Raw genomic sequence first — 142,293 nt, 5'->3', positions numbered from 1 at the left:
AAGCATGGAAAACCCGCTCAAGACTTAGTTCCAATATCCATAGATTCTGAGGATTGAATGAAAGTGACTTACATTGGGGCAACTTTACAAATTCCTTTAAGGGAGAGGTTAGTAAAAATTTACAAAATGCTTCGCTTGGACAACTTCCAACATGCCAGGGATTAACCCAAAGCTGATGACTCACAGGTTGAATGCAAATGCAAACAGAGAATCGGGGACACATATAAAAAAGAAGCTTTTTTCAAACAAGGCAATATGCTATCAAAACAGAAAATTGATAAGCTCTTCAAAGTTGAGTTCATAATAATTTTAGTTTGTGGAGTGGTTGGCTATCCGGTAATGGTTAAGAAGGTGAATAGATGAAGGTGGATGTGCGTAGACTCCACTAACTTAAATGAAGCATGCCCAAATGATTAGTTTCCACTCCCAACCTTGATGATGTGAGTTATACTCCCTCCATCCCAAAGTAGATGAGCTAGTTGACTTTGGGCATGTAACTTAAGGTACATTGACTGTAAATTTTATTTTTAGTTTTTCTTTTGTAAACAAAAATTTCATATTTTAATTTTTATTTGCAAAATAAAATTTTAAAAATAAGTAATGTAGCTATGCGGACCTCAAACTGTGTTCCCGAAGTCAATGAGCTCATCTAATTTGGGTTGAAGGAAGTACACATCATAAGATGTTAAGCTTTATGGATGCTTAAGCGGATATAATCAAATTAGGACGCACGATGAAGACACGTCAAATGTATATATTATTACCGACTTTAGAGTCTATTGTTATCTTGTTATGACTTTCGGGCTAAAGAATAATAAAGTAGATAATATAAAGCATCATTATGAAACTTTCAATGTGATGAGGCACCACAAAATGATGTTAAATTCAAATAAGTGTGCCTTGAGAGTAGATTCAAAAAAATTCTTGTAGATCATGGTCTCTAAAAGAGGAACCAAAACCAATTCATAAAAAAATCAAAGCAAGCATTGAGATATATGGAGCCTCCAAGATCAACAAAGGATATTCAAAAATTAACAAGGAGGCTTAACAACTATCGATTGGTTCATCTTTAAAGGAAATATGTTTACCCTTCTTTAAGCCCTTGAAATAAGTGAAAGATTTTGTCTGAAAAAAAGAAATTCAGAAGGCGTTCAAAAAATTGAAAAAGTACATGGTCGAGCCATCATTATTAGCAAAGCTCGACCTTAAAGAAGTACTCTCTATGTATACTTAGTGGCTTATGATAAAGCTTTAAGTGTTGTCCCTTAGAAGATCCATCAACAAATTATCAAATAGTAAAATAACTTAAAAGAGAAAATACTGGCGGAAGTTCATCATATGTAGATAGCTAGAAAACGTGACCAAGTTGGAATCTTAAGTCTTAAGTACATTATTGGTGAGTTTATTTTCCAAAATTACAAATTTTATTCTTGATATAGAAGCATGGATGGTTACAAACTAAAAAGTAATAAAAGTTTATCAACATCTATTGACATGGTTAACTAGGAAGGGAAATTTACTTTCAGCTATTGGCCTGGGTTGGGAACTCAAATTCTTCGTCAATGATAACTTCATGCAACTGAATTATGAGAAATTAAAACAAGCTTGTACCAGTTGAGCATATCAACACAAACAAACTGAATTACTAATTATTAAGAGAATTACAAAGAAGCAGTTGCATATTATAGACAAGTAGTTGCTAATACTAGTCACCGATAATTTGTTAGTGACAAGTGAGTGGAAATTATGTTAATACATAAACATACATTAAAAATGAATCCTCAGGGTCATATGCGCATGCTCCTAGAAAAGATTTTTCGAAAAAAGGGTTAATAGAGCTCATATGATGGAAGTTATGTACACCTAATGAAAGTATTGATTATAATTCGGGTAGATAATAAAGTAACACATGACATGTCACTTATTGCCCTTAAGATCAAATATATACAACACATAAGTGTGAACACAAAATTATTAATATGAGGAAATTATATATGTTGTTTACAAAACATAAGTGTGAACACAAAACTAGTGATATGAGTAAACGTAGCACATTTTTAAGTATTGAGACGGTGTAAATAGCTTACGTATATTGTTCAACAAGCATTCTACTCATGATGGGATCATGATATGTATGATGACAAAACACATGTAGAATACCTGAAAATAGTGCCAGACCTTCTCCCTATTGTTTAGTATCACTTCGGTTCCTCGACCATAGGCACTCCATTCTTCGAAACATTTCCATATATCTCTAATTAAGCCTCAAATATTCCTTAACAGGCTTCTCCGAAGTGTTCCATTCTAATGTTAGAACTTTTTTGATGCAGTTCTCTATTCAATAGATGAAAATAATGATTACGAATAATTTTAATCAATAAAAGAACTTTCAAATTTGGAGATAGTTACAAGAACACCCTAATTAGAAGAAGAACATTTTTTAATTGAATATAGAATTTCATTTAAAACTTGAATTACAATCTAATTTTAAGCTAATTAACTTTTTATTATTAATAGTTAGAGTATCTAACATGTTTAACAATAAATATGGAATAAAAATAACATGATTCTGTTTAAAATTAATGATGCAATATATATATATATATATATATATATATATATATATATATATATGTGTGTGTGTGTGTGTTTCTATTTAATAATTTGGATGAGTTTGGATGTTAGATTTCATATATGAAGTTTGGTGCTTAATTAACTATGTAATTAAAATCTTAATAAATCAGTTTTTAAGAAAAATGAAGTCTTTTGATAGTGTTTTGTGTTTTTTTTAAAGTGTTAATTATGGAGGACACAATACGAGAGAACTTCTTTATCTTTGTTCTTTTTTCCTCCCAACTTGTCCTCAGAGTCTCCTCTCATATTCCTTATTCTTCATCCTCTAAGTGAAATTACTAAATTGAACGGAAGTGGAAAGACAACGTCTAACTGGTGATACAGTGTTATCATTGCATATTGCATGAATTAAATAGTGGTGCTTAAAAGTGAAAGCTATATACAAGTATTGAGAAACTATAGACGGTCACTACTGCAACGGATATTAGATTTCTTTGAAGGAAGTATCTCCACAAAAGTATGGAGCACTAAAAAAAAAGGAAAAAACCGACCGTCAAAAACAGTCGGTTAAGAAGAAAAACGGTCGGTTTTACAACTAAAACCGACCGGAAATGGTGGTCGGTTATGAAGAATTGGTCGGGTTTAAGGACGAAAACTGATCGGCAATTCGATCGGTTTTGCAGATTGAAGATAGTCGCTGCTCTGGGCCTACACTGCCATCTGGAGCCACGTGGACGTCATTGCCATCTCGAGACTTGTTGGTAAAATAGATAAAATATAAATGGTATTTTTTTTATTTTGTTAAATTCAAAATAATATTATATTATTTATCCACATAACTCACAAAATTATATTTATCTATCAATCTTAATTATTATTTGTGTATCATATATATTATATAAATGAATAACAACATTTTCAGTAAGTACTAAGTAGTGCTAAATTAAATTAATACCGGGAGTCGTGCAAGTTGTGCGCTAATTTAATGGAGCATTTTCTTCATTGTTTCCTGCAAAAAAAACATAAACAAACTTTATTACATAAAATTAATATAATATTGTACTTTTAGTATATGAAACATGAAATAAAAATAATCGAAGTGCATTTGGGAAATGATTTTTTGTCAATAAATGTTATTTCCGAAATGGATTGTATAATAATCTTAAGATTAGAATTAAAAATCTTCATACAAAGCAAAAATTTGGAACAAATCAGGTTGAAAATACACTATTGAATCATAACCCAAACCCTAATAGACCCTAAATCCAAATCACAACTAAAGATTAAAAAAAACTACCCTAAATCCAAATCACAACTAAAGATTAAAAAAACTATATACAAAGACATTCCAATTAAAACTTAGCTCAATTTCAATTTGAATTCAAAGTGTTCATGTGTACCAAAAAATCAACTAAAAAATTTGAGTCTAATTTATTTTACTCAAATCAAAATGAAATATTTAAACTGAGTGTGTGTAAATATTATAAAATGGTTTAGATGCTTACTTGTCGAAATCGGAATCACGCAAGTTCCGAATCCTAAGCTTTCCGTAATCATGGTAGAAGATATCATACAAATTAGGCAAAAATAACAAATAGAACAACAATATGGAAAAAAGTTTCAAAACTCTAAGAAAATCGACAATCGACCAAAATTTACAAACTCTCGTTGATTAAGACACGGAAATATTGATAAATTTGTTGCAATTGCACATGAATTCTATGTTTCAAAAATTGTATCGTGTTTTTGTATTTTGACACAGAGAGGGGTGAAGCGGCGCGGTAGCAAAGAAAGATAGGGTTGGGGAGATATTGGGGCGGAGGTGGTTAGCAAAGAAACAATATAATGATATATGAAGAATGAGAGATGATTGTTTATAAAAGAATTTATAATATATATGTGTGCGCTATGTTCTATGGAGTCCACATTTAAGTTGGAGTTTTGGAGTATTGGTCTTAATTTTTTTTAATTTTTTTATTTTTGCCACAACTAGTCTTAATTTTTTAATTTACTCATAAATGATATATTTGATTATCAAAAAGTATATATAATTTATCATTTATAAGTAATTTTATACATCACTATCAATTAATCATTAAGATCCTTCAACTTTAATAATCATTAAGATAATTGTTTTGCTTATTAGTTATGTTGCAGAATATAGTGTATATGTGATTATTAAAATTACTTATTGTACTAGTTGATTACTTTGTATAACATATCCTCAGGTTGTCGTATATGTTTAAGATATTGTAGAAAAAAAAATTAAAATGGGCACTTTTATACTATATATATATATATATATATATATATATATATATATATATATAGGGGTGAGTTCTGGTACAAACTTACAAACTTACAAACTTTCTGTGTTCAACACATACATAAACTAATTTTTAAATGTAAGAACTAAGGTAAACGTGTTATATAACTAATATTTATGTTTCTAGACCCTACCCAAACCTGAGAGGTATAGTTTAAACATCTTTTAGATATATTCAACACAATGATAATTAGTGTTCTACACCCGATGTTGAACCCCGGTAATTAATATGTTGAATGTACAATTTATTTATGCGTTATTTTTAAAAATTGTGATGTTTTTTCAAGAATTTTCAACATGGATACTTTTTATAACTAAAGATTAACACCATGGAAAAATATAAAAAATTGTAAGTTTGTAACTTAAAAAAGTTTTTATTTGATCCTATCCCTATATATATATATATATATATATATATATATATATATATATATATATATATATATATATATAACTTAAAAAAGTTTTTATTTGATCACATCCCTATATATATAGGGTTTTATATATATATATATATATATATATATATATATATATATATATAGGTTTTTCTATGGTGTGCCCATGGGCACACACTAAGCACCAAAATTTATGAATTTGGATGGTTTCTATTGGCTTACCTTCTTTAATAATGGTGGACCCTCTTACAACAACCACACCAATCAAAACCCTCCAATTTTATAAATGTTAGTGCTTAGCATGTGGCCATGGGCACACAGTAGACATACCTTATATATATTGTCTGATTTGAAGAATGAAACTCCAAAGTTCAATTTAACAGTGGACTGCATATAACCCTTCCTTATATATATATATATATATATATATATATAGGGGTGGGTTCTGGTAGAAACTTACAAATTTTATGTGTTCAACACATATATAATTTGAGTTCAACATTTTTTTAACATATTTTGTTGAACATCGATTAAAAATGTGTTGGAGAAGTGCATAAACTGATTTTTCAATGTAAGAACTAAGTTAAACGTATTATATAACTAATATTTATATTTCTAGACTCTACCCAAACCGTAGAGTTATAGTTTAAGCATCTTTATAGATATATTCAACACAGTTATAATTAGTGTTCCACACCCGATGTTGAACCCCAGTTAAAATGTGTTGAATGCACGATTTATTTATGCGTTATCTTTAAAAATTGTGATGTTTTTTCAAGAATTTTCAACATGTATACATTCTATAACTAAGGATTAACACGATGGGAGAATAAAAAAAATTCAAAAAAAATTTTTTATAAGTTTGTAAGTTAAAAAAAAAATTATTTGATCCTATACACTCTGGTACAAATCTTCTTGGCGTACAAACTAAAATTAAAAAGTCTCTAAATCAAATCGAAATATAGCACATATGGTATGGAAATTGATCGTTGCGAGATGAACAAAAATACAGTGAAGTCGGATTTCAAAAAAAGTTCACCGATTAACGGGAAAATCAAATTAAAAACGGAGGAGATTATGTGGATCATGTGTGACAGGGTGTATATTAACTGGTGTGTGGTTGCCCCTGCGGGGCCATTGGATTAGATTCATCCAAGGGCCTATATCAAGTTTGTAATTTGTACACTAACTTAATTAGTTTGTACTTGAGCACTTCCATATATATATATATGTGTGTGTGCGCGCGCGCTCATGATCAAATACAAAACATCCTCTAAATACAAACTCTTCTTTTACACTACCCAACAACTCCACCTTATCTCCTTCATCAACCCCACTTCATCTCTCTCCCCTCTCCCTCCGCCTTTATTACCACATCTCTGCCCACACACTCCTGCCACCACTTGCTACCCATGTCATTGTTTCCGTTTTCATCATCATCATCACCACCTCAACCACCTACTATTTAGTGATATTAGATATACTATTTAGTGATATTAGATATACATTTTAGTGATATTCGCTTTAGAAATTAGTGAAATTCGATGTAGAAATTAGTGATATTCATAAAAAACTCCAGAACTTGATGCCAACTTATAGATTTGTTCTTGTTTATTGATTCTGATGGTGATGGCGGTGGTGGAGATAGAGCTGGTGGACGTACATAGAGGGGGCGGGGCGTGGAGGATGCAGGGGTGGGGGTTGAGATGGTGGAGGTAGAGGTCGAGGTGGAGTTATGGCGGAGGTAGGGGTTGAGATAGTGCGCGGACGAAGGTGGTGATGGTAGAAATGTCGAGGTGGAGGTGATGACGGCTGAGGTCGAGATGAAGGTGGTGGAAGAGGTGGAGGAGGGGCGGACGTTGGAGGTAGAGACGGTGGAGGAGGAATGGAGGGATGGTGGACATAAACGGGACGGCAGGAGGCGACAAATGTTGAGGGAACGGCGGACATGATGTTGCTCGAAGTGGAGGCGTAGCCGGAGAAGATGGAGGTGGAGGTGGGGTTAAAAGATTTAGTGATATAGTGTGTAGAATTTAGGGATATTGCAGCTGAGTTTTTAGTTTGTAGAATAAGAGGGTTTTTATTGGAGTACTACTATATATATATATATATATATATGTATATATGTATATGTATATATATATATATATATAGGCCAACATTCTAGAGAGGGACTCCTTATATGGAGTTACATAGTGCGCCACTATAAATCATCAATTTTATTATAAATTCTGTTATAGAATACATATAAAACGTGATTCTAATATAGAATACTATAAAATAAATCTATTTTAAGTAATTTAACACTTAAAATTTGATTGAAAAAAGTATATTTTTGAAACTGATTCTACAACAGAATAATTCTGAATGATTATTATTGTGTTATAGAATCATGTTGAGATATTGCATAATTTTAGATGATCTTTGGAATAAAAAAATTGTATAACTTCATTTTCGGTTTAATAATCAAAATTTGTAATTATATTTCATAAAATATATAATAGAATATATATTATGTATATATTTATAATGGTGTGCTACGTAACTCCATATAAGAGGGTATGCTATGAAGTGTTACTATATATATATATATATATATATATATATATATATATATATATATATATATATATATATATATATATATATATATATAGGGATAGGATCAAATAAAAACTTTTTTAAGTTACAAACTTACAAACTTTTTTTTTTGAATTTTTTTTATTCTCCCAACCTGTTAATCCTTATCTATAGACAGTATCTATGTTGAAAATTATTAAAAAAATATCACGATTTTTATTTGTAACTGGGGTTCAACATTGGGTGTAGAACATACATTATCATTGTGTTGAATATATTTATAGAGATGCTTAAACTATACTTCTGGAGTTTGGGTAGGGTCTAGATAAATATCGGTTATATAATACGTTTAACTTAGTTCTTACATTGAAAAATTAGTTTATGTACTTCTCCAACACAATTTTGATCGATGTTCAACAAAATATCTTAAAAAAATGTTGAACTCGAGTTATATATGTGTTGAACAAAAAAAGTTTGTAAGTTTGTACCAGAACCCTCCCCATATATATATATATATATATATATATATATATATATATACACACATATATATATATATATATACACACACACACACACATATATATATATATATATATATATATATATATATATATAAAAGAAGGTCAAATTTTGAGTCCCTTAAGGAAAAATATAAAATCTACTTCTAAATTTAGTGGTCCAAATGCACTAATTTTGTTAATCGACAATCTTACACTTGGTTTTAAAAATCCACACTTGATTTTATGAAGAAAGAGGTCAAAAATCGATTAGAGGACTTCAAGGCTCTATACAAGGAAGTCCGAAAACCAAATGTACACGATTCAGAGTTTAAGTCTACTCATAAAATGTTTTACAAAGCTTGATGTGAAATTTCAAGAGCTTTTAGTCTTATATCAGTCTTATTGAAACTCGGGAATGAAATTATTTTTTCCTCATTTGCTAAAGGTTCATCAATGTCTATAGACTCCAATCGATTTCAAGCTCTCTGCCAGGGCATCGATAAACTTAAAACCTCTCAGACCAATCTAGAATCTCATTATTGTTCAAGCTAATGTGGTCGTCACTCATAAAAATGTCATGAAAGTGATTGACTCCCAGAATTCTTTTCAAGTGAAGTATTATTTGCAACTAGGAGCAAACATGGCTATCTTGAATAATTAGACGAGTCTCAAGATAACGAGAGAGCTCGGACGCCTCTCAAACTTATTGATACTCAACCTGATAAAAAATCTAAGAGGTAGAAGATACATGAGCAATCACAAATATCAATGTTGTGATCTTTATGAGGAGGAAGTTGATGTATTAGTCAGCTAGGTGAATGGCAAAGAGTCAAAACAATGGCAAAGAGTCAAAATAGTAGCAAAGAGGCATTTTCAAGATAGGGAGTTTCTGGAGTTTTTAGAAGGTTCGACAGTATAGGTGGGATGATAAATTTTGCTTACAGAAAGACCGGTCAAAAGAGCATCAATTTATTGAGAATAATATTCATGCAATATGTTTTGCATATGAAATATTGTTACACATAATCAAGTATAAAGGTAACATGTGGGTCTTAGTACTCTATATAAGATACTCTGTTATAATTAGTGCAAATCTATAATCACTTATACCATCATTGATTTATCACAACTCAAATTTCAAAACTTCGAACAGTTATTTATTAAAACAAGAGTTGAAAAACCAAGACCAGGCAGTAGTATGCCTTATGAAATAAAGTAATTTTTTTGTAACATGACGTCATTTAGCTGCCTTCCCGTGCAGGGAAGAGATCAGAGAAACCGATGAAAGGAATAATTGTTCTCGGCAGAGGGCTCTGCATTGGGCTCCGCAGAGACAAGATGATGACTACATTGCCTTGTGAAAAATCTGAAATCATGGTGCTCGAAACCAAGCTGATTAATCCACAAATCAGCAGCCTTATTAAGATGATACAATCTCCCAAAGTCTAAATCCCCATGATTCAGCCAGATGTTCCCTTCCACTTTGTACGTCACACACCCAAATGGTGGTAGAGAAATTGATGGGCTGCGTTTATTGCAACCCATTTGAACATCTTCCTCGGGAAAATCTGAATAGCACAAGGTTCATGTCAATATTGATATGCTGTGAAGACGTTAATTAAGCGTCTGCAGTGACATATCTGAGGACACATGATATGGATAAAAATATGGTCAGATATATATGTACAGTATTTACCCTGGTAGAATGAGGATATGGAATGAAATGTCAGAAAGGCAGCCTCAAAGTCCTTGAAAGGTATCCCGATATTTGGGATATGACAGACAGGGTACCTTAAAAAACACAACAACAAAAACTGGAAAATCAACAACAAATCATGTATAATTATTGCAATACAATTCATAAAATGATAGAACTGACAATATTCAGAACTGCTGCAATCTTAATTTATCACGGCTATATATCTAAATTCTTAACCAAAGCAAAATACTTATTAATTGGACAGAAGGGTGGTATCAGCAAACTAAATATATATCAGAGAGCCTTCGGTCAAGTCAAACCAGTTCAACGTAAAAAAAAATGAACATGAAAATAATTTTGCAGTAGGGAATACAAACCAGGCGACACACATCCAGCTTGAAGGGGTCAAATCAATACTTGTTAAAGTCTGAAGGCCTGGATTTGACTTCGAAAGATTCTTTACCTGCATCAAATTCATTTGTACACAATGGTTTCATTATAATTAGAAACATGATCATGACTTAACCGGCTTAGAATGTGAAACCATGTACGAATCCTTACAGTGTCAAAGAGGGGAATCCTCTTGTAGGGAGACACTTTCTCAGCAAACTCAAAGTAAGGTTTTAGATAGTAGTCATCACATTGGAGTGATATATCCATTTGGTTGGAATACAGACTTGAGAAAGATATTTCATTTCCTCGATTTCTGGTAGAATACAAAACAGTAAGTTAACTTAATCGGCATGATATCGTAGATGTCTAACATATAACAATTAGTACAGAATGACAAAGTTAAAACCACAGATATCTATTGTATTGTACCTTACACTTTCATAAGGCTTGTTTGTGAATATCTGAATTGCAGACAGGGACGGAACGAAAAACTGATCAACCTCCTCCCTGTTAACTATTACTTTTGTCTTTGCACCGTATGCACTCCATTTCTCAAAAGACAGCCAGAGATCACGGAGAGTGAAATATTTGGTGATTGGCTTTTGAGTAGGGTCGTTCCACATTATATTGAACTTCTCGATGCAGCTCTAATGGAAAACAAAAAAAAAAAAGAGCAAAGTTAGTAATAAAAAGTGTGCAAAGCATTCTTATACATATCAATTATACATATGTAACACCCCAGTGGAGACTTTAGTTCAATATACAAGTATATATAAGCATAAGACTATCAATTGCACCAAATGATTATCTTTTGGGATCTGTGATGGGCTTGTGGATTACCCAAATTACTATAATGGGTCCTTATATTGATAATATTCTTATTTCCTAAATAATAATTTAATTAATTAATATATTAAGGCACATTAACATATATTATTATAGATAAACATGTGTATTTTTTCTATTTCTATCCGATAAAAATTCGAGATGAGGATTATTAAGAACAACATGCAGGATTGTGAAACGAGATAGACTCTGATGTCGGCCTAGATTGGGCCGGATAATTAAGAACAACATGGAGGATTGTGAAACGGGATAGACTCTGATGTCGGCCTAAATTGGGCCGGTAGATAGGCGCTTGGGCCTGTTCATAACTTTCTATTCTTAATAGCATCGGTTTCTATATGATAACTATTTTACTCATGTTCATTGGGGTAGGATCACATGTATATATATACATGATAACCGTTTTTAAGAAAAATTGGAATATCTTTTTTACTAGAATATCATATATACCGGAAATGCAAACGGATCTCCTAAAAACATACATAGTGTGAAACTAAATCATACATGTAAAATAAGATACGATAATCTTTCCAAATAATCAGACGACAGATACATTTACGTTTACAATATATATTTGAAAAATGTGATATTCCATCTCGAATCTTTAATTATTAACCTTTTACGTTAAAATTGACCTATAAAACTTTCAGTGTTTTAAAATCTTGGAAAAGTATTGTTACAAGTACCAAATTAGATACAAAATCTGTTACAAAAGTCACATGACCGGTGAGTCGGTGACATGACAATTTGGAATGATTCGACTGGGGTGTAATGCATACACGGGGTACATTATTATTATTAATTAATTAAGTTATAACCAATAAGCATACGACATGTGTCATTTTATACCCATGTTAGTAGCCAATTTGATTAAATAACGTTAGATTGCGTTCACTTATATGGAATGGAATGAGGAGAGAATGAAATGAAAAATTATATTAAAAAAATTATGGAGGAAAAATGAGTATGAGAAAATAATGCTAAGTATGAGCGAGTCTAATATTTCTTTGAAAACAAATTGTACGAAAATACGATGTTGAAGTGGAATGAGCATTCATTCCAAAACAAATGGGTTAAATTTCTAATTCAAGTAGTTTGGAATGTAATGATTGAAGGATGAAGATCATAAATATTTTCTCTATTTACCCCCAATTTACCTTACAAATTACATTTTTCCTCAATTTCATTTTATTCAAGTGAACACAGCATTAGATTATACAGGTAAAAAGAAATGAATACATGTATCAACTAAAGATAGATCACATAGCTGCAAAGAATTACATGAAACAGTTACAAATGAAATTTTTTAGCTCATATAGAAAACAAATTGAACTTATTTTGAAAAAGTTTACTATTAGCTTATGAAGAACATTAAATTTGTCAAAAGATTCATACAACCAAAAAAAAGTTTTGAAAAAGGTTTATGAAATTATACCTCGGGAATTTGGATTGATGGAACTTTTGGGGTGAGGGAATAAAGCAACCGCTCAAAGTTAGAGTGAGTACTTGTTGGGAATGATGACCGAGATGAAAAGCTTTCCATTTCTTTACTAGTTATCGCTCTTGAAAATTATAGACCAACTTTGACACAGCTCACATCTGCTTCTTCTATGTGTTGCACCTCTACATATAAAGATATATTATGCTCTCATAAGTTTAGAGATAATATTTGAAGATTAAATGCAGTAGTGAATTTTTACATTATGCAGAATCTAGAGATAATTATATTTATAATCTCATATAGTAGATATTAATGTTTTTTCAAATAATCCAAAATCCTATTGAAACGGCCAAGAAAGTTAGATGTCAGTGATGATTAATTAGAAAACAGTTGAGCAATTCATCTCCTTTAATCTACTTCTATATAATAAAGTTTAAAGGGTAAAATGATTCAAGAACATGAATGTGAAATATCCATTATACCCTTATGTTGCATGTATTACAAAATTATCAATATATGATTCATTATAATTTTTTGAGGTATCAAATATCGGTAATCAATGTATTTATACAATAAATATCTATTTTAATTTACACATGTCACTTATTTATGACCACTAATTTATAAAAAAAATCATTTGTACCAGATATATTTATGAATTATTAGTGGTCATAAAGATACATTTATGAATTAGTGGTCATTTATTTATTCCATGTACATAAATATTAAATGCTTATGTAGTTAGTTAATTTACACAAAATATATTTATGTACATAGAACTTGGAACATTCAATTAAACTCTCATTTAAACTCAGCAATAATGAATATTAAGACAAGATCTAATGATTCCCATTTTATTAAAAAAACAATTACATGTGCGGATACCTTATATAATTTTCGATGTAACTTAATGTTAATTCTAATATAATTACGAATTAGTTCTTAATACGGAGTGATTATTTTATTTATTAATTATATATTTTTTTATATGTATGGAGCGACAAAAAAACATAGACGTAGGTCTTGTGGGCTAAGAATTATCATCGGTAAAAACATAGATATAGGTCTTGTGGGCCAACAACAGACATAGGTCTTCTCGGCCAAGAATTATCATCGGCCATGGTGTCAATGAAACTCTAGCGCTCAAGTGGCAAGTCAATTAAATGCTAACTAATATTCTAAAATTTAAATTTCGATTTTACTCGGTAAGTCTATTAAGTATTGAGTATTCAAGTTAATCAAGAAGTACTTAGATAAAATAATTGGATGTATTTATCTATTTTATTTTAGAGATTAAATTATTAATATATGTTTGTTTAATATATGTGGATTATATGTAAAAGTATAGTATATGTTATGATACTATATAAAATTTTGTAAGTGTTAGATGATTAGGTTATTTGTTAGATCTTTTCTGTTTTAACTTTTTTTTATTTTTCTATATTTTATTTGTTAATGTATAATCTAAATGGGCCCGATTTTGACTTGAGTCGTGTGTTAAGTTTTATTCGAGTAAGCCTCAGAATCGAATTATCATTCAACTAACATAAAATTGGCCGAAAGAGGGGTCCAAGCGCGAGTACTCGACTGATTTTTTAGTCAAGTTAGTCGAACTTTATAAAGCATACTCTAACAGTCGACTATTAATATAAACATATAATCACATATAAATTGTCAAGAATAGATCACTTTATTAAATAATTATCAATATACTTTCATGATAGGATAACAATAGAGTAGTTGATAATCGATCAACTAACCAAGATTAATGTATCACTAGTCAATGATTGATGGATGGTTGGTAAAACACACTGGTGCATAAAATATATAACATGCACAAACCAAGTAGAGGAAGAGCGAGCGAGAAATAACAAGTATTATATATGAATGACTCATATAATTTTTTTTTAATTTGTGAATGTTGCTCAATGCAAGATATTATCTCATTGATGATCGTAGCACATGAATATTGAACTGTAATTCGAGTCGGGTGGCTCGCGAGCTCGTCCGGCTCGAACTCGTTTAACTAGGCTCGACTCGGTTCGTTTAGTTAAACAAGCCGAGCTCGGGCAAAGGTTCCGGCTCGTTTAATTAAACGAGCCGGCTCGACTCGACTCGTGAAATTAAACGAGCCGAGTTCGGGCAGAGATTTAGGCTCGATTAAGTGTAAAATTAAACGAGCCGGCTCGCCCGACTCGCTAAAATCGGCTCATTTAGCTAAACGAGCCGGCTCGACTCGACTCGTGAAATATTTAAACGAGTTGAGTTCGGGAAGAGATTTAGGCTCGATTAGTTAAACGAGCCGGCTCGGCCCTGCTCGATTACGCCCGGCTCGAAACTCGGCTCGCTCGGCCTGTATTACACCCCTTCATGAATATATAATTTTAATTTCAATTATTTACCATTTCATGAATTGGCTATATGATTCATACGAATCTTGCCTATAATTTTTATCGTTTATACATATGTTATATTGTCTTTCAATTGAATGATTCACTGAACTAGTTAAAGTTTGTATAAACCTCTTTCGTATGAAAATTCAATTGTGTCAATTATAACCATATGAAAATTTGTCTGTTATCATTAATTTATTACTTTGTTTCAAAAAATATTTAAAAATTTAATGAAAAAGCATATATTTTTTATAAAAAAAAAGTTATAATAAATAAAAAAACGTTAAATATTTTTTTAGTTTTGGGATATTAAATCAACTTTTAACTAAGTGTTTTCTAATTGTTGAACATGTTAGAGTCAAATACTCCCTCCGTCCCTTTTTAGTTGTCACATTTCTTTTTTTGTTGGTCAAATTTACTAACTTTCAACCGAAGATCATAAGTTATTCTTTTATTATTTTAAAAAACTGAAAATTACATTTTAAAATAGATTAAAAGTTATTTTCAGTGTCATATTTTTTTTTATATTTTTACTTAATAAAATATTAATAAAGGGAGTATAGAAAGAGGGTCTGTCAGCCGAAATTCCACATATCCAAATGTCTGTATACATCTGTCTCACTTTCCTTGCCGCACGCAAACCCAGGTCCTAGAAAAGAGAAACAGGGCGCGAATCTCATCTTACTTCCACCACTAAACCAGACCAAACCCCCCATCACTCTGCACACAAAACCCATCTCTAATCTCCCAAAACCATGGCAAATCTCTCCGAAACCTATGCTTCCATCCCCTCAACAGAAAGAGGCAGGGGTATTCTAATCTCAGCAAACCCAAAAAGCAATGCAATCTTGTACTGTAATGGCAGATCAGTGTTCATCAGAAACCTTGACAAGCCACTAGATGTGTCTGTCTATACTGACCATGCTTATAACACAACTGTTGCGAGGTTTTCTCCCAATGGGGAGTGGGTTGCTTCTGCTGATGTTTCTGGGACTGTGAGGATCTGGGGGAGCTACAATGATCATGTTTTGAAGAATGAGTTCAGGGTTTTGACTGGGAGGATTGATGATTTGCAGTGGTCTCCTGATGGCTTGAGGATTGTTGCTTCTGGTGATGGGAAGGGCAAGGCTTTTGTCAGGGCTTTTATGTGAGTTTATATTATGATGGTTTGGTTGATTTTTTTTTTTGATTGGGTATTTTGATCATTGTGGCTTGTTGGGATTTGGACTGTGATTGGCTTTTGATATTGAATTGACTTGTGGATGATTGTAATTGGGAGTTTTTGAGTTTTGAATTTGGCTTGCAATCTTGAAAATGTTTAAATTTTGATATTTGGGAGTTAGATTGTATCAAGTGTCGGTGTTTGGACTAGCAAGATGCTACTGTAATCATGGAAGATTGTACTGTTTAGTTTGAAGTTTAGATCTTTAAGATTTATATCTTATCGAGTATCCTTGCTGACATCTGTAGATTAAGATGCTATTAGTCAATTTTAGTTTTTGTGGATTTTAAAATTGAAAAGACTGGGCTAATAGCTAGTTTATAAGTATAGTTGATAAAATATTAAGATTATGATGTTGATGTGGAACTGAAGGTGGCTGGTGCATAAAAAAAAAAATTGGTCGAGTTTTAAAGTGAGTGTGATTATTCTATTTCTTTTGTTGCAATTTGCTGGAGCAACTTGTTAAAGTGAAGAGGATGATGGCTGGACTAGTTCTGTTTAAATTGAGTTGATATTATGGTGTTACTGTTCAAATACCTAAAATTATTCGAGTGGATATTTGAACTATCTGGGTCTACTGTATGTCATCTTCTTTTGCTGCTAATTTTGTATGATCTGATTAAGAGATAGATCATTTCTCTCCTGGTAGACTTCTTAATTATAAGTTCTTTTTGATGTGTAGTTATATATGATAGAATTCGAAGATTGTGCATTGTAGTGCTTCTCATATATTGCAAGTGTTATTTCTGACATGAGACTGCTGTACTGCAATTCATTAGTTTAATGCGTTCGACATGGGTATGAGAAAACTTTTTATTCTTCTCAACTTTTTATTATAGTAAATCTTAGATATTGTGAACTGTCTTGTGCAGGTGGGACTCGGGGACCAGTGTTGGAGAATTTGATGGACATTCCAGGAGAGTTCTCAGTTGTGCATTTAAGCCAACAAGACCATTCCGAATTGTCACATGTGGAGAGGACTTTTTAGTTAATTTTTATGAAGGACCGCCATTTAGATTCAAGCTTTCCCATAGGTATTTTATTGGTTTTTGCTCAGTGATTTTTCAGCCTCACTTTTGTAAACCGCACATCATATGCGCTACATGAGTATATTTCGTGTATCTAAGGATTTTCTTGTAGTACTCTTTAAGTGAGAGTTCGTCTTTGCCATACATGTGGTATTCGAGAATTATATTGTTCCCTCCTAGGTACAGGATCCCCTTTCGCATTCTAGTTCAGTCTTCTGTCTGTCTTATACCCCTTTGTGGTGCTCCCTCATTTTATTCTCCTGCATGTTTTCCACGCAATTAATTAGGTGGTAATTTTGATATACCACTAGTATTTTCAATTATACAGTAATGGACAGAGGGTCGGACACTAAAGAGTTAGAAGATTTATCTCGCACTCCTGTGGCATCTTCATGCTTAGTACTCTCACGTGTTAGTTGTTACTTGATATACTATAGTGTTGCATTGATTAACCAAACATCGCTCTATTATGAGTGATAATTGTTTGTTGACTTGATTTGAGTATAACAGAGATAAGCATGACATCTCAGCAAATCGCTAACAGTTCTCCCCCTGTATTAATTTTTAGGGATCATTCAAATTTTGTCAATTGTGTGAGGTTCTCTCCAGATGGCAGCAAATTCATCACTGTAAGCTCAGACAAAAAGGGTATCTTATATGACGCAAAAACTGCACAGAAAATTGGAGAGCTGTCTATGGAAGATGGCCATAAAGGTAGCATATATGCTGTTAGCTGGAGTCCAGACAGTAAACAAGTAAGCCTCGTGTTTCAGTTAATTACATTGAATGGGAACTATATTAAAATGATTCTAAATATAACTTTCATGCAAATATAGGAAACCAAATTCATTATCTTTTTTATTTCTTCTAAACTGTCATATAAATTCTTCAGTACATGTTCTTGGGTAAATCTTGTTGTCCCTGGAGATCTCTTTTTTAACATTCATTGAAAGATGGAGACCATATATGTTTGTTTAAAAGTTCTTGAGTGATCAAATGCAAATGTTTAAGTTTCACTACAAATCATTAAATTGACTTAAATTGTATATTTTTTTTCTCTTCATCCTTTACCGCTTATACCATTCACTGTTTTTATAATGGCTAGGTGCTAACAGTTTCTGCTGACAAGTCCGCAAAAATATGGGCAATATCTGAGGATGGCCATGGGAAGGTCACAAAAACATTGACTTGCACCGGAACTGGTGGTTTTGAAGATATGCTCGTTGGGTGCCTTTGGCATAACAATTATCTCGTTACTGTCTCTCTTGGTGGCACAATGTTTGTGTTTTCAGCAACTGATCTTGATGAATCCCCAGTAATACTTTCTGGACACATGAAGAATGTAAATTCTGTAGTAGTGCTTAAAAACAGCCCAAACGTCATATTGTCATGCAGCTATGATGGACTAATAGTAAAATGGACAAAAGGCATTGGATATACTGGTAAACTGAACAAGGTGATCGATAAAATTAAATGTTTTGTGGCTGCTGACGAGGAAATTGTTACATCTGGGTTTGACAATAAGGTAACTTATCTTCAGAGAAGGTGCAAGCTTATATGGTACTTCTTTGAATTATTTCTCAGTCCTTGTAGTATCATGATTAGTTATAAAGTGGTCACTTTGATGATAATAAGTTAACTATATATATTGTTCTGTTATATACAGAATGGTGATCTGAACTTAGTTTTGTTGGGAATGTTTGGGTGATACTGATTGCAGAAATAACGAAATTACAGAGACCAAGAATTTAGGTTGTATTCACTTGGATAGAATGGAATGAAGGGATAATGGATTGAATTTCGTACTCTAAGAAGGTGTTGATTAGAGAAAATGTCTATAATTTTCATTCCTTCAATCATTCCATTGCTACTATTGTAACTAGAATTCTAATCCACATGTTTTGGAAGGAATGCTCATTCCATTTCTACATCATGTTCCTTTACAATCTTTGTCACAAGAAATTTTAACCCATCCATATTTCGTCATTATTATCTCATACTTTTTTCTTTCTCCATAAAATTTCTATCTAATTTTTCATTCCATTCTCCCCTCATTCCATTCCATCCAAGTGAACACAGCCTTAGAGATAAGTTCGCAGTACTGGATGAGAATGTAGTGTCAGTTCAATTAATAAACATGACCAGATAAAAAAATTGTCGGTAATATCTGTGAAAATTAAGAACGTATCATTAGTGGCATAAGAAAAAAGCTCAAGGACAGTCTCTAGCTATATAATATAACTTCCTACTCACTGTGGAAGTTACCAGATTGTGTGGTGCATCAAGTAGTTGAGTCAATTTATACAAATCTAATGTGTTAAAGTTTTTTAAAAAAAAAAAGAACTAATAAGAAATGACTATGTGCAAGAAATTTACTAATGTGAATATTCAGGTGAACATTGTCACAGCTCGGTGAATGTTACAGTTTCGTGTTATGCCTATCAAATTTTCTCCTGTGTGGTTCATAGTTAGTTAATTGTGTATGTATGCAGATAGGGAGAGGGGGAGTAAAGGATAGGCAGTACCATATATTTGCATTATATATTGAATTTCTTCGTCGGAAACCACCTTTGGCAAATCATAGCCATCTTGATGCGCTTAAGGGTTTTTCTTTTTTTGGTAGTTTACATAGTAATAATAAGTTTCAAGGGGATGGGAGTAAGGATTCAAATCATGAGAAGGGGGATGGTGAATGAGCCTTTCTCAGAAGCCTCCCATATAAAAAAGTATACTTTTTCCTCTCCCTAATTCTGTAAAGGGTTCAGGGTCCCTGGCAAGTGATTGTTGCAGCAAATAATCTGCGGTTTCTTATAGCGGAAAGACATCAACACTAGGTTTTTTATATGTATGCAGTGGGCCTATGAGTCCATCCGCGTTTTTGACACCCACTCTAGGGTTTTTGCTTTCTGCGATAAAATATCGCTTGTAGTTTGTTGCCAACAAATGATTGTCAAGGCCATTATCCTTGTGTAAAACTCGAGAATTATAGATTAATCTTTAAAACTGTTTCAACTGCTTTTGTGTTGTTGAAATGTGGTCATGCTTCTGCTACACGCTATAAATTCAATAAAGTATCCCATATATATTTTCTGTGTTTCACTTTCCTACTGGTTTCCTTTCACCTGTCATTCAGGTTTGGAGGATTTCTCTACAAGGAGATCAATGTGGGGAGGCAGAATCTGTAGACATTGGCAATCAACCAAAGGACTTGAGTATTGCTATTCTCTCTCCGGAACTTGTCTTGGTCGCAATTGATTCTGGAGTCGCCCTCCTTCTGGGTACAAAAGTGTTGTCAACTGTTAACCTTGGGTTTCCAGTTACTGCATGTACGCTTGCACCTGATGGAAGTGAAGCAATCGTGGGTGGGGAGGATGGTAAATTGCACATATATTCTGTCAAGGGTGATAGTTTCAATGAAGAGGCAGTTCTCGAAAAACATCGGGGTGCTATTACTGTAATTCGTTATTCCCCAGATGTTTCCATGTTTGCTTCAGGAGATGTAAATCGTGAAGCTGTTGTATGGGATCGTGCTTCCAGGGAGGTATTTTTCATGACTAGCCTTTCTAGTGAATGAAGATCCTGTTGGGAAATAAAGTATTAATTCTTTGTCAAGTTCTTACACATGCAAAAGAAAAATGTTTCATTTACATTAAAAATTTGGAATACAGGCTTAAAGTTCATGAGAAAAATTACCAAATAAGTTTTGGAGGATTAGCTTCTGGATGACCAGAGAACTTAAACCTATTATGCCATTAATATCTCCAGCTAATCAGCTGAAGTAGATAATCGGGGTACTCCTACCCCTCCCATCCCTCCAAGATTTATAGTTTTGGTACACCACACCGCACCAATATTACATTATTTTGGATTTAATGTGCACTAGGAAGATCTAGATTTGTAATGATAGATTCTGGAGTTCAGAAAAGCAGTCGGTTCTTATACCGCAGCTCTCTGATTTAACCACTTGACCATTGAAGTGAATATAACAGTATTACTAGTTTTCTCATATATTACAGTGATGTGATTAACACAATTGAGGTGGCATTCATATACATTAAGTTGTCATTTTATTTTGATCATACATATTTATTTACAACCATTTTCCACTTATAGTAATAGCATCTATACTTTCTGCAGTTAAAGCTGAAAAACATGTTATATCACACTGCGCGCATAAACTGCCTGGCTTGGTCTCACGATAGCAGTATGGTTGCAACTGGATCACTTGATACATGTGTCATCATATATGAAATTGGAAAACCAGCATCAAGTCGAATAACTATCAAGGGAGCTCACCTGGGTGGGGTTTATGGACTGGCTTTCACCGAAGAAAACAGTGTAATAAGTTCCGGTGAAGATGCTTGCATCCGTTTATGGAAATTAACCCCACAAGGATAAAGATAAATGGACATCATAAAATGTGTCATGTTTATACAAAACTTGTCTATCTTGGATGTCATTTTCTATGAAGTGAGGAAGAAAAAGGGCATTGTTGTTGATATTTCGCTTGTATCAGAGGCTAATTCGAGAGGTATGTTGCAAATTGGAACAACTTAATGATTGATGTCACAAAAGCAATATTATTACGACTGATTTGAGTGTGTATTATATTGAGCAAGTTGAAGTTATATTCAGTATTGAGTTTTCGAGATGAGATCTTCACATTATTGTAACGTGAAGGGTCATTGTAGCCTTGTAGGGGAGGGAATGATGCAGTAGTTCGAAGATAAAATCGACTACTCTGTTCTGCCAATTTCCCTATGTGCATTTGTAATACAAAAACTTTGGCATTTTGGCGTAGTTTGTGTTTGAGGTTTTGATGTTAATGAGCTTTTTTTTCTCTTTTTCAAAGAAGGTACTGCTACTGAGACGTTAATTACATTTGGGATGTGTGTTTTTGCTTTTGTATATATCCTTTTCTCCTCTCTTCATTTCTGGACATTAGATTACTTCTTGTGTTGCTCCAGTTGTTATTATAAATTTAGATGTTTTTTTCAATCTCTAGAATACTGAAAATAGTATATACGTTGAGTAGTTAGGCGACCTGTTAATAATTTGGGTATAATTTGTTTTCATACCAACTTCAATTTAATAATTTGGTACAACTTATTTTCATGTTCCAAACATCTTAATTTCAACCTAATTTTCAGTTTTCATTTGTTTTCATCCTCCTAACATCATATAATTCGTGACGATTAAGAATAAATGCTCCATGTGTTATTATATTTATTTATTTATATATTTTTAAAAAATTTGAACAGCATAATTATAACTATTATTTTAAAAGAAAATGTAATTACAATATTAGTTTTATGTTTTTAAAAAAAAATTAAGAATAATGATGTTAATTGTATAATCAATATTTAAATACGTCTACTGAAAAATTAAACTGTGTTATAAAAAAATGGGAGGACTAATTTTACTGCAAACAGAGACAACGATGTCTGGGCTTTTTAAGTATAAATATTTTTGGACAATTACTTATCTTTCGTTTCGTTAACCGACCATTTCAATCAGTTATTTCAAGCTCCGTTTTTTCACATAACTGGCAGGTGGCTCAATCAGTTACATGGCCTAACTAATTTCCCTTAAAGTCTGTAAACGGTGTAATGTTACGTATAAATATGTAAAAGAGGAGTTTAATTATCATTTCTTTTTGACAGAAAAGAGGAGTTTAATTTATGCCGACTATTTAGTTCTCAACATCACACTTAATATTTTAATTTTAGGATAATGTTACCTATCCAAAATTTGTTTTCAAAATGTTTTATCAGATGATGTGATAGAATTATTTTTAATTGGTTGACTGATATACGTATAGGAGGTCCAATTATTAGTACGGGAGAAATCAATTATACATTGTCACTTGGATTTGGAGAAAAAATTAGTAACATTCTTTGGGTAGCTAGCATTTTTCTTTAATTTATTCACATGAGATTTGATTACTCGATTTGAACATCAAATTTAACATTTTATTTAGGTCAAATATATGTAATCTAAATAGATAAGAATTTTTTGATTTTTTAATTTTCATTTTTCATAAATTCTAACTGACAACTCCTTATTTTTCCAATTATTTCGACTCTGAACTTCTGACCTAACCGCCCTAATTTCCCTCCGACTGCACAAAGCAAATACACATGCAAGTTCCTACTATATCTACGTTTGTAAAACAAACTCAAATGCCAAGTCCAACTTTGACTCTTTACACTATTTTTTTCACTATAAATATGACTTCTCTGCATGCACAAGTTCACACCAAACAACAGTACCATTCTTCTCTGCATGAGAATGGTGACAACTAAAATGGTACTGTCACTGCTTTTCTTGATGCTTAATTTGCAATTTCTAGCTCATGGGCAGATAGATTTCTCCCCGGAGTCGATGGACCTCGACACCGGTGGCCTTAGCAGACAGAGCTTCCCTACACACTTTATTTATGGGACAGCCACTTCAGCTTATCAAGTTGAAGGAGCTGCTCATTTAGATGGACGTGCAGATAGCATTTGGGATACCTTTGTTAGACAACCTGGTATTTAGTCTGTTCTCTCGGAGTTGTAATGCAATTTTTATTGGTTATTTTTTCAAAAATACCCAAGTTACAGAATCTATTTTCAAAAATACAGTGTAACGTCGTTTGCAATTTTGTTCGCCAGTGACCTGGAAATCAACTATGTTGCAACCTCAGTTGCAACTTCGTCCGTATCATTGAAAATAAGTTTAAAAACATGGGTTACTTTTGCAAATTTCCCATATTATTTTAGTTTTTGGATTATGATAACAATATGAGGTGTGTATTGATGATTTGAAACAGGAATGGAGCCGGATAATGCTACTGGAGAAGTTGGTGTAGATCAGTACCACAGATACATAGTAAGTGACTTAGTGGAGGGGAATTATGGTGATAGTATGATTTAATTTTAATTTCTAGATGATGTAATCAAATATATTTGCATCTGGTATGCTGTTTTCTTATGTTGCAGAGTTCTAATAAATGTTTATTTTCAGGAAGATGTTGATCTGATGGCCAAGCTGAACTTTGATGCCTATAGATTTTCGATCTCATGGTCAAGGATTTTTCCAAGTAAAAAGCTTGCAGCTAATACACTTTCTGTGTGTGTGTGTGTGTGTGTGTTTTGTTTGCCCTGATTGGTTTTTAAATTGTATGCAGATGGAACTGGTATGGTTAACTGGAAGGGAGTTGCGTATTACAACAGATTGATAGATTACATGCTTCAGAAAGGTAATTGCATATATTGATTGGAACAATGTTTGCTGCTGCTTATTTTGGTTCAAGACTCTGAAATGTATATGTTTAGTACTCTTGATTAAGGTTAAACTTGTATAAGATTTGGATATCATACGAAGAGTAATCATCGAATGCAACTCCTTTTTGGTTGTGTTTTAATGCAGGTATTACACCTTTTGTTAATCTTAATCACTATGATATCCCTCAAGCACTTCAAGATAGATATAATGGATTTTTAAGCCGCGAAATTGTGTAAGTTTGCAATAATTAAAATTTACCTTTATGAAAACAGGAGCATAGTCTCACCAATTTTACAATCGTGAAGTTTATAAATGTTGATTGTTTTGTACAGGAAAGATTTTGCTGATTATGCAGAATTCTGTTTCCAGATGTATGGAGACAGGGTTAAAAATTGGTTTACATTTAATGAACCTAGAGTGGTTACTGTTAAAGGATATGATGAAGGTACTTATCCACCAGGAAGATGCTCTAAACCATATGGCGTTGATGTAACAAACAAGTGCCTGGTAGGGAATTCTGGGACGGAGCCTTACATTGTGGCTCATAATACAATTTTGGCTCATGCTTCTGCAGTTCAAAGATATCGTAAGAATTACCAAGTAAGATCTGCTGTGTACAATTAGTTTGTATGTCCTAATTGCCGGTATAGAAATCCTATAATGACTTGGTAGCAACTGTTTGCAGAAGTCACAGGAAGGGAGGATTGGAATTGTGTTGGATTTCATTTGGTATGAACCTCTTACACGAGGATTAAGTGATGAATATGCAGCTCAAAGAGCACGAGACTTTCATCTTGGATGGTATGATCCCTAGTAGTTCAGTTGAATGTACCTTTTTCCAAAGAGAAATGAAGATAGTTGTGATGTTTCTGCAGGTTTCTTCATCCTATGGTATATGGAGAGTACCCGAAAACCATGCAGAATGTAGCTAAAGATAGACTACCAAAGTTCAATGAGGAAGAGGCCAAGATGGTCAAAGGTTCTCTAGATTTGCTGGGGATAAACCAGTACACAGCTAACTACATCCAACACAGGGTAGTCAATGATTCGATGCCACCTGAATATCTGAATGACATGCAAGTTCGGTTTGTTTGTAAGTTCTTCTGTTCCTTCACCTTTTTCTTGGATGTAAAATGTACTATTTCAAGTTATACCTGCATGATTGTTGATTTATTTTGCAGATGAGAAGAATGGGGCTTCTATTGGTCAGAAGGTTGGTCAAATTTTCATTATGGAATATATGATAAATTTCCATTTCTTCTGCTAATCACTTGAAGTTTAAGCTGCTGAATTTGCAAAATATGCAGGCACATTCAGATTGGCTCTATGAAGTACCATGGGGTCTGTACAAATCAATAATGTATATTAAAGAACGATACGGAAATCCTACTATTGTTTTGACTGAGAATGGTAAAACATATGAGTTCCTTGTCGTTATTATTTTCTCCAGATATCAACAGTGTTCCAGATCTCTAAGTTTTTACTTTATATATGAACTGCTTGTATTGAAGGCATGGATCAACCTGGTAATGTGACCATTCCAGACGGTCTTAAAGATACAGGGAGAATGAACTACTACAGATCATACATACAACAGCTGAAGAAGACAATTGATGATGGTGCAAATGTAATTGGGTATTTTGCCTGGTCATTGCTCGATAACTTTGAATGGAGATTAGGTTACTCTTCAAGGTTTGGCATAACCTTTGTTGACTTCGAAACCCTTGTGAGGATTCCTAAAATGTCAGCATATTGGTTCCAGAAAATGCTCCAGAGAGAGCAGTAAATTGCAGTAAACTCTTAATCTGGTTGATAAGGAATTAAGGACTATATAGCTTAAAGTATGTGTACAGCAATAAAAGCCTCAGACATTATTGTCTTGGGTTGAAATGTATCCTCTTACTGTGTTTTATAATAATAATTTATATGTTTATATAATCAACAGTCCACACACAAACACTTCAACTTATCAGGATTTGCCAATTTGGGTACTACAAATTTAAGGTTATAAATTAGCAAACAAGTAGTGAGTGAAGTTGTTAAAATAGCAATCATTTTATTGCATCTGCAGAACCCAATAAAGGCCTTAAATTTTAAGATACTTAAATAAGAACGGAGAAGTGATAATTTGCTTCCAAGTACAAAGAATTACACTCTAGAAAAGAATTTCAATATACTGTTTTTCGTATTTTCTGAATTGATTCCATCACAGTTTTTAATATTCTTTACAAGTTTACCTTTCTTCCCTTCAGTAGTCTTCATAGGCTTAGACACCACACTTTTCTGTGAATCTGGAGTTGCACAGAAGATTTCTAAGCTTTCAGCCTTGGTTATTGTGGAGCTTTGTTTATTGAAACCCTCTGTTTGAACGTTGTCCAAAACAACTTCATCTGAATTTCCCATTTCCAAGCATTCAATCTCAGTTACCACAGAATCTTGTTGAATAAAACTCTTTGCTTGATCATCATCTAGCACCAGATGTTCGTTTACTTTCCTTTTCTTAAATGGATTGTTATCAGGCACCATTGGCAGATATTTCTCAGTAACTAATGTAATTTCTTCTGTGGATCCGCTTCTGAAAGGCATTACCAGTTTCTCGAGTGCTAAGGATTCATTTAAGTACTTTTTTCCTTCAGGCTCAAGCAGATGCTTCATTTCTTCCGCATCTGGTTCCTTCTCCATCACTGAAATGAGATTGAAGAACAGATCATTGCGCATATTATCTAAAAAACTGACATGCATGTTAATTTTGACTTGTGCACTTTGTAAGAGAAATGACATTGAGATAATATATTAGAAGGAAAAAATGTGAAACGGTGGTGAAATTTGTATATTAACGAGATCAATTTCCAATGCACACCCCTGTTCAAACAGTAGTACGCCATGCAAATGTGCCTAATCCAGTCTATGTTTTTTTTATTTGGATTAGTAGAACAAGGGGGGGAGCTATTTCTCCCAAGTCCCAAGTAAAGCGCCCTCAGTTACAAGTATGTACAGTAAGAAACTTGCCTGTAATTCTTTTTCCTATGCTTTTATGTGAAGAAACTACAGTAAAGCAGCTTTCTTGAGAGGCCACAGTTTTGATCTCGTCTTGCAGGAGTTTGTCATTTTGGAATGCAGTAGCATATGTAGTATCCGAACTTGGAAAGGCCTTCATTGTACAAGGATTTAGTTTACCTTCAGCAATTGAAATTGCCATTGAAGGAGATATATCTCTAATGTCAGTTATGGTAGAACATTTTTCAGAAAAGAATTTTCACTTGGCACATAAGAAATATTGTAGATGGAGCATGACAAATTAATAATGATCTGGCAAATAGAACAACCTTGACTGCTAGATGAAACATTTAAAAGGACAGTAAGAGCCTTAAGAAAGTTGCAAAATGAAGAGAAAGAAAGGATACGGCCCCAAGAAATCAAGTTCATTGCCAAGAGTCTCTAGTGTTGTTTCTGGAAGAGGTTTCATGTGCTTAACAGTCTTCGAGACAGAATCATATCTGCAGCAGATACATATCGTTTATGAATGAATAAAAAAAAACTTAAGATGATGAGAAAATGGATTGTGGTTTAAGAACTTGTCATACATTCGAGCATGCTGAAAAACTGCAATGGCCTCTTTGAAGGATTTTACATAATCTTCAGGCACTTGATTACCCTTCTCAAATTTTAAAATTGAAAGAACCTGCCAAGATATTTAAGACACACTTCGTTATGAAGTTGTGGGGTTGCAGTTCATATATATATATATATATATATATATATATATATATATATATATATATATATATCCAAGACAGTGAAAGTTATGAGCAATTTATTTCTCAAAATAACAGATACTGGGTAAGTACTAAGTAGGAGTGTAGGACAAACAAGATGATGTATATAACTGAAGATCCCACGAACCTGAAGTCCCTTGTTGCATTACTAGCTAAGCAATTGTGTTTTGCTAATTGCTAATAATAATTTAAATGCCCCAACTTCTCTACCTTATAACTCTCTTTCTGCCTTTCATACCTAATTTGTTAAACCTTCCCATGGAATCATCATTTGCATCTGTACTATCTGTACCCTGATCTATATTATCTGCAGAATTATTCTTTTTTATATAGCAGCATTTTCGTCTAGATCTATAACATCAACAGAAGTAGAGTTTATGCATTAAACTTTAAAATACGAATTCAGGAAGTTTACATGGATAAGCAATGCATTATTGAAATTCCAGATAAATAACATGCTTTCAAAATAGGGGAAACCACATCAACAACAGTGCACCACTCAAGGAAGTTTAATATGCTTACACGGTCTAAGTTCCTATACTTGGAGACCAATGAATAAGCCTTTGCGATCCCAATTCCTGGAATAGATGGAAGGAAGTCACATCCAGCTAAAACACACATGCCTGCACCATAAGCTTATTGCTTACATCAACTAATTTTCAGCATAAAATTTGAAGCTTAGTTATACTGAGATAGATTGAAAAGTGGGTTAGCAAAAAAAATGTGGGAAAAGTGGACTGAATGAAACAGGGCCTTCTGCTCTTACATATAGAAGATAAGATTGAGAATAACCAATTTGGTCCCAAGTTAAGGAATAACAGTTTCATTTTCATAGAAATCTTAGTTCAAAAAATATGTAACAAAAGCTACAGGGAACAATTTTTTTTATCATGCACAGGCACACGCTAGTCTTACCTAAGAACAAGTTCTTGTCAAAATTTCGGAATGAAGGTAAACAAGAAACCGAATCAAAGAGCTTGTCCAGCACAATCTCCTCACCATTTCCATCACGGTCCATCTTAAACATAACCTTCCACAACCCAAAACAAGCCAATGAGGAGACTTTTAGTAATTGCAGAAGAATAACTCTATAAGAAGATGATGAGAAACACAAGTAAATAAATAAATCTTACAGCTGGGCAGCCATAAGCCAGCAGATCACTGTCCTCTGAAATCACTGCATCTATTCCTCCTTGTTCAGCTTCAATAGTGGACAGGTATGCTAACTGCGCATCAGCCTCATAAGGAGCTACAACAAACTCTACGTTTTCTGACCTCAGAATCTGAATGTAGCCAAATATAAAATTAAAATTATATATGAATCAAAGAAACAAGAGATCAGCCAATAAACATATAAATTAGAAGTTGAACATATTATTAGTAACTATTAAGGTCACTTCAGCTGTAAGATGTACCTGAATCAATTGATGTGCCATAGCTGGAGTTATACTTACTGCCCTCTACATGTCAAAGGAAGAGGTCAGGTGTGAAAACAAGTTATCCGAACAAATATATATACAAGCTTCGGGACATTTTATTTGATGTTTTAATTCAATCTGTACAATTTATACCCAACCATGTACCACTAACATTACTCCTTTCAATTTTCATCCTAATTTAAAATTCCAATTTCCACCACTATTTTTCGTTTAGATAGAAGCATTATCCAAGGATTCAAAGAAGAAGAACTCAAATTCATCCAATCAATATTGAACACATAAATTAAAAATCCAGTCATAACTAAAAACATAGACTCTACTTACTCGAAACAGCTCATATGCAGCACTTATATTCCCATTCTTCTTATTCTCCATAGCCAAGTCACGATTCATCTTTCTTTTCCTGAAGACATAAAATCAATTGTAATGGTCTGCATTAATAGGCCAAATACTACAACTTGACATTCAATTTCAACATTAACCAAAATCAACATACATGTAGCGCTCATTCTCCGTCCCAGCCTTACACGGAAGGTTCCCCCCATCAAAAACAACCACCGGGGTGATTTTATGATAACGAAGCAGATTAATACGATGCATAAAGTACTTCAAGTACTGCAACTTCTTGTCACCATCCATATTTAGACAAAGCTCCATACTGCACGAATAAGCTGATAATTCCACCAAAATGTTATCAATCCCAGCATCCAATTACAAAAAAGTTTTAGACTTTGAATCACTGCAACACAAGTTCTATAAAACTAACCATACATTCTGTAAGAATATCAAGAAAAGGTACCTCCTTTATGTATCTATTCATATAATTTCACCAATATATATTCATACTAACATATACAAACAATCCCCAATACCCAGAAGAAAAAAAATCAAAACTTTTCAATCACTGTCATCTGATTTCTTCCAAGCTAATTTTACATACTAAGAAAAAAAATTGAAAATCAAGAAAAAAGGTACCTCCTTTATGTAACCATGAATAAGCATCAATCCCGACCTGCACACATGATGCAAACATTAATTTAAAATTATACAAACTTATACAATCAAAATGTGATTCAATTCAAATTGAAAAAAAATGAAGAAATTATACTCTTTTGCCAGCATATTTCTTGACATGGATAGGCTCAACATATGGCTTCAAGAACCTTAAAAGATCTTTGATGCCCATTTTTCTTTACTGGTTTTTGTTGTTTACTGAGTGAGAGCTTTCTGGGTTATTAGATTGGAGGCTATAGAATTTGGGGAACACCAGGAAAAAATGGCGGGAAAAGGTAAATATGTTGAAATGTTTGGGGGAAATATATGTATAGCCAATCAGAAAACAGATACTTGGTGAGTCAATTTTTAAGAGAATTTGACCCGGGAATCTATTATATATCTAATAGAGCAAGGCTGAGTAATTTAATTCAAAATGCCAAATTTGTCCTTGGCCCATACACATATTTATATACTATATAAAAGGTCATTATTGACTTTAAACTAACGTATTTATTAGCCTTTAATGTCTAATCATTAATATACATTAATTACCTTATAATTAAAACTTCAATATATATATGTATATTATATTTATAATCATGATTTAATAACAAATAAATAAATATCCAATGTTGTAAAAAGCATAAATCAGAAAATCTGTAATTTTAGTCATCAATTTAACCGAATTTTACCAAATCGTATTAAAAATCCGTCTATTTATCGATTATTCGGTTAATTGGCTGATTTTTAGAATATTTAATTATTATGATTTAATAAAATTATATTTTATATATATATATATATTATAAGAATTATAAATATAATATATAACTGTACGGCAAAGACTCTGATTCGACAAGAATCTCATTTTTTATATCAAACATTCAATAATTTTCGGTGAGTAATTTAATTATATAATAAAATTTTAAATAGTGTATATTTTTTTATTTATATTTTAATAAATATCATAATAGTGAGGATATATGTACATTTACACATCAAGATAATATGACTTAAAATACAAATAGATATAAATTTTAAATAGTTTTATTAATTTAATATTATATATATATATATTATATAATATATCTACTCATTTTTAAAATTTTAAACTTTCCTCGCAAATTTTGTAAATTTTAATATTCTACCTGATTTTGACTAACTAATCCAGTTTTGACCAATTAACCATCGACTTAAGCAAAGTTTGCCAAATCGGATTAAGAAATCCGTCTGATTATCGGTTATTCGGTTAATCGACCGATTTTTAGAATATTTAATTATTATGATTTAATAAAATTAGATATATATATATATATATATATATATATAATACAACAATTATAAATATAATATATAACTATACGATAAAGACTCCGATTCGGTAAGAATCTTATTTTTTATGTTAAATTCTCAATAAGTTTAGGTGAGTAACAATTTAATTATATAATAAAAATTTAAATAATGTATATTTTTTATATTTATATTTTAATAAATATTTGAGGATATGTGTACATTTAGATATCAAGATAATATGACTTAAAATATAAATAAATGTAAATTTCAAATTATTTTTTTAATACAAATGGATCATCATGGATGTTAGTTCGTCGAAGGTTTTGACAAGATTTCACACAGTTTCTAAATGATTTTGGCGGGTACCCGTATTCTTCTAGTGGGATGTTCTGGATTCGTATCACTATAGTCCGCAAAAGTATTACATGGGGTGAGAGAAGGCAATATTAGGGCTGTTAACGAAACGAATTCGAAACGAATATCTTAATTTTCATATTTGTATTCGGTTTAGATACATATATTCGGATTTGTATTTGTTTATTATCCGAATAATGATTTGTTTTCGTATTCGGATTCGGTTAGATTCACGAACTATTCGTATTCGTTTAAGGTATTCATTTAAAACAAAATGGAACTAAATAACTGAAGTGCTAGCCCGTGACAAAAGTTATAAACTCTCATGCTTCACCAATTCAAGCAAACTATAAAGTACTAATTATACAGACTACAATCATACAATTCAAAAAAAAATAAAATTAAAATTATAACCAAAATATAAAGTTTAATACGCCTTAATTAATTCCAAGATCATACAACAGAACTTCCACTGGCTCAACCTTTTAGTATATGGACTGGGCTGGTTTAATATAATATCTGGTCCCACAATAATCCACAATCCTATTAAATAAGAAATATAGTATTTTTCCAATATAATATAAAATAATATATATATATATATATATAATATTTAATTTCCGAATAATTAAGCGAATAGCAAATACGAATATTTATCTATTCGAATTTGTATTTGTTAATAAACGAACACGAATAATACTAAATTAATTCGAATACCGAATATTTCATTAAATATTCGTTTCGTTAACAGCTTTAGGCAAGAACGAGGCTCCATTGGGTTGGATTGGTGACGGTTAATGTATTGACTCTTGTTGTTTTGGTAGCGCAGATGAGGCAGAACCGGATGGATTACATGGAATCAAGTTAATTCAAAACAGTGTGAAAATAATGGCAGTTCTTGTCCAGTTTGAAATCTTTGTTTCAGATTATTGTCACCCATCATCGATAAACGAGAATTGTTTAGGTGAATCGCATGTGAAGAAGGCCATGGGCTAAGGTATTATATTAATATTATATCACACATTATTTTATGTATCGTGCACTAAGACGGGGGTCTTCACGGAAACAATCTCTCTACTTTAAGGGTAGGGGCATGACTGCGTACATCTTACCCTCCTCGGATTCTAGCGGGATATACTGAGTATGTTCGGTTTGGTTTGGAACAAAAAGATATAACATACATTAAAAATATAATTCAAAGCAACCCGTGCTTTGCACGGGTTAAGAAGCTAGTTGTAAGGAAAATGTGAATGGAAAAGTAAAGTATGTTACTATACTGAATTGTTTTATATTTCTTAAGAAAAAAATTATTTATAAATTTACTTTACCTTTTAAATCTGAATTCAAATATTTATATTTGAAAATTAAATATATTTATGATGCTTATTAAAAAATATATATGCTACTAAAGTTACGAACGTGTAATAGTAAATAATTAAGTGAATTTTCTTTTTTTTGAGCAAATAATTAAGTAAATTTTATTTAATATATTGATATTATTCAATTTACGAGTTATTCCCAGAGGCCTCATTCCTCTATATTTATAATCTTTTCTTTTTTAGACAGAAACAAAATGACCGATATTTTTCTTCATTTGGGTTCTTGTTCTATTCAATTTATTTTTATTGACAATGTTTTATATTTATTAAATCTTTCTCTTTCATTTAAAAATTTCTTTGCTCAAAGTAGATTACTTCTACCCGCATATGAAACATGTTTTTCATGAATTTGATAGACAGTCCATAACAGAATAATTTTTTTGCCCCTTTAGTATTCTCTAACATCTATCAACCTCCTCGTATTTTAAAAAAGTTACAAAATTTATCAAAGTTAAAATCATAATAATTCACAAGAACTGTATTTGATGTAAACAATTTCATAATGCAAAACTCATCAGTAGCATATGCATATACAAAATACATGCGAATATGGATGAATATTAAGAGCATGATCATTGTCTTTTTTATCATATAATTAGTTTCGATAGCCGACTCCCTCTTCTCGTTAATTAGGGTTTGTCCATTTTCAATTAATTTGAGGGGCTTCCACTCATTTTCTCTGATGAAAAGCCCCAACCCCATTATTATATTTTTTATTCTCGTTTTTCTTCTCAATAAACCCCAATCCTCGGGTGTTTGTGTGTCTCTTCTCTTAGAGTGTGTGTTTTGTCTCTCCTCCTGGAGTGTTTTTTATGTTTTTGTTTAGTTATGATTGGGTTTATTTAGCGTTGAATCTGTTGAGAACGAGTTTATAATTGATATTTTTGGTGATCTGCAAGGACTGTATCGAATCTGGGACGGTGGTGATTATTGCAAGAACTCACCTTTCACAACTACAGATTGTTCGTCCTTCAGGGGTTACACTTTCGGCATGTCTATAACTGATATCCGGCATGTAGATAACTGGGGTGTCTTCGGCACATCTATAGCTGGTGTCTGGAATGTAAATAGTTGTCGTACCGCTTCTCCAATCTCAATTTATGCGATTGGTGTTTCTGAGTATTGGGCTAACAATGATTTTTATGTGATATGGTCAACTGCGATGTTACTATTTCCAGAGATGGTGCAATTTGGATCGCTTGGGATGTCTTTGATTTTGTTTTTAGCTTCAAAAATTTTTAAATTCTATGTGTTAAATGATCATGAAACAAATCATATAATTATTTTTAGTATGTTATTTGTTTTACCACCTGGTTGTATCGACAGTTAGGGGTTTGTCCCGCCTGTATTATATTCAAGTTAATGAAATCTTCTTGCATTTGTCAAAAAAGTTTGCGTATCATATTTATTTTTTATTTCAATTATGAAACGAATATGTGAGAAAATCGGTCGTCCGAAGTGATCAGTTATTAATCAGAATGGTTAATTTAATTTATAAAAAAGTCACAATTTTTATTTGACAAATAATTAGGAAAATGAAGAAATAGACCGATATAAAACAAAAAGGGTAAACTACATCTGCAAAGTTAAAAGTGTTGGGTGAAAAAAGATCTCTCCACGGTTGCTAAGTAGTGTTAAAAACTTCCCACCCAAGCCCTCTCTTGTAGTCGCAACGCCATCTATGGTGTCAACACCTCCTTCATCAGCAACTTGCCTTGGAGATCTGCAGAAATACTTTAAAAAAAACAGGTGTGATCTTTTCAAAACATAAACCTACATGATTATGATTATGTGATTGGTTTTTGTTTTACTGTATATATTATTGTGAGATGATTCATATTTCATGATTAGGTATAATTGTGTGCTTAAATTTATTATTGTATGGGTTGTTTTCGTATCCAATTTTCATCTTTTTCTATCTATTTTTGTCCGAATTTGAAAAGATTGGATAGATATTATCGATCTTTTATTATATATAGGATCAGTTACGTTTGGTGTTTTGTATCTTCATGTTCGATTTTTAGTTTTCGCTAGTGTTCATGATAATTGTTTGCGGTTCTTGGATGGTGACGGTGGAGCTGATGCACTGGTGACTTAATTAGTGCGTGTTGCAATATTAGATTAGCCTGACTGACTAATTTTATTCCGTGATTCTAGTTTTAGCTTTGTAATTTTGAATATTATTTGGTTTTAATAGTAATAATTGCAGATCTTAAAATTAGTTATTTTTGAATGGCTAGTTGACTCCTTTTTTAATTTGTTTATCTTTGGAATTTGACTTTCCACTACATGCATTAACTTGAATTTTTGTGTTTTAATTTGAGTAAATTATGCTTTAATTTGAATAATTAATTGACCGTTTATATACAAATGAATTATCTTAAATTGATAAATTGATAAATTTAAATTTGAAATTGGTTTTGAATTTATATGTCTTAAATGTGTTTTAATGCTCCTTAAATGTGTTGTCTGTATATTATGGAGATTAGTCAACTTTTCTTAAGTTATAATCAATTACCACCCAAATTTGAAAATTGATTACTTTTATTATTTTTCAAAGATTCAAAATTTAAAACCATTTATGGGTGTCATTAATGATGATTTTATTGTGCCTTTAATGGCTTTATCGTGCCTTTTATGGCTTTTTGTTCCAATTATGAATGCCACTTTTAATGGCTTATTGACCATTTTGATGATCATTTTATTTAATTATATTTAATTATATTTTATCCTTTACTCCTCACTTAAATTTTAATTTTTATTGTGCCAAAAAAAATTACTTTTTATGTGTCTAACCAAAGGATGTGTCTAACCAAAGGATTTTCCTTTGGTTAGAAATTAATTAATATTTCTATATTATTTTATTTTCTATCTATTTTTAATATATATATATATTTTGTTTTGCTTTTTATTAGATTTTCTATTTTACCTTAATTAAATTTATATGTGTGTGATTTTCTTGTATGTTGATTTATGTTTAGTTTGATTTGTTTTTTCAGCATATTCTGGAAGCTACGAGATTTATGGGTTTTCTTTACTTATTCATTTAAACTTTATTGTCTAAGCGTCCGGAGTTATGCTTGCATGACTTTCGGTTAGATGATAAACTTTCTTGAAAGAAAGAAATTCCTAATGCGGTTTATTATATTTCGATACAATTCAACTACGTGTATGTAGGCTTTACAAAAAAAAATAAAATTATAAAAAAGTCGATCGTACACGGTAGTTAATCTTATACCGGTTGATTAAAACGATTTATTCAGACATACGTAACTGATCTCTGTATCGGTGGAATTTCATTTTCGAAAAAATATTTAAAATAACGATTTTGGACTATCATTTTATAAACATGACGCCATATTAAAATTTAAATTCGACGGTTTGTGATCAATTATATAATTTTCTTAACCTAATCAGATTTGAGAATTAAAACTAAATCTATTCGACTAATATTATTTCCATGATCATTTTTAAAACTGAACGATCAGAGTCGACTATATTTTAGATCGGTTTAAAACAAAAATCTCTCTTTAATGTGTACAAAACCGGTTGAACATAATCGTCCATCCACCTAAGAAGGTCATTTTTCTGAAAATGGAAATGTGATGGCAAGAGGAGTCGGGAGTCTGGTTATGACCTTTTGCGGTGAATTTTCTGAAAATAATTATGATCAAAATGGTCTGTTATTGTCGTCACTCAATTTTCTGAGTTTTGTTAGACGAGATTTTGCTTCCATTTCCTGCAACCATTTTCCTGCTACTCCCATTCATAGCATCCAACCTGGTAAAATCATAAATAGAACCTGGTAAAATAAATATATAGATATCCAATTTTTTACAACATCCGTCGGACTAACCGACCGCCTTCACTACTTAACAACATGGATGACTGAAATAATACCAGGAGAGTGATTATATAGAATACGAAATCTTTATTAATTCATCTGCTTCGTAAACAAAGACAGAACAGACAGAACATGTATACAGAGTCTTCAAGTGAAGCCGAGTACTTAGGCATGAAAATAAGTCTTAGTATCCCAAATAGACTTTCGTGCAGCTCCTTTGTATATGACAACGTTCCTGTCTTCCTGAACAATCAATTCATACTTGTCAAGACCTCTCACAGTATTACTGGACCAGACTACACCTTGAGCACCGTAAATCACCAAGTTCCCGTCCCCCTGCATCGTCGCATAGCAATCGCGTCCCTTGCCAGCAGTCCCTGTACTCCATATCGCATTTGAGTTGTCGTAAAGCACCAGGTTGCAGTCGGCTTGCATTGCAAGTGTGAAGCCCCGATTGCTGAGCTGATCGCCAGCGCGGAGTGACTCATTCGTGTAGAGTGCAACCTTTGCAGAAACATTAAGTACTGAGCAGCTGGTCAGAACTAAGACAACAAGCATCATACTGATACAACATCGTCCGAAAGTTGCCATTATGATTTACAATGTTTTAAATTTTTGCCGAATGTTTTCTGTATTCTGTATGATTGTTGTTGTTTCGATTATAGCAGCTTCTGTATATATAGGGGAGCCGAATGAGTTCGAAATCAAATTTCCTACTGCAAATTTACGTCATATTATATTATCATGATAGCTATCAGCTTAACATGATTACACAATGTCGGTTTATTTTGCTTCTGATTATTGATTTCACTATGTCACATGTTTGCGCGGAGCGGAGCAATGTTGTTGTGGTGATGAAAGGCAGAGTCAAAAGTTGAGGCTGCGTCTCTGATTTTGCCGTCATAGTTTATCTGGTTCTCGATGCTTGTGATAGCAAGCTTCATACTTGCTTTTTGTCATCACCGGCCTGATTTTTTCAGTTTAATTCATTTTGTCATATATAACAGATCGGGCTTTGATTTTAACCGGGTCGACTTTCTAAAAACTAGTAAAGTGGCAAAGCGCACTTCAGACCGGATAGACCTGATTTATGATTTATCTCACGAGACCTAGTTTTTTAAATCATAATAAATAAAATAAAATAATTGTATACTATATATGTTTCATGTTACATAGGTATGAATATTGTCATATTCAATGATTTGTAAAACCCTATCGGATAAAAATATTTATGCATCACGAATCACGATAAAAATTACCAACATAGTGTTTGGCTTAAAAAGAATGGACATTAATGTTTTTACATTCAAAGAAATTAAACAATCACAACACATATTGGCATAGAAAGCAAATATGAGAATTTAAAATTTATATTACTCCATCCCAAATTAGATGAACTTGTTGAATTCGGACACGCATTTTAAAGTCCATTGACTGCATAGCTACATAATACATTACCTTTTTTTTTTTGAAACCTACATTACCTATTTTTAAAAGTTTATTTTTGCAAATAAAAATTTAAATATAAAATTTTCATTTACAAAAAAAAATTAAAAAAATAAATTTCGGAACTAGACGGTCAATACACCTTAAGTTACGTGCCCAAATTCAACTAGCTCATCTAATTTGAGATGAAGTAGTATCACATAGACAAATGTCACAAATCTCAGAATAAAAATTGACCATCTTGATAGTTGATAACAGTTACTGTATATGAAATAGTTTGAATTCATAAAATATACTCAATATAAAATTGATGTGTCCTGCTTGAAGTTGTTAGTTATTTTGAATACTATGATACATAAAGTATAATTTACATATGTATATTTTTTTTTTTTTTTTGAAAATGAGAATAAATCTCAACGAGAATCGGCAAATCACCGTGATAATTCTTTCATTCAAGAAAGCTTATTATCTAACCGTCGGACATGCAAGATGACCGGGGAAATTTAGACAATAAAACTTTAATGTCCGAAAAGAAAACCGGCCTTCTTCCAAGAATCCTGAAAATAAAACAATAGAAACAAAAGAATATAAGTCGATATATTTAACATATTACATCAAAATATTCCCACAATCATGATAACTCATGATTGAGACAATTAAGCTCTTAATTAAGGCATAATAATAAAATATTAATATCCTTAATTAAGACACAATTAACGCCCTCAAATAAGGCCCAATTAACGCCCTCAATAAAGAGGCATAATTTACGCCCTCAATAATTGAGGCACAATTTATGCCCTCAATAAAGAGGCATAATTAACGAGGCACAATTACCGCCCTCAATTAAGGCACAATTAGCGCGCTTTCCTTTCTGAAACCGGATCCCGTCCTAAAACCGCCGTCACCGCCACCATCGGCCACCACCGCTATGCTATCGATCAAGTTGCCTCGTCGTATGCGAAGCGAACAACGAAACGTATCACATGTAACATGAAAATCGCCCAAAACACCAAAAACCAAACAAAACACAGGGATTAAACAAACAAACAAATACACACAAACAAACAAGATTAAAATCAACACCTTTCGCAATTCCACTCAAAATCATAAGAAAAAGAGAAAATATTGTAAATAATTGTAATAGAAAGGCATACCAGTTGAGCCATGAGGAACCCCATAGGATTTGAAAGTCGGAGCAGCATCATGTGACAAACCCATCTTCTTAGTTGCCCCTCTCTCGATCTTTTTCTCTTCACGCAGAACAAGATATAAGATGTTATATCAAGCTTTATTAGGCTGGGCAATAGTTGCTCATGTGTGTACTAGTATTTGGATGACAGGAAATGAAGAAGTGAATATGAGGAAGCTTGTTTAATCCATCTGTACTAGTGGATTTTTTGATGTTTTACATATGTATATTGAAATAATACTGTAGAGACGATTTATACATTAAACATTCGGGGTTTATTGTGTCATAAACAAACATCAAGATTTTTAATGTATATTGGTGTAAACATGAAGGTCTAAAGTGTTAAAAAGCTAATCTTCAATGGTTGGCCAAAAATGAATGAAATGAATGGTTACTCAGGATACAGAAGCCCAAGTGCAGCTGCTCATCTGCAATGGGCTCACCAGCTGCATGCACACGCATACTCTCTGCTCCTTGTTCACTCCCTTCCCTGGGAACTGTGAGCTCAGGTTCAACTCAAATCTTCTCAAGATCACCAATATTTCCACTTTTATCATCAAGAAATGCTGACCCATGTTGTCGAAGCACAAATTTACACAATTTCAGAATCCCAACTCCCGTAATAAGAGCTGCCCTTGATGGAACAGATCAACAAACCAGTACCCCTGTTCTTATTGAGGAAGAAGATGAAGAAAGTAAACAACCAAGTGAGGTATGCTTTAATATATTTATGTTCGAGTTTATTAACATGATATTTAAACATATTTAAATATACTTGTGAGTGTCCTAAGACCTTTCTTGATTTGAAAAATTATCATTCTAAACACATATTTAGCCAAGTCTGTGTTTGCTTGGTTAGCAATATTAGTCATGCTTGTTATAATTTCATCTAGGATAAATGGATAACTCAGAACTAATTAATTGGAACACATATTCAAGAGGTGCTTAATCGAATAGGCTTAATTTAGGTACTTTTATTACAGGGTTATTTTGGTCAGTGGTTCTCCACTCACCCAAATGTTTAAATTGGGACTGGTTTAGTCCTAAAAACTGGGTCATTCAACCCTTTCTGATAGAAATGGGCGAAAAACAGCTTAGTCGGAAAGGTTTAAGCTGAAATTTTAAGTGACCAGAGAATTCATAAATCAACATAAAAATTTTGGAGTTATTTATCCTTGTGCATAGTATTGGTATGAAAAGCTTTGTTGTTGCTTAGGAAGTTAGAAGGAGCGTAGAAGTACTCAAGACTGCAGCAAAGACTAGAAAAGTTGCAGCAGAGGAGATTTTGTCGGCTTTCAAAATTTTGGAGAAGGCTAAACTTAATCCTTCAGGATTTCTTGATACTCTCGGTGGAACTGAATCTCCCGGAAGAACATGGATGCTTATATTCACAGCTGAGGTATTGTCTTTAGTAGCTCACTTCACTATTTCCCGGGTATGAACTCATAAGCATTTATCATTGTAATGTGACAGCACTTGGTAAGTACCATGATATTCAAAAGACCAAATAGATAGAATTGAGCTGACTAAAAAGTTAACACAAACTAGGAGCCTCCTAAAATGTCCTCCTGCTAATTGTTATGGCATTAACATTATATATCTTAGTGGCTGAACTTTATCTGTTTGCTTTGCAGAAACAATTAAATAGCGGCAAATATTTTCCCATTACTGCTATTCAGAGGTTCGATGCTGTTGTAAGCTTTCTTAATCTTTGAATATATGTAAACTCTCTATCACAACTTATAACAAGGAAAGTTTGTACATATCTTATGGTTTCCGAATATCTGGGATAAATTGGATGCTGATCAAAACATGATTTTAAATTACAATTTCTCTGCCTCTTTTGTTAGAGGGAAAAGGGGTCAGAATACTTTTTCTTTCAAATATTGTAAAGTGACGAGCATATAATCGATTTGGCAGGGGAAGAGGATCGAGAATGGTGTTTATTTAGGACCTCTTGGCTGGTTAACATTTGAAGGCAGGCTATCGTGGAAAAAGAGAATACTTGCATTTATGTTTGAGCGTCTTCGTATAAAAGTTGGACCATTCAATCCATTCGACATCAACATCAAAGGAGAAGACGAGAGTGAACCAAGCACCAAGAATCCATTCTTCATTTGGTTTTACATAGACGAGGAAATTGCTGTGGCTCGAGGCAGAAGTGGTGGAACTGCTTTCTGGTGTCGTTGTCGTCGTGTTGAGGGTTATTGACTTCCTTTGATCTTGTCTATGTTGTATAGTTATAAGCATAAACTTTCTAGTTTCAGCTTATAAAATGTGTCTTATACTTAGTAATCCATCAAGAACAATGTCGACTGTAACACATTTGTATCAAGTTAGAGCTGGTCTCTTACTAATTGGCTTGTGTCTCCTATTATACTGCAATGCTAGTCACTAGAAATAAAAAAGAAGAGTTTATTAGCAATGCACAAACTGAAAAGAAGGGGAAAGTCAGGTCTAGTGAACATGGAACAATTGGACGGACTATTGGCCCACGTACAGGCTGAACTATATTTCAAACTTAATCTGCACATTGGACATGCTCAAATGCTTAAGATCTTCTGAAAGCTTAAACCACTTATCACTTGTTATTTCAGAATCGAAGATGCTAATCAAAAACTTGCTCTGCATATTGGACATGCTCAAACGCTTGCTCTTCCTTCTCAAACGCTCGTTAATCATCTTTCATATAGGACCGGACTACCTCAAATTTTACTCTTCCTTCTCAAACAATAACAATGAAAACTTATATCACAAGCAACAAAGTTAAGCGACGACATGATTGTGATGTAAGCTTCGAAGTTGACATCTGAGTATATTGGGTCCTTCCGGGTATTATTATAAGGGGAAAAAAAAATTAGAACATTCGTTGACATTATTCCATATAATACTATGGGACCTGAGACTTTCATAAAAAGCCTACGAATTCAAGGCGGAAGAGGGGGAGAGGCACATAGTCGGAGAATCAAAAGTTGTTAGGTGCAGAGAAGTTATTAAATTAAGATAAACACCATTAATTGTGCTCAAGATAATATGAGCGTTTGTTAGCGGAAGTCTCCATCTATAAAAAAAAACAGGCTGGTTATGTGCTTTAGCACGTAAAGCGTAAGTCATTATGAAATAAATAAAAGAGTTTGCAGAAGTGATTAGATAAAACAGTTGCACACGTTGGTATAGAAAAGTTGAAAACAAGCAATTTGGAGCAGAAGCAAGAAAAGTAGCTAGCAGTCCGTCTACATTTCTGCGAAATAAGACGCACAGAGAAACATGGGACGCGTTGATTTGGATATGGGCTGGTCACGCTACCGCCGAAAACGAGCGGAAAGGAAAGAAGAAGAGAGAAGACGGATGAAGAAGCTGAACAATTACTACAGCAAGATAGGGATCGAAAATGCTCCAACGAGCATAGTTGGGCAACAAATAACAGACGTGGACTTTTGGGATGCTGCGACGAATGGGGTCTTCAACTTTAAAATCTGTTTAAACAATATTTTCCAAGATGGCAACACTTCCCAATCCACCATTTTTGGGCAACTAACTGTTTCTGATGAAGTTACATTCCTCCATATCGCATCCAGAGATGGACAGGAGGTGGTGGCTAGTTTCGTTGCTGATGGTTTCTCTGAATCGCTCAGCTGCATAGACAACAAAGGTGACTCTGCGTTACATTTGGCTGCCAGCCCTGGGCACAATGGTATGGTTGAGATCTTGTTACGCATTCCAAATGCTGATAACAAGAATCACTCCCATATAGATAAACAGCTTCTAGATGGACAACTTGTTTACGGAGAATCTTCTTTGCAGGCTGCCTTGAGAAGAAAGAGTGTAGGTATGCCTTCTAAAATTATTTGTAAATCCACCCACACATACTTATATATGTTCTTGCTGTTGCCATGTCCATTATACATTTAGTATATATAATATATTTCTGGTATGCTCATCTTTAATCTTAAACTCCAGTCGCTCCAAATTACATTAGCCACAGCCTGGATTAATTGCTGTAGTCTGTAGAAGACTTGAAGTAGATATCATGTCCGTAATTTCTCATCTCACAACATCATCAAAACAAGATTATAACCAATGCCGTTGGAGATGCTCTTAGTGGTGTGTGTGACTTTTGCATATTTATTTAAAAATAACAAAGATCACTTTTAAGTTGAAATTTTAAGTATATTATAGTTTTTTTAATTTACCTATTTTATCTCATCCAGAAATATTACAAGCAATTACTCCGAAAAAACCAGTTCTTGTTCATGACAGAGACGAGGATGGACATGGTCCGCTTGATTTTGCATCATTAACAGGATTTCTTGAGGGGGTCGACTTCAGACAAGATGGGTTGAAACCTGATACTGATGCAGTCAATACGGGAATTGATTTTCAAAAGAATACGCACAATATTGATATAAGACAATTAGAGTTGTGGGCAGGAAGGAATATGAGATTACAAAGTCTAAAGGATCAAATATCAGCGGAAGACCATGCTCAAATGGGTAATGATCAACTCATGAGCCTTGAAGTATCCACATATGCACAGAAAGGCAATATCGATGAGTTCCTTGATTTCTTATCTTCTGGCACCCACGTGTCAGTAATTTACATCCAGAAGACCCCTCTGCAAAATACATTCCTTCATATTGCAGCTAGCTTTGGGAATAAGGATCTCGTCCAGTTCTTTGTCCATCATTTTCCAGGTTTGCACAGCAAGAAAAATATTAGAGGTGACACAGCCTTACACGTTGCTGCTGCTGCTGGTCACCTGGCTGTAGTTAAGATTCTTTTGAAATTATATATTGATCAAGTAAAAAAGAACTCTTTTCTGGATGTTGATATAGAAAGCAATAATGAGAGACTTGTGGCAAAACTCAATGAAAGGGTACAGGTAAATGATTGTGGCAATACACCTTTGCATGAAGCCTTGATGAATAATCATGGAACGGTGGCAATGTACCTGATCACAACAAAAATAGAAGATGCATTTTTTGTAAACAAGCTGGGAGAATCACCATTATACTTGGCTGTTGAAGCTAATAACATTGATTATGTCAAAAATATCCTAATCGCCAGTTCTTTCCATGCTCATCGACATAATCTATATGAAGAGGTGACTAAAGGAAAATCTCTAGTCCATGCGGCAATAACATCAAGGAACATAGGTACGTCCACACACTTTGAACTTCTAACAGTAGCTATACTTGTATATTACTGGTTATACAACGACAATAGCCTAGATACATAGTTTTACATTAATCCAAGCTTATTCTTTGTGCTTTTATGCATTTTTAATTTCAGCTCTGTTAAAAGAACTCACAAAAATGAAGACTGAGGTATTATCCATCACAGATGAGAACGAGCAGACTCCACTTCATTGTGCAGCTTCAACTAACTTTGCTGAGGGAGTTGATTTTATACTTGAGAAATATAAAATGGACATTTTTGAAAAGGATTCTGATGGATTTCTTCCTATACACTATGCCTCCAAGTATGGTCACATTGGCATACTTATCAAGTTGCTTCAATATAAGCTAGATGCAAGAGAGTTTGTAAATCAAGATGGTCAAAATATCCTTCATGTTGCAGCTATGTACGGGAAACACGATGTTGTCAGATACATTTTGAAAACTCCAGGGTTGGAGCTTCTATATAATGAAATTGATAAAGACGGTAATACACCTCTGCATCTGGCTGCAAAAAAATGGCATCCAAATGTTGTAAGTTGCCTGACATGGGATAAAAGAGTTCATCTAAAGCTCTTGAACAATGAAGGTTTAACAGCTATGGATACTTTTGAAGAGAACATGAAGGGAACAGTATCTTATAGACAGGTACGTATGCAGTAGTTTGATCAGCTGAATTTATTGTTCCACATATCTAATAAAAATACATTGTTGTTGTATATGATTAAGACGACTAAATCTATATATTTACAGAGATGTATTTTATTATATTTAAAGGGATATTTATGCTGCTGAATACTTTTACAATTTATCATGTCCTGTGTAGCGATTAACTTATATAACACTAAAGTCTGCTGGAGTTGGAAGAGCAGAGCTACAAAAGAAGCTAAAACTAAAAAGACAGGAGTCTGCAGTAACTGAGCCATATAACATGGAGGACTGGAAGGACAGAGTAAATACTCTCATGCTAGTGTCAATCCTTATAGCCACAGTGACTTTTGCAGCTGGCTTCACAATGCCAGGTGGTTACAAGGATTCAGAACCAGACCATGGTATGGCCACTTTACTAAATAAGCTAGCTTTTCAGGCATTTGTGATTTGTGACGCCATTGGAATGTATAGCGCTATATTGGTGACTGTTACCCTGATTTGGGCACAATTAGGTGACCCTACATTGACGATCAATCCTCTTGGACTGGCTCTTCCATTGTTAGGCATATCACTCACCATGATGTCTTTAGCTTTTATGACTGCAGTGTATGTTGTGATTAGCAGACTTGTGTGGCTTTCTTATGTTGTCTTAATCCTGGGGCTGTTTTTCCTAACATGTCTTCTGGTATTCTTTACCCCATTCACTCTCCCTCATACCTCTGAAAATCTCATTGCACGTTACCTATCTCATTATTCAATCTCTTTGCTCATGTTGGTTTCTGGGAGTTACTTTGATCCTGAAGTAGAAGACAATCAGCTTTGAATATCCCATATTTGATGTAATCACATTTATGAATGGCATATTATTATATGTTGCACTGTTATTTAGAATAACCAAGTTTCTAATTGTTTGTGTGTGATTGTGCTCTAAGTAATTCTTGCAAGTTTTTTCTTTAGCAGGATTATACAGCCTTTGCATATCACCAAATGCATAACTGAGTATAGGGGTGTAATTCGAGCCGAGTTTCGAGCCGGGCGTAACTCGAGCCGAAGTTAATCGAGCCGAACCGAGCCGGCTCGTTTAACCAATCGAGCCTAAATCCCTTCCCGAACTCGACTCGTTTAATTTCACGAGTCGAGCCGGCTCGTTTAGCTAAACGAGATGGTTTTAGCGAGTCGGGCGAGTGGCTCGTTTAATTTTACACTTAATCGAACCTAAACCTCTACCCGAACTCAGCTCGTTTAATTTCACGAGTCGAGTTAAGCCGGCTCGTTTAATTAAATGAGCTGGAACCTTTGCCCGAGCTCGGCTCGTTTAACTAAACGAGCCGAGTCGAGCCTACTTAAACGAGTTCGAGCCGGGCGAGCTTGCGAGCCGCCCGACTCGAATTAGAGCTCTACCTGAGTACTTTGATACTTCATTATTATTTATTCAATCATTATTCAATAGCTTAATAATGATATTAAAAAGTAAAGATAGCCTAGTAATAATACAAAGAGGGATTTACTCTTGAATACCGAATAATAAATAATTTTAAGAGGTGTAAGTCGAATTTTAATAGATTAACAATAACATGTAGATTGGTTTAAAAAAAAAAAACAATAACATGTAGATTTTAATGGATTGTATTATTTTTGATAAAATATCGTAAAATGGATCTAGAGTCTATATGATTTAAACAGAATGTTTCAAAGACTTCAGAGTATCTTATACTTCATCAATATTTAACTACCATCATATTTTTAATGAATTTTAAATAATATTAACGGCATATTGTTATATCATTAATCATATATATATATATATATATATATATATATATATATATATTTTGACAATTTAGACTTATTATGAGTGTATGCTCATACTTGTTGGGATGAGTTATAGTCGAATTTGGATGTCCCGAAAAATAATAAATAAACTCATTATTTGGTCTATCCAAGCATGTTCCATTAATTATAATTCAAAATCTTGATTAAATATAAAAAAACTAATCAAACGAACAGACAGTTTGATCCACGCGCAATTAATCGTTAATCACAGAGAATGGGAAAAATTGTCAATTAAAAGGATTTACAAGAAAGCAGTGTTGTAAAAAGCGCATTAAGCGACCGCCTAAGCGGAATCGTGCATAAAACGCTTCGATTTTGTGCTAAGCAGGATATTAAGCGTTTTTCAAAATTAAGCGGATTAAGCGGTCATTAAGCGGTCATTAGAGCAAGTCCAAGAGTGTCCTTAGTTCAAACCCCAAATATAATATAAAATATATGTCCTAGTAATTTAGGACATACTTTACTAACTTGAACTCCAACAATGTGCCTCATTCTCACATTATGTTTAATATTTTATTATTAAAGATTCTCTTTCATCATTAAAGCATAATATAAAAGTAGAGAGAGAAAGAGAGTGTTGATGGGAATTTATAATAAAATATTGAATAGGGCAGGGTGAGATGTGCCCCAGAAATAGGGTTTGAGGAGGTTGTCCTAGTGATATAAGGCATTACTTGGACATTGTTGGATCAAGTTTTTTCATCAATTGCCCTAAATTATAACTTAAGACATGATATAGGGCATCTCTTGCACTTGCTGTTAAGCGGTCAAAATGATGTTGACTTGCTAATTTTTTAATTTTAAAATACAATTTGTTTATAATATAATTATAATTATATTAAAATATTAAAAATATATATTTTGTTAAAAATATTTAAATTTAAATTCTTACCACAACATAATATTATTTTTAAATATATTAATATTATAACTAAATATTTTATTATATTTTATTAATCCACTTATTGACCCGCTTAAAATTCCACTTAAGCGTTCGCTTTACCGCTTAAGCGCTAGAAAGTCCTTCCACCGCTTAGGAACGATTTGCGCTTTTGACAACACTGCAAGAAAGTTGAGTTAGGTCTCAACTCTCACGACTCTCGTCGAGTCTCACCTAATATGTAAAATAATGTGGGTGTTTGTTTCCGGCTTAAAAGTCGGGTTTCTGATTTATAAGTTGGAAGCATTTATTCATACCGTTTGTTTAAAAAGTCAAGAAACACTTATAAAAAGTTAGGAATGCTAACTTTTGTTTCAGAGTTTCTGCTTTTTTCTCAAAGACTTTAATTGCTTCTAACTTCTACTTCATTTTTTTATTTTAAACTCACCCAAACGACCCCAATATAAAAGAGAGGAACAAAAGCCCATAATTCAATTTTTAAACTCCACCGATTTTCCCTATACAAACCCCTATATTCAGGTTAATTTCATCTCTCGAGTATTTTTACTTTTTAGCTTAAGCCGCACCAATTCATCTTCCCTCAAAATCATCTCAAAAATAAAAGAAAAAGATAATATTTTCTAATTTTGTTTTATGCTTTTGAAATATAAACTGAATTTTATTTATGAACCCAAATATACACTAAAATTTTCTAAACCTAACTGAACTCGGAATCGGATTTACCATCGAGAGATGGAAGTTGGCTTGGGCCTCAGCTTACAGCCCGATATTTGAACAACGAAAACAAATCTTAACAAAAAGCCCAAAATCTTCACAGGACTCTATATATATTTCCTATATTAGGGTTAGCGATATCTCTCGCGTATTTTCAAACTTTCATCTTTAGAGCTTGAGTAGCCGCCGCTGCAACACCTTTTCTCTAGATCATCTCAGGTAATACACTCTCCTTCTCTAATCAAATCACACATCTGTATGTATATGCCTACGTATTGTGGCGCTGTGTTGATTTTAGATCTTATATTTTCACGTGCTTCGTTATTTTGTACACTGAGATTATTAATTTGTTATATAATCGTAGTTTTGTTGTTTGATTATCTTAATGTATATGTGATTAAGAGTAATGCTTTTTATTTTCGCCGTCGAAAATAGATATTTTTTAGCTCTTATTTAGTATTTGGGGATTGTGATAAAGTGGTGTTGCTGATGTACTTTTTGCAAAATTTGAGATATGTAGTCCACAATTTATAGGTTTTTAGTTTTGTTTTTGTGAATGGAAATTGGGAGCGTAGCATTGGGCTTCTTCGATGTATGAAATCGTGATGTTTAGTGGTTTGATTATAATTCTATTGCGATAAATTAGTTGTTTTGGGGATTCTTAAAGAAGATATGTGTAGTGTTGTGATGCCATTTGCATCGATAACAGTCATATTTTGTTGTGTGCAGAATGGAGACTCAGCTTAAGCATGCTGTTGTTGTGAAAGTTATGGGTCGCACTGGATCCAGGGGTCAGGTGACCCAAGTGAGGGTTAAGTTTCTCGAAGACCAGACTCGTTATATCATGAGAAACGTCAAGGGGCCAGTTAGGGAAGGTGATATCCTGACCTTGCTAGAGTCTGAGAGGGAGGCAAGAAGACTTCGCTGAAGTGTTCTCATCTGTTTTACTTATTAATGTTAAACTGCATTGAACTGCTGGAGTTCGCAACTATTTTCAAACATTTTGGTAGTGTATGAGTTGGGTGAACACTTCTGAAGTGCCTTAGTGTTTCTGAATATTGAGTTAAATGTTGTTTTCAATTTGAATATCTTGGTTTTCTAATTCTTGAAAATGTCTTCAGTGTTAATGCTTGCCATCCAATTTAAATCTCCTGGTTTTTATGAATTCTAACTTTTTCTTTGGCACTTATATGAATTCTAACTAGTTCTTTTTAACATATGAATTCTAACTAGTTATTTTGCTCGGCAAACTGAGAATGTACCATTAGTTCTTCAGTGTAGTTCTTATAAAAGCTAGATGCATAGAAAGAAACATACACCTTTCTTATTCTCACATATGATAGGACTCCCCTTAATTTGAAGCATTGGAAACTAGGAATTGTAAGTATACATTCATGGTTATACAGAAAATGGAACTCCCCTTTATTTGAAGGGTTGGAAGCCTGTTAAACTATTGTCCTTCTAGTTATCCATGTTAATTGGCTCAGTTACTTCAAACATATGCAGTAGTTTGTTCAAGAGCTTTAGATGAACTCTTTTATCCCATGTCAGACAACTTATAACCTTTGGATGACAGTTTTTTTGCTGCCAATTGCAAAGTTGTATTACCTTCTTAGTTCTTACAGTGGTCTGCTTACTAGCCGCGACTACGAGATTTGTGGCCTAACTTGAATTTGGCCCTCTTTGTCCGAGAGTTGATCATGCATCAGGTTTTGAGGTCTTAATATGTTTTTAGTTATTGTGGAGTATTAGGTAGCATGTCTACTCTCTGTTTTCGCCTTTGATATGATTGAAATTGAATTTGTTCTACTGATTAATTGTTGGCATTGTCTTTTAATGTTTCTATATCATATTTGTTTGGCATACCACATATGTATATATAAGCCGCGCCTGTGATGTTTCTATCCGGTTCAGTTTTAACAGCTCTGTTCTTAAAACCACTTTTTCAGCACACTCCTCAAATTTTCAGCCTGGTTGGTAAAAATTGCCAGCTGAAATCATATACAGTTGTATCTAATGTTTGGCTCAAAATCAAATCAAAAGTTCTTATATGCGGATTGAACAATTTATCTATGTTGGTATGATTGTATCTATGTTTTATTCAACTGAATTTAGTATGAAATTAAATTTACTTTGGACTACTTTGAGTAGCCAAGACGAAGTTCATAGATTAGAACAGGAAGCTTTTAAGCCCCACAGAACTAAACAAGAGGAGTCCAAGTGCCTCCATGCCTGCTTTTCAATGCTATTGCAGCTTCTCAAATGTTATTTTTCAAGTTTTTCGCAGTTTTTAATTTCTTATAAAATTTTCCAAGATTTTTCCAAAGACCAGGCATTTTAAACATGCTAGCTGTACTACTTATATGCCGTGTATCTCTGCTTTGGAGCAGGACATTTTAAACTTGTTTTTGTACCGGAAGAATGTGGAAGCATAATAAATAAACATGATATCATTTTTATTAACACACCTGTTAAATGATTCATCAGTTTCGCACATAATCGATTGTAATGTCAAGTAAGCAAGCAAATCGGCTGCTCTTAATTAATCGATGAAGAGATAGCTGGCAAATCAAAGACATCTATGTCTTCTGTTATGTGATTATCCACAATAGCGAAAGGGACGATGACTCAATATAGCTTATATGTTACAGATAATTTAATTAAAAAACAAATCAATCTTCTTAAGAGTTCCAATACACAAGAGATTAAAAGTCAACAATGATACTAACACGATAACAATATTTAATATATGAATGAAATCATGTGTTTGCAGAGTTGTTCAACACGACACCTTTGAAGATTCATGGCCATCTTAAGCATTGTATAAATAGGTGTACATGGCAATTGGGAAAGCTCAGAAAAATTTGCAGAGAAAGGTGAAGATCAATGAAGGAGAAGCAGTTGGATTATGTATTAGTACCATTGGGTGTTCTGTTTCTGGGAGTTTATCATACATGGCTGCTCTTTACGATCCGCTTCTATCCTGCAAGAACGGTTATTGGAACCAATGCTCAGACTACGCGCCAATGGATTCTCAACATGATGGGTGTAAGTACATAAAAGTTTAATAAATGTTGTGCATTTGCGACTTTTCAACTGCATGCATTAGTCTTTTTTAAGCAAGTTCAGTTGTAAGAAATTTGAATGCTCATGTTTGCCTCCACTGAGACTTGAACCCTCAAATTCTCTATGCTAAGTCCTGCAGATGCATGCATTATTCATTTTAGTCTTTTGAACAAATATTGTTGTATTGCTGTTGTGTAGGAAAATCAAGCGTTAACGTTTTGTTGTACCTAATCTGATATTCTAGGATTGATGTGATCGGAAATGATTGTTTGTAGTTATGATTAGTTGTTGGGAGATGAGGGTATTAAAGAGAAGTTCAGTGGCATGCCATTTTATATGTTTGTGGTTTTGTCTGAACTGATTGTTACTTGTTTGTTAAAGATTGAAGCCGGACATGAGGTTAGTAAAGTAAGGACCGTCTCAAACTCAGAGTAAATTTGATACTACTATATTGGTAGGTGGCTAAGTGATAATAACAAGTATATAAATGTAAGTGTACAAATTTTATATATGTAATCACTGTCCTCTAAACTATTCAAGGCATTAGACTTAAAAAATATAAGATAAAGAATGAATGCATATTGGAACTTAGGAAGTCCAGCACTTGAATTCACTATTTTTGTTTTTGGTTATGAGATGGGATATACCAGAAGAGAATCAGAGTAATTTTTTTGACTCAGGGGATACGATACGCCTTTACCACGAGGGTATCTCTTGATCCTGATCCCGGGTTCACTTTGGACTAGGATTTCTTTTATTCTATTGAGTTTCTACTATTATATTAGTTCTTAAATTTTGTGTGTGAGAGCAGTCTGTTAATGTATAAGTTTTCCCAAAGAGAGTAAGCTAAAGGGTTGACTCGAAGGCAACTCTAGGATTGGAAGCTTTCCTTCAGTGACAGAGTTCAGTGTGGTTGTGTCTTTGGTGTTTTCTTTAGATGTTCAGGAACTCCCTAAAAAAGAAACCCTACAGCATCCGCAGAGTTTGGATTTTTATAGTGCAAAGCAGAATTAAGATGTAAAGTTTTCTATTCAAATCTCCAATTCTGTTAGAGAGTGTTAAAAGTTGAGCTTAGCAGTTGTAGGCAAATTAGCAAGCTAATGAATGTGGCGTGCTTGTTATTAGTTTGAAGTTCTGTTTCATGTGCTGTGGTAATGACATCTGATTTGTGATTCAATTCACGTTAATCATGTCATAATAACTGGAACCTGTATCAGTAGAACTGAGCTTGTCTTCATTACTTCAACTAATTGCTATGCTAAATTTTACCGCTCCTTGTTTAATTTACATTTATGTCAAGGATGGCAAAGATAACAATCTGGAGTTGCTCCATATACATAATATTTTCATTTCCAACGTGTTGTACCATATATTTGTACCTGTACGTTCATGAGATCATCATCACAGCTTCACAAGATTATTTTTTTCTAGCGACAAGATCACGAGTTCACACTCTACCTTCTTACCATACTTAAAAAGTAAGTAAACTACACAAGAAAACTAAACATAGTGGTGAGTTCTGTTGTTGCACATATTTTAAGTGCATTAGGTGATTACTATAATAACCAACTGTTTCGGACATAAACTATTATAATTTAAACTAATAACTTTGTGAGGAAATTTCCTTTGCCTGAATTAGCTCAATTAAGCTATGAAATACTGGGAAGAAGTCTTTTTTTTAAGTTAGGATGATGAAAGTCAACAATGATGGTAACAGGAAACAGTTACATATAGTTATTATAATAGACTACAGATTTTAAAAGAAGAAGAAGAAGATAAATATGACAAGGTTTGAAATGATATGTATATCTACATATACGTTGAATAGAATAGTTGTTTTTCTCAAACCTGCACGCAACAGGCTGGGATATTAGTATATTCACTTTATATAATGATCCTTTATATACAAGGATGTAGATGCCATAGTAGAAAAACCAGGAATCTTCCGTACATGAAAAGAGGTGATAGATAGATGAAGGAGAAAGAATTGGATTATATACTGGTGCCAGCGGGTATTGCAATCTTGGGATCATATCATATATGGCTTCTCTTTACTATACACTACTATCCGGCAAAAACTATCATTGGAACGAATGCTCAGAGTGGTCGCCAATGGGTTTTCAACATGATGAATGTATGTGTATACATTTGTATATATGCACACATTCATATAAATGGTCTATACAAGTCAATTTGGTAGATAGTAGTTGAGGATGTGAATTTCAGGTTCATTCTTTTAGTCCACCTTATATTGGCTCTAGGATGTTATAGATAATTTTTGTAGTTCTGACTAGCTTTAGGCAAACAAAGATATTTAGTCTCTTTTTGTCCAAAAAAAAGAAAGAAAAGATATTAAGTCTTTACATGAAATGTTTGTAATTCTGATTAATTGTAGGTAAGCAGGGGGTTTGATGGAAATTACATCGTTGATATGCCATTTAACATTTCTGTTGGTTTGCCTTCATTTTTCTTGGAAGTTATAGTTGTATTCTGTTCTGCTAGGCTCTTTAATATGAAGCTGAATGGTTCTATATCAATTAGCAAGCTATTGGACATGGAGTAATTCTTTCCTCTGCCATTTACTGTTTTTCTGAAATATAAGAGGGTCTTTTTTATTATATTATGACATAGCTGCATATACAGATCTTTCTTTTATTGCTTTGGACTTGGCTTAGATCAGTTTTGGAGTGTATGTAGTCCTGAGTTCTATGGTCCATAGAATTCCCTTTAATGTCTATACCCGCCGTCTTCAGGTTTCCAGAACCTCTGAAAAAATAGAAACATCCAAGATTGTAGATTGTAGACATATTAAATATTTTAAGCATGTTATAAACAGAGCTTAACTCTGGCGCTTTAAATAATTATGTTAGACCATCGCTCTTTGTGATATCTTACTTTTTATGTCATCAGTATCAAGGTTGACCACGTAATGCAGATATTATCTCAATTCTGATATTAAAAATTTGAAACCTTCAACATATAACCATTATATTACCTTTGCAGGATCCAATGGGGAATGGTGTTCTAGCAATTCAAACAATACGCAACAGCATAATGGCATCCACCGTTCTGGCAACAGCTGCTATATCTCTCAGTGCCCTGATCAGCGTTTATATCAGCAGTTCATCTGATGTTGACAGTATATCATCAGAGCTAGTATATGGCAACAAGACCGATATTATAAATTCAATCAAGTACTTTACTATCTTGCTTTGCTTTCTTCTAGCATTTCTTTGCAATGTGCAGTGCATAAGGTATAATGCTCATGTGAGCTTCTTGATTACGCTGCCTGGTTCTAACAGTAGTACTCAATCTATGGAATATGTGGCGAGAAATATGAATCGTGGAAGCTTCTTTTGGTCTCTTGGCCTAAGAGCATTTTACTTTTCATTTCCGCTCTTCCTATGGGTGTTTGGACCGATACCAATGTTTGTTTGCTGTTGTACCATGTCAGTTGTGCTCTATTTCCTGGATACGACAACTAGTTTCACTAGGAATCTTCATAAACAGTGCATCAAAGACAATACTAAAGTCGAGGATGTAGAATCTGGTGCGCAGACATAGTATTGTATTACTTGAAAGTTTGAAAGATTGTAGTATTTGTTAGTTTCAGAAGTTATTCCTCTTCAAAGTCGATCAATTGTAAGAAATGTTCAAGGGTTTTGTTTTCAAGTTAGTAGTGCTGGTGTAATACTTTGTTTATTGTTAATATCGCTTATTTGAAAGTGTTATGTCGAGACATCTTGTGTTTATAATGTTCCTTAGCTCAATGACGTGGTGATATCTGTAATTATAAGCAAGATCTACGCTACTTATCTTTCGAGACTTCTTCATTTTTCTGATTACTCTCGGTATTATTTCACAAAAAGTATTGCTCTCGGTTCAGTTTATTTTTTAACACCCTAACTAAAAAAATGACTGAAATAAAGAAGTGAATGAGTTAGTAAGCATGTGTTCGCGGCCGACACAGCACAAACATATTGTGCGCCCCTGGACGAATACAATACTCAACTATTTGTGTTCAACCTTGCTCTGAAGATCAAGTGTGGGCTGGTTTCCACACACAACACTTGTATCTTCTTCATCTTCAGTTATATTTATATATAATATTTGTACACAATCAGAGTATCAATCTATACTATACTATAAAAAGCCAACATAGATATAATTTGTAGTCGAACAAAATTTTGGTTTGGTACTCTCCACTAAAACTAAAAGTCTACGACATGTGGATATCTATTAAACAGTTTCATATACTATAATATCTTTTTACATATAATTTATAATTAGGTGAAAAAATGTGAAACTACTGTTAATAACATATATTAATATTAAAAAATACTTATAAATTAATGTATAACTAATTATAAATATATAATTTTGAATATTTTTTGTCTAAAATACATATAAATAATTAGAGACGCTACTTTTTAGTTATAACGTATTCTACTTGAAATTTAACTCTAACGTGTTCAATTTCATTAAAAACATGAACCATTACGTAACATAAATTTGATTTAAAATTAATTGAATAATAAACTGTCACATATTAATATCTGAAAAATATTTATAGATAGATAATAAATTGTGAAAGCTAATTTTCCGTTAGAAGATATAATCAGTTGGTTATATAATTTAATTAAAATCCAATTCATTAATACTAAAACACTAATAAAATGGTGTTAAGATTTAAATTGTAATTAATAAATTACAAATTATATACCCGTCCGTGTTTTGCACGGGTTAAGAGCTAGTATAAATAATATGAAAACAGGAAAAAATATAGTCAATCATTTCTTATAAATTATATTTGGCCAATCTATACACACATGCACCAAGATTACAGATAATTACACATAATCTATTACTACCTCCGTCTCGTTTTACGTGACTTGTTCACTGTTTACACGAATTCAATATGTTCGATAGATGTACTTTTATATAATATTTTTTTCATAATTTTTATTTTTTATAAAAGTTTAAAGTTTGAATTTTAATTCAAAAAAGAAATCACGAAAAAATATTATGTGCAAGTACTCTTTTTACCTGCCTAAAAAAGCGTGCAAAAAATGATAAGATCATATAAAATGAGGCCGATGGAGTATCATATTAAAATAATATATAATTTATACAACTCGATATGATAATAACATATCATTTTTAAATATAATTAATAGCATCGAAGCACAATATTTCACATGTTCAATAACTTTTATGTATTCAGTAATTTATATAATTTAATTACCAGTATTTTTAACTAATATCACTAAAAATGCTCTAAATAATTACTTAGTATACATTAAATTACCACGAAGGAAAATCTATATAAAAAAAATCTTTTAGTTGCAAAATCTTGGAGTTTCAACTTTTCGACAAACTTTGAAATGACCAGTGTTTACTGTTTAGGCACGAACTAAAGGATATCATCAGAAATTTTAAGGGAATTATCCATTGAAGTGTTTTTCTTTTTTCCTTTTTGCTAAGGTTTTCCGGATGCTCAGCTTATTTCAAGAAATTTTACATATTTTTTAGAATAAAATTGTTAATAAAAAATTAATATTCCTTGTGTGTGTGTTTGGCTCATCTTTTCTTTAAAGAATATGAATCTTTTTTGAGAAAAGTCTTACGTTTGCGTATTACATTTGAAAATATAGTATTTAAGAGGTATTTAATTTTTCTTATTTTCTTATTTACCTAAATAAATATTTAATTTTATAAAATACTTATTTTTCAAACTAAGCTAAATTAATAAGACGACACGATGTGATCAAAAATAAATTCACTCAAATACTCAAAAGCAAAATGTATATATTGCATTTCGAAGAGTACAGTAGGTATTATGATGTTGAGGCTATTTTATAATTATTCTCCTTTATCTAAACAAAACAATTATAGATTTTTTTAGCGCAACATGCGAACTTGCCCAATGTTGTGGACATCTAGGAGTTTTGTAAAGAAAATGAGATGTATGAATTAATTAATTAAATTAAATAACCGGTTACGGGACGACACTCTGGACTGAAAACGTAGTTTAAATTTACTAGCTTATAGCCCGTGTAAGGCACGGGAGATTTTTAATTATTTATAAAAATTTTAAATATATTTTAAATGGTGCGAAAAAATTGAATTTATAAATAATAAATCAAAATTTTCAATAAAATAAAATTCAAAATTATGATTTGTTTGTAAGTTCGAACTGTTGTATATACACCATCACAGCCATTAATGCCTTCAAATAAACTATTATAATCAAGCCATTTCTTTTCTCGTATGTATCATGCCAAAATATTAAATTCTTTCTATTAAATTTTAATAAAGTTTTGAAGTGAATATGCGAGACCAACTTCTATTAGAATATATTTATAAATGTATTTTATATTAAAATTATTATAATTTGATTTAATTATTTTTCTAAATTATGGTTTTAGATTAAAATTGATAAACATAATTTGTTTTGAATTAAGAAAAAGAATCATAAACACGCGATAAGAAAAAGTTATATGATTAAGTAGAACCTGTTTTGGATTAAGAAAAAGTTTTTGTATTCGTTCCTCACGTAAATCCGGCTTATTAATTTTAAAATATATTATATAAAAATTGTGACGGTGCGATTTATATATATATATATATATATATATATATATATATATATATATATATATTTGAAACAGATGGTGCAATTTATATGATTCTACAAATAAAACTGGTACGAAATATTTATTTTACATTAAAAAAAATCATAAACACATGAAAGATAGAATTTGTTTCAGATTCAGAAAAAAAATCATAAACATGCAAATAGCTATCAGTTGCCTTATAGAACAGAAGTTAATTTTATTCTAATCTAACGATGCTTATTTGTTCAATATACGATCTAACGGACGATAAGCTTTTGGACCATAGAACCATGCGACCAAATTATCTTCCTTACGCTTATTATATATAAGTATATAATATGGTGGAAAATCATCACGCAAATATGATTACTGCCAACTTAAAACCCATGATTTAAGTAGAAGACTATTCATGTGAATCTTTAACTGTTTTAAAACTTGTACACACAAAATGATAATGACGTCAAGTAAAAGTATTTTTTTTCTTTTATATTTATGCTATATTATTAAAGTCAAAATATTAAAAGTTCGATCGGTCGATATTTGGGCCAAAATACGAGTCTATCCATATAACTAATTATTATGAGCCTAACTATATAACTAAATATTCTTATTAATTTGGGTCAAAGTGCGTGCTTATCTCTATAACCAATTATTCTTTTTAATTGGAATATAATATCTTTTTTATATTTCTGACTAAAAAATTCAATCTTCTAAAATGATATTGAGAAACATGGTAATTACTCTGTAAAAAAAAACATGATAATTACTTTTTTAACTAAAATATATTATATTTTTATAAATTTTCTAACTAAAAAATCAATCTTTTACAATTAATACGGACATGAGCGACATATTTATACCTAAAGATGTGTGCCAAAACTCTAAACATCAAATATAAAAAATAGAGGGAGCATTATTATATTGGTCGGGCGGTCGGTACTTGGGCCGAAGTACGGGCCTATCTATATAACTAATTATTCTTTCTAACTTAAATAAATTATCTTTTATATATTTTTTAACTAAAGAAACTCAATTTTCTAAAATAACATCGAGTAACATAGTAATTGCCTTTCTAATCAAAAGGCGTTATCTTTTTTAGATTTTCTAACTTAAAAAATCGAGCTTTTACGATTAACATGGGCGACATATATATAAAAATATAATATCATTATATATAATTATTAATAAATAACATGTGATATTATTCAACCAAAATACATTAATAACATTATTTTTAAATACTCTAATGATTTCACATTAAAAGAAATATTACAAATATATCATATACTATACATTATTACACTATTAAAGCCGAAAATAAAAAGTTCAGTTAATTGGTCAGTTAGTTGAGTTTGATGAATCGGTTGATATTCGACCCACAGAGCTCTTGAATTTATAACATCTTATAGTATATTTTTTTATTATCAATTAAACAAAAACGTTAAATTTAGGTTAATATGATGGGTCGATATATGGTTTATGCGTCCCTTTAAATTATAATATGTTTTATATCATATTATTAATTATTAATAACGAAATATTAAAAGGTTGATTCTTAGTTTATATCTGAGTTTATACACCTCCTTAAATTATAACATGTAAAAAAATATATTAACTTTCTCATTAAAATATAAATGTTCGACCTAAATTTTAATTAGCCATTTGACGGACTTAATTATGAAGAATTTATCCAACTGTTAAATAAAATATTTATTTAACCACATTATTCTATCATAATTTTATTTTGACAATACAATAATATAAATTTAAAATATATACGATAATATAACAAATATATTAACTGCTCGCACAGGTTATAAGCTACTATATATAAAAGAGGGTATACGGAATAACGAGACTCAAGACACAAATGGCTGATCTGGTCGGGTGACACTGAATTAAGTTATGAAAGTACAGATCGCAACGGGTTGGGTTCGGGTCGGCTTTCTTACATCGGGTCCGGGTAGAAACCAAAGATCTTGAGCGACCGATCCGGCGGAACAACTCAAAAGATAAAGAACTATCGTTAATTTCTTCATGCTAGTTCCAAGTTTGAAGTACCATTTGTACAAATAGGAATCCCCTTCGTTACATGATTTCTTCTTAATATAGATAGATATAGGATCTATGGGACAATTACTTAGAAGTACATTTTGTGCTACAGCCCTTCCGATCTGATAGAAAAGGATCCCATGATCCTGAACCGATCTTACCTAGGATTGCAAATCCCAAGTTTGTCTATGAAAAGTGGATCTAATTGTATTAGTGTCTATAATTGATTTCTTCTGTGTAATACTAATCGACAGGGCCTCATTGGTAAGTGCTACAAGATCTCGTGCATTGGAACCCATGGTTATGGACCCGAATCCATTAGTATGGAACATTTTCTTTTCCAAGCGAAATCCCCTAGTATATGAAAGGGTGAAAAAGTGCTTTCGTTGTTGTGGAATAAGAAGCCTTCGTATCTTAATGCACGTATTTAATTTATTCGGAGCTATTAGAGCGGGATCCATTTTTTGGGGAATATGAGTCGAAGCAATAACAAGAATATTTCTAGTGGAACACCTTTCACAATCCCTGGAGAGATGGTTCACTAATAGACCGAGGGAGAAGTAATTTGACTCATCCACATCCAGATCATGAATGTTTGGAATCCATATTATGCAAGGAGACATTGCTTTTGCTAATTCGAATTGAAGGGTGATATAAAATCGATCTTTTTCCGACATCATATCCATAGTTAGCAATTCCAGCTCCGTATGAAGGTCACGATCGATATCGTCACTAGCATCAATATCCTCACTAGCATCAATATCCTCACTAAGATTATCCAGGAACTTGTTCAGAAATACCGTAATGAAAGGAACATAGGAGTTTGTCGCTAGGTATTTGACCAAATAGGATCGTCCAGTTCCTATAAAACCTATCACTAAAATACCCCTAGAGAGGGATAAGGCTAAGCGGAGCGAAAAGGGTTTTCCATGAGATGGCAAATGAAAACTATTAGCCCCACACGAGGTTTGTGAATAAGTGATTGTCTGATAATGAGCAAGGAATATCCGTCTTTCTGCTAAACAGGATGTATTGAACTCATAATTCATTAGATACTTTTTATGAATGTCAACTAAAGTATCGTAAGTAAATTGCTTCCCGTTGTTCAATCATTTGATAGCCAGATTATAAGCTACTATATTAACTGCTCGCACAGGTTATAAGCTACTATATATAAAAGAGGGTATACGGAATAACGAGACTCAAGACACAAATGGTTGATGTGGTCGGGTGACACTGAATTAAGTTATGAAAGTACAGATCGCAACTGGTTGAGTTTCTTGATATCCAGATCCAATCTTATTATATTTCGGTTTGGGTCTGGGTTTGAAAAAAAGATCCAAATTTGATCCGTTGGATTTTTTCGGGTTTCGGTTCGGGTTTAGGTCCAATTCGGATTTTTAAAAATAAAATAAAAATTAAAAATTATATAACTATAAAAAATGTGATGGCTTATTTTTTTTTTAATTTAGGAATATAAAAAAGGATTTTACAGGTTTCGTTTAGTATAATAAACATGTTAACTTAATTATATACAATCATTCAACTTATCATTTATATTTTATTATATTTAGATTTTTTAATGCACAATAAAGGGAAAAATAAAATATTGATGAAATAAATATAAATTATGTATTGCGCATATTAAATTAAGTAAGATGTTAATAAGCATACATAATAATTTATAATATTCCATATATATACTTTACATTTAACATATAATATATATATATAATATTTGTTTCAGGTTTTTTTTTGGGTTTCGGGTTCAGATATGGTTAAAATAGGGTTTCGGATTTCGGGCCTCGGTTCGGAACATCTAATATCCAGATCCAGATCCAAACTTTTTCGGGTCTAAAAATAAGATCCAAATCTGAATTCAGATCCAAAAAATTCGGATTCGAGTAGATCCAATCGGGTCGGAATGGGTCGGGTATCCATCGAATCGGGTATCCATCGGGTCGGGTAAAATTGTCATCCCTATATGAAACACTGTGCATCACAGTTTCTGAAGATTCGAATGCAACCAAAAACAAGGTAAGATGTGATAATTGGTTAAGGTGACAAGGGAAGTGATTATGACAAATGACAAATGATTGTGTTCAATTCTTTTGACAGAGTCCATATAAAAGTTGATTATACGGGTCGTTTTCTATGACATCAAAATAACAAATAACATTATTATACACTATTATAATTAATATCAGATTTTTTCATAAATACCTAAGCTTAAAATTATTTTACAGAAATATTGCAATTCTCTAAAAATATTTATAAAAATACTATCTTTCAAGTAAAAATTATAAAAATATTATTTTTCTGATTTTTTTTTTTTGCAAAATACAATGATTGCATTTACAACCATATATGCAACTGCTATCAACCCTATATATAATCACAAATACAAACTTTGAGAAAATATGTTGAAAATTACATTTAATTGCATAATGAGTTGCAAGTTGTTGTAAATGTCAAAAAACGACAGTCTCTGCAGGTAGGGTTGGACATCGGGTCACTTCAGGTCGGGGATTGCTATACCCGGCCCCGATCCCCGAATCCAGACTCAATCCCCATCCCCGGCCTGATCCCCCTCGGGTACTATTTTTCGTTCCCCATTCCCGACTCGATCGGGATTCAGGGATACCCGCGGTGATTCGGAGATTTAAGACACGTAATTGGAATATTTATTTTAATTTTAATATAGAATTTAAAATTTTTTATTTTTGTTTTTAATAAATCTATAATTAATAAACTAATAAACATAAAAAATTAAAATAAATTATTTTGGTGGTGGCATGATTTACATTTAATTGAAACACACACATACTAAGTAATAAAAACTTTAATGGCAAGTGCGATGTAAGATTGGCATGTGAAGGTGGTACTGGTTTAGTCATTGTCTCGTGAATGGGGTGACTCAAGATCGACTCCAACCAAGGTATATTTTTCAAAAATAATAAACAAATGATGTGAAATCCATGTTTGAAGTTGCACCTAAAAAGATATATAAACATATTAATAAATCAATAACTAATATATATATACAATATACATAATTAAATATAATACTATAAAATAATCGGGCCGGGGATCGGGCCGACAATCGGGAAAAATCAGGCCGGGGGAATGTGAAAAACCGTACCCGATCCGATCCCCGATTTTTTTTCAAAATCGTCCCCAATCCACGATCCGTACCTGAAAAAATCCCCGAATCTCTGCACCCAAAATCGTCTCTGATCCCCAACCCGTACCCGAAAAAAATCACCGAATCCCCGCACCATTCGGTGCGGGGATCGGATCGGGTTCGGGCGGGTCAGCATTAATACCCATCCCTATCTGCGGGGCCAATTAATATCACAAAAGCAATTAAAAATCAACCAAAAATAATCACAAAATGAAATAAACGCAAATGCAAACTAGAAAATAAACTAAGATGAATTAACAAATCTCTTTATCCTCTTTCTTTACTTATCTCTCTCCACCAAACTCTATATCTCTTTCTCCCAGCAATAACCAGTGCTCCTTCTGTCTTCTTGTTTGTTTACTGTTTGTATTTTGGATTGTCCCCTCAATTCTTTACATTAGCTAAAATAATAAATTTTATATTATATAAGTATGTGTTTATCTTTATGTCCCCACAAATTCTATCATTATAGATTAATCACTTATTTTTTATACTTTTTATATTTAAATATTTTTCGGATCTTTTGTGTTGTCGTTAAACATATAATTAAATGCAGTGCATTGATTTCCGTGTCCCTCTCATGTGTAAACTATCTTAATATAAACAAATCAAATTTTATATTCTCGAGTGAGGCGACGTTCAAGATCTTTTCCCTTTTCCCAGTGTCTCTAGTGACTTTACTTATCTTTACTCTTCTCTGTTAATTGACGTCCTGATACTCCCATGACCAGGGTCATGGCCGTGGAGAAGGTCATGGGACATTAACGATTGAAGGTCATGGGCCATTAACGATTTGATTCGGATGATAGCTTGGTTTTTATTTTGGACAAGGGATTGATAGGATGAAGAATTTCTCAAGATTTAATAAATATATACTTACTATTATGTGTGTATATGTTGAAAGATAGGATAGTTGAATCAAAATTTGAAACTATCGTTATTCATCTATTGGGCCATTTGTTAATTCAATATCAGTTGATATTTCTGAACATTAGCTACAGATGCTGATGTTTATGTGATGGTCAATTGCGATTTTACTATTATCAGAACTGGTGTATGCCGGATTGCTCGAAATTTGACCGTAATACGTTTTGGATTTAAGAATTTACATATTCTATGTGTTAAATAATCTGAAAACAAAGTGCCTATATGTTTAGCTCGTTTTTCATGTCTTAATCAGGTTTTAATTCACAGTTCGAGGGTTTGTCTCGACTGGGTTTCGGTTATTTATTAAATTCTTCGCTTTTCGTAAAAAAAATAGACAAGTGCTCTGGAAATATTAATGATGATTTGATATATTTTTTTGCAAAAATAATGAAGTTGCACAAAGTTGCACAAGATATTTGCAATTATTTTCAGAAGATGGTGAAATTACAAAAAAAAATCTTACAAAAATAGTATATTTGCTACATTTCTTATAATTTTTATTATATAAAACTAATTTGTTAAGATTATGGTTATATTATTAAACATCAATTAAATCAATTAAATTTAATATACGAAATCTAACATTCAAATTCATAATTTTATGAATATGAAATACTATAGAATCTCGAAATAAAATCCAGAATAGAAATATGTATATATTTTTTGCTGGATGAATATTACATATTTAATTCAAATTTTAAATTGGATTCCACATCCGATTCTGTAGTATTTTTCTTTATTTTTTCTTTGAATAATGTCCTATATATATAAATTATTTCTAATTTTGTTATTTAATATAATAAAATACCATTTGTTTTACTAATAAGGAGTATAATAATTTGATTAATCTTAAAAATTATACATTTTAATAATTTTATTTATTTTTTTACAAAATGCATGTTTAATTTTAAGAAACCTATTTTCTTTTGATATTAATTAAGTTTTATCATTTCAATTTTCGAATATCTTATGGATACTAATTATATTGTCATACGATAATAATATATAAAATCTGACAAAAAATAATTTCAAGATATATAGTAATAGATTAAAGGCTTAATGATCTTTTAGCCCTCGAAGTATGGGTGGAAGTTCCGATGCGGCCTCAAAGTTTAAAAACGTACTTTTCGATCCTCAAAGTATCTTTGTCGTACCTTTTAGCCCTTTTTAAAAATGCCGGTATAAATCGGGGGATAAACTTGACAATTCATATTGGAGGTAAAATTTGGGCGTACCTTTTAACCCTTAAAGTATATATTTCGTTCCTTTTAACCCATAAAAAATACATTAAAATACATTAGATGTTGTTTTTAACCCTTAATATTTAATGCCTCTTTTAACCCTCACGTGTGAAATGTCAATTTTGTCCACCCCGTTATATACCGGTATACGCTATAAGGGCTGAAAAGTACGACAAAGATACTTTGAAGGTCGAAAGGAACATTTTTAAACTTCGAGACCGTATCGGAACTTCCACCCAAACTTCAAGGGCTAAAGGGTCATTAAGCCTAGATTTAAACTGCATACCCAAATTCAAATGATAGATGTTTGCATAAAAAAAAATCTCATTATCATTAAATATGACCGGAATGGAATCAATAAAAATATTGTGCTTGTTTGGCAAGACATTATAAGTACTTTTTCTCCAAAGAAGTTAGCTTCTATTTTTCTTAACCTGTAAATAAGCAGAAGCATTTTTTAAAATTTACAAATGTTAGATTTTCTCTCACTTTTTTACTTTATTCAAAAAACACTTATTTTAGAGTCATCCAAACCAAAAACAATTTCTGAGTACTCAACATCTTCCATAATAATAATATCAGAAAAGTCAAACTCAAATTTGTTAGAAGAACGGTATCTTTCAATGACTGAGATGATTAATCAGTACACGCAGAGCACGATCCTCTTATCTCATCGACTGCCATCATTATTGACTGCTATGATAATGGAGGGTCAGTGAATAGAAATTAAACACCTCAAAGCCTTTGATCATACTCGTTTGTAGTTTTGCATTAGTATTTTTCTCCTTCCTGATGTGATATATTACAAACCCGGAAATTCAAGTCCCCATGCTTATAATCAATCATTCACCAGATCAACGAAAGAGATCTAGAGGAGAAATGAGCAGCCTTTGATTTATCCTCAGAAAGTGTTTACTTTGCAAGTGGTGCTTAGCATCATGTCCACTTAATTTGGTTAGTTGAGAAAGAGATATGTAGCATCAGAATTCTGTCAGACTGCGGGGGCACACTATCACGGAGAGGTCCCTCCCATGCATTGACAAGATAAATGGAGAAATCTGTCACAGATTATCTGTGGCTCGTACAGAGAGTCAATCTTACGACTTATTATCTTTGACTAATTTTATATTTAACCGACAAATATGTATCAACGGAAAAGATAATACTCTATGAGAGAAATAGCGGTCTTAAGATTGATCACCGCAGATTAATTACCAGACCCTTTTTAATTGTCTAGGGTTCATGGCCAAACCAGGTTTAAACAGCTAGCTTGCTAGGGTTGTAATTTTAATCCAACCAACTGCAATTCGATTCCATAAAACTTAAATTCAAGTTGAAGTTCCAGTTCAAAAGCTTGATATGAAATTTTATAATCTGTTCGTGTTTTAGTGCTCTCTTTCTCCATTTCTTCAAATTTTATTTCTAATTTAATTCATCTGTATATATCATTCTTGTGCTTTTTTTCTCCATTTTTAGTGTTAGCATAAGTGAAAACTTTTGCTACTTAGTTTCATTAATTAATCAATCAATCACACATTCTCACCGTGTCCCGTTTATATTTATGTACATAATTATAATCAGATTGAAAATAAAATGAGAACTATGGTTAGATCAAATTAAATAGTAAATAATTTCAATAAATCTCCGAAATTTGAGAATGATTATAAAATTTTGATGATTTTGTCTCCAAATTTAATTAGCGATTGAATTCCTCAATCCCTACACAGAACGTATAACCCTACACAGAACTAATATTGTTGTTTAAACAATTTTACTCAATAATATTATGATCGGTCTTTCTAATGTGTGCCCAAGGGCAAACATTAAACACTAAATTCTATAAAAATGGCTTGTTTTGATTGGTGGAGTTGATGTGAATGCAGGGGGGCCATTATCATTTATTGTTCATCCACCAATCAAAATGAGTTATTTTTATTGGAGTTAGGGACTATTGTGTGCCCTTGGGCACACCATAGAAAATCCCTATTATGATAGCCACAATATAACTATCCATATATATACAGGGGAACTTCATGAAGTATTCTTCTAGTAATCCTAACTGAGTGAATTAAAAAGCAAGATATACTATAAGATTGAGGAATCATATGAGCTTTTCTTCAGAGTGTCGTAGATCTGTAATTTAAATGATCATCACTTCTTTAATTCGATTACACCGAAGATCTGGAACAAAACTTTCTGCTCCTGTGCTATATATAGGCCTGAAGTAGAACATCAAAGAAAATAAAACAATTGTAAAACCATATGTTAGCTGTATATTATTGCAAATCAACTAAGAAACTAAACCATACTGATACTGTGCAGATTAGCACTAAGATTAAGCTTAATCATCACCAGCTCCCAACTATAGCTAGCAGTGAAACTCTGGGTAATTACTTGGCCTACCCTTGATGATCAAACCGACAAAGTACAAGCAAAATAAGAGACCTAATAGACAATTAATAGCTGATGAAAGAAAATAATAGAAAAAGTAAACACTAAACATGATGAAAGATGATAACTAACAAGGCCATCTCACTTGAAAATTTACAAATTAAATATAACATATATATTATCTTAAAGAATTGAGAAATTAATGAATTATCCAAAACAGGGATATTGAAGAGGCATGGTCTAGCTAGGTTAGAGGAGGAGGGGGGGTGAATTAAGGATGATGACAGAAGCATAGAGAGCACAAAGGAATGAGATGCAAGGAATTCATGCACTTCATCATCTGTGCTCTCTATCTTCTGTCAACAACATCACCTGTGCCTCCCTCTTCCTCTTTAACTTAACTCCTCAACCCAGCTTATTTACACAAGATATATAAGCATATATGTATAAACTAGTTTAAATAATTCAAATTTAAATATGGTGTGTGTGTGTGTGTGTTGTGTTGAGGTGGGATATGGAGGATGGGGGTGGGAGAGAGATTATAGAGATAAAGAGACAGCAGGGGAAGGAGAGGGAGTTTGAGAGAGATCTAGAGAGGTTGGTGTGACCTATTTCTGAATGCCAAGAGCTGTATTTATAGGCAGAAAAGAAGTAGGAGAAAATGATGATAAGGGAGGTATCTTCTTTTTACTGGTCTTATTGGTTTCCAAGTACACAATATCACTGGTACACTAGCTAGTACGAATTTATGCACACCATAACTGTAACCGTGTGGTCTTAAGGGAGTTGGGCCCGCTGTAAATTCTTAAGAACCCTAAAACTTTAAACTACATATAGACATACATGTATTGAAATATTTATAAATTATTTGATTATATTATAATATAATTAGAGTTAAGTTCAAATTATTTCAAACCCAGTAGTTACATAATCGTGCTAAAGAGAAGTAGAATAGAAATGAGAAACAAGTTAAAACTATAAGTTATTTAATTGTTTGAAAAACAAGTAGAAACAGGAAAAAATAACCCTAACATTCTCAGGTTTTACAAGTGCTTCTACCTTTTCTATACTAACGGGTCAAGAAAAGTATAAACTACTTTGAAGCTCCAGCTTCTTGTAAACAAACATACACCATGCTTCTGTTATCATTTTCGGTAACCCTTTTCTATAAAAGTTAAATTTACTGTAAACTCCTTTTCTCCTTAATTTGTGTGCCCGTCAGAACACTGTTCATGACCTACTATAACTTTAGTAACACGGTGTCCAGCAATCCACTAATACAGACATATAGTGATACTATCAAAACAAATTATACTCCTGCAAAGAAAAATCATACCATAACCAAATATTTATATGGGAAGTTACAACTAAAAATTATACAGATTAAGCGGAGTGGTAGTCTCTGTCTGAAAAATATTAAAATTTTCCCTGTTCTTAAAATAGTTGCTTCTATTATTTCAGGGACTTTCATTGGCTTTCTCCCGTGGAAAATCCCACACTCTTTCACTTGTTTCGTTTTTTCTTCAATCATCTTCCTCTTTTGGTGAAGGATTTCTATCCGTTTGATTAGGTCATGGTTTTTTTTTATCTATATCATCGGAGCTTTCGACTTACTTTATTTTTCGACTTAAAAGTAACTTATCGGATTTGAGAGTTAATCGTCTATTTTTGGTTTTGACTATGAGATCTAACTTTAATTTCATTTGTTTTCAGTTTACTTTTATTTTGGGTTTTGGCTTATAAATGGGGGTCTTGATTTGATATGAAATTTTGTATGTTATCGCAGTTCTAGTCGATAACTCAAACGACAGCTCCATTGGGCCGATGATGAAAATGATACCAGTGACTCGATGAGAATGCATAAAATGGGTACTCGTATTTATATACTCGTATTTATATATAGAGTCTTCAAAATATTGTTTAACTATTTCCTTATAAGAACATGTGATTACAATTTATTATTTATTCGACTCCATCATTGGGTTAGATGTCCTATGGGCTTTTATTGATAGATTAACACCTTTATTTAAAAAAAAAAATTATATAGGCAATTATTCACGTCCAAGCCAAAATCTTCAAATAAAACAAATTTTGCATAATCAAAATTTCATATTATTCTCTTGAAAAAATAAAATAATATATACTAGCAATTCCTTCTGATTATTATTTTTTGCCGGGAGAGCTCAATTATAATATCCTAATTTATGTAAATTTCAATAATAATTGTACAGAAAAACATCAATAAGCCGCACGAGTTTATGTCTTGAAGGGTTGAGTTCTCCACATTGTCATGAAATTAGTAGAAGTTAGCGCAAGAATACGAGGTAGCTACTAGCTAGGCAGAATCCAGTTCTCCATGAAACTGTCATTTGAGGTAGTTAAAACACTCCATTCACACTGCTGCATACTACTAGTAATTATATATCTTTTGACAACTAGTTAACACATCACGCTAGATCTTGTCATCTTTAATTAGAACTCTACATCCCCAGAGAAGAGAAAGCAATATATCATTGAGGTCATGATTAGTTGCATGGTAATTGGGTCAAAGCTTACAAATTATAAGGGCTATTTTCATGTAAGAACACTAGTTCCATCAAATTGGGAACCCAAGTCCAGGAGTACTTATTTGGCACAAGTAATGTCTGCCTGAACAAAATCTAGACCGACCAAACATAGTAGCTGGCTATACACATCCACTGTATCTTTGCCTGTATATTTGACTTGATGGCCTATCTTAAGGGGAATTAAGTAATTTTCGGACATGAGTCTGCATTCTTTTTTATTATTGTGGGGAATAAACTATGAAGTTCAATGGTTTTACTCAAAATTTAAGAGAATGCATGATACTATGGATGATATATCAAAATCAAATACGTACTGATCCTTAAGAAAAACACAAAATTGTGATATATACTTGATTTCTGAAACATCTATTCTTACATTTCATGTTTTGGATATGTCTTTTCGAAAAGAATATGTAAAAGGAAAGTGTTTCTCAGAAGGGGAAGTGTGTGGATAATAGGAGCCTTGTTGTTTTCCGAATTAAGTAGGGCAACTTATTCACAAAAGCTGCAGAGCTGCATGTGCATGATATGCTGTAATGATGGGGTGCCATCATCTTGCTAAAAAGTGGATTCAGTGTCATTTTTGTCTTTGTACTATTTTTCTGCTTCTCAATCTCTGCTATCTACCTCCCTTCACCATAATTCTTAATTACTCTATGAATGAAAATTCGAAAACACATAATTAGACTATCGATGGCAATATTTTTGAAGGTACAGTGTGTGTAGAAATATAAAATTTATACCTTTTTCATCTAAGCCCTTGTAAAAATAAAACTCGTGACCTAGCTCCCCATTGTTCTTTGATTCGTAACTCTGATATATTTCTAAGAGTCTGCAAAGTAAGAGTTGATATATGATGTTAGTCGTTAGAGTGTGCTAGCTGACGTGCAGTGATGAAAACGCAATACGAAAGCCATTGCTGTAATATTTCAGTATGCCAACTTTATTCATAAAAACCGGTGGACATTATTCGAGTACCATCGATGCTCATTTCATGATTAACTGGAATCAACATCTTCCCGGCATTTAACCTTTTTAAGACTTTACCAAAGCAAAGGGTTCTCACTTCTTTTGCTGCTGTTGATAATTTGTAATGAAATAATTGAACTAATTCGTTGCGATGAATATCAAATATCTAATCGTCATTCTTAAGTCAGGTGCGCTAACCTTGAACGGTCTTTTCTATACTCCCTCCCTTCTTTTATGCTAGACGTTTACACACAGACCAATACATCTATTTAATGAAGTAAAGTCATGAGTATTACACACATCTCAATGATAAAAATAATAAACTATGTGTATCATGTCAATTAATTTTACACCAATCCCATAACACTAAATCCTGCATATCTATTGGTCCATTTTAATTCTAATCTACTAATTAGGTATGCTTAATGTTCTTCAACTGGAGCTGGCTTATCAACCTATAGCAAAGTTTCGTGCAATTTCTTTTTGTTCCAAATATGAATGCAAAATAGCCGGTCTTTACTTTATTCTCATGCAAGATAATATTTACTTATTTATCTTTGAGCTGAAATTCTTATCTTCTTTCTGGGTAGGCGGTCATAAACTTGTAAGAGGAAGATGCATTTCCAACGAACCTAGACTCTTTGGTCTAGCTGGAGGTGATGAAGATATTTATACCAAAAAGTATAGAGGTTCGATTAGTTCAAGTACGCGTCAAAAAGTCATTTGCAAGTTGCCAGGAATCATGGAGAAAATAGACCAGAGGCCCAGAGGAACCCTCATCACACATCTCTTATCTCCCGCCCCACAGCAGCTTTAATTTGTAGAAAAATTCCAATCATCAGTCATGGAAATAATTCAGTGGTGGGGGCTCTCTCCGTTTACCCAACATTCTTAGTCTCATCCACACTGTGACGTGTCGGCACCCCTCGGCTCCACTGCGTAATCTTGATGAGGCTTGTACACCTTCCATTCTAGGTTCATCTTGATATTATACTTTCGGCTAAATGCCTTTCTAACCCTCAATGTTTGGGGGTGTATACCAATAACCTTTCAAATATATATCCGATATGTTTAGATTAACCCTCAATATCAAAAAACAATATATAACGGATGGACAATCATTGACATTTCACCACTTGTAAGGGCTAAAAGTGCATTAAATTTTGAGGGTTAAAAGAAACATCCAATAATTCTATGTATTCTTTTGGGGTGAAAAGGAACATCTAATGTATCTTTTAGGAGTTAAAGGAAATGAGCAAACTTTATCTTCAATAACAATTGTCAAGTTTACCCTCGGTTATATACCGTTTTTTGGCTTCATCTCAGTATGAGGGTTATCGAATACTTGGGTATTGAATCGGCCGAGTTATATATTGAGGTCGCATCCGTACACTCTCCCAAACATCAAGGATTAAAAAGGTATAGAGCCTATATATACTTTCCTCATCCCCCATCCAAAGAATGGGATTTTCCTCATCAAATGTTATGTTACTTCAAATCAAGTTTGGAATTGATCCTGACTTACACAGCTGGCTGGTTATACATTGGAAAAAAAATTCAAATTTTGGTAGAATCATAGGTTGTGTGAATTCACAGTATACAAATCTCTGATCGTAACTTATATTCGAAAAATGTTGTGCGCCACACATTTCATAGATAATAAAACTTGAGATGATGATTAGACAAATACTATGAATATGGTCTTTTGTCAATGCAAATAATGCATACTATAGTGGAAAGCAACTCAGACAAAGCCCACAATCACAAAGGAAATGGTAGTTCACACTATACAAGATTTGACACCGTTCTTGCAAATTATATTGCTGATGACTAGTTGTTGCGCTTTTTATGTCTTACAAAATTCACTTATTTATATCGATGAACATCTTCTCTAAAATATAGGATGCATGACAATCATGAACATGTTACAAAATGTACCTGGTACATCAATAGGCATCAACTGTTTGAGTGCGGCATGTTTCAGAAACTATTCACATCATACCTGATTCTGTAGTAGTTAAATAATTTTCTAGATGTCAGTTTAGCCTTCTCTATTCATCATCCTATTCTAAAACATTATTTTTCACTATTATTCAAAATTTTAAGCTACACATTTCAAAAGAATTTGACACTATGTTAAATTTAAACTGAACTAGATACTACAATATACACATTAGACTGTCTCGACTGGAATTGAGGAGGGTGGTTTCAGCTAGCTAGGGGGAAAGCCAAACATACATCCAGAAGAAAACATAATCATCATCCTATTCCAGAACCATATGTCTGTTTCTAAATTTTAAACAAGAAAAAAAAAGATTGGTATTTGTAGGAAATTAGGACCATATAACATAACGCATGAGAATTATAGATGTCGTATGAACAATAGGCACAAGGAAAGCTGAAAATCAATGTTAGAGAAATAAATTCTAGCCAGTACTCCGGTATATAATTGATATGTTCAGCTTATGTATAATGAGCAGGGGGAACTACTTTATAAAAGAGAAATAACAGTTCTAGTATATAAACTTTCTAACCAAAACTCCCCAACTACTTGTTGACTTGAGCTACTATAGAATAAAACACTATTTATGTGATTGTATTAACGTAGTTTGTTATCGACATACAGAAAGAAAGAAGCTAAAAATACAAAATTGGGTAATGATACGTGATGCATTGACATTACTCTCTTGAATCATTCCAAACTGTCACATCATCAATGCATCACGACATTTTATAACAAACTTTGTAACTAATTTGATACCTGTAAATCGGTTACTTTAATTGTAAATCATGATTTATCTCTTAATTAAGAAACCAGATCAATTGTGCGCATTGAAATAGTAAGAAGTATATAAATTCCTTGCACAGTGGTTATTGGTACTGTCAATAATCATTTAATTCTATATATGTTGATTTGAGAACCGAAATGAAAGGGCTGCATGTGTAGAATCAAACAGAGTATCTTCGATCAAATGCATGCAAAATGAGACAAACTTCATTAGAGGATAAATATCAAAACTTCCCTACATACAAGATATTAAGCCATCGATCGCATTCATCGATCTGTAGTATCCATCCTTGTATCCTAAGGTTTGCAAGCTTTCTGACAATCTGCCAATTTATCCCAGCAGCCATTGGTGCTCGCCTATTATATAACGAATCGCACATCTCTTTCCGTCCACTGTCTCTCTCGTCTCCACAGCCGCAGCTCCAATACGCGAATCACTCATGTCACGTTCGCCTGTATGCACAACACACAAGATCAACATCTAATGTTATAAGTTATGAGTATATTATAGACAATGATATAATATATGCATGAGCAATAAGATTTCAAGGAACTACAAAAGAATGGACAAAACAACGTACATTTGTAAAGATCAGGACATGAAAGGAGAACAATGGAAAGAAGAAGCACGTAGGCTGTGAGAGTTCTTGAAGTTGCCATGGATAAATTTCATCAACTTGAGAGAAAGAAGAGATTATATGCCAAGTATTTATAGCCAATTGAGGTCATGCAGAAAAATGGTGAATTCGATCTTAGTTTCCCATTTGATTTGATGTGTTTTTCTTTTACAGAAATTTGGGATTCTGGTGTTTGGTTTAAAGAATTCTGATCTTAGTTTCCGTTTATTTTTATGATTTGAAATGATTATCCCAGATGAAATCTTCGGTATTCGAAAAATTTCTATAACAAATGAGGTTCTATTCTATGTATAGAACAGTGTCGAAACTTCCGCTAACGACCACCAATTATACTTCACTTCTATAAAACCGACTTCTGTTGACGAAGTCATGTACCGTAATTTAATTACCAATTTCTGTTGTTGTCACTAATCATAATTATAGTAATAATTTATTCTTAATCATTTTATTTCTTTGGTTCCATTTTCTTCTTCATCATCCTATTGTTTTGAAATTTCTGTTTGGGTTATATTTTGTTCTCTTCTCTAATAAGATAATATAATTGTTCTTTTTATTAAAATTATATAATTTATTATTGAATGCAATATGAATAATAAATTAATTTAAATAAATGATAATCCATCTTAATTATCATGTATAGTGAGGTAAAGTGTTTTACCTGTCATCTATATTTCATTCAGAATTGATATTGTCTTCTGAATTTTTTTTTAATAAAATTACTTTAATATAAATAAATTATATGGAAATAAAATTTCACTTTTGTTAATTCAAGAAGTTAAATACTCCTATTAAACCTGGGAGATATAAGATACTCGTTACAATAATTATTGATCTCACTGGTAGCTACCAAGCTTGTCTGACGTCTTCGTCACAGTCCATAATATACAGTAGCCTCGAATCATGACAATGAAGATTTCGCACTCTTCCCATCAACTCTTCAAATTAGCATCATTTTCGGTTTTTCAGATTTTTCAAACAATGCCGACAACTTTATTTCCAGGGACTCAAATCGATCTTACGTAGCTAGCTGCAAGAGTCCTCAAATTAAATTACCAAATCTGTGCATTGAAATTTGAAATTTTAATGAAATTTAGTTGCCTGCTCAATTACAAGTGTGGAATTATATTAGGAAGAAGCCTAAGAATTTTCAGAAAAGGAAATATGTGTTGTATTGTTACATTATTTTTTAAAGGATATATACATCTTCTCTTACTTCATAATGATGTAGAAATATGGAAAAATACAAATACAGTTGTTACAGATACATTGATTCTCAGTATTCTGTAAACTACAATCTTGTTTCACTTTCGGGCTTGCATATGTTATTTGAATCATTGCAAATATCCCGACACACAAATCAATAGAAAATATATTGATTTGGAGACAATCTAAAGTTACTAGCCACAAGTTTCGTAAATTCATGCACAAATTTATATGCTTGAGGAGTAGTACTTTATATTCATATTTATTGAAACCAAAGAATCTGACCAGGTGAGATCCATGAGCATTGGCTTTGAACGCGAACTCCCACTCCTACTTCACGTGTACATCTCCGAATCTAGCAGTTTTTGTTTTTTTCTTTATTTTTTTTTTTTTGGATTCTTTGTCTTCTTTGTTGGCATTACGTTCTTCTCTTCATGTGCAGAGTTTCAGATTAGTGATATCAAGTCTTATCAATTACTATGATTATCTATCATCTCATGTACTGGTAAATACTCTGTTATTAGATCTGACAACCGTGTCGTGTGAGAGCAAGTCCAATGGTGAGCTATATCTTGTGCTATATCTATATTATAGCTCAAAATCAAAAAATTTCAACTCCAATAGTGTGCTAAACTTGGTGCTAAAATAGCATATTGCTATAGTTGGCACCTCATCAAAAAGTAAAAAAGTGGAGGGAAATCAATAAAAAATAAATTTATATCTCAACCTATTCAGGTACATTGGAGAGTTAGTGAAATTTGGCACAAGATATAGCACCAACCATTGGAGATGTGATATTATTTTAGCACCAAAAAACACTTTTTGGTGCTATATTATAGCAATAGCTACATCTATTTTTAGCTTACCATTGGACTTGCTCTGAGTATAAATCGGGATATTTATGTTGCGACTTCTTGTCATGATCAACAACGAGCAACGGAACCACTAAGAATGTATGAGTTTCACATTCATATAACAAAATTATCGACAAACAAAATTGAGGTTCTGATTCTCGTTAACTATATTTATTATTTTTATGGTTCACTAGTGCATGAATGAAACGCTCCCTTGACAATGATGGAGTAATATACAACAAAACTTTCGACTGTGTAAATATCAACATCCAGCGTACACAGCCATATACGATGTGTGAAAAAGAAAACATGATTAGTATAAATTAAACTACATGTTAATTTGTTTACACGCAAAGTGTACTAAACAAGGATACTCTTCACTTTAAATTTTAGTAACAGGCACATAAAGTGATCATTACTGATCTACCCACCTTAAAACCCTCTTTCAACATAAGCAAACTCTCCATTATTTTCTTACATATTTTATCCAGCACTCGTCCAAAACAATTCCACCAAAGGCTAGCACAATGGCACTACCGAATGACTCGCCAGGCCTCGCCTCCCTGCCTTGCATTGATGACACCTGGGACGATCCTGTACAGGTCGTCCCAGGTGCTAAGTTACGTGTAATGTGCAGTTACGGGGGACACATTATCCCCCGTCCACACGACAAATCTCTTTGTTACGTGGGCGGAGAAACACGAATGGTAGTCATGGACCGCCTCTCGTCGCTCTCTGATCTCTCCTCAAGGCTCTCTAGCACACTCCTCCACGGCCGACATTTCAACCTCAAGTACCAACTTCCAAATGAGGAACTTGACTCTCTTGTGTCAATTTCTAACGACGAGGATTTGGAGAACATGATCGACGAGTATGACAGGATAGCTTCGGTTTCTTCACTCAAATCCTCTCGAATTCGTTTGTTTTTGTTTCTTGCAAAGCCTGAGACCGCAGCTTCTATGGGGTGCTTACTTAATGATGCGAAATCCGAGACTTGGTTTGTAGATGCGCTTAATGGAGCTGGATTGATCCCTAGAGTGCTATCGGATTCAGCTGCCAACATGGAGAACTTATTAGGATTCCATGATCAAGTTGTCAATAACAATCATTTTCCCGAAAACATATCATCCTCAGAATATATTGTACGCGATGGCAAAGAGAGCGAAAACGAGAGGATTCTTGAGTCTCCCACAGTGCTGGAAACGTATTCGTCATTCGGATCAAGTACTTCTTCTCCTTCCATGTCTAACATGCCACACATTCGGGTTCGTGCAGATAACGAGGGTGCTACATTTCAAGATCAAATGGCAGGATTGGATGAACAATTCTCACACATGAACACTAATGTTGCTCTACCTCCTATTCCTGTTGTAATTTCTACAACCATTTCTAGTGAGAATGAGAATCGGTTTGTCTCCGATGATGAGAAATCAGATAAGGGAGGTCCAACAAGGTTTCGGAAACCTCCTCTGCCTCTGCAGCCTGTGCAGCGAAAACTCGGGCATGATGCTTATAGTTTGCCTTCACCTGATTCCGTAGCAAGGTACCTATATCTTTCATCTATTTGATCAATATTACCCTTTCTTCATAATTAATGATATGTTTAAAATATTAAAATCTTGCTTCTTAAATCAATCTTGTTTAAGAATTAAATTTTGACAATGATTCTAATTAGTATTTGTATCTTGTTGGCTTCGTTTCTCAGTGAAAATAGCATTACATCAGCGAATTCTTTTTCAAGAAAACATCAAGATCCAACTCAGGTTGCTACGAGGGAAAACACGAGGCCTGCTGCAAATGAAGTAACTTCAGATCCAACTCCTCAAATCCAAGTGCAGCAAGTTCCAGCTCAAGTCTTTATACAACCTCAGCAGCAACAACAATATCTTCATCCGGGCACGCAATATCTCCAACAAACTGTGACAGGTCAAGTACAAGTCCCCTCATACTACCCTGTTTATCCTCCCCCTGCACAGCCTCAATATCATCAACAAGTCGATCAGCACTACTCGATGTACATGATGCCTGTCCCGCAAGTTCAGCCATACAACATGGCAGTTCAACCGAATGTGACAGATTCAAACATGACAACAGACTCAAATTATCCACAAAATCCTTCCATTGTGACCCCCTCTGTTACCAAACCAACTCTCGTGCAAGTGCAGCCTAATCAATATCAGCAACAGTACATCAATGTTTCTCAAATGCCTTATTCCTCACAGACTCCTGCTCCGGGAATTAATTATGGTTACGAATATGCACAACCAACACAAGTGTTCTATAAGCAGAATACGGCTTCTCAACTGCCTCCGCCTCCTCAGTATCAAACAATGACATCTGCTACCACGATGTTTTTGTCACAAGCTCCGGTTCAGGAGTCTGCAGACAACGCGAAATAATAAATCAGATCAATATAATATATTTATAATTTATTAATGGGTCAGAAATTAATTTATATATGAACGTCCAAGTTTCAATTATAATTTATATTATCTGTTTATGTAATAATGGGTATTGTTGCCTTCTTAAGGCATTTACTGAAGAATTCTTTGTATTGTGGTCATTTCATGTTACAGATGCATCATCATCATAGCTTTATTTCAAAATTACTCATTAATTAGTGAATCTCAAGACTTAAGTGTTTGTTAAGTGCTTACAAAGCATTGCTAATGGATTTGATTAAGTGCACTCCATGTGCAGCATTAGTAAGTTTGCACACTTGTGTTTATTTAGTTTGAAAGTAACATTAAGTCAAGCTTAAAAATATAGAATTCAAGCGTATATGATTAGCTTGGTTGCTGAATTGTCCAAAACCTAGTTCAGAGCAAGTTTATAGCATATATAACAAGAATACATGTTACTATGTAAGGCTTAATTACATCGTTATGAATTTGTTTAGAAATCTTTAAGATATTGTTTTCAAGCATGTTTCATATTTGTATGGATAATAATAAAGTATGTTATCAAGATATTAAAATGAAAGAGTTTCTTGTACATTCGTTCTCATAAAACCTGTGAACTGAACTCTTGTGTCAGCGGAATTCACTGATCTCATGTGTTTGCATTTGTTATTGCAATCAAACTACAGCTTAAATTGCGTTCAGATTTATATGTCAAGTACTACCAAAGAATCTGATCAGGTTAGAACCCTAATCATCGGCTTGCAATGCGAACTTTGACTCCTACTTCATGTGCACTACTACTGCATCTCTGAATCCAGCAGTTTTTTACTGTCATCTTTGTTGGCATTACACTGTTTTCTTCATCAAAATATTTCAAATATAATGATGTCAACAGTTATTTTTACATATTATGTAGTAAATTTATTATCATATTACAGGGATTGGCTGGCAACTCTGTGTGATTACTATTTCCCTTGCTCAGGATGATTATTAGGCTTACGTTTAGTTGTCAAAATGATTGATCACAGCTAAACTATAGATTTCAGAAATGATTAAACTAAGCAGTAAGAGCAAGTCCAATAGGTTACCTATATGATGTCCTAAACTCACATTTAGGTAATGTGTCAAAAAAATGCACTCCAACACTATCCTAGTGTTATCCTAAATCACTAGTACAACCTTAATTCTCCTAGCCATTACCTATTTATGAGTAACCCCTAGCAATTACCTATTTAATATTTATGAATAAAATAATCATCTCTCTCCTTCTTTCTTTGTCTATTCTCTCCTTTTCCCCTTCTCTCTCTCAAATTTATTATTAAAATAATCTTAGGAGAACAAATATAGGGATTACTATTAGAGTTGACACTAAAAATAGATTACCTAAATCACTAAGACATACTAGCACTCATTATTTTATATTATTTATAAATAATAGGATAGGTAACCTATTGGACTTGCTCTAAGCAGTGAAGATTTTTTCTTCACTACAGTCGCACTTAATCAACCCGACTTTGCATGCTGATCAATTTTAAGTTTGTAAACATACCTTGGTTTATAATGGTTGTTAAAATATCCACAAGTTAGATCACTGTTCTTGCAAGGAACTAACTCCAGAATTTCATTTTATAGATACTTTTTGTTAAAACTGATGTTTGATTAATGTCTACTTGTTGCTTGAGCTATGTGGTACAGGATCTCCATGTGGTTCATACCATCTGGTATCAGCATATACTCCAAACGGATATTCTTGTACGAGATATAAGTCCATAAGTTATACCTGAACAATATTATTTGACACTTCTGGGCTGCTTGAAATTAGCTGCAGATGTCCAGAGGGGAACTTATTGTTGATTCTTCGAGCACACAAAAAAATCCTGAATTAGTCTGCTCTGTCTCTTCTTCTTATTTAATTTGAGTCGAACCAAGTCTCATTTAAGTAGAGAAACTTTTGAATGTCTGACAAAACCGCCTCATATGATAAACGAGCCGAATTGAGTTTACTGGCGAGTTAATCGACCGAATTTAAACGAGTCGAGCTGAGTATGAGTTTGATAATTAAATATAAAAAGTTAATAATTAATATTCGATATATATAATAATAAATAAAATTTAATTAATATTTATTTGTAATTATAAATGAGTTCGAGACCGAGTCAGATATTCGAGTTCTTACCTGAAATCTAGTTGACTTCGCCCATACTTGGCTCGGCTCATTTAATAATCGAGTTTAAATTCGGATTCAATCTTGCCTCGTATACGAGATCAAGCCAAGCCTTATTCAAGAGTTCCCAAACAGTGATATTGAGGCTACACAAAGCCTTAACATATTTCACAGACCTGGATTCCTTGCTCAAAGACATTCCAGCTATTAGCTCCAATCTCCAAATTCGTGGTCTCATGTCAAAAAAGCGAGGGTACCTAACTCTGTAGCTCATATGCATGCTAAGTTAATTCCATTTAATTTGCAACAAATATGGGACAATCATTTTCCTAGTGAAGTTGAATCTCTTGCACTGAAGGACAAATTGTCAATTATTCGGAATAAATAATAATCATCGTCCCAGTGTAGTTGAATCTCTTAGATTGAATAGGTTAGTTTAAATTAAATTTTGTTAAATGTACATATGAAGATTGCCAGGTAGGCTACCAAAAAATATAAATTTTCTCATACATTCATTCTCATAGTTTCTGTAAACTACAATCTGTTCTCAGCTGAATTCACTCCCTAGTTGGCATTTGTTATTGCGATGATCGCAAATCTCAAGGAACACTAATCAAAATTTTTACTGGTTTGAAGACAACTCAAGTTATCCGCCACCAATCTCCAGCTAACTTCGTGCACAAATGCCTATGCTCAAATAGTCCTTAATAGTATATTAAGTACAACCAATGAGCCTCATCAGTTGAGATCCATGAGCATTGGCTTGCAACACGAACTCCCACTCCTACTTCACGTGTACTACTGGTACATTTCTGGATCCAGCAGTTTTTTTTTGTCTTCTTTGTTGGCATTACTTTCTTAATGTTTTTTCGCATTTTATGCAGTTATTATAACCTCGGACTTGGCTATATTTGTCGAAATAAAAACTAGATTCAAATGGAGACTTGGAATGGACTGTGGAGTAGTTTACAATAAAAATTCCAACTGTTACTTATAAGTATCCAACTTCCAGTGGATATATAATTGACAACTTGATAAACAGAATTAGTAGACACATAAAGTTTAGAGAAGGGTAGTCTTGAGTTTACTTTATAAAGCACATTCAGTGATCATTCAGCCACGACGCCTTAAACAATCTTCTTTATCATAAGCTAGCATTGTTAGTACTAATTTTACCACACAAATGGATCCAGCGCTTGCAGAAATGCATTCCACCACCATGGCCTCACTATCTAACGACGTTTCTGATTTCTCCCCACTGGCTCGTAATAATGACAACTGGGACGATCCTGTGCAGGCCGTTCCAGGTGCCAAGCTACGTGTGATGTGCAGTTACGGGGGACACATAATCCCCCGTCCACATGACAAAACTCTTTGTTATGTTGGTGGAGAAACGCGGATGGTGGTAATGGAACGCATGTCATCACTCTCTGACCTCTCTTCAAGGCTCTCGCGGACACTCCTCCATGGCCGCCAATTTCAGCTCAAGTACCAACTCCCAAATGAAGAACTTGACTCTCTTGTGTCAATTTCAACGGACGAGGACTTGGAGAACATGATTGATGAGTATGACAGGATAGCCTCTGCTTCATCAATGAAATCCTTGAGAATTCGCTTGTTTTTGTTTTTGGCAAAGCCTGAGACCACAGCTTCTATGGGATGCCTACTCAATGATGCGAAGTCTGAGACTTGGTTCGTAGATGCCCTTAATGGAGCTGGATTAATACCTAGAGTCCTGTCAGATTCAGCTGCCAACACAGAAAACTTATTAGAATTCTCTGACCAAGTTGTAAATAACAATGATTGTGGGGAAAATGTGTTCTCCCCAAAAAATCCTTTAGGAGGTAGCAGACGAGTCGAATACGTGCAAGATGCACAGTCAAGTATGCTTGGATCACCAGCGGTACTGGAAACAAACTCTTCATTTGGATCAAGCTCTTCTTCTCCTTCCATGTCCAACTTGCCACATATTCGAGTTCGTGCTGACAATGATGAAGCTAGATTGCAAGATCAAATGGCTGGATTGGATGAACAATTTTCACAACTGAACACTACTAGTGCTGCTGTAACTCTTCAGAATCAAGTTGATGGGACTGTGATGTTATCTGCTCCTCCTCCTCTCCCCGTGGTTATTACTACAACTATTTCTAGTGAGAATGAAAATCGGGTTGTTGTTGATGAGGATAAATCGGATCAGGGGGGCTCAACACGGTTTAGGAAACCTCCACTGCCCCTGCAGCCTGTGCAGCGAAGACTTGGTCATGATGCTTACAATTTGCCCTCACCAGATTCCATAGCGAGGTATAAGCTTCATCTTTTTACACCTTATTGTGCTGGATTTTATCGTGCAGTATTGATCATGAGAATATATATCATTCAGACTTTTAGAAACTATTGAAATATGTTAAAATATGAAATTCAAATACCAGTGCCATGGTAGTACTCAATGATGCAGGGCAGAATTTATGCTGATTAAATTATAACTGAACTACTCCTAGGATTTGGAAGAAAATTGTATTAATCTACCTGTATACTATACTATTATTTTAGACGGAAATAAAATCTTTAGATGTTATTTAGTTAAAATGTTGAACTGTCATTTGGCTGATCGCTGATGAAACTATTCAGCTGCAAAGGTTACTTGGTTATGTATTTTACATTAAGAAATAGTCTACAATTTACACTGAATCACAAGGTATCTGTCTAAGTAGGGGTTTTCCTAGTGCTTTTCATCGCCAGTTACATATATTAGCAATCTTGGTTCCTAATAATTCTAATACAAAGTTCTGAAATGCAAATTGTGGTTCTTAGTGATACTAGCATTGCATCAGCAAGTTCTCTTTCAAGAAGGTCTCAAGAGCCAACTCAAGTTGCCACAAGGGAAGTCACTAGGCCTGTAGCCAATGGAATAGTTAGTCCAAACAGCACCACTTCAGACTCAAGTTCTCAGATCCAGGTGCAGCAAGTTCCAGCTCAAGTGTATATTCCACCGCAGCAGCAGCAGCAGCAGCAACAGTATCTTCACCCAGGCACGCATTATCTCCAACAAACCACAACAGGTCAAGTACAAGTCCCGGCATACTACCCCGTTTATGCTCCCCCTACACAGCCTCAATATCATCAACAAGTTGATCAACAACAATACTCAATGTATGTGATGCCTGTCCAGCAAACTCAACAATACAACATGACTATTCAACCCAGTGTGCCAGACTCAACTATAGCATCAGACTCAAATTATACACAAAATTCACCCGTAGTTGCACCCTCTGCTACTAAATCAACCCTAGTCCAAGTTCAGCCAAATCAATATCAGCCGCAATACATTAATGTCTCACAAATGCCTTATGCCACCCAGTCTCCTGCTCCGGCTATTAACTATGCTTATGAATATGCACAACCAACACATGAGCAAGTATTCTATACTCAGAATCCAGCTTCTCAGCTGCCTCCACCTCCTCAGTATCAAACTATGACACCCGCAACTGCGATGTTTCTGTCACAAGCTTCAGTCCAGCAGTCTGCAGACAATGCAAACCAGCAGATCAGATGAACAGGAATTGTCAAATTTATGTCTGAAAATAATTACTGATGAATGTCTGAGTCCTAATTGTAGTTTGTATTTTCTGTTTAATAAGGAGTAATGCTGTTGTCCTCGTGTCATTATTTTAAAATTTTATGTTTCAGTTTATATGGATCACTGTGGAATTTATTAAACAACAAAGAAATATATGCTTTGTTTAAATAAACCTCACTTTTTATACTTTGAGTTGTATTAGCTATGTTAAATATTAGAAGAGCACACAGACACAGGGACAGATAACTAGAATATTCTTATGCTTATGCTTTTACTGCTTAAGTAACAAGATTCTTAGGCTCAAGCTTAACAGCTTCAATTGATATACATTTCTTAGTTATCATTGTTTCAGGTCCCCAGATCCACAAGTTATGCTAGTAGAAGTGGCAGGTGCCCACATTAATGTTTCTTGTGCCTCTATTTTTTTTTTAACATCAGCAGAAATGTCTAAAATTAAATTTGATACCTAATTGTTGTCTATATTTCAATTTAGCTCCGGTCACAGCAGAAGCATTTGGTGGTAATTTACTTCTCTTATCCTGGATAAAAAATCTCAACTACATGCAATAGAATTTGTACTTAAAAGATTATGTAACATCTGAAGATAATAATATATCAATGTAGAAGATGCTTTCCTAGTGATACCAAACTAAATGTATATTTTTCTTTGCCACAGTTGACCTTCTATGTCGACAATCTGCCACAGGATATTCACATGAAATTTCTTCAGAAATATACAATTTACATAGAGCTAAAAGAAAAGGACTTGCCAGTCTTCTGTGATGTGATTTGTATGGCTGTTATAGAGCATGTTCTGCCCTACTTATTTTAGAGAAATAAGGATTTATCTCGGGAAAAAGTTCACATTTACATATTATTTTTTAGAAAATAATATATTTAATAGGTGTTTGATATTCATTCTTTGCATATTTTTTCCGAAAATATGTGATTTTGAAAATTAATTTAAGCAAGACAGGTAAAAAACGGGTCTGTGGTCTCAATGTTTTCATGAAAACAATTTACATAAGTAATCATCCAAGGCTTTTCTTCTGCGAAATCTGTGCTTCTGAGTCCCTACTTTCAATAATCTCAGAGCTGCAAAATACTTGTTGACTTTTGAATTCTCATCTACACTTTAGCCAAAAAGAATGGTTGATGCAACTGTATCGTTTGCCATTGGAAAACTTGATGATTTTCTTACTCATGGAATTAACACTAGGAGAGGAGTAAAAGATGGTATAAGGTGGCTCAAAGATGAATTGGCCTACCTCCAATCTTCCGTCAGAGATGCGGAAGCTAAACAAGAATTGAGTTACCTGATCCGCCAATGGATAGAAAACATCAAAGAGGTTGCAAATGATGCTGTAATCCTTCTGGAGAGGTTCAGTGCTCTCCAAGAAGAACATTCTGATCAGGAAGCAGGTGTTCTAGACCGTATGCGGAGCTTAATCTGCATGTGCAAGAAAGAATCCAATTTTTATAGTATCGGAAAAGAGATCCAGTCACTCAAGGGAAGAGTTATTGAGATCAAGAACAGACGAGATGAGTACGGCCTTAACAACGTCTTAGGCACTCCAATAGTGCAGCAGAGAAAGAGAACATTACTAAGAGCAACCTCCTTTGGAAACCTGGTGGATGTGGTTGGTTTAGAGGATGATTTCAAGACTTTGTTGGCTCAACTTCTAAGTGAGGACTCCTCTCTCAACTTGATTTCAATATACGGAATGGGGGGTTTGGGCAAGACCACACTTGCCAGCAAGTTGTACCACTCTAGCGAGTTAAGCCATTTTCAGAGTCGTGCTTGGGTTTGTGTCTCCCAGGAATATGATATCAAAGATGTTTTGAATAAGATAATAAAATCTTTTCAAGGACAAGAATTTGATATGTTGAAGATGGATGAGGTTGATTTGCTTCGACACCTAAGAAAGATACTGCAAGATAGTAACCGCTATCTAGCTGTGATTGATGATATATGGGATGTAGAGGCTTGGGAAAAAATTAAAATAGCTTTTCCGGATAAGAAGAATGGCAGTAGAGTCATTGTAACCACACGAAATAAAAAAGTTGCTGAAAGAGTAGATGACCGATGTTTTGTCCATGAACTCCGTTTTATGAGAGAAGATGAGAGCTGGCAGTTGTTTTGTAAGAGAGCAAAACCAACAAGGGATTTAGAGAAGTTAGGCATGGAGATGGTTAATAGATGTCAAGGCTTACCACTTGCAATTGTGGTACTGAGTGGAATACTATTGCACAAGACGAGTCGCGAGGATTGGTCAAAAGTGAAGGACTACATTTGGAGACAGTTAAAGAATGACTCTGTAGAGATTCAAGATATACTAAACTTGAGTTACAGTGATTTATCTTTCCAGATGCAACAGTGTTTTTTATACCTTGCAAGGTTCCCAGAAGACCATGTTATTCAAGTTAACAAGCTGAAGTTGTTATGGATTGCCGAGGAATTCATAACAGAGGCTGAAGAAGGAGATGGAATAGCCATGGAGGATGTGGCAGAGGATTATCTGAATGAGCTAGTTAATCGCAGTATTATTCAGATCACAACATTGTCATTCAATGGAGAAGTTCTGCAATGCCGTGTCCATGATCTTGTACATGATCTTTCCATACAGAAGGCCGCAGAGCAGAAATTGTTGGGAATTTTTGATTCAAGTAAACAACATACAAGTTCCATCGATGTGCTGCACAGACAACCACGACATGCCATTTACAATGGAATCCGTGAGTACTTGAAATTACTGGGGCCAAGCACTGACAATTTAAAGTTGCGTTCATTAGCATTAATTAATCAAAGTAGCAGAATTTTAAATATTGAAGAAATGAAGATGATTTACACCAGATTTAAATATGTCAGAGTGCTGGATTTGACCAATGTAAAATCAGAGGGGATACCAGCAGAAATCGGAAATTTGGTTCTGCTAAAGTTCTTAGGCTTAACACGCGGTAGTACTTACAAAAAAGTTTTGGTAATTCCACCAACTATAGGCAAGCTGAAAAAGTTACAAACTCTGTGTGGTTCGAGATGGATTCCATGTGAATATGAATTTCCTAGGGAGATACGCGAACTCAAAGAGTTGAGGCATCTGCACTTCTCCCAGGGACTACTTAGATGGAGATTGAATATTGGTAAGCACCAAACAAAGATCCAGACTTTACGTACTATAGGGTATGAAGATTGGATCCAGATAGATAGTACTAATTTGCCCAACCTTCATACACTGGGTATACGAGTTGATTCAGCAGAAGGAAATGCATACTCTTTGGACTCTGTGGCTAATTTAGGAAGTCTCCAAATTTTTATTCTTGAATTTCGCAGTAATATTCTTCCCACAATAAAACCACTATCACTTTGCAAACGTCTCAAGAAGGTGTACTTGTATGGTAAGATAAGAGTTACACTGGAATTATTGTTTTTGCCGGATTCAGTCACAAATTTATCACTTCACAGTACCGAGTTCACAGAGGATCCGATGCCTACTTTGGGAAGTATCTCAAATCTTACTGTCCTTGAATTGTATGGTGTGTACATGGGGAAGAAAATGGTATGCGGACATGATGCATTTCCAAGTCTTCAATTTCTGAAAGTTAAAGACCTCCCCAACCTCGAAGAATGGCAGGTTGACGATGGCGCTATGCCTTCCCTTAAAGGTTTTCAGATAGAAGCTTGTGAAAAGTTGAAGATGATTCCGTCACGAATAACATGTGTTCCTCCTATACCTGTTACATATGCATATAAGATAGTTTCTGCTGTAAAGGAAACCAGGCAACGGTAGTTTCTGGTTTTCAAATGGGAGAATGTAGTCTGTCTGACACTGTTAAGTACTGAAAGTACAAGCCAAATTTAATGTGTTATTGAAACATTTGTGGTGCTATACAATCTATGACACCCGCAACTGCGATGTTTCTGTCACAAGCTTCAGTCCAGCAGTCTGCGGACAATGCAAACCAGCAGATCAGATGAACAGGAATTGTCAAATCTATATGTCTGAAAATAATTACTGATGAATGTCTGGGTCCTAATTGTAGTTCGTATTTTCTGTTTAATAAGGAGTAATGCTGTCGTCTTCGTGTCACTATTTTAAAATTTTATGTATCAGTTTATATGGATCATGTGGAATTAGTAAACAACAAAGAAGTATATGCTATGTTCAAATAAACCTCACTCTTTATGCTTTGAGGTGTATTAGCTATGTTAAATATTAGAAAAGCACACAAAGACAGATAACTAGAATATTCTTATGCTTATGCTTTTACTGCTAAAGTAACAAGATTCTTAGGCTCAAGCATAACAGCTTCAATTGATATACATTTCTTAGTTGTCATTGTTTCAGGTCCCCAGATCCACAAGTTATGCTAGTAAAAGTCGCAGGTGCCTGCATTAATTTTTCGAGAGCCTAAATAAACATCGAGTCAATGTGATCTATGCTGAATGCCGCGTAGAAAGTCTGGTTCATAATTTTGTTCCCTCCAAACATGGAACATCTGTCACATAATAGCAGTTTGAGGAAGTTGGTTGTTTTCCTCCTAGCAGGTGAAGTTCTGGCGCAACAGTTAAATGTGCGCTTGCTATCTGTTACGTTCTAAGTTTGATTCAAACTTGCCGAATCCAGAAATTAAGTGAAGGGGGGCTAGATGACTAGATCCTAGGTTGAAGAGTATAAAATTTGAATAATAAATGAATTGCAGATCAACAAAGAGTAGATCCCAAGTGTTGCGAGAAAAATCCGTTAAGTAACAAGACTACCATAGGGGCGAATCACAAAAAACACGAATCAACTTTTAAATAGTAGTAAACAAAAAGATAAAACCACTTAAGAAGAGATAAATGCACATAACATATCTAGGGAGTTATTTAAGTAATTTTGTAATTATTTGATCAAAGATATTAATGTCCCCCAACATTCATATCAAATAGCTTTTGTAATGCATCAAGCTCCACTACCCTTTAGATCTGCCACTAAGTATGAACCCTGAGAAAGCCTCTTCACAAGAAATTTGGGCCGCATACATGTGGATTTTCCTTACTGGTGGGGCAACTTGTGCTCGGTATAAGACTTTTTACTCGCATCATTATTGCTGTAAATGGAGTCAAAGCATAAATGAATTCATATGTGGACAAAACGGACTTAATCATCGAAAAATGTCAATAATAATTATTATGGTTCTTCATGTGTGTCTTCTTTTATGCAGTTGTGATTCAAATTAGAACAACTTTTAACATGAAAACAGTGGGAATACAGAATTTTTTTTCACCTGTTTTCTACATTTCTTATGTTACATGGTTATGTGCGTGTTCACATTATTCTTCCGTCCAAATGTGTTCTCTGCTGAGCGCGAACCTTCTTTACATTGGGAGGAATGAATAAAGGAAAATTAGTGAGGCAACCATTATTGATGTTCATTGCAATCATAAATTATTATTCACAAACTAGTAAGAATTCACAAATTTGATAGTTTCTTAAAACTTCAAAAGAATTATTTTAATGAATTGACAGCAATTTCATGCAGTAGAAAAAGTAAATTTACCTGCAAGAAAAGTGAAGAACACAACTAATTTTACAAAGAAGTGGAAGGTCTTTTTTACTGTCTCATTCTCATATACTCAAGACAGTTACTATTGTATCAGCAGTGACATACCAGAACTTCTCAAGTTTGAGTTTTTCAAGTCTCAATCAAGAAAAAGCTAGCAAAACCCCCACAAATGTATTGCAATTACTTGAACTTAAGATTCCTACTTCCAATTTGATCTTTAATGGCCACCATCTCTCAATCATTTCTTATTCCCAGTAACCCAATTCAGCAAACTTCAAACGCCAGGTAATTTTTCATCTTTCCCTTGTTATCTGTATCTATATGCACACTACACACACACTTAAAAAAACAAGTCATCAAGAACTCAAGATGCCAATGCTGAAGGATCAATATAAAGATCCTATTTTTGTATTGTAAAAGTCATTTTGTTGGGGATTTTTCGAACTCATTTCAGGAAATTAAGAATTACTTACTGTTTATCATTTAAAGAAACAAGTAATCAAGATGCCAATGTCGAAAATTGGAGAGATGATCTCAGGATTATGTTTGCTGCTGGTGGAACTGGTGGTCATATTTATCCAGCAATTGCTATTGCAGATCAACTCAAGATTATGGACCCTAAAACACAGATTCTTTTTATCGGAACCCCGAATGGAATGGAGAGCATTGCTGTCCCGGCTGCTGGCTACGATTTTAGAACTGTTCCAGCTTCCCCATTAGCCCGTCCCATAATTTCGCTTCAAAATTATTTTGTCTTTCCCTTTCAACTAGCGAAATCTGTGGTATTAAGTTTTCAGGAATTGGAAAAGTTTGATCCTGATATTGTTGTTGGGACTGGTGGGTATGTGTCGTTTCCTGTTTGCTTAGCTGCTGCGCTAAAAGGAGTGAACTTGGTTATTCAAGAGCAGAATTCAGTGCCTGGGATTGCAAATTGGTGGTTGTCGTTTATTGCAAATAAGGTGCTGGTTGCATTTCATTCGACAGTTGATAGTTTTGTGATGAAGAAAAAGTGTGTGGTGTGTGGGAATCCTGTAAGGTTGTCGTTGATGCAATATGTCTCCAGAGCTGTTGCAAGAATGCATTTCTTTCCTAGGGCAGGGCATCCGGATGCTAAAGTTTTGCTGGTTCTTGGAGGGTCCTTAGGCGCAAATGCAATAAATATTGCACTCTTGAACTTGTACTATGAGTTGCTTGAGAGAAAGAATATTTTTATCATTTGGCAGACTGGTGTTGAAGCATTTGACGAGATGGAAAGTCTAGTGAAAAATCATCCAAATGTGATTCTAACAGCGTGAGTTTTTCCACTGCAAGTTGAAGCTTTTTGCCTGCTATGTTATTGAATAAAATTATCATTAGGGAGTTTATTATTAAGTCATACTGCACAATGGATATAGATAGACTTCACGATTGACCTAAGCTGATTATGTTAATATAATTGAAAACCTCCACAAATTTGCAATTAAGGCAGAATATGAGATTAAGTTTAGGCCATCAGCTCTTACAAGCTGTTAGTACTCTATGATAACCGAGAGCTCCCTTACTTTAAAATCGATGAAATCTTTTTGTAGAAGAAACGTATCAGCTTAATATTAACACTGCTTTGGCTGGGGCGGGGGGATGAAATTTGGGTGGAAAGTAATATAATAGGTCTTCAATGGAATGACCAATTACCAATGGATTCTCTTATCTGGTTCCTTTTTGATCTGCTGGAATGGAATGGATCATTTCATTCTATTGGACTGTTTGGTTACATAAAAAAATGGTTTCAATAAAAAAAACTTAAACATTGTTATAATTTTAGTCCAACTCAATTTTATAAAGAGAACAAGATTTTTCCTTAGTCATAATATTTTTGGAGAAAGACAGAATAATTTGGTTTTAAAAAACTCGCATGAACTTAACACATCGATTAAATCCAAAATGCTAAACATATGCATGCATAGAATAAGTCTTGGAAAATAGGTAGAGAAAGCTTAATAGTACTAGAATAGTACTCAAACCTTTTGCCATGTTTGACTGTTTTATATGTATGCAAACTCTCGGTAGATTTACTCTTATAGACCAGAAAGATTCATTTTTTCTGTCTAAATTCTTATAGCAGGCTTTTAAACTCATTTATATGTTTAAAAGAATTGATAGCTTGAGCACTCTATCTAGATTATGATATGACAGCTTGTACACTTTCTACTTGCTATGAACCATGTTTCAGTATCCTGATCACTCTCTATGCATGGCTATGTATATATCTTGACCTGGTACTAGAGTGTAAACTTTTCCTAATCATCCACATTTATGTCCATGAAACTGGGATAGCATTGATCAATTTAGTTTTTCTCTTCTGCATAATAGCTCGTGGGAAGGATACATTGTGCTAGTAATCCATTCCCATACTAGCACTTTTACACTTTTCCAACTGAAATTACCATTGTTCATTTATATTTGTTCTTAAATTTATATCTGTAATTGATAAAATCAACATCATCAAGTCTATGACACTTTTTTGTATCTGACATGTCTCTCAAATGTTTAAGGTTCTTGCATTCTATGGATCTGGCATATGCTGCTGCAGATCTTATTGTTTCAAGGGCTGGGGCAATGACTTGCTGTGAGATCTTGGCCACTGGAAAGCCTTCCATTCTGGTACCAAATTATATCTTAAAATTTCTTTTACAAAACTATTATATGTTCGTTACAGTTGGAGATTATTTCGAACTTACGCACAAGAAGGCCAATAATATAGTGCATCTAGATCTAACAGTCTGTTCTCAGAGAATTTTTATTTTTTTTCTACTTGTATCTTGTAGATACCATCACCAGATGTGGCAGAAGGCCATCAATTCAGTAATGCTTCTTTAATGGCAGACTTAGCTGGGTCACGGATTATAACTGAAGATGAGCTTGATTCAATTACACTTGAAGCAGAAATTTCAGAAATCTTAGGTACAGACAACTACGTTTCACAGAGTGTTAATCATGTATTTAGAATCCATTACAGTATTTTGAACAAGACTTGGTTCATGCACATAGAATTTCAGGTTATCTCTTGATTTTATTAATGAGTCCTATGCTAAATTGTTCAGCCATAATCTACGCAGTGGCTTATAAACAAATGACTTGGGTTTTAATAGTCATGCTCCAAATCTATGTGCCTTAAACTAAAATTTAGACGGCAATACTAAAACCTACCTTTTTGCAGTGTCTCATTAAGAAGCAACCATAATTATTTAGTCAGGCACAAAGAGTGAATAATAGAAGAACAGACCACTTTGTTTTTTCACAATAAAGTGATAGACAGGTTTGATCAAAGTTTGTTCCTCCAGATAACCAAAGGCAAGCATAAAATTGGTTATAGGAATTGTCATATAGCCCAGTTGGTAAAACAGAGGACTGATTCCTTCAGTGTCTATCATTTCACCGTTCCAGAAGTCAATACACTGGTTTCACGAAACCTCATGTCTCTTATCCGCATGGCCCTATTTCTTCTGTTCTTAAACACAGAGGGATTATCTGATTTGCAGCCTTAGTGTTATTTATGTAATTGGAAATTTCAAACGGTTTCCTGTTAATTTTGCTGTGGTAAATAAAATGATGAGGTTTATTCATTTACTTCTGCAAAAATCACCAATATCCAATTTTCAGCAATGTTAAGAAAGAACTAACTTTTCAATATTTTGACAGATAATGAGTATTTAATGGCTGAAATGTCTCAGAGGGCTCTGCAGGCAGCCAAGCCCAATGCTTGTGCTGAAATTGCAGAACAGATCATTGCTCAAGTTAAATTATCGACAGCAAAGTAATTGGGAACTATCAGAGAATGATAAGTATAGATTATAACCAGACAGATATTTCAGGTGTGAACCTCAGTTGTACTTTAATTTTTTGTGCACCAAAATATGTATACCCTCGTCTATTGGAGCACCAGATAATTTACGAAACAGAGTGAAGCAATGAACCTAAAGAATAGTTTGCTGATTTTGTCAAATTTTGAAACAAGAAGTAGATCGATTAGAACTTGTTGTATAGAACCACATATGTTTCAATAACACATTTAATTAGGCTTGTAATTTCAATACTTAACAGTGTCAAACAGACTACATTCTCCCATTAAAAAACCAGAAACTACCGTTGCCTGGTTTCCTTTACAGCAGAAACAATCTTATATGCATATGTATCAGGTATAGGAGGAACACATGTTATTCGTGGGGAAATCATCCAGGACTGTGAAGTGATAAATTTGTGACTGAATCCGGGAAAAACAATAATTCCAGTGTAGCTCTTATCTTACCGTACAAGTACACCTTCTTGAGACGTTTGCAAAGTGAAGGTGGTTTGATTGTGGGAAGAAAATAACTGCGAAATTCAAGAATAAAAATTTGGAGACTTCTTAAATTAGCTGCAGAGTCCAAAGAGTATGCATTTTCTTCTACTGAATCAACTCGTATCCCCAGTGTATGAAGGTTGGGCAAATTAGTACTATCTATCTGGATCCAATCGTCATACCCTCTAGTACGTAGAGTCTGGATCTTTGTTTGGAGCTTATCAATATTCAATCTCCATCTAAGTAGTCCCTGGGTGAAGTGCAGATGCCTCAACTCTTTGAGTTCGCGTATCTCCCTAGGAAATTCGTACTCAGACGGGATCCATCTCGAACCACACAAAGTTTGTGACTTTTTCAGCTTGTCTATAGTTGGCGGAATTACCAAAACCCTTTTGCAAGTACTACCGCATTTTAGGCCCAAGAACTTTAGCAGAAACAAGTTTCCGATTTCTGCTGGTATTCCCTCTGATTTTACATTGGTCAAATCTAGCACTCTGCATATTTAAATTTGGTGCAAATCATCTTCATTTCTTCAATATTTAAAATTCTGCTATTTTGATTTATTAATGCTAATGAAAGCAACTTTAAATTGTCAGTGCTAGGCCCGAGTAATTTCATATACTCACCAATTCCATTGTAAATGGCATGTCGTGGTTGCCTGTGCAGCACATGGATGGAACTTGTATGTTATTTACTTGAATAAAAAATTCCCAACAATTTCTGCTCTGTAGCCTTCTGTGTGGAAAGATCACGTACAAGATCATGGACACAGCATTGCAGAACTTCTCCATTGAATGACAATGTTGTGATCTGAATTATACTGCGATTAACTAGCTCATTCAGATAATTCTCTGCCACATCCTCCATGGCTATTCCATCTCCTTCCTCAGCCTCTGTTATGAATTCATCGGCAATCCATAACAACTTCAGTTTGTTAACTTGAATAACATGGTCTTCTGGGAACCTTGCAAGGTATAAAAACACTGTTGCATCTGGAAAGATAAATCACTGTAACTCAAGTTTAGTATATCTTGAATCTCTACAGAGTCGTTCTTTAACTGTCTCCAAATATAGTCTTTCACTTTTGATCAATCCTGGCTTTCATTTTTGGAGTATAAATTTGTCTTTCATCTCCATAATAAATTATGAGACTTGCTATAACACAATCATTGAACAAGTAAAAAAAAAACTATGCACAGTCCTCAACAAGATTAATGAAGAAGGTTATCAAGATTTATAAAGATGGTTCCTTTTTTAAATATACAAATGTGCAGAGTGTCACTGTACAAAAAACAAAGTAAAATAAACAAAATAAATCAACAGACAAATCCAATAACATTTGTCTTAATTACAATGGTCCATCACCCAGCGAAACAGTTCATGCTATAAAATTTTTTATGATATTGATAAAAACAGCCCTGCTGTCCTCTTTAGCATGTATTGATGAAAATGTCACACAAAAGAATGGTTTTCTTAAATCCTTTTCTGGCCCCTAAATTGAAACCTATACATGAAAGAACACATGAGCAACAAGTGGTAGACACTTGAGTATTTCTAATCTAGTTTTAAGATGCAACTGCAGTTTTACAAATGGGACACGCATTTTTCTTAACAAGCCAATTCTGAATGCATTGAATATGATATGTGTGTCCACAGTCCAGCTTTCCCATCTCGTCGTCTGCTGTGTATTCCTCCTGAAAGATTGAAATATGATAATTCATACATATTTTGCAAAATTTATATTTTTGCGGAAAAAACATTAAAATATATTCAGTCCAACATATCAAATATGTAGCAGTAGAATGTTGGGGCATTTGGATTTTGGGGAATGTAATATGTATGGAGACCTAACACGGCACTAGAAGAGAGACTGTTTCGGTGAAGGTAGCCGGTTTTTAAGGATTAATTTGAAAAATTTTATAAGACGGACCATATAGTTTGATCGTTGTTTTAAAAATTCTACCAATTTTTACTTTGGGGTGCAATTAAACTCAATTGGCTCAACTCTCAAGTATAGATAAAACCGAAAGAATGTATGCGAAAGAAGAGAGAGAATTAGTTGGTTTCTATTAACTAACCTGACAAATGCTGCACTTCAACTCTGTGGGTATATCTGATGACAACTCATCCAAAGGGGAAAGCTTAGTTTTCCTGAGAGAGCGAATTATCTCATCTTCTCTTAGTCCAGTACTAACATACCCAATTCTGTCACCAAGGTCGAGCAATTCCTATATTCACTCACCAATTTAATAATTTTAACAATAAAGATACGATTATTACATAACACTATGCACAAACTTATAAGGTTCACCTCATATGACATGTGATCGACATCAAGTCTCAAGTCTCTGTATCGGTCAAGTCCATCAGACCTTCCTCCCATCAGCATACTACTTTGAAGCATGACAATCTGCATAGAAAGAAATTTCAAAATCGGGGTTTAAATTCTTTAAAATTATATCTATAAGAACACATGATACACCAACCTTTACATATTAGCATGAATGATAAAATGATACATAAACTTGCAGTCAACCATCACTAGAAGAAAATATGGTAAACCCTTACATTAAATAATACTATGTCTAAATAAACATAGATACGTACCGTTACAAATTACCTGACGAATGATGAATACTCGGCTGCTAATCCCTTATCAATAAATATTAATGAAGGGATCTACACTAGTCTGCAGCTTAAAAGGTTTCTCATGTGAGATATGTGATGCCTAAATAGAAGACATCTACATACTATGTTCTGGGTTCAATAAACTACCAAATCTCACAAGGGCTGAGGAGCAGGAGTGATACTTGAAAATCATATGCTTAGTGATCCTTACTCTTACTCGGGTTGTTTTATATATTTATGCAAAACAAAGATAACATAGATGCTTATATATTACAATGACAAAGCTGTGTTTTATATATCCACTAAGCTAATGTATACCACAATCTGCAAAGGAGCATGTGTGAGTAAATGCATAATAAGAGAGTATCGTAATTGTGAACATACCTCTGCAAGCCCTTCTGGGGAGCGATTTCGAACATGACGATGATGGCGAGAATTAAATATATCCAACTGTGGTCTTGACATGCCGAATTCAGGCTCAGTGTCAGAAAATGATATGGCATCAGGATTTACCATTCTTCTAACACCAAAGAAAGTTCGCTGCTACAACACAAAATACATTATCTAGAAAGTGTATGTTAAGTGACCAGTTTTCTCTAGAATTGTATAAGATTGTATAACCCATTCTTCTAACAGTGTATATCGGGATCAAATCTTCTTAAGGATGAATGAAAAATGCAGCATAATTGAGGAATTAAAAATAGCCTATTGGCTGAAGTTATTCCACTACCTGTGACAACCTCATTGTACAAAACTACTATGCTAAATAATATAGTATATATCACAACAAAGAAAACGAAAAAGCCATGCTGAAACAATGAAGATTTAACAAAAAGAACTTTGATAAAAAGAGAAATGAGGGGAGGCTGGGAGCCATTATGAAGCAGAAACGAAACACAGTTGAAAGACGTATAAAATGACTTCAATGATCAAACAAATAGAAACAAGAAACTTAGACAAATTATGACAGGAACTACTAAAGCCTGTGGAGGTACAGAGACACTCTACCAGACAATCGGAAACACGACTCTGACTATCAGAACAATCTGCAGAGAAATCCCCAAAAATGATACTGGCACCGCGGCACCACGGCTCAATTAAATTCAAATATGAGTTGTTTGTTCTATAAATCGAGCATATATTGTTATCAAATTTAAGACACTGAATTAACACACATAAAAACCAAAAGACCTTTTATGAATACGAACTCAACCCGAAACCTGAAATTGACATCGAGTATTTAAATTCAAACTTACTTTGCTTAAACCCAAAATTGCAAATAGTTTAAGATCCCTCCATTCCATCTTCAACAATATTCATATTTTATCTAATAAAGGAAAGGACTTGGGATGGAACATATAACATATAGCCATACTTGCCCAAAATAACATCTAGCAATCTCATATCAACACTCTATCAAAAGAAAATTTCAGGGTAGATAAATACTAAATGGGCTTTGTATATATACCTCTCTATGATTCATCCTCTCACCGTCAACTTTCCCTCTGCCAGAAACAGGCCTTGTTGACCCAACACAATCAACAGAAGTTGCAGCCTCAGTGACAAACCCAAGCCCAGGCCCACACCAACCATCAGGATCAACCACAGAGGTTGATGAAGAAGCTGATGAGTTGCCATGCACCATTGCCACAGCATGAAAAGGCCCTTTATTTTTCTTTTCTTTTAAGCTCTTGTCCTTCTTTCTCAGTTTCTTTGCCTCCCAATTTGCTGATGTTCTGATCACTTCAGGCACTGATACTTGTGCTGATGCAGCACATCCCAGTCCTCTGAATGTTGCAGATGTGAAATTCTTTTTCTTGGGTGTAGTACTTTCTGGTGGGCTTGATAGAAGGAGAGAAGAAATGGTGGACTTGCACCTTGTGGATTGAATGATTGAAGGGAGCTTCAATGGGGTTGGATCTGTATCTATAATGCGTTGGTTCTTGGGTTTTCTGTATCTGTTGTTTTCTGCCATTCTTGAATTGAGAGAGGGAGAGGGAGAGGGAGAGGGAGAGAGAGAGAGAGAGAGAGAGAGAGAGAGAGAGAGAGAGAGAGAGATGAATGTTAGAGTTCAAGAAAAATGGAAACTTGAGTGAAATTTCAAGAAGATGAAGGGGGGAGAAGAAAGAAGAGATTTTTAAGATGGCGGAGAGGAGAGAAATGAAAGAGTAAAATATAAGTTGAAATAAAATGATGATATTATTTAACTTTATTGTGTTGGTTAGGTGTGGGCTATGATTTGTCTTCATGTTGGAGAATGAGGGTGAAAATCTGACCACAGACCAGTATAAACAATTAAAAAGAATTATAATAATATTCTGAGCTCTCAAAGACTAGAACTTTTAAGCCTTTTGCTTTGATAAAGTTTTTCATTATAATATCCAAATATAAATTCCATATGCACCTATCATTAACCACCCTTGCATGGTTAAACTTGATTAGTTAATTTTACAGTCCTTAATCAAAACAAGTTAACAGATGTATTTGACCAGATTTCATATGAATAACTTAACCAGTCACCCTGTGATTTTTTCTTCTTTTTTCTGCTGGTAACTACCTCTAAGTTTGAAGATAAAATTACAGTACAATCCAGCTGTGTTTCTGTATTTTCTTTTTTCTAATATGATGATGTTGAGTAGTTTAAGGTGACAGAAACTGTTTTGTCCATTAATAGTCAGATCTTGTGGTGTAGACTGCAGAAAGCAGAGTGCCTACCACTTTGAATAAGGGCCTATAGCCCTATATAAGATATGAAATTTATTCACAAGGTCAAACTCCATTGTAATTTCTAGGTTGTCTAATGTCTGTAGTAAGTTGTAATTTAGTGGGGAAAACAAACCAGTCTTCCATATGAGATGTGGCACGTTGTTGTAGAATTTATGCATTTGATTATCAACTCATTGGTCCCTTAGTTGTGTGTTGTAGATATTGTTGCAGAAATAGAATCGAAATAGATTGGTTGATCTTTCGTTTATTCATAATTTTTTTGATTAATTAAATTATAACGTAATTAATAGACTGATACAACAATTTTTAGAAATTGATGGGAATAATCAAAAAAAAATTAGAACATTGGTTACAGTTAAACCTTGATTAAGTAATATCCGATAAAGTAATAATCTCGCTTAAGTAATAAATTTTGTCGATTCCAACTTGGGTCAATGTTGTAAAATAATATTTTTCCTAAAAGCATAAGATAATAAAAATTTAGAAACTTATTAAAGGCCCAAGTAATATTTAAAATAATAATTTATGAATTATATATATACATAGTGTATATCAATTACAAAATTTAGTTCTTTTTAAAATATGAATTTATAGTAGTTTGTTTTTTCTTTCCGCTAAGGCCAAAATTAACCTCATCCTTGACCTTATGTAAATCGTAAATAACTCTCTCTGTGTTTTGCTCATAGTAACAAGTAATTGTTTAAAATGTTGATTGCTTGAAGTGCTTTCTTTGATGACACGTTTGGGATGACATTGCTACTGTCCAGCGTATTCATGAATTTAGTTTATCGATAAAGTAATAAAATATTATTATATATAAAAGTAATTTTAAATCAAATATATTACATGTGACTAATTCTTGTTTTCAAAAATATTGAATTATAATTTGTAAACATATAGAAATTCGGTAAAATAATAAAATATTACTTTATCGATAAAGTAATAGAATATTATTATCGATAATATAATAAATTCAGTAAATTAATATTTTTTTTCCCGATCCGAGGGGTATTATTTTAAAGAGATTTAACTGTATGAATACACTTGATATCAATACGAAAGTGGTATTTGGCTCGGTCTAAAAATCCTAATAGACTGATACAACAATTTTTGGAAATTGATGGGAATAATCAAAAAATTTAGAATATTGGTTATGAATACACTTGATATCAATACGAAGGTGGTATTTGGCTCGGTCTAAAAACCCGATTTCTAAGTTTATAAGTCGGTATCATTTGTGTAAGAAGTCAAAAAGTACTTATAAGAAATTATTAATTTTATTTCATAATTTAACTTCAATTTAATCACTTATAAGTCTTACTTTGTTTTTAACAATACTCCACTCCTTTATCTTAAATAAAAAACACATATTCTAAACTCAACCAAACGCCCCTAACTTATCTGTGCATGTATAAATAAATGAACATGTCTTGCTTACTCCTTAAACAATTACTATTAAAATAACATTCACATATGGAATTGACAAATAAGCTCCAATTCTAAATTTTATATTATATTTACCATGCTTTCTACACATGTTTCCACCATATTGTAGGTGGTAATGCAGGAAAAAATTAATTGGAGTTTAAATAGTAAAGTTTGAAGTTTATTTATCAATTTTTTATTAATATTAATGGTAGATGAGTTCGTGGCTCACTATAAAATGAGCAAAACTTCTAATATAAGAGGAAGCTATATTTTTTTTTTTGTTGATAAATTGGATGAATATTTTTCTTAAATCTTATGGAAAGGAACATGTTTATTATGAAACCTTTTTTTTTTTTTGAAAGAATGTTTATTATGAAACTTAACTGCAGTGAAAAGAGAAGTGCATGCAAAAAGTCCAAGAAATTGAGCTTCTAAGAAAGTAATGCAATATAAACAAATCACAATCCAACAAGTCGACTGAGATGACATATAGATTAATTCCACTTCTAACTAACACACTTGTCCTAATCACTAAATTAACTCAAACTAGCTCTCTACAATTTGATCCTTAGAAGCATCTAAAAATGTTGAAAGTGACAATTTAGGTAACAACGCACTTAATCAAACAAATCTGCCAAAGTTTACAACATACCATTTAGGATCAAGTCACGAAACTATATTTATGAGAATTCAAATACATGATCCTGTCGGCTGTCAAGTAATAAGATCGAGAAAAATAATTCCAAACTCTCATTTTAATAAATGTAAAAGGATTAAGAATTATATAAAGACTTGTGATGAGTGTCATAAAAAACATAAATCGGACATAATCAATAAAAATATAAAATATAAAATAATTAATTATTAATCCGATAATTATCAGGAAATCTAATAAGTTGAGGGACCACAAAACATGACTTTTATAACATGTGATCAGTGTTCAAAAAATCCCCGATTTAACCGATAAATCCCCGATTAATCCCCTGCAAGGTCGGCCACCAATCCGATTTTTGAAATCCGATTAATCCTTATATATATTTCATAATCGAAGTATATGTGATAAATTATTAAAATTAAAATACTATATTACTTTGAATATGAATAATTATAGAGTTTATGAATATAGTAAATATATTAGTTACTAAATAGCTAATATAATAATAATTAAATATTAAATAATATTTTAATATTAAAATAAACCCGATTTTAACTCCGATTAATCATTCCGATTAATCCCCGATTTCCGATTAATCTTTGAATCGGTAGCTCAACCGATTAGGTCTGATTCCCGATTTCTGTAGCACTGCATGTGATACATTATTAATCCCACAAACCCAATCCACCATATTATTAGTAACTTTAATAACCAAAGAGTAGGCCTCAAAGTCTAAGCAATTTCCGATAATCTTATTCATAGTACAGTTTAGGGGTTCAATGCACATATACTAATGTTTTGATGTGGACATTCTGGCATTGACCCTAGCAAGCATTTTCTTTTAAATTCATAATTTGAAATTGATAGTGACCTGTGAGTAGAAATTTAAGTGCTTAGATACCCGTGATGTTTCTTAGAAAAAAGAATGTGATTGGTGGTTCGGTAACTCTTGCTCCCTCCGCTCACCAGATTCTTCATAGGTTTTTTTTTATGTCCCATTCATTTTTTGACATTACGAAACTTTCCTAAAATAAGTAATGAGTTCCACCATTTTCCCACTTTTCCTTCCTTTCACATTACTTTTACTTCTCGATCTCTCTTTTATATATTAAAAATTAATGAGTCTCACCACTTCACACACTTTTCTTTCATTTTTTCACTACATTATATATATTAACCTCTGTGTTCAAACCTAATGTAAACAATTGGGTGGGACGAAGGAGTATTATTATCGGGTTTTTTAGTGTGTGCCCATGGGCATATACTAAGCACTAAAATTCATGAATTTAGAGGGTTTTGATTGGCTTAACCTCTCTAATAATGGTGGACCCCCTGCATTTACAACAACCACACCAATCAAAACTAGGGTTGGCAATCGTTTCGTTTCGTATACTTTCGTTTCGTGTATTTTCGTGTTTCGTGTACTCGAAGGTGAAACTCGTATCCGCCCGTTATCAATTTCGTGTACCTAATTTGAAACCCGTATCCGATCCGAAACGTTTCGTGTATATTTCATGTACTTTTCGTGTATATTATATATAAATATATTATTATATTTTTTTAATCAAAATATAGATTTAATATATATTTTCCTTTATATTTTTATTAAATGTAAATGATATATTTATACTCACTCTGCAAATTCATCTGCAAATTCATCTAGAATAAAAGCAAAGAAATATACGCAGCAAAACATAAAGTCAAGAAACATAGTTAAGATACAGCCCACCTCGCAGCAAACAAAACACCGTTCTCCGGAAGCTCTGACCAGAAATTTAAAGACCATTAATGTTATTTATGTGACCCCCCTACATGAATTTCTAGTTCCGCCACTGGGCACACACTAGACAAATCCTGTTATTATTAGCAAGAGTCTGGCTATTAAAAATAAAGATAAAAAGCTGCATTCTTGGTTAGGCACCTTTTGACTTCGGCTTGCTTTCTTGCTAATGTTGGGGAAATTAACGTAAGTCTGTGATGTTCTAAATGTGAAGTTACAGATGAAAACGTGTAAAACTATTGCCTTTGCTCTAAAGTTTTTCAACAAAAATGAGCATTTCTAGTGCGATATAGAGTGCCTTTCCATCATTCATGTTTCCTCAACCAAGAGGTGTCTGTTTTACGATTCATCAGCCTAATCATCCTTTCGTGCCCAGTAACTGCTCACATGATTCACGAGAAAAAAATAAAATATTAACACTTTTTTCAGCTCGATGCAATAGCAAACATAATTAACCAGTTAAATGTACAGTTTATTAAAAATCAGATGCGCGAACGAGTGTGTTCAGAATTAATCCGTCAAATATATTGTGGGTGTTTGGATGCATTACTTCCGGGCTTAAAGGTGACAGAACTCAGAAGCCCACTTCCATTTTGTTAAGTATTTGCCAGGAAACCTAACTTTTTTAAATTACGACTATTAAATCTTTTTAACACATTTTAAATTATCAGATAATCTTTGTTACATTTTGATGACATCAAATCCAGATTTCTGAATTTGAGGATGTCATACGATGAATATTCTATAACCAAATCAAGTATCAAGATGTTCAAAAACATGTTATTCGAAAACATCCGAAATCATAAAAGTGGTTTCGAGTTACTGATTATAACTGGGAAATTCAGAGTTCAACAATCAAGGAAATGAACAAAATTTTAGCAAGGGGCCAAAATATGACAAAAACTAAAATTACTAGGAAGTTTTTATTAATCAACTTACTGTAAATTAAAAAGATTGACAGCAAGTGAAGAAGCAAAACATGCCATGACAATATTAGGAGCAGTTTCTAGTAGGTGAGTGGACCAAGCTTCGTTGAGGCGAATGATGAAAGCTACAAGTTAAAGGACATAAATAAGTAGCAAATGGGCATGGAACAAAAAATAAATGACCAAAAGACAAAAAATAGTGAAATGCTAAATTCACATGTGGATAACAAGACTAGAACGTCTACACACATTAACATCACACAAAGTCGCGAACGCTAGATTCCAATTTCCAGACCTTTGTTCCTGTTCGTTCTTTTTATTGATACCAAATATCTGTCGGTGGTAATGGTGTATCACCGCCGTAGACTTGTCTCTTGTATAAAGCAGCGCCCATATATTTGCTATACCCGAATGTTCCACCCAATTGTATAAGTTGTTTCTGTGCCAATTTTTTAAGTTTATTTTAAAGTATAATTTTGTAATTTTTTTTATTTTTTTTCCTGAATAAAAATTTTGATATTTATATTTTTATCTAGAAAACTAATTAAAAAAATATTATTATATTATTATATTTTACCGAATGACTCGATATGGACGAAAACAATGAACGTAGATACGGTAAATAATTTTTAGATTAGCCTGTGGGCTACTGCAGATATCAATTGTCAGGCTTTTTATGGGCTACCCTTTCGAGTTGAATACTGGGCTCGGGCTCGAGACAGATGACCTGTGTGGGCTTTCTTCTCTGCTTTGGAATCAAAATATACGTGCTTCGCTAAAGAGCATTCACATCTCATCCCCAAATCCAAACCCATCCCTATATTTTAAGGAAATTTGTTAATTTTGGTCAAAATACACTTAACATCCGGAATCTCAAAATAAGATTCACTTTCAGGGACTCAAAGTAAATCTTCATATTTCCCCATATTTGGAGTTTCACTATTCATCCCTCATACACTATTCATCATCCATTTCATTATTATTTTATTAAATATTAATGTTTTGTGTTATAAATTTTATTAATTTGGTGCAAGTTCTCACATGAATATTAATAATATTAAATTATTGAATTAAAATTTCAATATTAAAAATATTTTTTTTAAAAAAATTAAAATTATTTGAAAAATGTTAAAAATAATGAAACATATAAATATATATAAACATAAAAAATAAAATTTGAAATTATAAGTAAAAGAGAACAAGGTTTAGTAAAAATAATGAGAATAGGGATTGAATATGGGGAATGGGTTGGAAGAAATTTTTAAAAATTTGTTAAATATTTTGAGGAATTACTATTTTTAGTAAATTTTTGGGGTTGAGGATGGGGTGCCGGATGAGAATGCTCTAATATATATTGTATATTATTCTTATATTATTTCAACCAGAAATAAATTCATAATCATTATTTATGTTAGCAATAATAATTAATAAATATGAAATATGATTGTTGTAGTATATAACAAAATTATTACTTTAAAAGAAAAATTATAAAATATTAGAAACTCTAATTCAATATAGCTTACAATTAATAATTACTGGATTTTTTAAAAAAATCCACCAAGCAACTCAAAATCACATTTCAGCATTTACAAGATCCCCGCGTCAAGAACCCCAAAGAAACCCTAGTGAGAAAAACAAAAAAGCCATGAGACGAGCTTTGCTGAGAAATCTCACAAACTTGACTCGAAATCAATATCTCAACAATTTTAAGGATCCACCTAATTTTCAATCTTTGCACCTAAACAAACCAAACCCAGATGCTAGATTTTCATTATCTTCACCCATACTCTCAAAGTTTCGATCTTTTTCATCTGAAAATGACAATAATGTTGGCTCTGTTTCAGAGGAAAGTAGCTTAGATGAGTCCGAGAAGAAGAAGCTTGCTGTTCTTGATGGCGTTGAAGATGTCAGTAATAAAGGTAAGTATTCAAAACTAGAGTCATCTGTTTATGCACATTTCTCTTGGGCATTTTGACAAACAGTTGCATTGGGGTTTGTATAAGTACTAGTTTGTGTTTACTGTGTTTATGGATTGATGTAATTACTCTCAGGGGGTTTACAAATAGTTGTATTGTAGTTCTTCAAGCTTCAGTTTTAGTTTACTCGAGCATTTTGTCAAGCACTTGTCACAATGTTAGAGTGTAATGCTAGCTTTTTTCATACCCAAATTTCTGAGTGGGATCTGAAGTTGATATAGTTGTAAGTATTGTCTTTTTATTTTAAATCTTTTGTCGGCTATAGCCGTAGAAAGTACATATTTGTTAAGAAGTCATGCTACATGAAGACATTGATAGCTTTAAGTCGGCCATTTAGTATTGGAGAAAAGTATCGAAAAGAGTGAAGAAACCATGTCATTTAGTTTCCCATATGTATTAGTGGATGCCTAATCTGTTTGAAAGAGCTCATAATCTAGGAAACAGATGTATCATCTAGCACTTGAATTAGGATTATTTAGGCAGATAAAATTTGCAATTGCACCCAAGCAGCCCAGGTGAACATAATGCTGTTGATCAAATCATGTTGAAACACTTTAAAAGATACATTTGTGTGATTTTATTTATCTATGTATACTTGGATGCATGTTATATTCATCTGCTGTTATATTTTAACTATGTACGCAGAGCTGAAAGCACAGATAGAAAAGTATTTTAAAGGTGATGAAGAGGCGCTTCCGGATTTATTTGAGGCAGTTCTAAGGCGGAAGTTGATTGGCAAACATGAGGACACAGATGATGAGCTGCTGGATGAGTTTCAGATGCAGCCGTTACAAGACGTGAAGGACAAAGACTTTGAATCTGATTTCGAGGAAATGCACGAGACTGATGAAGAGATTGATGATTTATATGATGCAATGGATGTTGTTAAGAGTAAAATGGCTAAAGATGAGTTATTTAACATGGATGATAAGAAATGGGATGAGATGGTTAGGGAAGGGGTTGAGCAGGGGATTCTCAAGGATACAAAGGAGTGTGAAGCAATTTTGGAGGATATGCTCAATTGGGATAAGCTCCTTCCAGGTACATTCTTATAGGCTGCCACATCTGGTTCTGCTCTATTGTTCTGTTTGACTGATTTTGTGAGCTATATCATACGGTATGGTTTTGTCAATAGTGGTAAGTTACAGGAAGGAGGACTGCTTTACACTTTTGGTCATTATTTATAGATGTTCAACCTGTGATTTTTTTCCCTGTTGTTTATAACAATTTATAAGTAGGTTCTCCCTTCACAGTAGTCGCATTTCTTAACTTTATACTTGATTATCGTGTGAATGTTATCTTGTGCTTGATATAAGAATATGTTTTGATAAAAGGATAATCTGGATATTTATCAAGATCAATGTAAATGATTAGAGAAGTGGAAGGTAACAGTTTCTGTTGCATTCAATATCCAGCTCATGTTAATAAGCTCTTGTTAATTCATATGTGATTCATCATTAAAAGTGAGAATTGAGAAGGCTATTGTAGCCTAATAGGCAGCTGGAGCTCATAAAATCTGATAACAATTGACCTGAAGGCATGCATTTGCTAAAAGCATAGTATGAATATTGTTGGTTTATTTTCCAAGCACATGGAGCAATCAATGCCCACAATCTCCTTAACCAACTATTTCATCTCTAATATTTCTTAATCTTGTATTTATTACTTTCTACTCTTTATAAGAGGAATAGGAATATATTTTTTCAGAATGACTGTCATCCTTTAGTTAGATAATTTCATGGTGCTGGTCCTTTATGTCATAATTTTAAAATTATAAGGCCTAAATAGTCACAGATGATAAAATGGCCTTTTCTGTCACTGTAAAACGCATCTTAAAAGGATGTTTTCTATACACCCAATGGTGTCTTGCGTTTTATGTGCAAGACATATCACATTTCATTTAAAATGCATTATCGTCAGTCGTTTATTCACTATTTTCAGTTTAAATAATAAACAGAAACACATGTTGATGGAATGTTTTCTGTAGAAAGGCATACCAAGAAGACATTGATTGTACTGCTATGGCTACACACGTGACTTGCTACAAAGCCTACAACTATTTATATATTCATATCAACTCCACCACACCTAATTGTCATATTACATGTGTTGTAGTGTATATCAGTAGTTCAGTTTTAAAAACTCAAGCTTATGGATCGTTTTGCAGTGCCCCAAAGGGTCTTTATTTTAAAATGTGATATTTGGGGCCATTTGCTTTTATTATGTGACAGTTAGGTCCTTTCTCACAATACCATGACATATAAAACTGAGGTAGGGATGACAATGTTAATTTAACCGATATCCCAAGTTATTCTGACCCGCATGGACAAAAATAACCCTAATCAAATTCCCAAATTATATGTAAATAATATATTACAGATATAATAATATCACTCCCTCCATCCCATCTAATTCTTTACATTGAGATTGGGCACGGAGGTTGAGAAAAATATTTAAAGTAGTGTTAAAAAGTGATAGAAGTGGGTAAAGGGTTGGGACCTGCTACTCTTTAATTGATAGATTGAGAAAGATGGATGAAAGTAGTGGGTGGGATTAATTTTTTTATTATAAGAGTTTACTATTTTTAAAAAATTTTGAAGTGTAAAATATTGAGAGGGACATCCAAAAAAGGAAGTGTGAAGAAATGGGTGGAACGGAGGGAGTATATTTTCAGTTAAAACTAATGATTTAGTATAAGATGCCAAAGAATAGAAATAACATGGAAGGGCAATTGTGTGGTAGGAGTTGAGGAGATCAGCTTTCTGAAGCTTTTGGACTTACCGTAAGTGAGATGTGATTATTGAAACTGGAATACGCCATAAACTCAAGTTTTAATGATAAAATGCTATAGTCACTGGGCACAAGTTGACCTTGTACAAGACATTAGCAACCTGAGTCAACAATCAAGCAACAAATTTGATTAGACAATTAAGCAGAAATAGGAGACATTAGTTACAGCTTATATTGATTTGTGTTTGTTATTGGGTTATACAATCCACATCTTTTGCTATTTTTGTAATTATTTCATGAGCTTGTCTGGTTTCATTGATTTTCTCTCCTTGCAGGCATCACTTTGTTCATCTTCTTTGTGGAAACACATATTTAAGAGTCCAATAAAACCAGTTAAATAGAAACCAAGTAGAAACAATGCTATTAAGGAGAATGAGAAGGATAGTGGGGTCCGAGGATGGATCCGGAGGTGGGCCTAGGTAGGGCTTGGGTGGGGCTTAGTAGGGGCTCTTGGTCTGTCTGGAGACTGTTTCGGGGCCTTGGCGAGGTTGTAGTGGGTCCAGGGTGGATTGAGTGGGGTCAAGGGTGGGCCCTAGGTGGGTGATGTCATATAGGGGGCTTCTCTTGATTTCTATTTAGTTTCTATGTAAGTAGTTGCTATTTGATCACTTACCTATATGCTCTTGCCAATGAATTATATAGTATTTTTTCTCATATTTAGTCAATTTTTTACCTTTAACCTTCTCTCTCTACCAGATTGCACATGTTGGCACTAAATGTGTAACATTAATATCTATAGTTTCTGTTATGAACTATCTTAATAATTCTTGTACTTCACTTTTTCCCCTCAATATAAAATAATTGAATGCAAGTTTGAAAGCGTCTTATCTTCATTTCATATATGTCAATGTGGTTTACGTGTAGTGAATTTAAATTTGGAGCATCTTATTTTTATTTCATGCTATCAATGTGGCTGATGTGATGTGCATCTGAATTATTGTTTCAGATGAGATAAAGAAGAAGGTTGATAAGAAGTTTAACCAAATAGCGGCTATGATGGAAGCTGGTGAAATTGGGGAGGAAAAAGGTTATGAGCTTTTTAAGGAGTATGAGGATAAGATGGTACTTGAATGTGCTAAACTGATGGAGACAGAGGGTTCCCTGCAGTTTGATGACACTAATCCAGACACGAAAAAGGACACAGATGATCCACCAGGGGAGGGTCCAATCCTCAGATGGCAATCAAGATGTGTCTTTGCTCCTGGTAATGATGCATGGCATCCTAAAAACCGAAAAGTTAAAATGGGAGTCACTGTGAAGGAGCTTGAACTCAACAAACATGAATTCCGCCGTCTCAGGGAATTGGTCGGAAAGCGATACCATCCAGGGAAAGATGAGCTAATGATAACTAGTGAGAGGTAATGCCTAAAAACATCGTGATATACCAGGCCTGAAAACTGAAATTGGATCTAAACTAGAAGCATTAAAATTTAAAGCACATTTTCTACGAGATAACTGTAAGCTCTATAGCAAGCATTAACAAGTCTGCTTTTAATAATTATAATCAATTGATTTCTTTTCAGGTTTGAGCATCGGGAAGAAAACAGGAAGGACTGCCTTAGGACTCTATATGCCCTTCTCGAGGAGTCTTATAAAGCTAATAAATTGGTACATGATACCCGAACTTCATACGTCAAGGAAAGGCTTCGAGCTAATCCACAGTTCATGGAGAGGCTGCGTGCCAAGACACTGCAAAAAGGAGCTTCGTTGCCTTCATAGTCCTAGTCAATTACCTGCAGTTACTTCTACTACTTTTCATATAATATAAAGGGACACTCAGTTTCTAATGAGTATTTTTCTGTTTGACCTGAATTACCTCATTTTCTGTGGAGTGACAGCTGAAGAAGATAAAATCTTATACATTGCACATTTCAAGTTGATTCGTATACATTGAAACAAGCATCGTCTCCTCAGCTGCTAATAAGCTTAGTTATTAATACATGTTTCCTGTTACACGGCTCAGTGTTCTTGCATGGTTTGCATGATATTAAAGGATTTGGGCAATCCATTTTCTCTTCAAAGTCTACATTTGGAGAAGCTGTCTTCTACATTTATGGTACAGTGTTGTAGCTGAAGCACCTGCTTGTTCTACCAAATTGTTTGTTGACATAAATTGACATGTGTTGTGTGCATGCCAGTGCAAATGTGCTGTTGAATCGAACAAGTCCTTGATGTTTCCTGGTAACTTCGAGCTGACCATTAATTGATCAAGGAGTTGAATGCAAGTTTTGACATTTTCTTATCTCTCCTCTTAGCTTCTCCCTCCTGAATATTTTTTTTATGATGGTGCAAGGCCATGACTTTGGTATTACAGATAAAAGCAGTCCTATAATCTTAAAGTGTTCAAAGCAAAGATGGTTAGAATTCTGTTTATAGTACAGACAAGCCATTTTTATGTTTACACCAACATTTTTAAAGCTCCAATGTTCCTTTTTGATCAATTTTTATGGCTGATGAACCCTCTCAGTAGGAATTGTCTTGAATTAGTCATGCAAAGAAAAAACCAAGTCAATAGTACTGTAATCTTGGTTTAGGGCAGTGTTCCAGAAATCGCTAGGCGTCCCAGGGCGGTCGGGGTACCTTCTAGCGATTAATCGGTAAATCGGGGATTAATCGGAAAGATTAATCGGAGCATTAATCGGACATATATTATTTTTAAATTATTATAATTAAATATAATTTAATAATTTTATCTAATTTTCACTACTAGTAGAGTCAAACTGGTAAACAATATAATATCATATATAAAATAGATACTTGATACATGTAATACAAAATCGTTGATTAAATAAAGGGAAAATAGATTTTTTTGTCACTCAACTTATAGTGTTTTTAGAAACTTGCCACCCAACTAATTTTTTTTTCTTTTTACTCACTTATGTTAGGTTTGGATCTTTTTTTAGCCACCAACTTAGGTTTGGATTTGATTACTAGCATTATGATAATCTTTGTAGCATCATTTATACATGGTGATAGTATGTAATATTTTGATGATGTGTCGTATGTTTATATCTTTATATATAACAATAATAATATAAAATGAGCCGATGAAAAATTAAAACCAGGAAAAATCGTAATTAGAATTCTAAAAATTCAATAAATCGTGAATATGAAATCAATGACTTCAACCAATTCACCCTCCCTGATAAGATAAAGTGTAATTGAGTGATATGATGCATCATCTTTCGCTATTAAAGTTTCAATCGACTAGCTCAGTCTAAAATCTCTCTCAAATTTATCTTCATAAATTTTAATAACTTTATCTTATTACAATTTTCAAGATAAATAAATAGAGAGGTTAACTTAATTTTCGATGATTGCCTTCTATAATGCATCATTTTATTATTATTACTCCCTCCGTCTTTCTCATTAGTTTACAATTTTTTCTACTGCTTCGTACGTATTTTAAAACTCCTATAAAATATAGTTTCATAACTTATTTATGTGATTTTTTATGTGTGTAAAAATTCAAACGCTGAATTTTTATTCGGAAGAAAAAAGTAAACTTATTTATGAAAGTAGTCTTTTAAAAGTCATCATATGCGTGTAAAATTCTTATCGCTCAAGGTAAACGACGTTGGAGACAAAAAAAGTACTATATATAAAGATACAGACATATACTAAATCATCAAAGTATTATTACAGACTACCACTGTATTTTAATAATACTAGACAGAATTAATGTAATGCTAATAATCAAATCCAAACCTAACTTCAGTGACAAAAAAAAATGAACCTAACATTAGTGAGTAAAATAAATAAAAATATAGTTGAGTGGTCAATTTCTAAAGAAACAATAAGTTTAGTGACAAATAAAATTAATATAATGCTAGTAATGAAATCCGAACCTAAGCTGGTGGCTAAAAAAAGATCCAAACCTAACATTAGTGAGTAAAAGGAAACAAAATATAGTTGGGTGGCAAGTTTCTAAAAACAATATAAATTAAGTGGTAAAAAAATCTATTTTCCCTTAAATAAATATATACCAATCACTCTCTTACAAATATTAAATAAAAATATTAGTCATTTTACTTTTTTTTATAAGATATTAAGTTAAGTACAAGTGAATACTTAATTTCTTATAATATAATCATAATTTTAGATTTTATTTATTAAAAATATTAATTTTTTTGTTATTGGCCGCCTGTACCGCCTAGGCGGGATTTGGACCGCCTAGGCGGGATGTTGACCGCCTAGGACCGATTTTTGTAAAAAAACGCCTAATTCACCGCCTAGGACCGAATCGGGCCGTTTCGGGGCCGCCTAGCGCCTAGGCACCGCCTAGGCGGCCGCCTAGACCGATTTTTAGAACACTGGTTTAGGGTATGTTTGGGAGTGCTATTAAAAACTGCTGTGTTATAGTATAAAAAAAGTTGATGTTTTTGGTCAAATTGGGTTAAGTGCTTGAGGACCATGTGATAAGAATCATTCCATCTTATGAAGAAAGTGATCAAATACTTAAAAAGCTATACATAACAGACGGTGGTAAAGTAAAAAAGAGAGATAAGGTAGAAGTATTCTTTCCCCGTAACACAAGCTATGGTGAATTCTAAGCTTTCAAATTCATCTTCGTTCTCTTCTTGTCATGAGTGCAAAAAACATGCAACGATTGGCCAAAAAGTCACGGAGTTCGTGTGCAATGCATGCCTGTTCTGCGTGTGTTGCCCTCTGTCCATCTTCTGGTGCTGTTTAAAGCTTCCTTGCAAGATCGGATGGCGGTCTGCAAAGCGAGCAAGACAAGAGTCTTGCTGTGGATCAAGTAAGAAGGTCTTCGCCACGTACTCTTCGTTTTCGGACATTGATTCGGATACTCAGACAGGGAAAGTATGCAAAACTTCGAGGAGTATGACTTGTGCTGAGACGGGGAATCATAGAACTAGAAGTTCCCCTTTTTGTGCTTGTGCTTTGTTTTTAAAGTAGTGTTTGAGTTTTCTGGTCTTCACCCTTTGTTTTGTACAAGCGACTGTAAACGTGTTATAATCTGATTAGTTCTAATTAATCATTATTCCGTGATTCCTAAAATTGAGTGAATATATGACCTGTTGATCTCTGATTCATATGGTCAATTGTTCGTGCATGTCATCCTTTTTTTACAACACTGCTTTTTACTGGCAAGTATATATATTGTTAACGATCTGTCATACCTCCAATTTAACAAAAATAGTGCTCAACATTTCATAAAATTAATATATAATTTTAAGAATTTGGGTTAAAAACATATTTCTTTGCAAAAGTCTGACATCATAATATCATGTCAGCTTCTGCAGAGTTAACAGTTAAACAACTAATCTCGAATTCAGACCTCATCCAATCAATAGAGTTCATCATGTTAAGTTGAGCTCTACAACTCATTTAACTACCTTAAAATATACTAATTTGCCAGTCATTTTAGTTCAAATGCACAATAGTAAATTAGTAATCATAATATTTCTTTCCCTCTGTTATAGATGAAACTCTGATCCTCCTACATACCAGACTTCAATGATTAAAGACGTTAGCAATAACAGTGAAAAGTGGGTTTAGTGTCTGAAAAGTGGTGTCCTTTCAAGTGGATTGTGACTTGTGAGCCTCATCAAGTGACACATTACCAAGAACTTGGCCCCCCAGTTGGCCAGAACTGCAACTAAAGTCTAAAACAACTCAACATTTTTATTTTAAGATCTGAAATGAAGTTAAGGAATACAATTTTTTTAGATTATATTTGAATCTAATTGAGTTGTATATAATGCTCAGATTCTTCGCAAAGTTGCAACACCAAATTTGATTAGTTGATGCATATTGGTATTGTCCTACATTTGGTTTTTTCTGTTTGCAAGAACATTCAAATACTTTCTGCCTGTTTGGCTGTTTCTAGTTGATAGAGAAAAATGGCTGATGCAGCTGTTTCCTTTGCAATTGAAAAGCTTAATGTTTTTCTTACCCAAAGAGTCAACACAAGGATAGGAGTGGAAGATGGTGTAAGGTGGCTCAAAGATGAGTTGGGTTACCTACAATCTTCGGTGAGAGGTGCAGAAGCAAGACAAGAAATGGATCCCCCGATCTGGCAATGGATGAATAACGTCAAAGACGTTGCTAATGATGCTTTAATTATCCTGGAGAGGTTTAGTGCCCTCGAAGAAGAACATGCAGTCCGGAAAGAAGGTTTGATGGATTGTTTGTGGAGCTCTGTGAGCTCTGTCTGCTTGTGCAGGAAGGAAGCCAGTTTATATGATATAGGCAAAGAGATTGAGTTGCTCAAGGGAAGGGTTGTTGTGATCAAGAGCAGGCGAGATGAATATGGTATTACCAACATCTTAGCCACGCAGATGGTGGAAAGGAGGAAAAGAACATTGCTTAGAGCAACCTCCTTTGAAAACCAGGTGGATGTGGTTGGTTTTGAGGATGATTTCAAGACTTTGTTGGATGAACTTGTTAGTGAGGATCTCTCGCTTAAACTGATTTCCATTCATGGCATGGGGGGTTTGGGCAAGACTACACTTGCTAGTAAATTATACCACTCTAGCAAAGTGAGCCATTTTAAGAGTCGTGCTTGGGTCTGTGTCTCCCAGGAATATAACATCAAAGATGTTCTGAAGACGATGATAAAGTCTTTCGGGAGACATGTACTGGGACATGAACTGGATTTTATGAAGATGGATGAAATTGACTTGCTGCAGCACCTGAGAAAGTTACTGGTAGATTGTGATGGTTACTTGGTCGTAATTGATGACATATGGGATATAGAGGCTTGGATTAAGATCAAAAAAGCTTTTCCTGACAAGCAGAACGGTAGTAGAGTCATCATAACCACGCGAAATAAAATAATTGCTCAGAAAGTAGATGACAGATGTTTTGTCCATCCACTCCGCTTTCTAAGGGAAGATGAGAGCTGGCAATTATTCCTAAAGAGAGCAAAACCAACCCCGAACCTTGAGAAGTTAGGAAAGCAGATGGTATGTAAATGTGGAGGGTTACCACTTGCAATCATGATACTAAGTGGGCTATTACTGCACAAGAAGAGCTATGAGGATTGGTCATTGGTGAAGGACCATCTTTGGAGAAAATTGAAGGCTGATTCTGTGGAGATTCAAGAAATACTAAGCTTGAGTTATTATGACTTGTCTTTCCAGCTGAGACGATGTTTTCTATACCTTGCAAGGTTTCCAGAAGACCATACTTTTGAAGTTAACAATTTAAAGTTGTTATGGATTGCAGAGGAATTTATATCAGAAGCTGATGAAGGAGATGGATTAGTTATGGAGGATGTGTCTGAGGACTATTTAAATGAGTTAATTAATCGCAATATGATTCAGATAGCAACATTTCGTTGGGATGGACATGTTTGGGACTGCCGTATCCATGATCTTGTGCGTGATCTTGCCATACAAAAGGCCTCAGAGGAGAAGTTGTTGCTAATTTTTGACTCAAGTAAAGATCATTCAAGCCCCATACACTTGTTGAATGAACAACCACGTCATGCCATATACAATGGAATTGGTAAGTACTTAAAATTACATGCATCGAGTTCTAATTATTTGAAGTTGCGATCATTGGCAATAACAAATGAACCTGGGAGTTTTTTCAAATTAGAAGAGTTGAAGTGTATTTACACAAGATTCAAATATCTAAAAACGCTAGATTTGAGCTGTGTAAAATCAGACAGGATGCCAAAAGAAATCGGGGATTTGGTTCTCCTAAAGTTCTTGGGCTTAATTAGTGGTCGCTTACCTGGTAAATATATAGCAATACCTCGAACAATAGGTAAGCTGAAAAGGCTACAAACTTTATGCGGTTCAGATACAAGTAGGTACGCATTTCCTAAGGAGATACGTGAGCTGAAAGAGTTGAGGCATCTAAACTGTGGTCAAATTTATGGAGGGAGATTGTGTATTGGAAGTCACCAAATCCAGACTCTAAGTACTATAGCATATGATGACTGGATCCAGATTGATAGTGTCAATCTGACCAACCTGCGTAGATTGTTTATAGCAGGAGATGCCCATACTTTGGACTTCATTGCTAACTTAACAAGTCTCAGAACATTCTTCCTCAAATCTGTTTTTACTCCTGTTCTTCCAACAATGAAGCCTCTTTCATCTTGCATACGTCTAAAGAGTGTCTTCTTGTGGGGCACAATTAAAGATCCATCAGAGTTGGGTCTTTTGCCCGATTCACTCACACATTTAACATTACACACTAGCGAGTTCACAAAAGATCCAATGCCCACTTTGGGTAGTTTGCCAAATCTTACTGCCCTTGATCTGCTAATGGATGTGTACATGGGGGAGAAAATGGTGTGCAGTCATGATGCGTTTCCAAGTCTTCAATTTTTAAGATTAAGATATCTCTCAAATTTGGAAGAATGGCAAGTTGAGAATGGAGCTCTAGCTTCTCTTCAAGGTTTACAAGTGGTTGATTGTGATAAGTTAAAGATGCTTCCGCAGCAAGTACAATGTGTTCCTCCAATACCTCCTACGTTTAGATTTTGGATTAGGAATTGATATTGGCATCAACATCTTATTTGTTGGATAAGAGGTGATTACCCGAACCAAGTAATGGTTTCATTTGCTATCACATGAACTTAAAAGAAATAATGTATAATTCAGTTTCATCTATTAGAAATGTAAAGGTTGTTTGATTCTGTTGCTAGCTTGTTACACTTTGATGATCTTGTTTATGTCGATGTTATAGATTGTTAGTTCGAATGCATATGTTCATTTGTGTGTTTCATTTCACATCTTTTATCAATTTCTCTAGAATCAGTCTGTTGGACTCATAATTCATTTCTTCGTATGCAGTCACATGTTCAAAATTTCAAAAACTTCAAGAAAACGGCTTCCTTAAAATTAAATGGATCAAGTTGTCTATTACACATTTGAATCCCAAATGTACACTAAAACTTATATATAAGGATCAATATGTAGATCATGTTTCACAAAAACCTACTACTAGCCAATCACACTGCATTGATGCAACTTTATAACCATATCATTATGTATTATTGAGCCTGTGATACTGAACAGGTTATCATGGAGACATCAATTATGGTTTGGTGGGACTTATTTCTTCACTGGTGTCAATTCTACGCACAGGCTTCTACAGACAAAGCATAGTATTCAACCAAACTCTCCAGTAGAAAGTAAAGGCATACAGTATCCTGGTAGTTCCTTTTTTTTTTTTTTTTTTTTGTTATGTTCAACAGCATGATTCTAAATACCAGTGTTAATATGGATCCAATCCTCATACCATAAACTATCTGAAATATGGAACTTTGTTTGGCAGCTACCAATCTTCAAACTTCCTCTTTGCTAGTCTTTGGGTAAAAGTCGTGGAAGCTTAGATGCCCTCAAGTCTTTCACCTCACATATCTCTCTAGAAAATTGGCACTTAGAAGCATACTAAGTACACAGCCTTTGTAGCTTTACCAGGCTACCTATAGTTAGAGGTAAAACAACTAAAAATTCAAAACTTAGAGGATCAACCATTTTTATCTATAGTTTTTATCAGTTATCTTAATTTTGTAGCGTTTTCATCCAGAGAAGCAAGTCTTTTAATTCAAGTTCATTATTTTTATTTTTTCATAAACTCGCACTTTGACTGTAAGTAATTATCAGTTCAAGTATTGCCCCAAGTGGAAGTGTATTCTAGTGTATCTCGGCATTTCTTACAATTTCAGAAATTTACGTACTCATGTGTACCTAGTCTTCTCAACCTGGATTCAGAAAGAAAAGAAATTTTAGTCCAGTATTTTCATGGATGACTCCTTTCAAAGAGCTTAATTACTTATATCTGAATGCTAGCACAAGTGCACAGCCATACTTTTAAAGTGATTAGCAACTGGGTAGTATTGTTCTAGTTATCAGCTAAATCCAGGAAAGAGAGGAAGGAATAACAGAACTTCTGTATATCTACATTGTACAATTAATCCATAAGATCACATTAGCTTCACAAAAACTCGGAGCAAAACACATAATGATGTAGGAGTTTTTCAGGTCACATCTAGTGACTGATCATTTATCTAATTCACATTAATTTGCCTAAAATCTCGAGTGAAGTATCTAAGCAAATTGTAAAGACATCATTTGCGTAGATAAAAGCACAGAGCGGATTTGAGATGAAAGATTAGGACTACAAGAGGCGAATTATGTTGAAATCATCCACCACAGCCTGCACCACACTCCGCGCCACACATGGTGCCAGTGCAGACGTTTGAATCATCTGCACCAGATTTATCCTTGGATGCACCTTCAGCACACGAAAAAATAATGGCCGAAGCTAGGGAAATAGCCAACAGAACTGCCCAAAACATGAGAAAAACTCCACTAACACCATCTTCTCTTGACATCATTTTCGTATCCCTGGTGTCACTAATTGTTGCCACAGCTTCCTTTTATAATGTCCCCAAAGGTCAAATTTAATTCCCTTTGTAGTGAATCATTAGGGTTAATCAGTGTTAAGTGACCCCTCCATGTTTATATAGTTTCTACTATATGTTACTTTATTGTTATTGCTCTTCTCTACTCTTCCCACTAAGATTTTAGGCAGCCAAAATGTCAATCTCCAGTGGGTCAAAAAATCACCAGGGACTTCACTTATTGGATCTTTATATACGTTCCACTTTTCTAGCCTTACTTTTTTGATTTGGTGTGAGAAATCTTTCTAGCAATATGGTCTATTATGTACAAATTAGTTATTTATGAATGCGTAATTTGTAGTAATCCAAATCTTATCTGCCTTTCTTTACTATGTCAAATTGCTTTATGCCTTACCACAAACCAGGCCCTGTTTCTCTTTAGTTTCATTTCGCGCATGTGTTAACTAATTATCAAATTAGCGTTTTCTGAATGAGTAAAAGTTGTGCTACTTTGGCGCAACAATGAGATGTCTACATGGTATCCATAGGAATTGAGTTTAAACCCATCAATTAGCAGCATTTTATCAACAGCCAGAAGTTTCTGAGACCTCACTTCTACAGGAGACTTGTGAACTTCAGTTTCATAATGAATTCAGAAGTACTCTTTTATAGTCGGAACATCTGATTTAACATTTGTACATCGCTGTAATATACAATATTTCAAAGCAATTGAATTACATCAATCTCGTCTTATGTCATCATCCATTGCCTTTCCTCTGATTCACTGGCCACCTTGGGATTTTTTGGAAACTTTTGAGTTGAAATTCTTCTATATCTTCCTCAACTTTTAATATACTTTACCTCTGAAATAATGTCCTACAGACAATTGTTTCAGAGAGATTAGTCATATCTACCTAGGTGCTTAACCAAACTAAGAAGATTGTAGGAGCTTATTCAAACGAATAACACTAGCCGGATCAAAACAATGCCCTGACACACACACAGAAAGACATGGTGCATACATATTGATATACCACACCAATTGTTGCCAAGGAAGTACTAAAGAGATATTAGCAAATCGACGAAGACTAATACCAGACATGACGCCAGCTTGTAATACTATGTTCTAGCCAGCTTCTGAATAGATCCAGAGCACTGGTCTAAATATACCATGTTTGAAATGTGACTGACAAGATTGTTAAGAAATGAAAGTGACTGTTTGATCAAATACAAGTCCCTGGGTCAAGATATTAGAAAGTTTGAAATAGTTTTTACTATATAAGCTGATGAGATTGTTACAAGCCCCCATTTTTTCTCTTACCGAGAATTCTAACAAAATTGAATTTGTACACATGTATAGGAACCTTCTTCTTGTTCTAGACGTTTCGTATGAGTCTATACATTATGACAAAATGCAGTCTATGATCATGTCGTAATCTTATACATTAATATATTTATACAACATACTTCATATAGACAATATTCATGGGATTATATTTACTGTGAATAAAAACAATCATCATCGTTTACGTTTTATGTTTGTTAGGTTCAATTTGTCGAAGCTAATTAAGTAACTGTTGTTCAAGTACAATTGTGAGAAAATACGAAACGTGAATGTCCAATTCCTAATTTTTCTGCACTGCATTTTTTCTCAGAGTAAAACTCTCATGATCCAGTTAGGAGAAATAGGTGTTTTTGCTATATATTTCAACAACAATTTTAACTCGAGAAGTTACTTCAAGGTGTTTTAAAATTAACATGAATTACTAAATAGCAGAAAATGTTAACGTGATTTGAGAGATTAGGTTTATATCACCTCTTTGCATTTCAGAGAGACATACTCATAGTTAAAAAGGTTCAAGGAATTTGCCAACCTTTAAGTTCGGAATTGTAAGATTAGAATCAAAAGAAAAAGGGTATTTCTAGTGTGTGCCACTAACAACTACTTTTTACTTAGGAGGAAGTTTTTATTGGTGGAGATTTTTGTGCATGCATCATTATTAATGAGATTGGAGCCAACAGAAATCCAACACCTAAGTGAAAAGTGGTTTTTTAGTGTGTGCTCATGAGCACACACTAGAAAATCTGATAGAAAAACTCACGAGTTTCATACTTGGTGGAATTTCATACTCCTCTCCCAACTCATGACATAAAACTTCCACGTAAACTTCTAATTCTGTACCTAACTAATAACCCGAACCTGATTTTGGATTTCACAGCTTGCGATCTCCTCTATAAATTGGATGATCACACACAAGCCAGATATATCCGGTCTTCATTGCTCTGTAGCTCACAACATAGTTCAGTTGTTAGATTGCAATGAAAATGAAGGTTTCATACCCTGCAATATTTCTTGTGTTTGTGCTTCTGTTGACAGCAGAATCATCAGTAGCTCAACAGTGCAATCCTACCGCTCTCACGCCTTGCTTGCCGGCTTTTACAGGACCAGATCAGCCATCACAGTTATGTTGCACTAGACTAGATCAGCAAAAGCCATGCTTTTGTCAGTATGAAAAAAACCCTGCTTTACAGAAGTATTTCAACTCTCCTAATGCTAAGAAGGTTTCAGATGCATGCAAGATTCCTATTCCTAAGTGTTAAGAATCCTCTAATTCCACTGGAATTTCGAAAATATATGGTAGGAATAAGAAAGGCCTCCCTGGCTGATCTAAAAATGTGTCATTGTTTACTGCATGGTGTCATTGGTAAGAATGCGTTAATGTAAGATGTACTTATTATAATGATTTACCTTTACTATCTAGCGCATGAAAACAAGTATATTGTTATATGCATCTACTTATTATTAGAATTATCTAAATATATTGTTATATGCATCTACTTATTAGAATTATCCGACTCGAAAGTAAAAATTTTGTACATAAATCAAAAGATAATTAAAAACTACATCCAACTTAAACTCGGATAAAGGTCATATCCATAATTAAGAGAATCCTTGAACACATGAAATCTTGGTTCAATGATATCTTACTCGCTTTCTTTACGAAATGTGAAGGTTCCTTAAAATCTTGGTTCAATGATATTTTACTCGCTCTATTAACGAAATGTGAAGGTTCCTTGTTAAACAAGTAGCTGTTTGATCATAAAAAATAAAAATAAAACCCCCTCTGTTTATCCATTATTTAAAGTACATATTCCAACTAAATTTTGTGAAATGTGGACATTTTATGGCAAAAGAGTCTCAAGAAACATAAACCAAAACAGAGTACATATACTGTAGCTGAGGATACGAGGAAGGAAAAGAGATGCATAAATAATGCTCAGTTATATCCTCTTTTCTTGTTATTAAATTATCACGAAAAATCAACAATAAATCTTAAGTATGTGAGTTGCAGCAAAAAAGTTGTAATCCGAATTCAGATCATTCAAAACACCCAAAAATGCGTGTTAACTTTTCAAAAGTAAATTAATTTATTTGTAAATATACAAAAAAATAAAACGCGATTATATGCATGGGCGGATCTAGCCCACAAATGTTAAAGGGGCACGAAGCAAATTTTCGAAAAACACCTATATATTTTTAAATTTTTTGAAGGCACTTTTATAATTTTGCAAAATTTAGAATGGTAGAAAAATGTAAGAAAAATAAATTAGGGGGACACGTGTCCCCCGCCTCTTCCTAGATCCGCCCCTGATTACATGGTATTCTCTTTTTAAAAAAATATTAAACCTAAATTACCTAACAGCAAATGAAATGAAACAGACCAAGAGTCTATATATCTTTACAAAATTTGTAAATTATAAAAAATATTGTTGCGTTGTGTGGGGTAAATTTAGGGGTCAAACGGCGAGATTAGAGTTTCTGCAATTTCATTGGTCCAGATTATTAGTATGATTCTATGAAAATCTCCCTTGTCACATATCTCTCTGCATGTATATAATGAATACGCATAATGTGTATGAAAAGTTTAAAGATTTGAGCTGCTAATGGGGTAATTACCTGTTGATCACATTCTTGAATCATTTATAGCTATTAATCAAGGTTTGAGCTTTAATGTCTAATCTTTTTTCTGCATTTCAATATGGCCACTTTTGTGTTTACATGTTATGTCACATTTGTTTAATGAAATGTATGTTTTTTTTGGCTTTCTAAATGAACCCTTTGTTCATATTTGAATAAATGCCTAGATGAATATTAGCATGCATTGTATTATATATGTGCATGTGTGTTAACATTTCGATTTCCCTTTCGATGTGGCTTGAAATCTGTTACTCTGTCTGTAATGTTTCATTTGAATTTTTGAAATTAAATGTTTTTTCTTTGAATGTTATGCAGAGGATATGATTGTTTGGGGATATCCTGTTGTGTTGGTTTTGTAAAAGGAAAGAAGAAGCTACATAGGATAACAAGTATGTCTGAGGAGGACGGTAAGCTTATCAGTGAACCTGCGGTCTGGCAGTTCAGTGCAAATGGAGTTTGTATAAAAGCTGATACAATTGAGGAAAAGCTTGATGCGGGAAATGTTGAAGATTCAGAATCTAGTTTGTGTGAGAAGTTGATGATAAGTTCCGAGGTTTGGCACACTAAAACTTGTCTATGATTTGTGTCTTACTTTCTTAATTGTGGATTAATCAGTTGATGCATAGAATAAACGAAGAGGTGAATGGATCTAATCTGTATCTTTTATCTAATGATATGATAATTATGTTGAGCATTGAGATGTATTAAGATAGTATGCTGAATGTGAGCCTGTGGTTAAAGCATGTTTTCTGTTTTGGCATGTGATCATGTTTATTGTTATCTGGATACCATTGTTCGTTCAATGTTGTTAATCGCTAACTATAGACATAGTAAACCAAGAGAATCCAGAAGAAGTTAGTAATTTGTGCGATTATAGATATATTGCTACCAGATATATGCTCCTGCTACAATTAGCAGATTGTTTAATGGGGTTCTTTTTGGCGAGTCAACTATTTAGATTTTAATCTACACACGCTCCTGCCTTGGCTGAGGTTTGGACCCTCTTTTTACAGTGGGGTATCAACCAGACAAGAAGGCTCGGGATTATCAGTTGTTTGTTGTGTGTTAAACATATGAACTGAACTTATTTTAGAATTACTTTTTTCAACCAAGTATACAAAATCTGTTTCAGTGTCCAAACCGATTATTGTCATATTCTGGCACTACTGTTGGCATGTATAAATGTATGATCCCTTCATAGATTGTTGATATATATATATGCAGGAAGCCAAAATTCTTCTAGGAAGACTGCAATATCAGAGAGGAAAAGTTGAAAGTGCTCTCCGTATTATAAATGGTGCTGATCTTCAAGCTGCTATCCAGAAAATACCACCCACTGAGAAACAACCACCTAAGAAGGGCCGTCCTCGCAGTGAATCTGGACCGTCACAGCATCCGGCTACTCTGCTGCTTGAAGGCAGATATATAAAAGCCAAGTGTCTTCAAAAGCTAGGGAAAACAAGGGGTACGAAGCTGTCCCAGATGTGTGTTCCCTGCACTGAAAAAACTAGTCTGTCACGTTTTTATCACCTTTATGTTCTGATAAGATCTCATAATCCACCATATTTTGATTTTTCGTTCTTTGCAGAATCTGCTCAAGAATGTGGAAGTTTGCTTGATGCTGTAGAAAAAATATTCCCTCAAGGAGTACCTGATACACTAATTGATAGTAAGTTGCAAGAGACAATCAGTCATGCTGCAGAGCTTCTGCCACAGCTATCGAAGCTTTGTGATAGTTTTTCTGAAACAATAACTGCTTATCGACGTGCTTTAGTTAATCAGTTGAATCTTGAGAATGGCTGCTGTGCAAGGATCCAGAAAGATTTTGCAGTACTCTTACTGTACTGTGGCGTGGATGTTACCCCACCAACTGCAGATTCAACAACGGATGGTCCATACGTGCCTCGGAACAGTTTTGAAGAAGCTATATTACTTTTGATGCTAGCTATGAGAAATTTTCAACTCAGTAAGGCTCGTTGGGATCCTTCCGTTATTGAACACCTTACATATGCTCTATCTCTATGCAGCCAGACGTCTGTTCTAGCAAAACAACTTGAAGAGATCATGCCTGGGCTATTACATCGTGTTGAACGCTGGAAATTGTTGTCTCTTTGCTTTGGTGGATCAGGGCATAATGAAACTGCCATAAATCTGTTAAGAAAATGTTTGCATAAACATGAAAATCCAGATGACATTGTATCATTGTTATTGGCAGCGAAGATCTGCAGTGAAGACAACCTTCTTGCTGCTGAGGGAGTGGGATATGCTCGTAGAGCGATTGACAATGCTCATGGTTTAAACAAGTATCTGGAGGGTGTTAGTCTTCGCGTTTTAAGTCTTTGTTTAGCAAAACAGTCTAAAGTTTCTTTGTCAGACTATGAGAGATCACGTCTGCAGTCTGAAGCTTTGAAATCATTAGACAAGGCAGTTACTTTAGACCCCAATAACTCAGAGCTGATTTTTGATTTAGGTGTTCAATATGCAGAACACAGAAATTTAAATGCAGCTCTGCATTATGCCAAGAAGTACGTTGACATAACTGGAGGATCCATATTAAAGGGTTGGAGATTACTTGTTTTAGTTTTGTCTGCTCAGCAAAGATTTTCAGAAGCTCAAGTTGTCACAGATGCAGCCTTAGATGAAACAGCAAAGTGGGATCAAGGAACACTCCTAAGGATGAAAGCAAAGCTTAAAACTGCACAGTCTCTACACAAGGATGCGATTGAAAGTTATAGCTATCTCCTTGCATTAGTTCAAGCTCAGAAGAAATCTCAGGCGCCTCTCCGCAATACTTCTCAGGCATTTCCTAAATATTTTGTTATTAACAATTTCAGATCCGTTAGCAGTGGTTTCTGTTTTTACTTGTTTGATTTGGGATATCATTTGTACTTTGTATCTGTGACAGGACGAGGGAAGTATGGTTAATGAGTATGACGTTTGGCATGGTCTTTCAACTTTGTACGCCAGCCTTTTCCAGTGGAAGGATGCAGAGGTATGCTTAGGAAAAGCTAAAGAGCTTGTTGAGTATTCTGCAGAAACCCTGTATGCAGAAGGCAAGTTATGTTCTTTACATTTTTTCTTAGGAAAATATGTAACCGCATTACATATTCCTTAGCAAACATACATTTCAGTTCCAAATTTAGAATTATGATGAAAGTAATGTATAATTGTAGTCAATACACAAATCTATTAATTGAAGACTTTTAGATGTAACTTTTGACAGTATCTGCACTGAAGAATATGGTAACATGGATGATTCTAATTGCAGTAGTGATTGAGTCCAGGTATTATGTGCGAGACGCGTGGAGAAGTTACTGAAGCTTTGGCTGCTTATGTCAATGCTCTTATGATAGAACCCTGTAATGTACCTTGCAAGATCTTGCTTGGTGCTCTATTACCTAAGATGGGCACAAAATGGTTGGCCTCTGCAAGAACCATACTCTCTGATGCTCTGAGGATCGAGCCAACTAACCGTATGGCCTGGTACCAATTGGCATTGGTACATAGAGATGATGGTCGACTAGCGGATGCTGCAGAGTGCTTCCAGGCTGCCACAATGCTTGAAGAATCTGATCCCATTGAAAGCTTTAGCTCCGTTCTTTAAATGAACGCAACAATTTTGTTATGAATTATTAAAATGAGATTCTGGGAGATCATTTCTTGAGGATGGTCTCGGGATCACTTCATATACAGATTTTGCATTATTAGGAAATGATATGTGTTCATGTATCTCAGTGCTATTTGTAAGCCAGAGGCAGTATTCTAAAAATTCCAGATTTCTTTTTACCGATTTATGATTACACTTTAATTTGATTGAAAATTATCAATTTTTTCAAAAAATCTCCTGTAAATTCTGAAGACTTACCGATTAGTTCCGATTCCCAATTTCGCTTAAAACAGACATTAACACATTTGTTTAGAAAATTTTGGGAAATTTCTTTGGAAGATCGGAACATTGGCTAACATGAAGAAATGATGATCTAACTGGGCCTAAGGCCCAATAACTCCCAATTCAGCTTCTGGAAAGTTATCTGGATAACTGTTAAAGACTGGATGTTGTACATGGTTGACTGGATGATGGCATGAATCTGTACCACATGAACGAGGAACTAAAATACAATAACTTAACTATCATATATGTTGGTATGGTGTTTTCTATGACCAAGTATATCACAAGAAATACAACTTTTTATTATTAAATAAGATTTTCCAGTATATTTACTATCGGTACAGATTCAACCAATACCCTCGGTCAATAACCTCCTTCTGATCGCACCTAATAATAGATCGGAAATAAATATCAAATTTCGTAAAACAATTACACCATGCATATATACAATATTTATTACATATATAAATACTTTTTAATTATAAAAAATAGGTAGATATTTGAGGGATGCTCGTCCCCATTTTATATGTGCTATCAAATGGATATGTTCAACACTGAATATTTTCAGAACCGATGCAAATGATCAGATCAATACATCAATAGCGTCGATGTTTTTCAGGATCGATGCAAATGGTACATCAATAACGTCAGCATAAATTAGAACCGACGCGAATGATCAGACCAATAATGGCGGTGATGTTCAGAACCGACGCAATTGATAAAACAACAGTGTCGGCATTATTCAGAAAGTAATAAAAATTTAAAGTTGCTGTAGATACAGATAATTGATTTTCCAGAATTTCAGAAGGGACGAAAGCTGCTAAAGCCGCAACTTCTAACAGCATTAATTCATAAAATATGGGCATCAGACGACAGACATGCATAACGATGATGTTAATAACATATCTGCTGCACATGGAGGAAAGATAAACACTGGGTCGCGCAAGAGATTTCGCGCACTGCACACATATGAGTCTATGACATATTACAGAGGATAGATATCACTCAATTCTATTATATCAAATTAATTTAGATTTAATTATCAAAAAAATTATACAACTATTATGTTTTTTTTAAACTATAATAATATATTTATTGCAGGATAATTTAACCATATTATTGTACATCATTTGTTATTACAAAATGCATTGCATGGAGTGCTGAGGTGGTCAGAACCGAAGTCTGGCTCTTAAATTTTCGCGGAAATATTTTGGGTAAATTCATTTAGAGTTTTAACAAAAATTAAGAAGTCATTTGGTTAAATTTAAATCAAGTGATTTGTTCTTTGAAGTGAAAAATTATTTAAAATAAAAAAAATGATTATGATTGAAAAGTAGATGCGTCCGGTTCCTAACAATCGCTTTTAACAATAATTATATTATTTTTTATCAATTAAAACATTGTACGTGATTTTTATGTGAATACAAACGCTTATCCGCACTTTAAACATATATTTTAGATTCATCTTCCTGCTATAAATTAGCAGGAATTTTTTCGGCACAAGATCTTCGTTGTTAGGGACAGTGTTCGTCACGTAATTAATTGGATAATGTGACTAAATTTATTTAAATATTTTAATAATTTTAGTTATAAGTCAATAGAATGTGAATGTCTAGTAATTTAAAAAATTAAAATATTATTCAAAATAATGTATAAAGGAAGCGGAATTAGCAGATTTCGAGTTATTTCGAATCCATTTCAAGTTAATCGGATGATTTTTGGGTCACTTTCGAATTTTGTCCGAACAAATCAGATTACGGATTGAACTAGATTTAGGGTCGAATATGATATTACCATCTCCAAATATCCATAGAATTCGGATAAATTATTATGACAAAAAAAAAATTTGGATAAATTATTTTATTCTACCAAACCTTGAAGTCAATGGCGTTCGTATATTGTAGGTCATAGTTTGGTCTCTATCAGGTACCAATTAGTAGTTAAAAAAGATGAGCTAGCCTCATAATTATTGTAAAGTAAGTAGCAGTTGGTATTTGTTTTTTTGTTTTTTAATTTGATCTATCTTTTTCATCGGCATGGAAGAACAGATCTTGCTAGATAGTGATTGCTTAAATATCTTTTTAACAATTTTTATTGACAAAAATAATAAAATTAATGCAAGTGCTTCCATTATTAATGAGCAATTTAATTACTTAATTTTAGTATTTATAATTTGTTAACGAATAAGAAATATATTTCTGACATAAAATTGGATACAAAATCTTTTTCAAAATAATGTGTTAAGTTTTAATTGGAATAAACTCCGTCTGTTCACATAAATAGTATCAATTAAAGTATCACGTATCAATTGTCATATCATCTATATAAAATTTTATATCCAATTTTATTCATATAACACTCTTCAACAAATAATCTGTCAAAAGATGATTACAAAGAGTCGATGGAGTTCACGTTGGAGAATATACTCCTTCCGTTTTAAATTGGATACCCACTTTTAAAAAATCGAACAGTTTAAAAAAAGTGGAAAATTAATTATATTAAATGATTGTTATATGTGGAATGAGGTTGATTCAAAAAATATAAATAATATATGTGAAGTAGAATTGATTTTGAATAAATTTACATGTTGAATTGGACAACTAAATTGAACAAATTTTCTTCCTAAAATTGGACATGCAAATTGAAATTGTAACGGAGACTATTATATGTTTATAGTTACAAGTTATAACACAATTTTGCAGATTCCACAAACTTCCATTATAGGAGTATTAGTCTTTCTTTATAGTAATCAGCTGCAGCCCACTTTATGGAAACTCCAAAGAACTCCATTTAATTTGTCTCAAAAACAGACACTGAACATACATATTCATCATATCAGCAGTCTGTTCTTCTGTTAGTTCCTGAAATGAATCTTCCATTTTTCTCATCAAAAATCTTGGTACTTATCATCAAACTTGTTATTCTATCTACTTTCCAAGAGGGTCATGCCAAAGATTTCGAACACTACTCCAAATGCCTTGAAACAAAATTTGAGTGTGGCCAAGAATCTGTTCAGCTGAGCTACCCTTTCTGGGGCAACAACAGACCATCATACTGTGGCCTTGAAGGTTTTGAGCTGACATGCGATACCGCGAAAAATTACCCAACAATCACTATTGATTCTTTCTCATTTCGGGTACTTAACATCAGTCAGCCTGATCATGAAATTTGGATTACAAGTACTGGTTTTGAAGATGATACAAGCTTATGTCCTCCTGTGCTCAATAGTACAGTTTTGAACAGAACTCGCTTTGGGAGCAGTCCGAAAAGTGAGGTTATATATGTGTACTATGATTGCCCTGATGGTCTGAATATTAACTTGCCTGGTAGCTTAATTTGGGATGATTTTAAGTGTTTGAAAAAAGGGGTTCCAAGTAATGGCTATTATGTAGCAGAGTCTTTTTCAGAAGCTCAGCTGCAGTTTTTTGAGCAATGTAAGATTCAGCTAGTAGCTCCAGTGCTCCGAAAGGCGTTTGATGAGTACAGACTGAATGGTACAATGTCATTAGTTGAAGTGTTGAAGCAGGGGTTCACGCTTGATTATATAATTGATGAAGTCGCTTGCTCAGCTTGTGTGAATTCCAGTGGCTTGTGTGGATCTCTTGATACAGATGCAAAGCGTTTTCGGTGCCTCTGTCGCGATGGAGCTTATCCTGTCTCATGTCCGGATCACGGTTAGTGCATCTAAACTTTTTCCCATTTTAGTACATATGCATTAAGATTTAGAAGTCGAAAAAAAGAACTTTGCTGATGAAAGTTTGATCACATTTGAGCTATACCCATGAGTTCCTTGAGATAGAGCTAAAACAGGTAGAACTTTTCATAGTTAATGTTACTTTTAGAACTCATTTGGTCCTGTCTTAAAATGATTGTGTACTCTAGATATCGGTTCTAATACGTGGTGGTTTCAAGTGACCGGTATGTAGTCGTTTGCATAAGAATTAAGAAAGGTCTGCCATGATATGCCAGAAGATGTGAGTAATTTTGTGTTAGATTTGTTTACATTTATGAAGAAGCCTCATATTGCTTGGATTGTGGTTAACTGTATCTTGATTTCTTTGATGTCGAGCCCAGATAGTTGACAGTGAATTCAACTTAACTAAACCAGACCAATGTAAAACTAGTTTATGCTATTCGTAGGTAAGGTCTTAGCAGGATGAAATTCACCTAGAATTTACTACGTAGAATGTGATTGTCCTCATAAAACCCGCCAGTTTCTGTGAAATTTTATTTGAAAAGTACGAAAGATGAGGATCACAAAAATCAATATTGAGTTATTGAATTTTGTGGAGGACACCAAAAAAGTCATCTAAAATTGAACTATAGTGTAAAAAGAAGATGATGACTGAGAACACACAGAGGCATGAACGTTGACAGCTTCATGACATTCAACTATAATGATCGAAAGTTCTGTATAATACAGTAATTTCTCAATGCTAGGAAACTAGTTGAATATGTATTCACAAATTATGAAACAATACACAATTACTCACCGCACACGTTATAATAATCTCTGTTTGACTCTGGTTAATCATCCATCAAACATTGGGTAATTCTTTACCATCCTAGATTCCCAGGTGTTTAGAAACTACCACAGACTAATATTCAACAAAAATTTTCTGTCAGTCTATAACTTGCTGGAAACTGGTACGAATCAGTTCCCACAAGCTTCTCCAACCATTTGATCACCTGGTATATTGGTCCATTTTTCGTGCTTTCAAATTTTCTAGGGAAACTGTAGCCAGACGGAGGACATCAAGCACCACTCCTTTACCATGAACCTTGAAAAAATTACAAAGAAGGTCTCTGCATAAGGTTCTCGCGAAAATTCTAACAAAGATCTGCATTCCACCAAGGAAAAATACAATGAGTGGCTCTGCAGAAGTTTTTTTTAGCTTAGAACCTCTACTTCAAATGTAATTATTAAATCAATCAAACCGAACATTAATAATTATATTCCGCTCAAAAGTAGGGTCTCCTCCGGTGACATGTACACAGATCAAAGGAGTTCATGCAGAAAGGCTGCTCACCAGAATGTGAATACCCACGGCCTGAGGATCCAAACCATTAATCCTGTAATCTAATGGTCAAAGACAAAGAGTCAATGTTGGGGAACTACCTTATTGCGAACCCGGACCATGACCCTCTATTTAAATCTTATATTTTTCATACTATTCGATACAGAGGAACATTGTTAACAAGTTCACTATGTCCACTGACCAAGAATTGGTCTCTTGCTTTTATTCACCAGAGCATTATATATTTCAATATATTTCTTTTTGCCTTAGTTGAATATTTGTTCCACTTGACTATCTTGAATTCAATAATTCACAATTCTCTCCACCATTCAATCTCTTCAAATTCATCAACTCTTATTTTTCATTCATGAGCCATCACAAATGTTTACTCATCATTCCAGTTCCTTTCATCTACACTGCATAATCATTTCGCTCCACCTCCTGCTTCTACTTCCTTGTGATCATGCTCAAGATTTCAAGACTTATTACGAAAATTGCTACAAAAACTTCAGCTGCGGAGGGAGAATAAAGGAAATCGGGTACCCTTTCTGGGGAGGAGACCGGCCTTATTACTGCGGACTTCCAAGCTTCAAACTGAGCTGTAAAGACGACGAATTTGCAGTTTTAGACACGGGCTTAAATTACACGTTTCGGGTTTTTGGTATTGATCAAACTAGTCATGAAATTAAGATTAGTCGCGGAGATTTACAAGCTGATAGCTGTCCATCGCAGATATTTAACGGGACCTTGGACAAAAAGCTCTTTGATTACGGAGCTCAGACCGAAGATCTTAACATGTTCTACAACTGTTCTAGTGACACAAAAATTCGACCAGAGAATCCGAGTCTTCGTGATAACGCGACTTGCACGAGTCGTGATTCGGGACTAAAAGACATTGTGTTTTTCGGGAATGAGTCATTTCCAGTGTATCATTTCGACGCTCTGATATCATGTAAAGTGAAAATCGTAGTCCCGGTTGACAAAACCGTTGTGGCCGATTTCAAGAGGAATGCAACGAAGGAATTAGATGAATTGCTGAATCCGAGCTTCGATGTGTATTATAAGATGAATGATTACGCTTGCAATGCGTGTAAGAGTTGGGGTGGATTGTGTTGGTCTGGATTCGACCTGAGTAAATTGACATGTCTTTGTCAGGATGGAGCGTATGATCATCCATGTAAACAAGGTGTGTTTCTCGTCTTCTTTTATTCTACCGTATAGTCAATCTTTTCATATCGACTATATCTGTCGAACCTGTAGACGTTAACAATCTGAAATATTAATAATATAATAATTCAAAAAATAATTAATATTATGGGAACACAATATCTTCTTCAATCAGGCAATCTAACTTAACCAAGTCCGTTGCATATGTTCTAAGAACTCATATTGGCCTTGCTTGCCTCAACTTATATAGCTCAATTAAATACTCATTTTAGGAAAATAGTTCATATTCTTAAATATTTTTCGACGTTTTCCTGAAAAGTAAGATATTTTGATTAAATGAATGTAGCGGCTGTCAAGAGTCAACTCAGATGGGGGCTAGATTTAATGGGGGAAGGTACAACTGAGTTTTTAATATTAGCTGCCCAAATTGAACACCTAAATACTAATACTGTTTCTTTGTAAATAAACAGTAGTCAAATTTAGACACTTGAATAAAGATAGAAACAAGTTTACAATTAAGGTAAGTATGTGGTAATTACCTGATAGGGTAACAGGTAAGAAAATTCCAATTATATTTTCTTGGTCCTCCAGATTAGAAGTTGTATTCAAAATATATATGGGCCATATCTGAAATGAAAGGGCTTTTAGTGCAGAGAACAATCAAACAATACACAATCTGTCAATCTTAGAGTCTGAATATTCTAGCATAAGCCTTTTCTTTTGCATATAAAGTTTTCTTAAAGCCCATAAAAGATTACTTGGGCCACTATTTTGGGCCTCATACCATGATAATAACTTTTCTGATGCAAAGGGGCTCATGAAATTCAATCATCATTCATCACTATTCGGTTAATACTTAATACTCATGTTTGTGTTTGCATGTATCATCAACAGATTTCTATAAATTGTAGTTTCATAAATTTTTTTAATTATATTTTTCATTTGAATAAAAGTTTAAACTTGTCAAACTTTTATTAAGGGATTTTTTTAAAAAAAATATTATGAAACTATAATTTATAAGAGCCTCAAAATACGTGTGAAAAAGTAAGGTAAAGAATCTGCTAGGCTGAGGGAGTAACTGATATAAAATAAATCAAAAAATTGCCAAATCAATAATCTCTCTTTATTTTACAACTTTGACATCCGGAAGAAAGGCAACACAGTATGTGAAACTGAACTAGTTCATTTCCTACGAGTATAATGTAACAATCAAATGAAACAACGCACCGAGTGGTGTAACTTTCAGCGCATGGGAAAGCAATGAGAAAAGATTTCCTTTAGTTGTTGAATTCAATAGTTGGGGTATATTATCTATACTTTCGGTTCAACTTAACCAACCCCTCCCTTGACTCCTCCAAAGTCTCTCCTCTCCACTCAATCATACACTTGCAATCCTCCCTCTCCATTTCTGATATCAACATGACAATGCTTAGATGTCACCTCCAATGCTGCTTTTTGATAGCGATGCTCTTAGACTCTTACAAATCATGACTTCAATTGTTTGTTCCTTGGACGTTTAGACATGTACATCTAGCTTATCTCAACTCTAACCATGGTCAAATATGCAATTATTCATCATATAGTTTAATAATTTCAATTTCCTTAGTGTTTCTTGCAAAATTTAAATATCACTCAAATTTTGTGTTAGTTCATTTTCATGCTTATATCGTGCCATCTGTCGGACATTCTTTTTTTATATAGTTCGATGTCAGAGTCAGATTTCACATACCTTGACTACTTTGAAAAACTGGTAATACACTCGTACTCACGCAACAATTCAGTTACTTTTCCAGTGAAATCGAACCTATGATCTTGAATAATAATCTCCTAAAGTTACGGTCTCAACCAATTATTTTCGACTACTAAAATCTCTTCTTTAACAAGTTATGTTTTTTTGTGAATAATTTGAAAATTGTCAAATAAAAGCAAATATTAGTTAGACGTAGGTGAGTTGGCCACAGAGTGGTGCCCATCCTCTTTTTGGCAAAGTTTTCTTGCTGTTGCTTAATTATATAAACACTCATTATTATGTACTAGTACGACACGGTTTTCAAATCTTGTATGATAAATAATTGTATACACACAACAAATGGACAAGTTATATGAGTGCATGTAGGGTAACGCAGAAGCCATAACAAGTCAAAAAGATCTGCAGCCAACTTGATATATAATTTTGTCATCACAACTCTTACTTGCAAGTTTATATGTTTAAGGCTCCTCCCCTGTTTCCTCTGTTTTTGCAACCCCCTCAAATGGATCACAAAAGCCTCTCTAGATATAAGGTTTCTCTTATGATTCTCATCCTCACCAGCTTAGTGATCAGAGCTCAATCTGTTACCCAAAAATTCACTCCCTGCTTGCCTTTTAATTGCGGAAATGGTCCGAATATTAGCTACCCTTTCTGGACTCCTCAAAAACAAGAACCATACTGTGGTTCTCCACAATTCAGCATTACTTGCCACGACAAAACCCCGATACTAAAGCTTTCTGATGATGATTATATCGTCAAGGATATTAATTATGTGAATAATTCTGTTTTGCTTGCGGTTTCTGAGCTTTTTAATGATAAAAATTCTTGTCCAACTCCTCTGCATAATTTTAGCATTTCTGGGAGTCCTTTCGACTATGGTCTAGATTTCGCGGAGCTACACTTCTTTTACAATTGTTCGTTTAATGATGAATCAGCCAGAATTAATCTGAGCTGCGCAAGCAATCGTTCACATCATTCCTTTGCTCTTTTCCATCCTGAATTTTTACAAAAAGATTATTCAGTAGATTTATGTCAAGCTACGGTTACTACACCTATTACTGCGGTTGATCTAGATTTTGTCAAGATGAATTATACTGAAATTTTGAAAAATGGTTTTTCTTTAAAATGGAATGGCGTTGATTGTAGCAAGTGTGTGAAAAGTGGGGGAAGATGTGGGTCTCTAGATGATAATTTCATCTGTATTTGCAATGATCAAGTCCGTTCTGGAAAATGCGGTAAGTTTAGTTATTACCCTCTGAATGATTCATAAATCATTTATCATATTCTTTGCTAATCTTATGTTCATGTCACACTTACATACCCATTAGGCCACCATATCCCATTCGGAAGTAGGGTCTGAGTGGGTGAAATTTACGAAAATCTTCTCCCTACTTGAGGGAGTAGAGACTATGTGATGCATATGACATATAACTGAGTATGTATTTAAAAGGATTTCTGTTAACCTTTGTACTAATTCTAAGTTTGGATTATTGGCAGGGAAAAAAATGGGAGTGGGTGTGAAGATTGCTATAGGTAATTTACATTGTCCAAATTTAGTGACCTTGACTATTGATTTGTGCATATCTTTATAAAACTAATGAGCTTTGTTCTCCTTTCAGCTTTGTGTTCATTAGCATTCGGCATTGGATTAACAGCATTTGCTTTCTGCTTCTATATTCGACGAAAGAAAGCAGAGCATGGTTCATTTTTGGTGTCTCAGAACATTTCTTCTTATGAAGGTTCAATTTCTGATTCTGAGAAAGGAGGTACTTACATGGGAGTTCCAATATTTAGCTATGCTGACCTGGAGAAAGCCACAAATAGCTTTGATTCCAGCAGAGAAGTTGGCGATGGGGGTTTCGGATCAGTATACAAAGGTATGCATAAATTCTTGTTGTATAAGAAGTATAGATTCAGTGATTATGTTGTCAACTATATGGGGAGAAAACTTTGTACACCATGAGGTAATCAGTTTCATGCATTTGGATGTAGGTAAGCTTCAAGATGGCCGTGTGGTGGCAGTAAAACGGTTATATGAGAACAATTTTAAAAGAGTTGAGCAGTTTATGAATGAGGTAGAAATTCTCACACGTTTGCGCCATAAGAACCTTGTACCACTTTACGGATGCACCTCACAGCACTGTCGACAGCTTCTACTTGTCTACGAGTATGTCCCTAATGGTACAATTGCTGATCATCTCTATGGTAGTCGTGCAAAACCAGGAAAACTTACATGGAAAACAAGAATGAAAATTGCCACTGAAACTGCAAGTGCATTGTCATATCTTCATGCTTCAGATGTCATTCATCGCGATGTCAAGACAACCAATATTCTCCTAGACAACAATTTCTCTGTCAAGGTTGCTGATTTTGGCTTGTCACGTTTATTCCCACTAGACGTTACACATGTTTCAACAGCTCCTCAAGGCACTCCTGGATACGTAGACCCTGAGTATCACGAATGCTATCAGCTCACAGATAAAAGTGATGTTTATAGCTTTGGAGTCGTGATGATTGAGCTTATATCATCAATGCCTGCTGTAGACATCAGCAGGCATCGACACGAGATCAATTTATCAAACATGGCAATGAACAAGATTCAAAATGGCGCGCTGCAAGAACTTGTGGATACAAATCTTGGATTTGCAACAGATTCTGACATACGGAACATGATAACAGAAGTGGCAGAGCTGGCCTTTCAATGCCTGCAAAATGGGAGGGAGTTCAGGCCAACAATGAAAAAAGTATACGAAGTTTTATTGGGAATTCAGAGTAAATACTATGGTACTGTTAAGACGGATGTTCTTGGTGATGATTCTTCGTTGTTAAAGGATGAATCTCAAATTCTTTCACCGAATTCTGTTACTGCAAATTGGGTAAGCAGATCAACAACAGCTAGTTCAACCACCTAAATGTTGTTCCACTTGTTTAAATTGATGCATGTATGCAGACTTTTTGAAATTTCAGACTTGAGAGTTTAAGTTGTTCATGTTCTTTGCAACAGGTAGATTCCCTTATTAGTTGTACATACATATTATAGTTATTGTATATCTGTATGGAAATCTTCATCTGCATCAGTATTATTTAGTGTTATGCTGTTATTATTATACTGTTAACAGAACAAAATATGACAAGTAGCTTACAATATTGTTAACCCGCGCATAGTTTTCTAACCGTCAAAGAATGTATATCCAGCTGTCGGGATTATAATATTCTTTTTAATTTGTTTAGCTTTTGAGCGCCGAACGAATTATGTTCGGCATTTTTTAAGCGGTGGACAGGAACTCGTCCGGCACTTAAACGGTGAATGGGGTCATTTTTTCAAAAAAAAAAAAAACACCGGAACGCTTGATATATTAAAGATGTGTTATAATCCTGACAACATGATATTCATCTAACGGCAAAAACACTATGTGCCAGTTAACAGGTCCACACCATCTCCACAGGACCCAAAGATCATATTGGATATTTAATTTGCTTGCTGGGAAAGTGTTTGTTCTGAGTGTGCGAAACCTTTATATAACTGAACCAAAATTGTGATAATTCCTCCTCCTAACTTCTTTCTAACTACTTCACATTTAAAAAAAGTTTGTTAACTTATAGTACTGCTAAAATTCTATGGAAATATTTGTACAATTTCTAGTGTTTAAATTCTATTACAAATAACTCTCAAACAAAAAAAATTTGTTCAAATACTGACACAAGTAGCATTGTGAACTTCAGATGAATCTATGCATCGGTGACAAAGTTCATGATAGAACTAGAACTTTCGGATGCTCGAGTCAGAGTTTTTGCACGGCTTCATCAATACCTTTTATTAATAAGCGAAACCACGTTTTGGTGGAAAATCGGTACAAGTACCAACATTTGGTCATCATATATTAATTTTTTGTGCGGATATGAGAACATAAAATAAAAAATAGGCTAGAAAACTCTATTATTGTTTTGTTTTATTGCGAATCTTATCTATAAAACATATTTAAGTTATTTAACTTAAAAATTTCTTTTGACTTCTTTATTAATTTGTCATACAAACAACTACCACTCCTAAATGTGCAAGAACTCCAACCAACTAACATACCTATTATAAGTCTAGAAAATTTACAAATTAAATAACACTACACATACCTATTATAAATCTAAAACAATTACAAATTATTAATATAAATTTTAATTCATTCTGTACTCTTTAGAAGATTGCTATAAAAATGAATAAGGCGGTGATAATACTGACTTGACAAACGAAAACTCGAAGAGAATGAAGTCATTGTCCATATTGCAACATATAATAAAAGAATCAAAACATAAAACATCCATCATAATAAAATTCATATCAAATAAATATAAGGAGTCGGTAGAGTTTTTCTCTGGATATGAGAACATAAAATAAAAAAATAGGCTAAAAAAATTTATTATTTTTTTGTTTTTTTGTTATTTTATTATTTATTGCGAATTTTATCTATAAAACATATTTAAGTTATTTAACTTAAATTTTTTTTTTCGACTTCTATATTAATTTGTCATACAAACAACTACCAGTCCTAGATGTGCAAGAACTCCAACCAACATTACACATACCTATTATAAATCTAAAACAATTACAAATTAAATAACATTACACATACCTATTATAAATCTAAAACAATTACAAATTATTAATATAAATTTTAATAAATTCCGTGCTCTTCAGAAGATTGTGATAGAGATGAATAAGGCGGTGATAACACTGACATGACAACAGAAACTCGAAGAGAATGATACCATTGTCCATATTGCAACATATAATAAAAGAATGGAAACACAGACATCTGTCAAAAAATTTGATATCAAATTAGTTTTGGAAAGCTAATTAACTTTGTCAAACTACAATATTAGTTTGTCAAACAACTATAACACCATCGTTATATCTAAAAAACTCCAAATATAATTATATATAACGTTTGTCTATTAGATTGAATATAACAATTACAATGTATAAATTTGAATTTTATTCGAGATTAAATGTGTTGATCTTGAAAATTATCTTCACAATTTAAAAATCATCAAACAATATAATGATTTTACTAAAATAAAACATA

At 33.7% G+C, this 142,293-nt stretch overlaps 18 protein-coding genes across 24 annotated transcripts; 14 read left to right on the top strand and 4 right to left on the bottom strand.

The window, feature by feature from the left end:
* Nucleotides 1–9,623: 9,623 nt before the first annotated feature.
* Nucleotides 9,624–10,767, bottom strand: LOC135152040 (uncharacterized). Its single transcript, XM_064091455.1, has 4 exons — nucleotides 10,642–10,767; nucleotides 10,458–10,543; nucleotides 10,078–10,172; nucleotides 9,624–9,949 (listed from the first exon to the last, which is right to left on the bottom strand). Exons 1-4 carry the CDS (start codon nucleotides 10,738–10,740, stop codon nucleotides 9,651–9,653), a joined length of 579 nt encoding a protein of 192 aa, XP_063947525.1. The 5' UTR covers nucleotides 10,741–10,767; the 3' UTR covers nucleotides 9,624–9,650.
* A 4,975-nt stretch (nucleotides 10,768–15,742) lies between these two features.
* LOC108218863 (actin-interacting protein 1-2) lies at nucleotides 15,743–22,313 on the top strand. The gene is made up of 6 exons (XM_017392005.2): nucleotides 15,743–16,300; nucleotides 17,248–17,409; nucleotides 17,972–18,158; nucleotides 18,509–18,928; nucleotides 20,537–20,944; nucleotides 21,541–22,313. The coding sequence occupies exons 1-6, from the start codon at nucleotides 15,909–15,911 to the stop codon at nucleotides 21,799–21,801; spliced, it is 1,830 nt and encodes a 609-aa protein (XP_017247494.1). The 5' UTR covers nucleotides 15,743–15,908; the 3' UTR covers nucleotides 21,802–22,313.
* A 1,308-nt stretch (nucleotides 22,314–23,621) lies between these two features.
* On the top strand, nucleotides 23,622–26,633 carry LOC108218864 (beta-glucosidase 44). The gene is made up of 11 exons (XM_064091263.1): nucleotides 23,622–23,935; nucleotides 24,218–24,276; nucleotides 24,412–24,487; nucleotides 24,575–24,646; nucleotides 24,817–24,904; nucleotides 25,005–25,272; nucleotides 25,358–25,473; nucleotides 25,548–25,765; nucleotides 25,854–25,885; nucleotides 25,980–26,082; nucleotides 26,184–26,633. Exons 1-11 carry the CDS (start codon nucleotides 23,647–23,649, stop codon nucleotides 26,456–26,458), a joined length of 1,596 nt encoding a protein of 531 aa, XP_063947333.1. The 5' UTR covers nucleotides 23,622–23,646; the 3' UTR covers nucleotides 26,459–26,633.
* A 90-nt stretch (nucleotides 26,634–26,723) lies between these two features.
* On the bottom strand, nucleotides 26,724–31,182 carry LOC108218032 (exonuclease 1). The gene is made up of 12 exons (XM_017390953.2): nucleotides 30,996–31,182; nucleotides 30,863–30,899; nucleotides 30,384–30,558; nucleotides 30,212–30,290; nucleotides 29,864–29,908; nucleotides 29,582–29,731; nucleotides 29,364–29,478; nucleotides 28,971–29,071; nucleotides 28,257–28,354; nucleotides 28,077–28,169; nucleotides 27,682–27,887; nucleotides 26,724–27,356 (listed from the first exon to the last, which is right to left on the bottom strand). The coding sequence occupies exons 1-12, from the start codon at nucleotides 31,071–31,073 to the stop codon at nucleotides 26,821–26,823; spliced, it is 1,713 nt and encodes a 570-aa protein (XP_017246442.1). The 5' UTR covers nucleotides 31,074–31,182; the 3' UTR covers nucleotides 26,724–26,820.
* Nucleotides 31,183–37,918: 6,736 nt separating this feature from the next.
* LOC108217289 (mannose-specific lectin) lies at nucleotides 37,919–38,344 on the bottom strand. The gene has a single exon (XM_017390126.1). The coding sequence runs from the start codon at nucleotides 38,342–38,344 to the stop codon at nucleotides 37,919–37,921; it is 426 nt and encodes a 141-aa protein (XP_017245615.1).
* A 2,361-nt stretch (nucleotides 38,345–40,705) lies between these two features.
* Nucleotides 40,706–42,745, top strand: LOC108216271 (uncharacterized). Its single transcript, XM_017388983.2, has 4 exons — nucleotides 40,706–41,100; nucleotides 41,605–41,787; nucleotides 42,023–42,082; nucleotides 42,309–42,745. Exons 1-4 carry the CDS (start codon nucleotides 40,822–40,824, stop codon nucleotides 42,597–42,599), a joined length of 813 nt encoding a protein of 270 aa, XP_017244472.1. The 5' UTR covers nucleotides 40,706–40,821; the 3' UTR covers nucleotides 42,600–42,745.
* Nucleotides 42,746–43,475: 730 nt separating this feature from the next.
* Nucleotides 43,476–47,087, top strand: LOC108217288 (protein ACCELERATED CELL DEATH 6). The gene is made up of 4 exons (XM_017390125.2): nucleotides 43,476–44,217; nucleotides 44,600–45,544; nucleotides 45,681–46,213; nucleotides 46,392–47,087. Exons 1-4 carry the CDS (start codon nucleotides 43,656–43,658, stop codon nucleotides 47,037–47,039), a joined length of 2,688 nt encoding a protein of 895 aa, XP_017245614.2. The 5' UTR covers nucleotides 43,476–43,655; the 3' UTR covers nucleotides 47,040–47,087.
* Nucleotides 47,088–49,725: 2,638 nt separating this feature from the next.
* LOC108215863 (small ribosomal subunit protein eS28z/eS28y) lies at nucleotides 49,726–50,766 on the top strand. The gene is made up of 2 exons (XM_017388462.2): nucleotides 49,726–49,883; nucleotides 50,394–50,766. The coding sequence occupies exon 2, from the start codon at nucleotides 50,395–50,397 to the stop codon at nucleotides 50,590–50,592; it is 198 nt and encodes a 65-aa protein (XP_017243951.1). The 5' UTR covers nucleotides 49,726–49,883; nucleotide 50,394; the 3' UTR covers nucleotides 50,593–50,766.
* A 1,595-nt stretch (nucleotides 50,767–52,361) lies between these two features.
* Nucleotides 52,362–56,469, top strand: LOC108215862 (uncharacterized). Of its 2 annotated transcripts, none has more exons than XM_017388460.2 (2): nucleotides 52,362–52,712; nucleotides 55,734–56,469. In XM_017388460.2, the coding sequence occupies exons 1-2, from the start codon at nucleotides 52,551–52,553 to the stop codon at nucleotides 56,292–56,294; spliced, it is 723 nt and encodes a 240-aa protein (XP_017243949.1). In that variant the 5' UTR covers nucleotides 52,362–52,550; the 3' UTR covers nucleotides 56,295–56,469. The 2 variants fall into 2 exon arrangements, with proteins under 2 accessions (XP_017243949.1, XP_017243950.1); XM_017388461.2 differs by lacking the exon at nucleotides 52,362–52,712 and adding an exon at nucleotides 52,739–54,864.
* Nucleotides 56,470–78,558: 22,089 nt separating this feature from the next.
* LOC108218078 (uncharacterized) lies at nucleotides 78,559–80,798 on the top strand. The gene is made up of 2 exons (XM_017391001.2): nucleotides 78,559–79,704; nucleotides 79,867–80,798. The coding sequence occupies exons 1-2, from the start codon at nucleotides 78,689–78,691 to the stop codon at nucleotides 80,558–80,560; spliced, it is 1,710 nt and encodes a 569-aa protein (XP_017246490.1). The 5' UTR covers nucleotides 78,559–78,688; the 3' UTR covers nucleotides 80,561–80,798.
* A 2,961-nt stretch (nucleotides 80,799–83,759) lies between these two features.
* On the top strand, nucleotides 83,760–86,427 carry LOC108216356 (uncharacterized). Its single transcript, XM_017389106.2, has 2 exons — nucleotides 83,760–85,028; nucleotides 85,539–86,427. Exons 1-2 carry the CDS (start codon nucleotides 83,911–83,913, stop codon nucleotides 86,278–86,280), a joined length of 1,860 nt encoding a protein of 619 aa, XP_017244595.1. The 5' UTR covers nucleotides 83,760–83,910; the 3' UTR covers nucleotides 86,281–86,427.
* Nucleotides 86,428–87,204: 777 nt separating this feature from the next.
* LOC108216355 (disease resistance protein RPP13-like) lies at nucleotides 87,205–90,471 on the top strand. The gene has a single exon (XM_017389105.2). It carries the CDS (start codon nucleotides 87,453–87,455, stop codon nucleotides 90,090–90,092), a length of 2,640 nt encoding a protein of 879 aa, XP_017244594.1. The 5' UTR covers nucleotides 87,205–87,452; the 3' UTR covers nucleotides 90,093–90,471.
* Nucleotides 90,472–91,891: 1,420 nt separating this feature from the next.
* Nucleotides 91,892–95,823, top strand: LOC108216290 (uncharacterized). Of its 3 annotated transcripts, none has more exons than XM_017389006.2 (5): nucleotides 91,892–92,136; nucleotides 92,449–93,142; nucleotides 94,383–94,491; nucleotides 94,656–94,791; nucleotides 95,530–95,823. In XM_017389006.2, exons 2-5 carry the CDS (start codon nucleotides 92,463–92,465, stop codon nucleotides 95,646–95,648), a joined length of 1,044 nt encoding a protein of 347 aa, XP_017244495.1. In that variant the 5' UTR covers nucleotides 91,892–92,136; nucleotides 92,449–92,462; the 3' UTR covers nucleotides 95,649–95,823. The 3 variants fall into 3 exon arrangements, with proteins under 3 accessions (XP_017244495.1, XP_017244494.1, XP_017244493.1); XM_017389005.2 differs by having other exon boundaries at nucleotides 92,341–93,142; XM_017389004.2 differs by having other exon boundaries at nucleotides 91,893–92,136; nucleotides 92,306–93,142.
* A 1,644-nt stretch (nucleotides 95,824–97,467) lies between these two features.
* On the bottom strand, nucleotides 97,468–100,985 carry LOC108215889 (uncharacterized). Of its 2 annotated transcripts, none has more exons than XM_017388499.2 (5): nucleotides 100,266–100,985; nucleotides 99,182–99,340; nucleotides 98,481–98,579; nucleotides 98,248–98,397; nucleotides 97,468–97,863 (listed from the first exon to the last, which is right to left on the bottom strand). In XM_017388499.2, the coding sequence occupies exons 1-5, from the start codon at nucleotides 100,770–100,772 to the stop codon at nucleotides 97,735–97,737; spliced, it is 1,044 nt and encodes a 347-aa protein (XP_017243988.1). In that variant the 5' UTR covers nucleotides 100,773–100,985; the 3' UTR covers nucleotides 97,468–97,734. The 2 variants fall into 2 exon arrangements, with proteins under 2 accessions (XP_017243988.1, XP_017243989.1); XM_017388500.2 differs by having other exon boundaries at nucleotides 99,182–99,337; nucleotides 100,266–100,984.
* Nucleotides 100,986–107,871: 6,886 nt separating this feature from the next.
* Nucleotides 107,872–113,321, top strand: LOC108215850 (uncharacterized). The gene is made up of 4 exons (XM_017388442.2): nucleotides 107,872–108,232; nucleotides 108,935–109,330; nucleotides 112,026–112,437; nucleotides 112,603–113,321. The coding sequence occupies exons 1-4, from the start codon at nucleotides 107,959–107,961 to the stop codon at nucleotides 112,796–112,798; spliced, it is 1,278 nt and encodes a 425-aa protein (XP_017243931.1). The 5' UTR covers nucleotides 107,872–107,958; the 3' UTR covers nucleotides 112,799–113,321.
* Nucleotides 113,322–116,689: 3,368 nt separating this feature from the next.
* LOC108215786 (disease resistance protein RPP13-like) lies at nucleotides 116,690–120,339 on the top strand. The gene is made up of 2 exons (XM_017388356.2): nucleotides 116,690–119,593; nucleotides 120,082–120,339. The coding sequence occupies exon 1, from the start codon at nucleotides 116,947–116,949 to the stop codon at nucleotides 119,557–119,559; it is 2,613 nt and encodes an 870-aa protein (XP_017243845.1). The 5' UTR covers nucleotides 116,690–116,946; the 3' UTR covers nucleotides 119,560–119,593; nucleotides 120,082–120,339.
* Nucleotides 120,340–125,198: 4,859 nt separating this feature from the next.
* LOC108218114 (protein NPG1-like) lies at nucleotides 125,199–129,175 on the top strand. Its single transcript, XM_017391036.2, has 6 exons — nucleotides 125,199–125,362; nucleotides 125,707–125,944; nucleotides 126,616–126,856; nucleotides 126,980–128,190; nucleotides 128,297–128,444; nucleotides 128,676–129,175. The coding sequence occupies exons 1-6, from the start codon at nucleotides 125,358–125,360 to the stop codon at nucleotides 128,993–128,995; spliced, it is 2,163 nt and encodes a 720-aa protein (XP_017246525.1). The 5' UTR covers nucleotides 125,199–125,357; the 3' UTR covers nucleotides 128,996–129,175.
* Nucleotides 129,176–132,004: 2,829 nt separating this feature from the next.
* On the top strand, nucleotides 132,005–140,316 carry LOC108218774 (LEAF RUST 10 DISEASE-RESISTANCE LOCUS RECEPTOR-LIKE PROTEIN KINASE-like 1.2). Of its 3 annotated transcripts, none has more exons than XM_017391874.2 (4): nucleotides 132,005–132,954; nucleotides 138,713–138,748; nucleotides 138,835–139,092; nucleotides 139,208–140,316. In XM_017391874.2, the coding sequence occupies exons 1-4, from the start codon at nucleotides 132,147–132,149 to the stop codon at nucleotides 140,125–140,127; spliced, it is 2,022 nt and encodes a 673-aa protein (XP_017247363.1). In that variant the 5' UTR covers nucleotides 132,005–132,146; the 3' UTR covers nucleotides 140,128–140,316. The 3 variants fall into 3 exon arrangements, with proteins under 3 accessions (XP_017247363.1, XP_017247364.1, XP_017247365.1); XM_017391875.2 differs by lacking the exon at nucleotides 132,005–132,954 and adding an exon at nucleotides 134,459–135,484; XM_017391876.2 differs by lacking the exon at nucleotides 132,005–132,954 and adding an exon at nucleotides 137,523–138,450.
* Nucleotides 140,317–142,293: the final 1,977 nt, after the last annotated feature.

This window comes from Daucus carota, chromosome 4, assembly GCF_001625215.2.
Source record: "Daucus carota subsp. sativus chromosome 4, DH1 v3.0, whole genome shotgun sequence".
Lineage (NCBI taxonomy): Eukaryota > Viridiplantae > Streptophyta > Magnoliopsida > Apiales > Apiaceae > Daucus > Daucus carota.
The sequence above is the reverse complement of the archived record's forward strand: the minus strand, read 5'-3'. Positions and strand labels throughout refer to the sequence as shown.

Bases quoted from the DNA above. Each gene is read 5' to 3' on its own strand.
- LOC135152040 (XM_064091455.1), bottom strand. From the start codon at position 10,740: ATGGATATATCACTCCAATGTGATGACTACTATCTAAAACCTTACTTT. The intron at 10,173-10,457 runs GTTTGTATTCCC...GTGTTTTTTAAG, and splicing joins AGCTGGATGTGTGTCGCCTG to GTACCCTGTCTGTCATATCC. The intron at 9,950-10,077 runs GTAAATACTGTA...TGTGCTATTCAG, and splicing joins CATATCCTCATTCTACCAGG to ATTTTCCCGAGGAAGATGTT.
- LOC108218863 (XM_017392005.2), top strand. From the start codon at position 15,909: ATGGCAAATCTCTCCGAAACCTATGCTTCCATCCCCTCAACAGAAAGA. The intron at 18,159-18,508 runs GTAAGCCTCGTG...TATAATGGCTAG, and splicing joins GGAGTCCAGACAGTAAACAA to GTGCTAACAGTTTCTGCTGA. The intron at 20,945-21,540 runs GTATTTTTCATG...TACTTTCTGCAG, and splicing joins GGGATCGTGCTTCCAGGGAG to TTAAAGCTGAAAAACATGTT.
- LOC108218864 (XM_064091263.1), top strand. From the start codon at position 23,647: ATGCACAAGTTCACACCAAACAACAGTACCATTCTTCTCTGCATGAGA. The intron at 23,936-24,217 runs GTATTTAGTCTG...GATTTGAAACAG, and splicing joins TACCTTTGTTAGACAACCTG to GAATGGAGCCGGATAATGCT. The intron at 24,647-24,816 runs GTAATTGCATAT...GTTTTAATGCAG, and splicing joins AGATTACATGCTTCAGAAAG to GTATTACACCTTTTGTTAAT.
- LOC108218032 (XM_017390953.2), bottom strand. From the start codon at position 31,073: ATGGGCATCAAAGATCTTTTAAGGTTCTTGAAGCCATATGTTGAGCCT. The intron at 30,291-30,383 runs GTATGTTGATTT...TTATGTCTTCAG, and splicing joins ACGGAGAATGAGCGCTACAT to GAAAAGAAAGATGAATCGTG. The intron at 29,072-29,363 runs GTAAGACTAGCG...CTTATGGTGCAG, and splicing joins TGACAAGAACTTGTTCTTAG to GCATGTGTGTTTTAGCTGGA.
- LOC108217289 (XM_017390126.1), bottom strand. From the start codon at position 38,344: ATGGCAACTTTCGGACGATGTTGTATCAGTATGATGCTTGTTGTCTTA.
- LOC108216271 (XM_017388983.2), top strand. From the start codon at position 40,822: ATGGGCTCACCAGCTGCATGCACACGCATACTCTCTGCTCCTTGTTCA. The intron at 41,101-41,604 runs GTATGCTTTAAT...GTTGTTGCTTAG, and splicing joins AAAGTAAACAACCAAGTGAG to GAAGTTAGAAGGAGCGTAGA. The intron at 41,788-42,022 runs GTATTGTCTTTA...TTTGCTTTGCAG, and splicing joins TGCTTATATTCACAGCTGAG to AAACAATTAAATAGCGGCAA.
- LOC108217288 (XM_017390125.2), top strand. From the start codon at position 43,656: ATGGGACGCGTTGATTTGGATATGGGCTGGTCACGCTACCGCCGAAAA. The intron at 44,218-44,599 runs GTATGCCTTCTA...TATCTCATCCAG, and splicing joins CTTGAGAAGAAAGAGTGTAG to AAATATTACAAGCAATTACT. The intron at 46,214-46,391 runs GTACGTATGCAG...TGTCCTGTGTAG, and splicing joins GAACAGTATCTTATAGACAG to CGATTAACTTATATAACACT.
- LOC108215863 (XM_017388462.2), top strand. From the start codon at position 50,395: ATGGAGACTCAGCTTAAGCATGCTGTTGTTGTGAAAGTTATGGGTCGC.
- LOC108215862 (XM_017388460.2), top strand. From the start codon at position 52,551: ATGAAGGAGAAGCAGTTGGATTATGTATTAGTACCATTGGGTGTTCTG. The intron at 52,713-55,733 runs GTAAGTACATAA...TTACCTTTGCAG, and splicing joins GGATTCTCAACATGATGGGT to GATCCAATGGGGAATGGTGT.
- LOC108218078 (XM_017391001.2), top strand. From the start codon at position 78,689: ATGGCACTACCGAATGACTCGCCAGGCCTCGCCTCCCTGCCTTGCATT. The intron at 79,705-79,866 runs GTACCTATATCT...TTCGTTTCTCAG, and splicing joins TCACCTGATTCCGTAGCAAG to TGAAAATAGCATTACATCAG.
- LOC108216356 (XM_017389106.2), top strand. From the start codon at position 83,911: ATGGATCCAGCGCTTGCAGAAATGCATTCCACCACCATGGCCTCACTA. The intron at 85,029-85,538 runs GTATAAGCTTCA...TGTGGTTCTTAG, and splicing joins TCACCAGATTCCATAGCGAG to TGATACTAGCATTGCATCAG.
- LOC108216355 (XM_017389105.2), top strand. From the start codon at position 87,453: ATGGTTGATGCAACTGTATCGTTTGCCATTGGAAAACTTGATGATTTT.
- LOC108216290 (XM_017389004.2), top strand. From the start codon at position 92,072: ATGGCCACCATCTCTCAATCATTTCTTATTCCCAGTAACCCAATTCAG. The intron at 93,143-94,382 runs GTGAGTTTTTCC...CAAATGTTTAAG, and splicing joins CCAAATGTGATTCTAACAGC to GTTCTTGCATTCTATGGATC. The intron at 94,792-95,529 runs GTACAGACAACT...ATATTTTGACAG, and splicing joins AGAAATTTCAGAAATCTTAG to ATAATGAGTATTTAATGGCT.
- LOC108215889 (XM_017388499.2), bottom strand. From the start codon at position 100,772: ATGGCAGAAAACAACAGATACAGAAAACCCAAGAACCAACGCATTATA. The intron at 98,580-99,181 runs GTATGTTCACAA...CTTTCTATGCAG, and splicing joins CCCCAGAAGGGCTTGCAGAG to ATTGTCATGCTTCAAAGTAG. The intron at 97,864-98,247 runs GTTAGTTAATAG...TCAATCTTTCAG, and splicing joins TGAAGTGCAGCATTTGTCAG to GAGGAATACACAGCAGACGA.
- LOC108215850 (XM_017388442.2), top strand. From the start codon at position 107,959: ATGAGACGAGCTTTGCTGAGAAATCTCACAAACTTGACTCGAAATCAA. The intron at 108,233-108,934 runs GTAAGTATTCAA...CTATGTACGCAG, and splicing joins TGAAGATGTCAGTAATAAAG to AGCTGAAAGCACAGATAGAA. The intron at 109,331-112,025 runs GTACATTCTTAT...TTATTGTTTCAG, and splicing joins TTGGGATAAGCTCCTTCCAG to ATGAGATAAAGAAGAAGGTT.
- LOC108215786 (XM_017388356.2), top strand. From the start codon at position 116,947: ATGGCTGATGCAGCTGTTTCCTTTGCAATTGAAAAGCTTAATGTTTTT.
- LOC108218114 (XM_017391036.2), top strand. The intron at 126,857-126,979 runs GTACGAAGCTGT...CGTTCTTTGCAG, and splicing joins AAAGCTAGGGAAAACAAGGG to AATCTGCTCAAGAATGTGGA. The intron at 128,191-128,296 runs GCATTTCCTAAA...TATCTGTGACAG, and splicing joins CTCTCCGCAATACTTCTCAG to GACGAGGGAAGTATGGTTAA.
- LOC108218774 (XM_017391874.2), top strand. From the start codon at position 132,147: ATGAATCTTCCATTTTTCTCATCAAAAATCTTGGTACTTATCATCAAA. The intron at 138,749-138,834 runs GTAATTTACATT...TTCTCCTTTCAG, and splicing joins GGGTGTGAAGATTGCTATAG to CTTTGTGTTCATTAGCATTC. The intron at 139,093-139,207 runs GTATGCATAAAT...ATTTGGATGTAG, and splicing joins TTTCGGATCAGTATACAAAG to GTAAGCTTCAAGATGGCCGT.